This window comes from Neolamprologus brichardi, chromosome 14, assembly GCF_056152115.1.
Source record: "Neolamprologus brichardi isolate AB-2024 chromosome 14, ASM5615211v1, whole genome shotgun sequence".
NCBI lineage: Eukaryota > Metazoa > Chordata > Actinopteri > Cichliformes > Cichlidae > Neolamprologus > Neolamprologus brichardi.
This window is the reverse complement of record NC_142117.1, coordinates 8,662,334-8,806,512: the sequence shown is the minus strand read 5'-3', so window position 1 is coordinate 8,806,512 and position 144,179 is coordinate 8,662,334. Positions and strand designations below refer to the sequence as shown.

At 42.4% G+C, this 144,179-nt stretch overlaps 1 protein-coding gene and 1 long non-coding RNA gene across 3 annotated transcripts; both read right to left on the bottom strand.

Moving 5' to 3' along the window:
* Positions 1 to 55,746: 55,746 nt before the first annotated feature.
* Positions 55,747 to 59,976, bottom strand: LOC118454936 (uncharacterized). The gene is made up of 2 exons (XR_004843958.2): positions 59,453 to 59,976; positions 55,747 to 57,449 (listed from the first exon to the last, which is right to left on the bottom strand). It is a non-coding gene; the product is annotated as an uncharacterized LOC118454936 (long non-coding RNA).
* epha4l (eph receptor A4, like) lies at positions 59,977 to 119,306 on the bottom strand. 2 transcript variants are annotated; one of them, XM_006801152.3, is made up of 17 exons: positions 119,006 to 119,306; positions 117,211 to 117,278; positions 113,801 to 114,464; positions 91,651 to 91,806; positions 80,627 to 80,962; positions 75,409 to 75,533; positions 75,145 to 75,304; positions 72,934 to 73,045; positions 70,681 to 70,736; positions 70,110 to 70,223; positions 69,407 to 69,592; positions 66,035 to 66,096; positions 65,344 to 65,553; positions 65,084 to 65,233; positions 64,520 to 64,716; positions 62,220 to 62,378; positions 59,977 to 60,744 (listed from the first exon to the last, which is right to left on the bottom strand). In XM_006801152.3, exons 1-17 carry the CDS (start codon positions 119,100 to 119,102, stop codon positions 60,630 to 60,632), a joined length of 2,967 nt encoding a protein of 988 aa, XP_006801215.2. In that variant the 5' UTR covers positions 119,103 to 119,306; the 3' UTR covers positions 59,977 to 60,629. The 2 variants fall into 2 exon arrangements, with proteins under 2 accessions (XP_006801215.2, XP_006801214.2); XM_006801151.3 differs by having other exon boundaries at positions 70,681 to 70,739; positions 119,006 to 119,305.
* Between the last annotated feature and the right edge of the window lie 24,873 nt (positions 119,307 to 144,179).

Here is a 144,179-nt window from a genome sequence, read left to right as displayed (position 1 = left end):
ACGTTACTTCTACCGCCCTTTCCCTCTTCCTTTGTCCTCTGTTTTCTTCATTCTTTCTTTCTTTCTTTCTCCTGCGCCACCACACACTTCCCTTTCCCCCCTCATTGGGAATGCGAGGTAATTTAGAGCGATGTAGGTTAATGACAGTGGAGACTTGCGTCGGCCACAGTGGCCTGGTGTCTGGGAACACGCCTGGAATCCAGACTAGGACATCTGACATCCTCTTCCTCTCGCTATATGTGCTGATGAGCCACCTTTTACTATCTTGTTTTAAGTCGGATGAATCTGGAACAGATGCCTCTAAAAGCCCTATTTTCTTGGTAAAACTGAAATTGCAGAGGCTAACAAGGCTTCATAAAGTTTGTGCAAGTTCACATACCTTTCACTGTTACCCAACTGACACCAAAATAGAGTGCAGTGCGCGCTCAAGCCTGAAATATTTATACATTTTCTATAGGTGACTTCTGCACAGATCCCTCTGAGCAGGCTCCTTAAGACTACCCACCCCATCCATCAGTACAGTATACAAGAAGGCATAAATCAGACAGCTCTTGACCATAACAGACCCCCTATACATCTCCCCAAACACCCCTCAATTCTCACACAGTTGTTTGTCAATGTCCAGCACTCTCTGCAGTGACAACACAAAACCCCTCTTTGTCTAATTGGCTCTTTAAGACACCCCGGCGATTAAAAATCTCCCCGGTGGCGGTGGAGACGGCAGCGGCTATAGCATCTCCTGCTGAGCTGTGACAGGCTACTGTTTACCAAAACTCTCCCTCTGTTCTCCACTCTCTGTCATCTTTGCTTTCTTTCCCTCTGATTCTCCCACACAAAGGGAGGCTGCTCAGAGCAGGGAGGGGGAAGCCCTAAGGCAAACAGAGGCCCAGGCAGGAGGACAGAGGGCCATTGATGGCCAACGTATTGACAGGGATGCTGAAAGACACCTCCAATAGACGGGTAGAAAAAGAACAGAGACAAATGGTGGGGAAATGGATGAGCTGCATGAGGAATCAATTCACTAAATCCTATGTTAAAGCAAGGCGCCTGAGGTTACCGTTTTAATGCCACCAGAATGTCCAAACATATGTTTCTGGGTTTAACGTGACAATCAGGTTTGAGAAAGCAGAAACGCCATATCAAGGCTCACAAACCCAGCATAAATCTCACAGTCTCTCTTTTCTCCACAAGATATTAGACTCAAAAAGGTGCATTCATTTAGAATGAATTAGCCATACAAGTAATCATCAAGGCTTTTCTCCCTCTTGATTTATACAGACAGCTTCTACAAAGCTTGTTTTACCTGGGCATAAAATACTCTGAGGGTAGGCTGAGTTGGTGTTGACTTGTCGCTAATATAAACCACATATAAACTGTCTATCCTTAAAAGATGTTGGCTCTTTATTGTTAGTAGGTTCACACACCAAAAGTGGAGCACAGAGTTCATGAATAAATGTGTACAGTTTTGTTAGAACAAGTTTGTAGAGCACCAACACCACAAACATAGATGAGAATATTGCATATTGTCTCAAATTAGCAAAGGTGAGCCCTAGCAGACAGCTAGTTGGCACTCATTTATTGTGGTCATATATCCACCTCTCCTTTATCTCCCACTTATCCAAAGTTGGGCTGCAATCTCAGCTGGCTAAGAAGATTATTCCAGACATTTTTCTCCCAAGGAACCATTTCCAAGGCAGTCCCAGGACAAAAATGCAGGTTCCGGTTTACCCGGGATCTCCTCCCAGTTGGGCATGTCTGGAAAACCTCTAAAGGGAAAGCTGAGGATGCATTATGATCAAATTCCCAAACACCTCAACTGGCTTCTTTTGTCACAGAGAAGCAGCAGTGCGATTCTAGAGGCTTATTAGGAAGACAAAAACTAAACAGTGGTTTATTATTTACAGTGATACAGCTAATCAGAATTAAATTGGGAGTGATGAATAATTATAATGGAAGACTAAAGGCAATTTATGAGAAACAGTCATGTGTGAGCGCTGGTATCATTTGTGAGAAGGGACTACTTTAGTGAAATTTACAACTGGATTGTAGCAAATTTTGTGTATTTCTGTGGAGAAATAAAGAGGTAAAGTGTTTTTGTTCTTTAAAAAGGACTCAAAATGTGGGTTTCACATATTTGATTGCACCTACAAGTCTTTTCCAGACAGTGTCAGATTAGGTTGTGGCATAGGAAAAGCTAAATTAGCCTATATTTGTCTTATGGGAAATTCACTTAAACAAAAGTTTCTTTTTCAGACGACGCTGATGTCACACACTGATGGTGATGTAAGACATTTTTAACCTTGAACCCAAACTGAACAAGATCCATTTCAGTCAGAATTAATGCCGAAAGGGTTCATGTTGACATCATAAAAAAGAAGGCTTGCTCATTGTTTTCCCTGTAAAGGTCGTGAAAACTTACCTGCCTTAAGCAAACGGATACTGAGATTTTCCAGTGCACAATCAGCAGAGCAGAAATTGTGAATTACCCAAAGGTTTCCTCATGTGAATGATTCAATGAAATGCTTGAAGCGAATGAAACTGTAGAGGTTTTCACACATGAATTCCAGACAGTGCTGGAAAAATCAGGTCTGGACGTCGTCTGAAGTTGGCTTTTCTCAAAGGACAGAAAAAAGGAGTACGAAATGTTCACACACTCCGTACGAAAACGAGTACAGTAAAACTAAAAACCAGCTAATAAGTGATTTTTTCCTTACCACTGGTAGGGCTTAACTTGAATGGTCAAGTAAGACTAGATTAGCACAAATACAAAATAAATTCATGATTACAAATACTGTTTTTTAAAGGTCTGTTTTTGTACCATTACAGAAAATTCTCACACGAGGTTCAAGACTGGTCCTGAAGTACAAACCACAAGCCTGGTACTTTCAAGGGTACAATGGCAGTACCTAGGAGGGTTATGCCTCATTGACAAGCCATTAAAGGTACAATAAGGCACTTATTTTCTGGGACTGTAAGGAAAGTGTGCATGGGAAGGAAGCAATGACGTCCACTCACTGGGAATGCACAGGACAATTAGCCGTGCTGTTCTTACATGGACATAATCTGACATCACACAGACTTTGTCCTAGGAAACAGGCAGTTTAAAGATCATATAATGTCTGACCAAACTGTGCTGGACATTGGTTTCCTCACATGCTTGTAATGGAGTCATGGTGGCTCCACTGAACTGGGTGGCTAGAAGGCAGAGGGGTAATCTATAGCGAGTATCAGGCCACGTTTTTTTCCCTGTGGTTTGTTCATTTTCAGCGAGTGTGTATCTGCTACGGTATTTCACTGTTTTCGCCCGGGGCAAATTTGAGCCTTATTATCTGTTCAGCAATTAGCAGGCAATCTGCTCATTATCAAGCCAATTATCCTGCACTAATAGCATGCTTAATCAATCTCATTTTATCAATTATTACCGTTTAAGGAGGTGCGTGCCAGAAGTCAGAAAGAGTTGGAGCGATAAGAACTAAGTTGTTTAGACTGGGGAGTTGGTTTGATCGAGTGCATATGTGAGCGTTTGGGGAATTTTTTTCTGTTGCAGTGAAGCGTTGGGTTGTGCATTGTCACTGAGTGTGTGTGTGTGTGCGTGCAGTTTTCGGTGATTGTAAAAATGTCTATGTATCTGCATGTCTGTGTGAAGTTGAGCGTGCAGAGAGATGAATGGGAAGCCGTGAAGCGGCAGGAGTGTGTGAGCTAGTGTGTGTTGTGCTGGTGGCGGCAGCTGCTCTGAGTGCAACATCGTCCTCTGGAGATAAGAAGACGGGGCCACGGTCACAACTGTAGGACTTATCAAAAGGGACCACGCACCATTACACTGCTATTCTGACAGCCTAAAACCCACCATCACACACACATACACACACAGACGCGCGCACCACACAAGCATATAGACTCACACCACCCATATGGACTCACATGCTTCAATAGATTTGCTCAGAATATACACAGGCATATTCTATATGCATACACAACCCATGTGGACGCACGCATGAACGAGCACGGATGCCCACGCTGGCACGCTCAAGTGCATGCGCACACTTTCGCAAAAGCACACTCCGTAATAGCAGACACTGTGTTCTCCTTTCCAAACCACAGTCATTTCTAAAATAACCCCCTCATGCAAGTAATCTTTGTGTTTCTCTCTCTCGCAAAAAATAGCCCACAACACAATTTGCGCTCACAAAGAAGCACACACAAATACGCACACATACAATTTCCTTGCCATTGCCCATGGATGCCCAGGTAGGATGCCCTAAAGGGGGCACAGAGGACAGGCTATCATTTTCACAGGAGACCCACTGGGCCGTGCAGCCCTCGCCCCACAGGGCACGGTATCTGTGTGTCTGTGTGTGTCAGGATGAGGAGGGTAGGGTGGGGCTGAGGGGAAGGGGGGGGCAATAATTACCTGTGTGCTTCTCCTGCTGAGGGAGGCACAAAGGTTGCCCCCGCCGAGGGGCTAATTATTAGGAAAAGAGCTTTTTAATTTACCGTTGTCTGCTGCCATTCCAGGGAGGAAGAGAACCATGTCATTCTGCATGTGCGTGTCTCCGTCGGGGCTGAGCGCTAACAGCACAGCACAGGTGGCCCTCTGTGTGACCCCTTGACCTCTGAGGACACGCACAGTGTATCTGAAGTCTTATTGTTTCCCACAATACCCACATTTGTCAATCATCTGAGGTGGAGGGGATTGAGTAATAGAGGTCTGCTCTCAGGTCAGATGATGTAATCTATGGGAAAAAGGAAATGTTGAAAAGACAAACAAGGACCTCTGGCCACATTGTACACTGTGTGCACTTGTCAGCTGCAACATTAAAACCACTGACAGGTGAAGTCAGAGGTTTTAATCTTGTGGCTGTTCAAATTGGACAGGAACACTGGCTCCTATCCAGTTTGGATTGTTTTGAACTTTACTTTTTTTCCTCTCCTTTTGCTTTCATGTGTGGTTTCCACATTTGCCTAACAAACCAAAGCTCACGAGTTTGATCCCTGGAGGAGACACAAATCCCTTGAGGTTTGAGTCAGGAAGAGCATCTGGCATAAAAATCCACCAAATCAAAAATGTGGAGCTACCCACTGTGGTGACCTCTTGTAAATAAGGGACCAGCTGAAAATAAGTTTCACATGTTGGTTTAGCTACTAAGAGGTGCTTGTTTGGGAGTCGGCATTAACGGGCACGTGGTTACGTTTATACACTAAAGATCACTTGGTTAGTTTTAGGAAAAGGTCGTGGTTAGGCTTAAAATAGATCCCTTGACAACCCTGCTCACTGGGGGGAAAAAAGAAAAGTTCAGAGTGCTCAGAGCTAATTACCTAAACTAGTGTGTCTCCAGCCAGCACCAAAGAGAACGTAGACGCAGCTCTGGTGCAAACTGCTCTACTTGATGTTACTGGATTGAGAATAGCCTGAGCAGACAGTGTTAGGTACCATCCTAGCCTAAAATGTAACTCATTCCAGAGGTGAGGGGCCACAGCTACAAAGGCATGATTTCCCCTTGGGCTTCAGCCTTGATCTTGGTATAAGCAGAAGCAAGTGTGAAGCAGACCCGAGTAAACTGTAAAAGGTCAGACAGATAAAGTTATAAGCACACACAATGTGTTTTAGACAGATTACAGACAGGCACAGGGGAAATAAAAATGAACTTTTCATAATAGTTGATATTAAAATTACATTTAAATTGCAAATGAATTTGTGAGTTCCCTTTATTTATTCATTGTTTTTAGCTTTTCTTTAAAATGTGCCCTGGACTGTTAAGTTGGCATTAGCTGGCTGTGTGGGAAGGTGGGTTGACTCAAGACATGACTGCACAACATATGGTCAGTGTTGGCGTCATAGTAATGCAGTAATTACTTGCCAAGAAAGTATTTAAGTTACCCTACTCAGCACATTACTTTGTCGTTACACCGACAAAAATCCCTATGTTAACACGCATGGTCTTTCTTTTGCTGGTTTTGTATAAACACAAAGCTGACAGCACAAGGCAAAGATGAAACCCAGCCCAGAGAGGCTACAAAGCGAGCGCCACAGTGATTCTACTTTAGAAACATGCACAGGTAAAAATGGAAGCTCGCTGCTCATCACTGCTTTTGCTACCTTCTGAAGTTGAGGCCGTGGCTGCTGGGCTGGGGTCACTCTACGTACTTAGTGTTAGCATGCTGTCTGTGCAGGTGCTTGCAAAAACCCGAAGTTGTCTTCGTAGCCTAATGCAGTTATTTCTGTCCTTGATGTAGATCACCATCGCACTCTTTATTCTTTTGTGCAATAACATTAAAAAGACTGCTCATATCCCTGCTGACTGCTCCAATGTTTTCGTCCTTCACACAAACTAGAATTAGCTGGCAGTAGCGGGAGTGCACAGGAAGAAAAAAACATGTTTGCTGAACCATTTTTTCTTTGTGTCCACCTGACATGCAGATAACTGAAGGACCTTTGTAACACCAGTAATTACTGAATTTGCACTAAAACGTTACATTACTGCAGCGGTCCCCAACCCTCGGTCCATGGACCGGTACCGGTCCGTGAGTCGTTTGGTACCGGGCCGCAAGAGTTGAGGCTTAGGTGTGAAATTTATGGTTTTCAGGGTTTTTATTGTTAACTCTGTTTCCCTGGGTCTTTTCCTGTGTTGTAGTTGTGTGTCCTATTTTGAAACAAATATTTACACGTTACCATAGCGACCAGCGAGCATTAAGCGGCAGAGAGGAGGATGTTACTCTCAACGTTGTTGGTGCATTCCAGGAGGATGCTGCTAATAAGGTAACACAATTACACAGTGAATTCACGTTTATTATTATATTTACAAAATACCACAGTTTTTGTCGTGGTCGTATCATTTTATTCTGTTGTATTTATCCGCGACACCTTAAAAGCCGGTCCGTGAAAATATTGTCTGACATTAAACCGGTCCGTGGTGCAAAAAAGGTTTGGGACCGCTGCTTTACTGCATTGCTGAAAAATATAATATGATTACAGTGTTACACCCAACACTGCACATGATTCATGCCCTTTTGGGGCAGTGGGAACTGTGAGCTTAGATAACATGCTGGGGCTGAGTTGGCTAATGCAGAAGTCTCCCAGTACCTAATGAGCTGAGTAATTTACAGGCGCTCGTGCGCTGGCAGAAGTGTTGGGCGTGTGAAGCTTTAAGTGTCATTCTCTGGGAAAAACATTCATTTAGATGTTAAGGATTTATTACATAAATCCAGCACTGTCAGTGGCAGTATGACTCATTTTACAAAAATTAGAGATTTTGATTTTTTGGTTAAATAACTCTGGTTTAGGATTTTCAGCCAATAATAGCCAAAGTCATAACTCATTTTTCACATCTTAAACTTATGCAGTGACTGACACTGATAATAAAACTATTATCACTAAGGAAAGTGCTGATAATATTGCTATGGGCTTCTTAGGCCTCTACCATCCAACACTGGTGCTCAGGCAGCAGACACACACATGCACACACACAGACGTTCACATTCGTCTCACATTCTCTTTGACACCTAAACTCACCCCCATCCAAAACCCCAATTCTTTGCCAGTCTTTTAACATGCGACACCACAGCTGCACCCGCGCAGCAGGAGGGAGGGGGGTCTGTAGATTTTTCAATCAGCACCAGCTCTACGAGCTTCTCCTCTGTTTGAGATATTCTGTCAGGTTGCTCCCTCCCAGCCCTGCCTTCCCGCCGTCTGTCAGATCCTGCTTCGTCAGTCTTCGCCGCTCCGCCTGCAAATGAGTGAATCCAACTGCTCGCTCGCACCCCCCAAACCCTCAATGCACCCCTGGCACGAAAACCAGCATGGGGTCCCAGTTTCCTGACACACAATGATCTCTCAATTTAAGGGGAAGTAATCCATTTAGCTTGTGCACGCGGCCTCCATTTTGGTGTTTTAACCCCCACCCCCCACGCCCGTCCTTAGCGGCTGCCCTCCTTGCTGTGTCTCATGATGCTGCAGCCATGGATTTCAGAAGCATTGGGGCTGAACTGATCGGCGCACGGCTGGCTTCGTCTTTTCAGTCAGACTCGTGAATAAGCCAGGTCAGATTCTGTTCCACTCTCCAACATCTGCTATATTGGACGGCTGTTCTTGGACTGAGAATAATCCACTCCAAATATGCTATTCAAATTAGGGACTGTTGTTCCCATTTATAGATAAAAAAGAATTAAAAAAAATGTACCAAACAGCATGACAGTCATTGGTCATTATCTTTCAAAAGTGTGTTTTCTCCATCATTTCAACATCCACCCTTCAAAAGCTGTACTCATATCTTATATCACTGTTATTCTGGTTTTAGTACTCAGTCAAGGTTAGGAAAACATTACAGAAAAGCTCTTAAAGTACACCTACTGTGTTCACTTCCACCTGTGTATTTTCTTTCTTGGACTCTTCTATAGCAGTTTTGGACGAGTTCAAAATATTTATTTCTCCAATATCATGCTTTGTTTTTTTCTGATTGGCTGCTCCTTGCAAGCTGATGGGTTTGCCCATATGAAGGATATCCACTGTCAGTGTCAAAGCCATGAGTAGAAAACCTTGTCTAAACAAGCCTGACCTTACTTGCACAAACACTAAGCAGCGTCCTACCAGTACATTCCTCGTGACAAGCCTGGAAATCGAATATAAACCTCAAAGTTGAACATTAAAATTAACATGCTTTCACTTAATGGTAAAATGCAAAGCTTAAGTTTGCTACTGTAGAATGAGCAGGTGAAGTGACGGTGCATGTAATGCAGTGTAAACAGCTAAGTGGTAGGCATGGTTTCTTGTACTAGTGAGGGAGTTTCCAGAGCAAATCAGCTCAGACTGTGACAGACTGTGTCACATTGTCAAACAATCGTGTATATGGACTGGTTCTTATATGGCACTTCTCTACTCTATACAACACGTTGCACTTTTTTTGTGCTTAAGTATTTCTATCTACCATTTACACTCTGATGGATGCATTGGAGAGGAACTTGGGGTCAGTATCTTGCACAAGGACATAAACCACCAACCTTCTGTTTAGTAGATGACCTGCTCTCAATCCTTAACTATAGCCACCCCAAGCTTGCAGCACCTGGTATTCACAGACGGGCTCCCATCCAAGTACCAACCAGGCCTGACTCTCCAAAGCTTCCAAGAGCAGATGAGATTGGGGTGCAGAGGCAAATCTGAAACCTCACATCAAATCAAAGTATCTGGCCAGTCCTGAGAAATATCTAAGGGGGAGAGATTTATGTGTGGAATTGATCATAACAGGAAGTCATCACAGGTAAAACTTCCTATAAAAGTAAACACTTGTAAATTGACCCACCATCAGTGAGCCTGCTTTGCAATTGCAAACTGTTTAAATGTACTTCAGCTGGTGTGTGATTTATTAGAGTATACTCATCCAAATAGTTTCGGAAGTGGTGCAGATTTGGGAAAAATGGGAAGTTTACAGCCGGTCAAAATAATGTAAGAAATGGATGTGAATTTGAATTGTTAATTGTGAACTGAACATGAGCATTCAGTGCATACACTGTGCACAGTAACTGCTGTTCACACATAAAGATTCAGGGTTTAATAAACCTTAACCAGCTGAAACGCTCAGCTCTTTTCCTGTGACAGAAACCTGCCAGCGACGCCTTCATCCTTTTGCTTTGTTTGGGGAAAAAAGTGAGCAGCACTGAGAGCAGTGGGTACTCTGACTGCAGTCTAAGTATTTCAGAGGCGACCTCAGAGTCAACGGAGGAGAAGTAATATTTAATGTCGGGGAAGAGAGCAGCAGCAAGATCTCCTCTAAAAACGAGAGCGACTGGCCGGCCCCGGCCTCTGCGGCGAAACTAACCGGCTAAAGGTGTCGAGCTAAGAGGTCATGACTCACATACACATACAATAAGTCGGCGCACACACGACCCAAAGATGGGCCACTGTTGCCATGGGAACAACCTGACAAATCCTGTGAGTGAGATGTATTTAAATGGAAATCTATCCTCACCCCCGCCCTCTCCCCCTTCCTCCTCCCTTGCACAAATCCAGATTCATTTCAGACGCCCCCGTTAGTCTCTCCTCGCCCCCTTCTCCCTTGTCTCCATGCGTTTGGCCATGGCTGATCGCGCTGCATAGACAGCACAGCCCAGAGGTTTTTAAGCAGATTATTGAACTCAGAGAGAAGACGGTGGGGGCTGGTGTGTGTGTGTGTGTGTGTGTGTGTGCAGAAACTCCTAAATAGAGAGAGAAAAGATGTTTTGAGGGAATTGGAGTCAGAATGGGAGGAGGCTCAGCGATGATTTAATTCAAATTGTCATGTTCCCGCTTGAAATAGAAACAAACTAATTCGAGCTTAAATATGAATTTATAAATTGATGCTGAGCCATTTGGGGGGAATGCAGGGAGTGGACTCTGGTACAATGCAAAAAGAAGGCCGAGGCTCAAGGATTTGGCCGAGGGTGTGTTACATGGGCTAAGTGGCAAATTAAGGTTGAAGTTTTTTCCCCTCAGTTTCTTGCCTTAAAGCCAGTGTGTGAAACAGATGCTGCATTTGATGTTGAGGGAAAAAAGAAAGAAGAAAAGTGAACAGGACAGTATAAACCAAAGGAACAGAAGATTATTTCCTCCTCCAGTATGTCACTCCTGGCTGAAAATAAAGGTACCTTTAAACTAACTAAACCTTTTGAGCTATGCTGTTAGTCTGACAGAGTATGTAATAGCTTTAATATGAATTTCCTTTTAAGTCTTTTATGATTATCAACAAAAAAGCAGACAATTTGCTTTGAGTTTCACTGATTCACTGTGTCTATATTAATTTGTGGTAATCAGAGTAACTGCATGGATGTTTATTAACATGCATTAACAGTATATAACAGATGGAGCTAACCGCTATGTTAACCAGTGTTAGTGAAGTCCCATCTAAAGATCAGAGCATTGGGCACATGTGGAATTCTCAGATCTCAGGTTTGATCCTGGGAGGAGATCCAAACGCCTTTGGGACCTACCCTCTATGTTAAATAGCCGAAGAGTAGCTTATTTACAAAATAAACATTATGTTGCATTCAATTAAATTCACAACTAGTGACATCACATATGATGTTGAGATCTCATCACAGATCAAGGAAGTCAGAGAGTCGCCCTGTGCTGCTCTACTTCCACATTGGGGTCACATCTCAGATCTGGAGACTACAACAGTCTTTTATGTACAGTCTATAACAACATGCAAAAGTAATACAGTAATACACAATAAACAGAAACAATATGAACATTGGATAAAATGCTATTTTATGTCATTCTCTTTCTATAAAAATGACCCTGAACTGAACCGCTGGAAAATGTAAGCATTTCTTCACGTAATTATCTGACATTGTCTCTGGAAAATAAACAACTATGCCACTGTTACACAATTCAGATGTTTCCAAATTATGATTACAGAATGTAAGTCGTTAACTTTGTTGAAACCAGCCCGACCCACTTCAAACCAGCGAGAAGAGCTTCGGTAGGCAGTTTTGGTAATGAAGCAACTGAAATGGTTTGAGCTATGGCAGAAAATCATGTGTTCATGCTGGACCAAATTACTCAGGGTATGCGGCTGATTGGAAAAACAGGTTTACTCAGCCTTTATGGCAAATCCTGCATCGTTATTCCCCAAACCTGACATTCTGTCTTATACAGGGTTTCAAAAAGCAAGTAAAATAAAATTTATTTCACCATCATATTATGATCCATCCCTGAATATGTTTGAAGTCTAATTTCACCACCAAACATGTACATTCAATTGTGAGTACGTTTGCAGGGTCAGCTTGGGGTCAGCTAAATAATAGAGAAAGAAGAAGTCAAGGGAGAATTTTTCCTCCCTTCCTGAATCATTCCTTGATTTTCACCATTCTCCTGTAGAATCAGAAGTCTACAAACAGCCCGTGCTAAATGATCACAGATCTTGCAGTTCCCACATGCTATCCTCTTAAGTGTTATAACCTTGATATGTAGTTACATTTTTTATGAGGCATATGTCAGATGCTTGCCTTAGGTACCAGGTTAGCACTAAGCTCTGAGATATGCCTCCAACTTTAGTTGTGCGGTCAGATAGTAGGAGAAAAGATCAGGGGTGAAGGTCGGTGGAGCCCACTTCACAATGTTGCCCTAAGGTACTAACACTGGATAAATCCAGCACCTGCACCTGGTTTTGTTCCAGTTGTAAATCAAATTCCAAGACTTGCTACATACAGTGGGGCAAAAAAGTATTTAGTCAGCCACCGATTGTGCAAGTTCCCCCACTTAAAATGATGACAGAGGTCAGTAATTTGCACCAGAGGTACACTTCAACTGTGAGAGACAGAATGTGAAAAAAAAATCCATGAATTCACATGGTAGGATTTGTAAAGAATTTATTCGTAAATCAGGGTGGAAAATAAGTATTTGGTCACCTCAATCAAGGAAAATCCCTGGCTCTCACAGACCTGTAACGTCTTCTGTAAGAAGCTTTTCTGTCCCCCACTCGTTACCTGTATGAATGGCACCTGTTTGACCTCATCATCTGTATAAAAGACACCTGTCCACAGCCTCAACCAGTCAGACTCCAAACTCCGCCATGGCCAAGACCAAAGAGCTTTCGAAGGACACCAGGAAAAGAATTGTAGACCTGCACCAGACTGGGAAGAGTGAATCTACAATAGGCAAGCAGCTTGGTGTGAAAAAATCAACTGTGGGAGCAATCATCAGAAAATGGAAGACATACAAGACCACTGATAATCTCCCTCGATCTGGGGCTCCACGCAAGATCTCATCCCGTGGGGTCAAAATGATCATGAGAACGGTGAGCAAAGATCCCAGAACCACACGGGGGGACCTGGTGAATGACCTGCAGAGAGCTGGGACCAAAGTAACAAAGGTCACCATCAGTAACACACTACAACGGCAGGGAATCAAATCCCGCAGTGCCAGACGTGTTCCGCTGCTGAAGCCAGTGCATGTCCAGGCCTGTCTGAAGTTTGCCAGAGAGCACATGGATGATACAGCAGAGGATTGGGAGAATGTCATGTGGTCAGATGAAACCAAAGTAGAACTTTTTGGTATAAACTCAACTCGTCGTGTTTGGAGGAAGAAGAATACTGAGTTGCATCCCAAGAACACCATACCTACTGTGAAGCATGGGGGTGGAAACATCATGCTATGGGGCTGTTTTTCTGCCAAGGGGACAGGACGACTGATCCGTGTTAAGGACAGAATGAATGGGGCCAAGTATCGTGAGATTTTGAGCCAAAACCTCCTTCCATCAGTGAGAACTTTGAAGATGAAACGAGGCTGGGTCTTCCAACATGACAATGATCCAAAACACACCGCCCGGGAAACAAAGGAGTGGCTCCGTAAGAAGCATTTGAAAGTCCTGGAGTGGCCTAGCCAGTCTCCAGACCTCAACCCCATAGAAAATCTGTGGCGGGAGTTGAAAGTCCGTGTTGCTCGGCGACAGCCCCAAAACATCACTGCTCTTGAGAAGATCTGCATGGAGGAATGGGCCAAAATACCAGCTACTGTGTGTGCAAACCTGGTAAAGACCTATAGTAAACGTTTGACCTCTGTTATTGCCAACAAAGGTTATGTTACAAAGTATTGAGTTGTATTTTTGTTATTGACCAAATACTTATTTTCCACCCTGATTTACGAATAAATTCTTTACAAATCCTACCATGTGAATTCATGGATTTTTTTTTCACATTCTGTCTCTCACAGTTGAAGTGTACCTCTGGTGCAAATTACTGACCTCTGTCATCATTTTAAGTGGGGGAACTTGCACAATCGGTGGCTGACTAAATACTTTTTTGCCCCACTGTATGTGGAAGTTAAAGTGGGCTGGAATGATCCGGTTTAGCAGTACCTTCAATTAATGAGTAATTAAATCTTATAGGCTGGTCAATGCAGGTTACTATTGAATGAGTTAACAGTTTGTATGATGCAGGCTGGCTTTGGTTCTAGTGTGGAGATACTTGCTTAATATTAGAATAATGACATCCCATTACTCGCTTACATCTTTTATGTGTTCATGCTACAGATGTGCTTGCCGTGCTTTAGCACTTTAGAGTTTTTCAATCAGATAGTGGATCTACACAAACCAGGCACTTCAGGGCCCAATACAAAGGCATAGGCATATATTTATCCCAATGCATGCCTATGTATTGGGATAAAAGTTGTTTACAGCAACACACTATGTTACACTGGTTACATCGGAGGAAACATAACTACATTTCTATTTGAAGTGATGATGCTGATCAGAATCACTCACTGAATTCTACCACTTTTTGTGGTGTCTAGAAATCAGCCATATAGCATCTGCTTGTATCTCGTTAAAAGCTGACTGCGGCTAAATCCACAAGGATCAGTGAATATCATGGTAGCCGTACAGGTCAGCTCATCATATTCCTTACACAAAGAAAAATCTATAGTGACTTTTTGCTACAGCCTCTTAAGGACCTGCCAAATCCCACTTTAACCCCAGTGCACATGTGTGGCTATTGTCTCTTAACAGTTTCGGCAGTAGCAGTGTTAGTCTCGAGTAGACACTGATAACTTGACCCATTAAGGTTAGCCACCGTTCCTCGAGGAATACACAGTATAGACGATGATTCTTCTTGTTCTACCAGCGCTGCCGCCCACATTCTCGCTCTTTAGTGTTTACCTATATATTTTGCTCTGACGGAAGGAACAAATTAATCAGCATGTGCTTTCTGTAGCATCGCGCGAATGTGCTGCTTGTGACTAATGATAGTTTGAGGTTAATTTGTACACCTCCAAATGTGTCTCCTGTGGAATGGGGATGTGGGTGTGTATGTGTTAATGCCGCTTAGTGTGCATACACACACTTGCGTATGTTATTTTACTGCTCTCCCCTGGGCTAAGAAAGTGCTGTTACTAATGAATCACTTAGCTAGCAGTTACAGCTGCTTTAGCCCATATAAATAGATATTCTAGCCTGTTTTACATTTTAATACACATCATTTACCCCGTTTTTTTTTACCTACCATATGAAAGCACATAAGGGCCCTTATCCTCCAGTATTAAATGTGAAGTGTTACCAATCAAGCACCATTTAGCTCCATTACTCAGCATGTGCTGGATGTTTTGGGAAAAAACCCAGTTGCCAGTAAAGAAAGCAGAAAAAGAAAGAATAAAAAATACAAAACATGAAAACGGTCCAAAGTCTATTTACATATAAATGTAAATGTGCATATTTGCAGAGACAAGATATTTTTGGCTACCACACCTACTCTGTTACCAGAAAGACAGAATAAACGGATTAGCTTAGCATGTGGAAACAAGCATGTTATTTGTCTAGAAATAACAACAAGAAGTTCATGAACATATTATACACTCACTGGACACAATACATCAGTGAGTATGAAGCATTGGACCCTCATTTTCCTTCAGAGCTGCCTTAGTTCTTAGTTCTTTGCAGCACAGATTAACCAAGGTGCTGGAAATAGTCCTCAGAGATTGTGGTCCATATTGATATCACACAGTTGCTGCACATGCTTGATGTGAATCTCTAGAGGTGGCTGTACTGGAAAATCCCAGTAGATCAGCAGTTTCTAAAATACTCAGTCCAGCCCATCTGGCATCAACAACCGTGATACATTCAAAGCTATTAATTCATCTTTCTTTTCCGTTCTGATGCTCGGTTTGAACTTTGGTTTGAAATTCACCATGACGATGTATACATGCCTAAATGCACTGAGTTGCTGCTGTGTGATTGGCTGACAAATATTTGTGTGTTAATTGGCTCTAACTCCAATTTGTAAAGATGTGGGTTGTTTTTACGATTACACAGAAAGCCTGTGCAACTCTTTTTGGATTCACTGTACCGTCCACAGATTTAATAATATGCTAACACTGATATCTATTTTTCCACCTGTTTCCCTTTTCAATAGACGGCAAATAAACAATGAACCTTGAGTTTAGCATTCTGGCCATGTATGAAATGAGACTTCAAAAACGAAGAGTAGATTTTACAAAGGACATTGCATGCTAATGTGGTTGGTGCACTAAATTCTATCTTTCTTTATACTTTATTTTAAACTCTAATTTTGGTCATATTACATTACAAACTGGAGATCCTTATTAAAGAGTACTTGTTAAGTCATGGTTGAAACCTAATTAGTAGTTCTTTACTGAGGTAAGAAATTGAGTGAGAAGTGGGGTCATTTTCTCACTGATTTCTCTACAAGCTGACTTCTTTTGGCAACTACAGGAGTCCCCCAATGTTGACCATTAGAAAGAAAATGCCTGCACTGACTTCCCTTTTCACACCCAGAAGTCTAATCTATCTTTTATACACAGTCTGTACTGTATGCGAGAAAGTGATGAAAACTTTTTAAAAATACCTCTGAAACTGCATCCTGATGCGCAGTTTGCATTACATCACCTCTCATGAAAGCAGTGTCATATTGCGCTTTATCATTAAAGACCAGCGCTAGATTTATGATGGCAGATACTGACACACAGCATGACACACTGCTGAGCTCATTATTTAAGCGAAGCCCCATTTAATAAGCATAAATCTGCATACGAATTAAAGGAAACTTAAACTTGCATGACTTCATCACTTTTCCAGGAGCATCTGACTGGGTTTTAGTCAGCTGAATGACATTATGTGTGCCTCTGTGATTGTCAGTTAAATACAACCGGTCATCATTATGTCACTTGATCTTGAATGCCGGAGTGGGATGGTGTTAGAAGTCTGTAGGCGTTTTATTGCAGCCCGGTGACATAGCGCTACCGTACCCAAAAGTCACGCTGAGTGCATCTGTCGCAGAGTTTAAGTGGACTGAGGGAGCTGGCGGAGGAAAAGGCACAAGTAAACATCTAAACCGCTTATTTTCACAGAAGAAGCAAAGACATGAAGGAATGATTCTTTATGAATGATCTGATTTTCCCCATGAGCAATTCCAACTCGGATTGCTGAAAATAACCAGAAGAAAATAAAGTGGCTATGCGGTTGTCTCGGTAACATTTCCCACAGCTTTGTTGTGTTTCCAGACATTTTCCCCACCAAACTGATTTTCCTCCATTATAAAGCACCCCTGGGTTCTGCTGTGGATTCAGTATATAAGATATTTTCATGTGTCCCCTGCCAATCGCTCGCTCTCCGCTGAGCATGTTAACGACCACCCCAGATGGACTGCGTCATTTCCAATGAGAGCGGCCTGTGACTGCTCAAAGTGAGACAGAAAGACAGGGAGAGAGCGCAGCGCTCACCAGGGGAACAAGGAAGAACAGATTACTGGATAAATTTCTATTTCACGTCACAAACTTGCAAGATTTTGACGAGCAATAACCGAAGGAGACGACCACGTTCACAGCACCCTAAAAAAGTACACTCCATTCGTATCAATGACCAACTGTACAAACTAGCAACAAGTAATATATTTAAACTCAACCCATAAAGTAATTTAAATGTTGTAATTAATTGGATGTTAAGGTTTAATTATTACCTACTCGACTCGGTTTTTAGGGTTTTTCATTAGGTGGCAGTACCAGGTGTCTTTTAGTACCTGCTCATCAGGGAGTCCAAGCCAGCTTGGCTACAGATACAAAAAAGAAATGACATGAGCCAAAAACGTGACGACAGACTGCATGCCACGTCATAAGAGCGACTCCTTTCACAAGAATTAAACCCAACATTTTTGAAACCCAGCATGGCATAGCTACACACAAACTGTACACCCAAACTGACACCGTAATCCAACGGCAAGTTCCTACATTTACCATGAGTTTAGCAGCTGGTATGCCATCACCATGATGTCCTCCATTGTTAGATTTTTCTCAGACGTTGGGACTTTTGGGCCACCTTGCAGTAACAAACCCACCTACACTGAGGTGGTACTCAACCGTAATGTAAAATGGCACAAACCAAGTAGAGTGAGTCAAGCCAATAAGGTGCTAGTGGAAAAGAGGCAGTATACCGCAATGCTGTTTTTCAGAGTGTATAACCTTAATTATAACCATAATTTTGTAACATTTTAGTCCTACGCAAAGAAAACATTAAGCTAGTCACGGTTTCCTCTTACACCCACTCCAAAAATTCTTTATATCTTCAATTAGTACCCTTTGTCCTAACTATGTCATGCCTTTATTGTAAGCCATAAACACTGCAGACATTTTCAGGCTTTTGCTTTATACAGTATCCACATTGGTCCTCATATTTTCAAATGCGCTAGTGCCTCTCACGAGTTTAAGCTGAACACTCGGTGGACTCTTCAGGTTACATGGAAACAGCTTGGCTACAGATACAAAAAAGAAAATACTGCTACTGCCTGGCCAGTGTCTGCTTTATGTAGCTGTAGTGGCATTAATCCCCTAACATGCACAATTTAGAGGATTCTGGTCGAGGTTATATGAGCCAACCTGCTTTTACTTATCTGATATGTAAGTCATCATATTTGACAACTTTAAGGTTAACCCTAGAAAGTATAAAGAGGGGCTTTTTCTAACGAAAAATGTAAATAGTTTTTGATATGTGTCACAGAGAATTCCTTCTCTTCTTGATGAAAAGAGCTGGAGAACAGTTAAAACAGATAATAAATAAAATGGTAACTTGGGGTTAGAGTTAGGGTTAAAGCTAGGGTTGGGGTTGTCACCAATGACAAGGACTGAATGCACAACCACCTTTGAAAAAAATAAATAAATAAAGACAAAAATAAAACAAAAGAGAGTCCTTTCATATTGTCACTTATGTATAATTGTGACATGCCATGTCCACAAAACAGAGGTTCAATATCTTGAACGTATTTCCACATTTTCCAATTTTTGAGTGAGGCCATGCCTTAAAACAGTGAACTCCGGGCCTCAAGGGCCAGTGTCCGGCACGTTTTAGATGTGTCCTTGATCCAACACAGCTGATTCAAATGGCTAAATTACCTCCTCAACAAGTCTTGAAGTTCTCCAGAGGCGTGGTAATCAACTAAACATTTGAATCAGGTGTGTTGACCCAGGGTGATACCTAAAACCTTCAGGACACCGGCCCTTGAGACCTGGAGTTTCCCACCCCTGCTTTAAAACTACAAATTATGGAAAGTAGTATTGTGCCACCTACAGGTTAAACCAGCAGGAGCTGCTTACTGATGGAAGCCCATGCTATGAAGCTCCCAGCACACACTTTCTGAGCTGATGTTAATGTCAGAGGAGGTTTAGAAGCCTGCAATTATTGAGTCCCCAAAGTCCTGTCCAAAATGCCAGTGTCAGACCTCAGAGGCTTAAAAAAACTTGTTACTGAAAGTAGTTAAATGATGACTTTGCTTTCCTGAAGCAGCAAAGCTAACACATTAACACAACACTGCCCGGTGGCCAACCTAGAACTCTGTGATCACCTGGTTATAATCTTGCCAGAGACTTTGTAGCATAACCTCACCAACATCAGGAGATCAGAAGAAGAGCAGGAAGAATCTCAGCATTACATCAGCCTCAACCCCTCTTACCAGCTCTCCAGACCTAGCATCTTATCTCCCCTCTCTTTCTTCACTCTTATACCAGTCTGCTTTACTGATACCTTCTGAATCTGTAGATGAGAGGTGCAAGCTCTCTATCACTGGTGCAATCCCACAGTCGTATCTTTAAGTGAAACCATAGCTGAAGTTTCTCTAATTACCACTTGAGGCCAGCTCCACAAATGAGTCAGTCCCAGTATACTCCCATTTTAAAATTCCCAGTTAAACAAGATTAAAAACCATGTTAACAGCCTGATAGAACAGTATTGATAGTTTATGGTTGGTTTTCCCCTTCATAACAATGTCAGAGTGGACCTTTTTAAAAAAAATAATTCATCCCACTCTGGGTGCTGTGACCAGCTGGGCCCGTGCTTATTCCAGTTCACTGAACTGGGCCTCTCATCTGTGTTGGTGCTGTTGGTACCTTTTGGAGCATTTTTTAATGGAACTATCTTACAACTAGCATGACGTGCTGTGTGGTCCAGCCAGTCTAAGACATTTGTGCTGCAGTGTTGGTGTGCAAAGATCTTGTATTGTATTGGTCTGCTACATAGCACGTGTGTCTGCGTTTGCTAAGTAAGTTAAGATAACTTAGCACTTACTCTTGCATCGAAATATTGAGACATCTAATTCCCAATCACCAACAAAGGGAACACTAAAGTCTAGAAAGCACATACATCTGTGATAGCAACATGGAGTGATGTGTCATTATGACTGTGAAATGACCCAAGCTATCATTCATCATTTTTATCATTTAGGAGCAAGTTCAACAGCTATTGTTTTACTATTCCCATGCCAAAAGTGTTCACATGCCTTGTGAACCTAAGATAATAAAATATTGTCACCCCCACCTCGAAACAGCTTCACTGTTCCCAAATGTCAGGCCCGGAGGGAAAAGCCAAACATTGGCCACACGTACTCCGGAAACTCCCGAGTCTTTGCCTGCGGGCCTTCAACCTTGCATTTCTCTCTGATCTTTTACACCATGCAGTTGGATGGAAGTCAAGATGGAAAACAGCCACCCTCCAACTCCACAATCCTGTCCCAGGAACTTTTCTGGATGGATATTCCACAAATAGCTCCCTTTTCCTCATCCTCCTTTTCTCTGCCTCCCTCACTCCAACCTCGTATTTCTCTTCTTCACACGTAGGAAATCCCTCCACCTCTCGATCCAACCTGCTCTCCCCTGTTAAAGTTGCGGCGTTCGCGGTATATTTTGTCTGAATCAATATGTGGAAAATGGAGGATGGATTGGATCCTTTTGACATTTTGGATCTGTATATATTTATGTGCTGTTGTTGTTTTTGTCAAACGGCTCTCCAGAAGGTCAGAGGCAAATGTGGTTTCATGTTTAGTTTGGATCCAGGCTGACTGTGATTTGCTTGGCTCCTGCTACATCTCACACTGTTGTAATGCAATGGGATGTGAACCTCAAGGTCAGTTTGCTAGCTCATGTGTATGTGTTTGTCTGTTTCACATCGTGTGCACTTCTTTTTTGTGTTTATCTTTTAGTGTGCCTGTATTTTTTTTCATACGTTTACGGCCATGTTTGCATTGCTTTCTCACTTTGTCTCGCTGTCGCTGTGTATTTGTGTGTTTGTGCATGGTTTAGTTGAGGTTGATGAGAAATCCAGCGTTTGGCAGGGGAGTCATTGTGGCCGCTGCTCTGTTTACACAAGTTTCAGGCTTGGACTCTGTGTAAAGCCTTTAGTCCTCCACTGGCCTTTCAAACAGCAGCATACACACAGGCTTGCACACTCTTCAGCAGCTTTCATTTTCACATCATTCACTATTGTAAGGATCTGCTGTAAAACCCGAGTTAAAAGCCAGTCGGATCAGGGTGAGGGAATTAAAATTAATCAGTCTTGTAAAACTGCTTATGCTTCACTCAGTCGCAGGCCTCAGTCAGCAAATGAATCACGCTGCCGTTTGTTTGAATCCAAGCGAGCTTCAACCGAGAGACTGAAAACAAATTAGCATCAGCTACACAATAAATTCTCAAACTAATCAAGTAATGGTCACATTATCAGAGTTCTTTCAATGGAAAAGGTTGGTAAATAGTGCTCTATATTAGTTGAAAAACATTTATATTGATCGAATCATGAATGCTCTCTCAAAAAAAGAGCGAAAGAGAGAGAACAGCTTCTTAAATCAGGTCTAGCTTACACTGACCAAGCAGTTCATCAGGCATGCATTGGTTATTCATACAGTTATTCCATCAGCCAGCCACATGTGGCAGCAGCGGCAGGAGGAGGGGCGATGACAGTGATCATTTTTGCTGGTGTCAGATGGGTCGGTTTGAGCCTCCTGGGACTTTTACCACAACACTAACTCAGTAGTTACTCAGAAATGTGTAAAAAGAACAGCACACGCATCCAGTGCAGAGTATTGTTGTTGACCGCATGCATCTCGTTCGTTGCTATGATATATCATCTTATTATTTCTGTTTTCCATCACCACATGTCATGCCAAGAGTAGACCTTATGGGATATCGGAGATTTGCAGCATGGGCGTGTAGCTGATGAATCTAGAGAGAGGGAGCATCTCAAAGGACAGTGTCCAACATCATGTGGAATCCAAGAATTGAGGATGTTTGGGAGCAAATAGAGGCCCGACCCAGGATCAGCACAGATTATTTGCGTGGCTAAATTATTTTCTCTCTTGTTCTTTACCCTGTTGCATTCCACTCTGTTCTTCAAGAAAAACAAAACATATTGATTTCGACAAAGATGGCGACCGCGTGGTTTCTGTGTTTTGCCTTGAGGCTGGCTCTACATACAAACCTGCCAATCAAACTTGGCTGTGGGATTGATTCTTCCTCTCACTGACACTGCCGTCTCACTTTGGTTTAGAGAAGTCCAGACCTACTACTGTTGTTCCCTTTGACCTTTAAGACCATAACATGTCCTTGTCTCCATTTTAGTGAGTAGTAGTCACGTAAAAGTATTTATTTTGCACCATGTCCTGAAAACAGCAGAGTAACACAACAACGCACTACAACAGCTACTGAAAAATTTGTTTTGTTTTTCACATACATACAGTTTTGTTTCTATGATATCCTGATATGATTAATACATTTGAGTCTTCAGTAACTCCAACTGATGTAATTGTAAAACCTTAGTGTCATGACAATTAATATTTATGTTTTATATTGAATAGAAATAATGAGATTTGTTTTTCCCATTGCTTTATTTTGCCTTAGCTGGCACTAGCGTCTTACATATTCCTTTTGTAAGACGGGGTAAGCAGTAACAGCGTCACTGTTCGATGAAAACTTATTTAGAAATACAACAACACATTGCCGTGACCCCAAAGTGCCAGTGCACTAATAATTGTTTAGCAAAATGCATTTACAAAAAACAACGTACACGTAACATACACGTAATGTCGCTGTTGATTAACGCATCTAGGAGGCGTTAGGGAACAGAGAAACATATACTATGATCAAAAATAAATGTAGGGTAATGTGTTGCTTGGCTAGCCACAGCATCCCCTTGTTCACATGTTTGTTTATGATAAAATCTTATGTCTGGTGGGAAAATCTGCCCATCCATGAGGCTGGTCAAGCAACCATCAGTTGCTAACAGCGAACATGTACACTTGAGATGAATGGAATCAACTGTGGCTCCAGAAACCTGAGAGCATGGCTCCCTTTAAATGATGTACTTAATGTAGAAAAAATCAATTGTTGTTTATTGTTTATTGCCATAGTTTTGGTTAATGATGTTGCTTTTCTCTATATAGAGAGAACATAACATATGGCTTGTATTCCACAAAGAAGGTTGTCTTTGGCTCCAAAAAGCGCTGCTAATTACTTAGCCTGATAGATGAGACTTATGAGACTTAGCCCTTTCTTAAAGAACTTCCACATTGTGGTTGGTCTGTTTGGTGGCTATGAAACCATTGCCTTCATCTGTCTCTACTGACTGAACTTTTGCTCCTGACTGAGAACACTTGAGGTTTCTTCCTGAGAAATCTGGCAAGAACGCAGCTTTTGTGCTACATCTGGATAATGTCTCAATAAGTTGAATTACATTTTCACCTGACATTCAAATCGGCCAGCAACATACCCAAATTGGATTTTTCTTTCCTTTGCCAAAACTCAGATTATGTCTGTCTTTCCTTCTCTTAATATTTACAAGTTGTAAAAGTGCCAGTAAACACCTTGTCTCGATTGCCGCCTTATCCTGGCGATCCATTAGAGACCATGATGTTTTACTTACTAAACTTCCCGTCAGTTGGTTGATTCACAAAACAAAGATTATTTCCATTTAACACCAAATGTAACAAAGGTCACTTCAGTGTTTGCTTTTGTTCAGATGATGTTGACTAAATTTACAGCTGGATTTTATGTCATGTTTGTCTTTTAGTTTGAAATAAACAGTTCCCCCGCTCCTCGGCAGTAAATCTCTTGTTCCTAGCTGAAAGTGCTCAAAGTAACATGAACATCATTTTTGGTGATGAGTTGGCCGTGACACAAAGACAATGCAACTGAATATTTGGAACCAAGTGTATAAACAACATATTGGATTGAAATATTTAGAGTGAACCCAGTGGCTTTTACCTGTTTTGTTGATACAGTATTTTTAAATGTTACAAAAAAAGAAGAAATCTGTGGCGAAGGCCATTATAAATCTTATTGGAGAAAAAGCTTTATGAACGTTTACAGCTCGATATTCTTATTCTTGGAGCTTTACATGTTTAACTGTTCAAAAGCAGTTGTCTTCTATTTGATCTTGATGCATCTGCTGTTGATCCATTTTCTGAAAGAAGCTGCTTTAGTTCCCATTCCTCAATGCCACTCTCATTCAAACAAACCGTCATCTGATTGGCTGAATATAATTTGTATTTTCTTTATTTAAATCCTATCTTATGTTATCCAGATTGTATCTGATCCCAAAAATCCAACATAGAGTAGACATTATAAACTTTTGCAGCAACAAAATGTATTGCAGAAACATGTGAGAGGACAGAGGAGAATAGTAACAACCGGGCTTCATTTAAGCATGACAGCCTACATGATGTTGCCACAAAGAATTGGGGCTGTTCTAAATATATGTGTATACATACACACAAAAACACACACCGCATATATAATAGGTGTACTTGAGGGAAATGTGCTAAAATGCTGACTGAAGTAAAACCTTAATGGTATCATAGCAGGAAAACTGTTGTTCTGCTATTAGTAAGTGATTCTCTTGTCTCTCCTTACCCTTTTATACATGTAAAAACATCTTGCAGGAGTTAGCAGAACAATAAAGAGCAGCGTAGATACTTTGTAAATGTGGCTGTTACCAATCAATAACTCACAAATATCAATAAAGGACAAATATTTCAGGGTTGTTATGTTACAGCTTACTCTTCTGACTCCTCAACAATATACTTTAGAGATAAAACAGCCCAGGATTTTAACATTAGCTTAGTCAAAACTGCAACTTCAATGATTAAAATTATTGACTGAGCCAGCTCAGATATCATGTGAGAGCCTTGTTTCAAGAGGAGGCTCCTGTATCACCTGGGATGGTGGTCAGAGCCTAAATAGTTTCTTCCTACTGGTTTTCAGTATTGCACAGTGTGCTGTATCTGCCCAGGGAAGATACTGGACATTGTGCAATTATGAAAACCTCAATATCCCCCAAAGGAGCTGCAGGAGGCACCTGGGAGAGAGAGGCCTGCTTAGACTGCTGCCCACGTGACATGGATAAATAGGAAATGAATGTATGAATATTTCAATTCAAGACTTTTTTTGTATTATTGTTTCTCAAATCTATGTCTAACTAATACCATTACAGCTTCATTGCTTTGGATTAGTTGCTTAACTGAGCTATTGTTAATGGTATTAGTGCTTTTTCTGCTACAGTATAAGTAGTCAAACTAACTGCAGGGACAAAGGCTTATTGCATTAACCTCCTTTCAGGCATGTGGTCATGACATCAATGTGATGTGTTGTCATTTCGAGTTCTGTACAAGTCTTAATTGTATGCTGTCAGACTAATATAAGGGAGCAGTGGTAGAAGATTGCTGTAATAATTTTATAATGTCAGCCTTCATCTCATATATACACAGAAAATCGGTTTTATTTACAATGAAACACCATGAAGCAGTCAGTTTAGTTTAAAGATGTTGAGGAGATTTGTTTACCGCAGTCTGACCAACAGTTGCAGCCTATATTTTCTGTGCTCATTTGTGCCAGCTGCAAGGATTTCTCCAAGAATATCCTGCAAAAGACTTTATAATCACCAGGAGCAGTCCCAGTTTCACACACTGACAGATTCAGCACTGTTGAACTTTATAACAAAATAAAGTTATCAGTGAAGCTGATGCTGTTGTTTTAGATTCTGTATGATTTACGCTGACTAATATAGTCATTCTCAATCCATTTTACAGACTGGATAATTAATCGGTTAACGTTCAAACACGATGAGCACATTGATCGTTAAACCCAAATCTCTAAATGATGCTGCATTCCTATAGGCTAATTAGTGGACATAGGACATCGTAGGGTGTAGGACATCAGAAGATGCTTGTCTGCAAACACTTCCAGCTTTGCTTGGTAAGATGTTGCGAAACTGTGAAGGCCTCGGAAACCTTTGCCTTCAAAGTAAAAGTTGCAAGATTTTGAGATGCGTTGGTTGCAACAATAAGGCACAGCTTTTGCTCTCAATGTTTTCTGTTTCTGGTCTGTTTTCAGACAAACCAGCATCTTTTATGCAAACTACGGGCAATGGTGGCAAGTCTGCTAGTGACTAAACCAATCAGACACAGGTTTTGATTCAATGCTCATTTTTGCAACCAATTTCACCTGGCAACAGCAAACAACGTCCAGCAACCACTGGCCAACCTTTCAGGTAATGCACATTTTTCCCTAGCAACTGGAAGCTGCCAGCATGTTGCCAACCAGTGCAGGAATCATTATGAGGCAACTGATAGTCAAAGATGATGTAGATGGAAATCCATGCCATTACTCTTATGGACACAGACTCTGATTAGACTCTGATTAATATATCAGTTGTAGCACTCAGACCCAGACAATTAAAGGAGCCAGGCTCAGTTCAGATGGTCTGGACACTTTTATAAGTGGTGAGTGCCAAAAAAAAGAAATGCATGAATTAAAAGGTTTTAGAATCCCTAAAGCTTTAAACAGGAATTGAAGACTTAAGATAAAGAATCCTAATCGTTCTATAAATAATTGGGACCGACTCGTCATTCACGGCGTTGATGTGCAGCAGAACCACTGACTCACCGGGGCTCGGCCGCCTCAAACGTGCCCCTGACCACAGTCTCATGAAGGCAGAAGTTACAGTTGTAATTGAACTGGCGTCCACCCCTTATTAAAACGAGTCGCTTCGCTTCACGAAGCAGCGCCGTGCTCAGTCATGTAATGATTCCCCTGCTTCAGAAGCTGCGCCCTCCCCTTTCCGAAAGAGAGTCACCTTCCCTGCCTGCGCCGCAGACACACCTGTTTGTAATTGGCTCTTATTAAGGGAGTAATGTTTTGCACCTGTGCCACTCGGCACACTCAGTCATCCCGCCAATCAGGAGCAGAAACTGTAAAAGTCGGCCTATGAGGGACGAGGCTTGTAAAAGTCGATTAGACATGAAAGAGGAGCTCCCCTTCAGGGGAGGATTTTGGTGAAAGGTTCTCAGAGCAGAACAGCTTGGATTTATTCCAGTGGTGAAAAAGATACGCAAGATGGGACAGATAAGTGTTTTGTCAGATGGATGTTGCTGAAAACACGATACTCGACTGATATAATGTTTCAGATCAGAAAGTTCATGTTTATTTCTTTCTCTGTGGCCATCTTACACGTTTCATATATTTTTCCTTTGGTTCTCTTGTGCATGTGTGTAAAAGCAGGCGACTCATAAAGGGGTTAACAGGTCTGAAGGAATCACAGCTTTGTCATAAGTCTCACTTTGACTCATCTAATTCACTATGTGATCGGCATAGTGTGAATACACACTTTATCATCAGCAGACCTTGACCCACATGGACCAGTAAAAAAAGGAGTATCCTCCCCTACCAACACACACACACAAACACACACACAAACATTCATTCTTTTGATCCAGACAAAATGAACTGACCATGAAGAAAGAGTTCTGGCTATATCACTCCTCTCCTCTTTCTTCCGTATCCCATTCCTCCTCCCTCATTCCCTATCTTCCCCCTCAGGACAGGTTCAGGGTGAGGGCAGCGTAAAGAGGGAGAGGATGGAGAGATGGAGGATGTGAAGTATGGAAGGAGACGCAGCAGCAGCTGTCCACTAATGAGGTGCCTGGCTCCCTCTATAAACCAATACCGACAGATATAGCCAGAGGACAGCCACACTGTGTGTGTGTGGTGTATTGCATGGTATTTGCGTGTATGAGGTGCGGGGGGACTTGTGTGTTTCAGTGTATGAATGCGATGTGATGGGCAGCGAGAAAGTATGGAACATAAATAATATGGTCAAGTCTCATGACTTAAAGGCACATAAAAGCTGTCATGAGTGTTTGCCCAAATTAGGATCTATGCTGTATGTGAAAATTCATTTTCTGACCTTGGAAATAGTACACAGTGTATTCTTACCAACTTTTTGCCATCAAGTCCTCTGAAAAAGTGAACATAGAGATGATTTCTGTTCTGAAATAACCTCTGTGAGAAGGCACTGAGCCACAAACTCATGTATGGCACAAACACACCCTCTTTCGACCATCAGAGGCTGACTCCTGGGGTACTTTCAGTCACTGATTACATTCGTTTTCACCTGCTGTTTGGATAGGTTTAGTACCATTTGGCTAGACTATAGAAATATCATGATAAGCTCCATTTTCTGGGCACCAGTGTGCTGAGCTCCACCCCATATAACTGTGACTACACCAGCACATGTTCAACACATGACAGAAGAGGTTAACAGAGGACTTTAAAATGTTTAACAGCTTGCATTTATGACCTATGGACCAATATCTGCAGGACAGACTCCTTTTTCCAGACCATTTTATAACATTTTAGTCAGTTTTAACTGATTATACTGCATTACAAAAGACTGACTGGAAAAAAATTATAACAATGGATGAAATTTTGAGCATTTTCATACAGTAAATACATAAAATCTTTAGTTAAATGTCATATAATCTAGCTCAGATGTTGGAAACCCAAAATACTTTATGATGATTATGCAGATTTATCTAGCAATGTCATTTTGGACTCATTTCCTGGAGTCAAAGAACAAATAAATACAATTTCACAATGCAGACCACTAAAGACTAGGCTTGGAATCTGCAGTGTAGTTTAGGGTTAACATTTTCTTTTATAGTGTTTCCTTCCTTTTTAACATGTTTAAAAAAAATTGTTATTATACAGTTATTATTTTCGGAATTACTTCAAGTATTACTCCATGGTCTTCGTTAAGAGATGGAGTTTGATTTTTGGAAAAATAGAAAAACAAGAAGGAGGTGGTTACACTAAGATTACAAATGATATGTGTGATTTGGGTGAAAGCTAGGTTTGCACAGGAGTGTGTGTGCAGATATGTAGTCATCAACTCCCAACATCTCCTGACAAAGAAAGAATAATATTTTTGCAGCGCTTACTGACTGATGCTTCTATGTGCATAAGCAACATTAGCTAAGAATTTTAGGATAAAGCAGCTACATGCTGATATCTTTATCTCGCTAACACTGAACAGATGCAGAGATAGAGTAGAAAGGACAGAAAGTAAATGCACGGTTCTTAACATTTGTAATTGCACTTCTTATCATATTCTTGCAAAATTGTAGGCTAATGGAAAACTACTTTGAACAAAATATTTGGACTTTGTGAAGTTGGTTTGATATGACTTTCCAGATGCCTGAATGGGTTCAAAGTAAGCTCAAAATTTCAAAGGTTTGATAAAATCTCTTCTGCTTGTGTGTTTAAAAATAAATTTTCTTAGCTGACATAGTAAGCATGACCAGTAAACACAGTAAAGGAAATGAGTTTGTATTGCCTGAAATTTGACAGACCATTAGCTTGTAAATTATACATAAATTTTGTTTTGTCCAGAGTTGCAGATATAATTGAAAGAAATAAGCAAAAAAGAGTTTGAAAAGTTTGAAAAGATGTGATGGCCATAAACAGGACAGTTATTATAAATAAAACAATAAGACAATACAGCATTCACTATCGTGTGTCCATTAAAATCACACGTTTTTTTTAGCAGTCTGATATTGGTACGGTCCAAAGGACAGCTCATGGCACTTGGATTTGCATTTCCTGTGAATGCCTCGTCAATGGGCAATAGTGGATATTCATTTCAAGCTCACACATGAGCCAATAGAGGTGGGAATCACCATACATCCCACGATACGATATTATCACAATACTTAACGCACAATATGATATTATTGCAATTTTTAAAAATATTTTTGCGATATTCAGATTCTGTACATAAAGGTAAACTTTATCAATATTCATTTTATCTAATATCAAAGTCTCACACTCAGTCTTTCTCTCATTTCAGTTTTATTGTTGACAAACTGAACGGTTTGTATTACAGTTTAGTCCAACTTAACTGAACGCAACCATCTGGTACAATTATAGCTATTCTGAACTATGCAGTTTATGAAAACTATGCAGCCCATTCAGCAACTGAAGAATTTGAAAGTAAATTAAAACAAAATATAATTTTACATTAAATAAAGAAGTTTTAAACTTAATTAAAATAAAACATGTCTTAAATTAAAATAAGTAAACTGTCATGTTTATTGCTGCCAAAAAACAAGTTAAACACATTTGGACAGTGAAGGAATGTCAGGATTCTTGCTCAGAAAAAGGATCAACATGCTCTGAAGTCAGAGCACAAAAACCTTTTTTGTAACAAAATATCGATTTCTGCTGTCCCTGTATTGATACATTATTAGCAAACAAAATATCACGATACTACACAGTATCAATATTTTCCCCCACCCCTATGAGCCAAACAATCAAAACTATCATTTTTAAACCATGACATTACAAGATATTTTAAATCTTTATACAGTTCTTTAATATATGTTGACATATGAGAATCATAGTTATAAGGCATTTTGTCAATTTGGGGCCAAGAAATCATTAAGCTGATCTTAAAAACCTTGGTGGATGTGAGCCAAATTTGAATGGACTGTTGACATGACCCCACTGTACACCCCAACAAGGATTTAACAGAATTAATTCAAAACCTTTTGAGCTGTCGGGGTTTTAGACAGAATGATGAGACATGCACAAATGCTACCAACCAAAGCTCAACCTCCTGGGCTGAGATAATAATTAATTTTGCTGAAAGTGGACAGCTTGGCATCTAGTTTTTAAGTGGTTGGTTCATTAAAACAAAGCAAAAAACTTTACATTACTTTACACTAAAGAAAGATGGGGTTTTATGCGGTCACTTTACTGGTCAGGCCCACCTTGGCTCATATTGGGCTGCATGTGGCCCATTAACTAAAATGGCTTGTGTAGAACCGTGAATGTGCTCGTCACCATTGTTTTGTTAACTCTGCATAGAGACAACGTGGCTGAAGCATGGTGGATAGATGAGTACAGCCCACGTCTGAACCTTAAAATCCTAAATGCTGCTAAATGTGTGTTAGAGGAGACTCTGGGCAGTAGCAGAGATCCTGCTCGTGCTCAGGTCCAGTCAAAACAAAAACTGACAGCTGGAAGTTAGAAGCATTTTTTTTAAGTTAAACATGCTTCATGTACAACTGCTGTTCGAATATTAAAGATATTTGAGGCAATTTTTAAATTTGCATCTTACCTTCTCACTTCTTTTGTTTTCGCTCTTTGGAGTTGGCATATGGGGGGATTGTCAGAATCTTCTGCAGAAAAAGACCTCCTCAAACTCTCCTCAACCTGCTCCTGATAAGAGAAGAAAGACACAACAGTTTTCATGCAGATATTATTAATATAAACACATAAAATTTAATTTTAAGGCTTTAAAGAACAAAAAATGGGTTAGATGTTTTTGAGTTAAAGAAATCCATATTTTGTTCTGAGGACTAGAAAAAGAATGATTAATAATAATTTTTTAAAAAAAAGACCATCTGTTTCTGTGTAGCTGATTCTGCATATTTCTCATATGTCTAAAGAAAAAGGAAGGGAAAGGCCCACCAGGAGAGCGCTGGGAGGAAAAAATGCAGCGCAAGGCCGAGACTAAAAAAGGGAGTGAGAGCAGTGGAGAGGTGTATTTCACAGCACTAGGTGCATTGGAAATTTACAGCGTGTGGTCTCTTGCTCTAAATGCAGATATTAAAATCATTGCCGCTGTGTGTTAGCATAAGCTTTCCTCTGGTAGAGCCAAAGGGCTGTGTTTTATGGCTCTTTTATTTAGTAATCCACAGTGGTTTCGGCGAAGCGCAGTTTCCCCTCCCAGCCTCCTGCTCTGACTGCGTTTTCCTTTATCAAAGACTGCCATTGTGTACTTAATATTGAGCCTATAATCCAGTTATCAATCCTGGCACTGGGGGGAAAAGTACATACAGTTAGCTCTGAAGGTCGGCTCACAGACAAATAGATTTTGAGACAATAAAGATAGAGGTTGAAAGAAATATTTCCACAGTCGGAACCAAAGTCAGAGGCAAAAGCACCATCGTACGCACACGCATACACACACACAGACGCCCAGACACCTTGTCCTCATTTTAACAGCGTTGTAAAAATTACAAATAAAAATGTGATGAATTTAAAACTCTTATAGGTGTGTGCGTCAGTGTGAGATGGCGGTCATCCGATATGTAAAGCCTCAGGGAGAGAAGCAGGTCTGTGTATCTGGCATTCCACTGCAGGGTAAACACGAAGTCAATGCTATGTTTTATGTCAAGCCAGAGAAATTCATTACGTCTTATCACACATTCAGGTTTCGGGGTCAGCGGCAGAGCGTAAACCCACACATGTACTCAGTGTTTATTATTGCGCACTTACATATTATTACACTCCTACATTTTCATAACTCACATATGGGGCAAAAAGGCCGGCCTGAAATTTAGTGTTTATTAAATGGGCTGCTATGCGGGAGAATGAATGGAAAACTCATTGCTGGCGTTCCCCTGCACATAAACAGAAGCAAAGAAACACGGCAGATGGAGAAAAGAGAGAAAAGCAGCGGCATAAATCCAAAGGATCCCTTCAAACCAAATACTCAAAGTGCATTTTGTCTTTCAGTAAGCGGTAGCTCGCCAAGTCATGTGTGTTCAGTTTATTTATTTATTTATTGGTCTCAGATATTTAGATGTTTCTTCAAAGTCTTTCTGAACTACAGTACAACACTACAAAAAAAATCCTATAAAAAATGCTGACAGATTATTGTGTGGCTCGTTTAGAGTAATGACCGCCCCTGCAAATTTGAGTGGTTCTCCTCCAAATTAAACAAAGAAATGTGCAGACATCATTTGCCTGTGTGTTTCATTAAGTATAAAAAATGAACCACTGAGGTTCAAGTTTTGTTTAAGCAAAAGGGAAGAAAAAAAAATATGGAGTAACGATCATTGTTTGGGTGAAAATGCCTGCTTGGCTCATGTAAAACAATTGCTGACGTTCAAAGCACCTAGAATTACCTGCCTTTCATGATCACTCACTAGTCTCAGAGTGTGTTTGCATGTCGACTGATATCCCTATTTTTAATCCTGATATTGATTATATTTAGCAGGCCTTCACCTCTCACGTCTCAGCCTTCTTGAATGTTGAATAAACTTGATAAGGGCTCTTTGTTTAAAAGGCCATAATATACTGGTTTGTAGTCCAAGAAGGATATCCATGTCCATGCTCATAAACCCTGGCCATAACCAGTATACTTGCGTAAACAAAGTGGCTGAAATTAAATTTTGACTTAAAATTATAGTCATCAAGACTTGAGCAAGACAATTCTTTATTGGCAGTGCCACGGTCAAAGGAAACCAACATTAACTGCAGAAAAAAGGAAGCAAACAATGGTTTCCCACTGAAAGTTTGATGTTTTGTTGACCCTTCCTACAACCCCAGCCTCCTACGTCTCCTGACTTCCTGACTCGATAACAATTTTACACTGTTTCCACTCTTGCTCATCGCTGACATGACTCATTAGTCATGGCCGCCCCTATCTTGAAAGTAAACACATGTTGTTGTAGGGCTTTTGTCAGAATGACTTGCTACAACAATCTCCCTGTTCCTGCCAAATCTGAAAAAAAGAAAAGAAACCCAGACTGAGACTGGAGGCTATATTTTTCGTTTACTTCATCATGACTGACTGTTACCATGCCAGGCTCATGCAACACATTTGCCATGCTGTATCCTGATCTCTTACTCCCCACTGGGCATTGTAGATCGACTTACAACACATGACAAACATAAAGGCAGAAAGGAGAAATATCTTAATAAATGACATGTAAGTGAAAATAACCAGAACCATACCCAGCTGGAACCTAGAAGCTTTACGCAACAAAATGGCACAAACCCAAAGCAGGACTCAATAGTTGGTGAGGACCTGGTAAATCTGAAAAGCCTTTTGCAGTAAAACATTTTCAGTGCTTTCACATATGCAATTCAGTGTATTGACTAAAAGTGCATTTTGTTGAAGGTATGTCTAACCCCAAGTAACACCAAGATAATCTTTACACATGGACTGCATAAAGTTATAAGTGAGAAATTGTTTCTTTTTTGTTTAATAATTTGTGTTCAGTGACCCCTCAGAGAACCTACAAGAATGACTGTTGAGAATGAAGGACAAGTAGTTGTTTTAAAGAGAGTTGATTTAGATTCAGGCATTCCTGGCGTCCCTGACAGGGACCTTTCACTTTTCTCCTGTTGTTTTATTTTTTATTTTTTGCTGTCTTCAAATTGTATGCTTTTGATAAATAACTCTATTCAAGGCCACGGAAAAAAAACACTTTCTTCGCTTGTTTCAAGCTATACCATTGTATAATTTACATTAATGATCACACCATGATTCAGAGCTCATTGACTGTTAGCTCTAGCATAGCCTTGTCTTTTTTTGGTTGAGGTTTTCTACCTTGATATATTATATCCAAAGAGTTTGAAGGCCAAAGAGAAGAAACGCACATTCTGATATACTGCATTATTTGTTTTGACTGGCTGTTGCATGAGCTAATTACGCCTAAAACCACACATTAAGCCCTTGCAGTCCTGCACAAACACACACTTTATTGATTTAAAATCCTGTCTAACTCCTCATTACCGAATGACTTCGCGCTTGCACGCTAAGGCTTCCTCCCGTCTCAGTTTTCCTTGCATACAACTTTCTTGGCCTAGAAATGAGGGTGCTCTTCTGTGGATAGAGGCTCCCTTGTGTGCAGGATGGCTTTTCATCTGACTGTAGCAGATACCCTTGGCCCAGTTCATCTGCAGCTCATCACATGCACGTCAATATGGCAGCCGTGTAGGCCCGTTTCACGTGCTGTTGAGCATTAATGGCTGCATCGTTCACCTGGTGGCGTGCAAAAAGCCCCACAAATCACCCTGCGAAGTCACACTGCAGCGGTGCTCAAAACACAGGCTTACAGCTTGTACGTGTGTAGTGTGCACCGCAGGTGACTCCTTTGATGCTTTCGGTTGCTGCTAATTAAGCCGCGTGTGTTTTACCCCGTACTGCATCAGTTACTGGAAGAGCTGAGTGTTAGGGGGAGTAAAACTGGCAGAGATCTGAAGCTACAAAGCAAGAAAGACAAATGGAGTATTTGTGTCCGTGTGCACAGCCGTGTGTACGTGTTCGAGCTTCTCAGTGTGTGTAACTTTGGATGTGGTGTGCTGCATTCTGCGGTTTGCAGCTCCGGTGACTGATGTCCCGTCCTTCCTGTCTTGCCTGTGTGGATTGATGTGCTCGACTGCTCTGCTCTCAAGGCCAGCTCTGCCCCTCCCTGACCCTCCCTTAGCCCTGGCTCGGCTCCCATTAGCTCAACCTGACCCTCCCCAGCCTCTTTTGACCCTCACCAGCCTGGCTCGGCTCTGTTCTGCTCTGCTCATTCAAATCGGACTCGCCTCAGCCGAGCAGCTCTTACCGAGGGGAGGATGGGATGGCTGAACCTTGGGGCCGGCAGATATATGAGCCCTAACTGCTATTTCATTAAGCTGACTGTCATTATGAAAAAGCCCTTTCTTTTTCCTTGTTTTCCTTCTCTGACTTTCTCTCCTCCTCCTCTGCAACCTCCACCCACCGTGTCTGTCTCCCTAATACTTTTACGTTCAAGGACGGAGCAGTCGTTCGATGCTTTACGGTGGAGAGGAGATGAAACAAAGGTTTGTTCTACTCTGTGTTTGCGAGGGGAAAAAATGCACTCCAGGGGAGGAAACTGGGAGGTTATGAGGGTCTCGCAAAGCCTGAGGAGATGGATGGCGAGACATTGTGAGGTGGTGACCTCGGTGGTGTGGAGATTTAGTGTAGGGCAACGCACTGTTTTGAGAAATGGAGATCAGGTGATTAGCCAGCACTGGTTCCACTGCGGCACAGGCAAACAAAGTGTGTACTGTATTGAAAAGGAGAGTGCTAGTGCCCTTTTTTCCAGCTTTGTATTTTGCATTTGCATCTCATGCAAACCTGGTGATCAAATATTATCACAACTCTGTTGCATGTGTTGCATTCAGTTGATTTATTCTTCTATCTAATGGGATGTAATGACAATTTGATGCAACAGCACCCGCAGCAAGCAAAGAGTTACGTGCACAACACGTCCCCCTCCCCCTTTTAAATTCTCCACACATGTGAAGCAGACAATCTTCCTCGACATCTCTGACACAGCAGGGCCGTATAGCATTTTTATTTTTCTTCTGTCCCAAACAAAACCCATAACTCAGCCACCCTTTCCCCTCCAGATTGTAAAGGCAGGGTGGAGGGAATGGAAGGCGAGCAACTGTTTTTACGACAGAGTGAGGGATGTAAATCGTGTAGGTCGTCAAAGCGGAGGGGCTGAAGAAGGCCCCTATGACTCTGGGGTACAACTCCAAACAAAAGATGTCGGCCTTTCTCAAAAATCATGAAGGACTACACCCCCCACCCCCCTCCAATCCATAGGTTTGTTACAATGGAAGCGTGTGACTGTACAACCAGCTCAGCAGCAAAAAGATTATATCATCATATTCTCGTCTTCATCCCTAACTCTCCCTGACTTGCTCTGCTAACTAGCCGGGGTTTGGGTGACCATAAGTGCTGAGAGGGTGCCATGCTGACGAGCGGAGCGACTGTATTTATGGCTCTCTCACAGGTCCCGCATGAATTATACATGAGTTCTCATTGTGGCGCGGAGGAGCTCTGGATGTAAATCGATAGGTGTTCACTTCCACTGACACAAATGATATCTCCCCTAAGCAGCTCCCTCATCTGCCTCTCTCTTTTTCTGTGTCTCGCTGTCATTTTACACCTCGTCCCGGGATAATAATGTTTACCAATCCGACATCACTCGCGCTTACAAAAACACATATGAGCAAAACACGGGATTAGGGTAGCTTTGATGAATGCATTGATGCGTCGCTCGAAACGGATAAACAGATGAATAAGTAAATGCTATTCATTGCCTGAAAGGAAACGGAGAGACGACAAGCAGTGATTGGAGCTTCTCTTTCTTTCTTCCAGAGAATGCGTCTCGTCTGAAAGGGGAGAAACTGATGTAATGGAATGCAATAACAGTATGATCTCTGGATTACAGCACAGGATAAAAAGGTGTAATTTAGGTGCTAATTACTGTTATCATTCACATGATATCATTTCTAGAAATATTTCTTTTTTTTCATACTTGTCAAACTCTGTTATTTTTGATGGGCCCTGGAGTCTCATCCTTCATCCTGTCCAGATAGATAGATAGAAATTATGCATTCTCCATGAAAGTTGTTGCAGTCAAGGTGAAGGAAGCCTTTTTTCTCATCCATCAGTGAGAGTGCTGAGTTCAGTTTCTGCATAGTGTTTGCCGGCATTAAATGTTCCACTGAGCATTTGTATTAGATTAGATTTTGACTATAGATTACATGTCTAATTCTGCTACCGGGCCTGTTTTCATTCAGTATTTATTCCTATGGCATCAGTGTTTTGTATGTAACTCTGTCATCGTTTATGTGATTTTTACAGTCGCTTCTCCCATTTGATATTTTTCCTAGGGTTTTACTACTGTTACTGCTACTGCTATCCAGCTCAATGGTCAGGACAGGTTGCAAATCTTTCAGAATCAACTTTGTGATTTAGGGCCCAGTAACTGCATAAAACAGCTACTCTTTTTCTCTTTTAAGGAACAAAGAGCTACAAAATCAAAATTAAAGGTCATTTTATCAGCTTTGACAGTTTGAATATTGTTATTTAGTGAAGAAATGTTCACTGTGATGTTTAGTTTAGCAGACAGATATAAGTACAGTAAAAAAAAAAAATTCTAAGATATTATATATCAGGACATAATGAAAATCAGTCCTTACCTCAGAGTCAATCCTCTAGTCCTTACTAGGGCCAAATACTATTTAAGTACAAACAGAGATGAAACATGAAAACACATGAAAAATAACATTGTGCCATTATTTATGTAACTATATAACACTTATTTAACAATTTAACAGTTTAATATGTCACGTTTTGTACTTTATTTGAGGCTGCATCTATCAAATTTTAATACCTGAGATGGACCCAATTGTTTTTATGTTATAATATATAACACCTTTAGAATTTAAAGAGCATGTACATCTTTTTTTCACCGTGACTTGTTCCAGTAGTCTCCTGGCACTTAGCAACTAGCGCAATAGCATGCTAGTTGCTAAGTGCCAGTAGTTGCTATTTTCTAGACGTACATGAAAACATAAACACACTCGATTTATGATTTATTAGACATTTCCAACACTGTTTTTTTCTGCTGAAGAATTCCCTATAGCAGGCAGACACAAATACATATTCTGAACAAAATGTTTTGAGCTATATTCCTGTTAGCGACCAAATTAGCTAGCTTTCTTGCATATAGCAAATTGGCTAGTAGGCTGTTATATAAAATAGCAGCAAAAATAAAAGAATAAAGAAAAACATGGGTCTGGCTTCTAAAAATTGAAGCAAATAGAGAATGCCAAGATGGGCTACATATCTGGTTGCCTAAAAGTAATATGATTGTAAAGATGTTTACAAAAAAAATAACACTAATATAGACTAAATATCTTAAAGTTTTTTTCAATAATACATTAAGTTTATGATTTGAATAAAATAGCCTATCTAAGGTTTTATGTATCCTACATCTGTTTTAGACTGTGTTGTTTTTGACATGTTCGTAGCTTGTACGCCCGTCCTCAGTCAGAATCACTCATAGTTTGTGACATCTGGCTTAAAAACCATGATGTTAATGTTTCAGCCAACAGGAAACAAATGTCACTGATTTAAATCAAATAAATGTATTTCAAATATATATTTAATGAGAATGTAATCCTCCTCTGTGTGTTTTTTTTTAACGTTCTCAGGCCAATCGCTCCTCTTTTTTCCACTTCAGTGCCATCCGTCTCTTGTTGTTGTTTTTGAGCCTGAAGCGGTGTTTCTAAGAAAGAGCCTCTGTGAGGACCCACTGACACACCTGTTTTAGAGTTCAAAAAGGTCATGGCCTACAGGTGAAGAGGCAGGGGAAGTACATATCCTTGACTTTAGAGTTTCCAACCGACTCAGAGCCGACACAACCACTGTTTATGTTGTCTGGTTAGGTTTTCAGTGCACATTTTATTTGACTCACATTTTATTTTGTTTCATTTAATGTAGTGCCCGTGGTTTGCCTTCTTTATTTTGTTTTCTTTTATTTAAGGCGGCATTTTTATGCCTCTGTTATACATTTCAGTTCTCTTACACGCACACCCACACACACCCGCTTTCAGCGTGCTCACAGGGGCAAGTTGTCTTAATCCACCTGGCTTTGCCTCTCAACTTTCCAAATGCTGCCATGAGAGCCGGTCATAACTCATCACACACGTACACACTTTCTCACACACGCATACACAGTCGCACAATGGCCGTTACTCCAGAGCCTTTCTTTGGTGAGCCATCGGCGCCGTATTACATTAAAGGTCAGTTACTGAGTTTCCATTTTAGCCTTGCCTTCCTCCAGTAGCATGCTGTGAGCTAAAGAAATTGAAGAATTGTCTGTCAGGCCGCCTATTTGATTTTTTTTGGATGGCTGGGATGGTTTGGCTTGAAGGAAACCATCTCTCCTTCACCCTATCCTCCCTTCTAGTTCATGCAACTTTATACTGCACCACATTACAGAAGGAAAATGATTGTACTTTACATTTATTTGGCAGTTTTAGTGACAAGTTATCATGTAAATGTAAGATTTTTTTGAGGAAAAAAAGGAAAGTAGCTAGTAGATATATAAAGTTGGCTCATTAATAAATCGATTGTGAAAAAATAAATCATATGGTAATATTTTTTTTCTCTCTCCTAAAATGACCCCATATATTTCATATAGTCCAGTTACTTAAACACCCTATTTTATTTTTTTTAAATGACTCAAAAAATTTAAAATTATGTGTGTAATGATGTTCTCACTTGGGCTGCAGGTACCTGTGATAACATTAGACATCAACAATTTTTTTGATCAATGCATAACCAATATATATCAAAAAATAAACTGTTTTTTCACACATTTTCTGTTTATGAATTTTACTTAAATCTTTAGTTTAAGAGGATGACGTGAATACATGAGAAAGAGATGGCGTGTCATGAGAAATGTACCAGTACACACCAAAGACAAGAAGGCAATCACTTAAACATCAACCACCATGCTCTGGTTGGACATATATGTATGTATTTACATGTATGTATTTCTCTTTTTCAGTTTAACAGTTTCTGTTTTGCCTGTCACTGTTCCCTGTCTGTTTTCTTACCTGGTTCTTCCTGACCTTGTACTTTTTCCTCACGTTCCCCTCTTTCCTCACTCCCTCTTTGGACTGACAATCATACACAAATAGATTGTATTAAATTAGATGAAAATTATATTAATATGAAAAAAATTATATTAAGATCACTAACAAAAAGTCCTCTCTCAGTGTACTTTCAACCAAAAGGCAAATAACCAAACCACATAAACATCTAATAAAAGATATAAACATTGAAACACTGATCCAACATTATTCTTGATTGATGGGTCATTTGATCTTACACTTTTACCTGAATGTGGCTCCTTTTTTTGAAAAAACTTCCTTATATCCATTATGAACCTGGCTGTCTCTCTGTACACACACACACACACACACACACACACACACAAGGAGTTATAAGGTTAATGGGCATTCAGTCAGTTAGCTAGTTAGTATCCATTTCAAACAGGACAGTGGTAACCAACAGCAGGCTACGGACAATTTAAAGTTTTAGATTTTAAATAGGCTATATACATTTCAATGGGAGCAACAGGACGGTCAAATGTCGCTGAATTTACTACAGAGCAGGACGGATTGTAAAGTAGCAAACATTGTCGGAAAACACGTTTTCAACACTGCCGGTTACCTGGTGTAACGCTTTTCAGCTAAAAAGAAAAATGGTCTAACTCCTACCTAACTATATAAAGAGTAACTGAAGGTTAAATGCAGCTAACATGTCCTGTTTTAAGCCAGGCACTTACACCTCCGCTCCGCTGTGTCTCAGCCACCATTGGTCTGGCAGCAAGAAGAGCACTAGAGTCAGAGTAGGGGAGAGGGGAGCTGGAACAAACCATTTTGGGAGGGGGGGGGTTAGCTCTACTTTTGTTTTTAAAATGTTACGCCTCAAACAAGTACAGTACTGTATGCTTTTTATATTTTTAGTAGTGTGTCACACAAACAGCAAATATTGTCAAAAAAAGTAAGAAATCTTTGGGGGTCCTTTGATTCATTTTCAATTTCGCACAGTTACACTGTGCTATCAAGTTGCTTGACCATTACACAAATTAAATTTAGTCCCAACTTATCACATATGATTAGGTGTCATTTGTGAATCAATACAAGTTTGTGACATGTTCTTTTAAATGACTCAACCTAATAAATTAACAAGACACTGTGCTACATGAGAAATATAGAAACCAGGTTGCTGCTCAACAGTAGCCGGGGGTGGAGCTTAGCAAATGCGTTTAGAATGCAAATGCATTTAGAATGCGTTTTGTTCAAATGAATGTTGTCATAGCATTTATGGAAAAAAAACACATTTTGAAGAATGCTGGCAGAGTTGGTACATGCACTTTGGATTACAGAGGAGAAAAAGAGAGGAGAGGAAAGAAAAAAAGATAATTTTTTAAGGTAAGGACCGCTGGACAAGTGACATTTGCTAAAGTGGAATTATTAAGGGGACATGCAGTGTCCACGTTTATGTTAAACTTTTCTAAACAGTGTGGAGGGACCTGTACATGTGTTGGTCTTCTAAGGTACCTTCTTGCTGCATGTGTGAAATGCTTTAAAGAGTAGAATTTGATATTCGCTGCATGCATGTACATGTACATGGGTGCTCACACCCATGTACATGTACTGTTTTGTACTGTGTGTTTTAATTTTATTTCAGAATTAAAAGCACACTTGATTTTGTGTCATCCATCAGTGAAAACCCACACTGACAGTTTAATGCTTCTCTTTCCTAAAAAAAAAAAGTGAGATTTGTGCCATAAATCAGGTCGATTATTTTAATTATTTTGTTCAAATGAATGTTGTCATATTATTAATAGATTGAAACCTTTTGAAGAGTGCAGTAAGAACCGCTCAGCAGGTGACAAACAGGTGAGCTGTTTTTGTGGCGTGGGTGTGGTGTGATCCTGTGCGCGTGCAGGAGCAGCTCGGAGTGACATAATCTGGTGCACGTGCGAGAGGTGGCCCGGATTGAGTGGTGGGCTGGGTGTGGCCCTCTCTCGTGCGCGTGTAGGAGGGGCTTGGAGGGGTGTAATCTTGTTGCAAGTGCAAGAGGGTGTCCAGTGTGACACTCTCTTGCGCACGTGCAGGAGTGTGAGGTTCAACGCTGGAACGTTGAACCTCCTCCCCCTCACTTCCGGACCAGGTTATGGATCGTTCCTCAGTGGGTTTGTGAGAGGTGGCCCAGATTGAGTGGTGGCTGGTTGTGGCGCCATCTTGCAGGACGAGCTCCGAGTGGCGTAATCTTGTGCATGTACAAGAGGTGGCCCGGATTGAGTGGTGGCTGGCTGTGGCGCCCTCTTGCGCGCGTGCAGGTGTAGCTGAGAGTGTGAGGTTCACCTGTAGAACGTTGAACCTCCTGAATCCCTCCTCCCGGACCAGGTTATGGACCTTTCCTAAGTGCACGTGTGAGAGGTGGCCCGGATTGAGTGGTGGCTGGGTGTGGCCCCCTCTCGTGCACGTGCAGGAGGAGCTTGGAGTGGTGTAATCTGGTGCGAATGCGAGAGGTGGCCCGGATTGAGTGGTGGCTGGGTGTGGCACCCTCTCGTATGCGTGCAGGAGGAGGTTGGAGTGTTCAATGTTCCAGCGTTGAACCTCCTGAATACCCCCTCCCGACCAGGTTATGGACCTTTCCTCAGTGCACGTGCGAGAGATGGCCCAGATTGAGTGGTGGCTGGGTGTGGCCAACTCTCGTGTGCGTGCAGGAGGAGCTCCGAGTGGTGTAATCTGGTGCGTGTTTGAGAGGTGGACTGGATTGCGTGGTGGCGTGGGCGTTGCGCACTGTTGCGCGCGTGCATGAAGGGCTCAGAGTGGGTAATCTTGTGCACCCAGATTTTATGTGGGAGCAGCGCCCTTTCGCACATTAGCGAGAGGGCGCTGCTCCCACGCGTTTTTCCTGTCCCTGCAGGAGCAACAGGAACTGAAGGAGGAGCATGAGCAGCATTCTTCACCTGATGGAAGAGACAGGAGCAGCAGCCATCATTAATAAATGCAACATCATATCAAAATAATAAAATCAATCAGTGTCATTCATAAAGTTGAAGTTGTGTCACTTCAGTCTTCAGCACTTCCTCAAAACATGAAGAAATCCTTTCTCCTTACAAATATCTCTGCCTCAAGGTTTTATGACAACATGATTCTTTGATTAAAACTCATTGTTTAAGTTTATTGGTAAATATTGACACTGATACACACTGTGAATGTGTGTATATATATATATATATATATATATATATATATATATATATATATATATATACATATATATGATGATGATGATGATGATGATTATAGGAGTCTGTTGATAGAATTAACAATCTCACAATCATGTAGCCAGCATAAATTATGAAAATATTCAGGACTGTTTGTGGCCTGCAGGAGAAACACCTAAGAACCTGAAAATTAGCGGCACCTGTTACAGCAAGTAGTTGCTGGAGGTTGCCAGCTGTTGCTAAATGAAATTGGTCACAAAGTGAGCCATGTACCTCCTCTAAACCTAAACGCTAAACCTCCTTATGATTGCTCCCTTGTGGATCTTCACCCTAAAATGTCACGGTCAGGATGAGGGTCGGGGGAGGGTGACCCATGACATAAAAATTACAATTACTTCATGCTGCTAACACAACTTGTGTTAGCAAACATGTGCACAGACAGCATGATAACACTAAGAACCCAGAGTGATGTTAAAGCAGAGTTCATGCAGACCCCAGGCCAGCAGCCAGAGCCTGAACAATCATCAGGTCACTTTTTACCTGTTCATATTTCTGGTAGAGAATCACTTTGCTTTGAAGTGTCTTTGGGCTGGTTTCGGTTTGTGTTGTTGGTTTTGTGTTACATTACATCAAGTGGACTCAGATTTATATTGCTAACCTATAATTTTGTGACAGTGGGTTTCAGGCCAGGGCAACATGGTGGTCAGCACTGTTCCCTCACAGCAAGAAGCTCCTGAGTTTGGCTGGGGCCTTTCTGTGTGGAGTTTGCATGTTCTCTGTCTGCTGACAAGTCCAGGTTGTACCCCACCTCTCATTCTATAAGCACAAGAGAATAGATGGATTTTATGGAGTAGAGTAACAAATTACTTACTCTGGTGCATAATTAAGTAACATACTGCACTACTAAGTAATGTGTGACGCTGTTTTCTGAGTAATGACCTCAATACTGCAGTGTGTGTGATGTTTATGTGAGAAACAGTTCCTCTAATCTTGACTATTTTTAAGTTTCATCCTATTAAGTTCCCAGTATTTAAGTTTTAAAAACATCTCCAAGAAGAAAAATGAAATCCACTAACTATGCATTCTGATTGGAGAAAAGAAAACTCCTGAAAAACGTAAAAGAGGTTCTATTATGTTCATTTCATGCTCTATATATTTAGTGCTGGGCTCCACTAGAGTTGCACGATAGTTAGTTAGCACGATTCACAAATCAAAGCAGTCCTTATTTGTTTTTCTCTGAGCTTTAGTGCATGCTCCCCAGTTAATCCTCGAGCTGAAACAAGCCGTTTCTGCTCGCTTCTCCCTTTAAGCCAGCTTTCTCCGGACTCTGCCCCTCTCAGGGAAAATATTTGAATAGTAGGTGGGGGTTTCTTTGCTCACAGTCAGAGCTGTGTGCCTGAGACAGCTATACTATAAGGGATGTCCCCTCTCACTGACATCACTATAAATCCACGAGTAGAAAAATATGCAAGTGTTTAAAGCCTGCTGCCTAAGGTTTTGTCTCACAGGGATTAGCGGTCCACATATGCTGACCTCATTATTTGAATCTTTGGCCACGTTGAATATGACACAAGTAAGAAAAGATTAACAAGTCCACATTAATCATGTATCTACTTCCTGCTCTTGCCCGTGTACCCGCTAATATGCAAACCTCGCCTTCATGCTTCACTGGTTAGCTGTTCACTGTTCTTTTAGTAATATCACACATGCTCGTGGACGAGGAGGACATTTAAAGTTGTTGAACCTCTGTGATTTGTTAAGACAAGTTTCTTGACCTAGTTTAATTGCCAATTAATAAGGGTTTGGTTTCCATGGTAATAGTCTAGCCATAAGTTCCCTTGATAGCTCCGCTGACCTGCAGTAATGATGGTATAGATACAGCAATTATAGTTATTAATAGATACAGTAACAGAGCTGAGCTGAAAATAAAGGTTACCTCCTGATAACCAAAACTGAACCCTTCGTGGAGCAGTGGCTTTGTGCTTCATATTGCTGTCACTTGTAATGATTTCTGCCCTTAAACCTCCACGTAAAGCCCCTCTTCTTTGGGCACGTTTACTATTGGCCCTTTATTAGTACTTAATGGACTGTACGATCAGTGTCATGGGTTCAAAAAGCGCTAGCAGGCTAACCGGTGACCCAAAGCATGAGCCACTTCATTTAATTAGCCTGGCTGTAATCTTATTATGACACAGCCCTGTCTCCATCACTACATGCTGTGTGGTCCCCCTGAACTAAAGTCAACTCATCAGACTTACAGGCAAAAAAAAAGCTCCCACAACAAAGAGACAAATAATAAAGAAATCTGCAGATACTTTTGTGAAATATAGCTGTTTTGATACATTTTATCCAAGCGCACGCTCACTAAAAATTATACAAACACACACTCCTCCAGTGTACACACCGTAATTACCTAACAAGGCTTGCTATCTTAAACTTTTATCCCCATAAGCACATTTTCTCACAAACATATAGAAACGCACTCTGGCTCATTGCTGCACATTTATTTTTACTGGGTCTCCTGGGCTTATTATACATGCACACACACACATGCTGCAACCGACTGGCCAGTCAGCCTTAGTTGTTTTTGGACTCAGGAGTCTAGTTAGCAAAGCCTAGAATCAATCATTTAGGCGGTGTAGAGCAGCTCAGTCGATGGGGTCGCGCATGGGTGAAGAACCCAGACCGGTCCCAGAATCCCTCACTCTGAGGGGGGTGCAGGAGCCAGGACAGCAGGGGTTGGAGATCACAGATTGAATGATGTCTTCAACGGGATGTAAGGACACAAGCTGAGTAAGGGTGGGTGAAAGAATTGTAAATAAATATGTCGGCACACTACCGGCGCTGCTTATTATACGACTTTATTAAGCACTCCATTTTCACTGCCCAGCTGAGCTTTGTTATTTTGGAAAGGCACACTCCTCCTGCCTCACATCAGATTATATCACTCTGTCAGAGCTTAGCTCAGCTGCTTTTGGTGATGCCTGATCTTAAGGAAAAAAACTTCAATGAGTCATTAGTTTTCAATAATTTCTCATTCGGGATCACAGAGGGACTGGAGCCCATTCCAGCATGCATCAGGATATTTTTCATACAAAAACATACTGTACCCACAGCCTACCGAGAGCCTGTTGTTGAGCTGACCTTCTTGTTCTGTGATTGGGGAATCCATCAAGAATCCAAACAGCAGAAACAGAAAGAAGTACCCACACTGTGAGTGTTCCATTAAGAGATTTGTTGGTAATGATTCAATCAAGACATTGCAATCCCTCAGGTAAAACTTTTTGCTTGAGGCATGATAGCTGCACCTAAGTCTTATTTCAAACAGGGAGCCAAAAAACATCAATTTAATTGATTTGTCATTGCCCCCTAATTAATATGTGGGAAGGCTTAACCTAATGTAGAAAGGTAAGCTTTTCTTTGGATATAGCAGTTTGTACACAAAGGCAATTCAAAGAGGTGCTTAGAGAGGCAGAGCGAAAGCCTGAGTTGTGCTCCCTGCTAAGGATCAAACATCGCATCTGTTATTAGAACTCCCCAAGTGGGCTGTTAGCAGGCTGCAGAGGATAAGGGGGTTATATAATGAAGGAGAATCCGTAATGAACTGTTGCTCCTAATCATCAGTGAGAAAATTGTTAGTTACACCGCTGCATTTTCATTTTAGCTGTGCATTTTTTCACAGTTTGTAGCACATTTGTTCAGTGTGCGGACAGGCAGTGGTTTTTTGTTGTGAGGATTCAGGTTGTCATAGGAGAGATATGACAAATAGCCCATTGCTAAGTACCATTGTTGTCTTCCATTGTCCACCCATCCATCCATCCATCCATCTTCTTCTGCTTATCCAGGGCTGGGTCGCAGGGGCAGCAGCCTAAGCAGAGAGGCCCAGACCTCCCTCTCCCCAGCCACCTCCTCCAGCTTATCAGGGGGAACACCAAGGCGTTCCCAGGCCAGCCAAGAGATATAATCTCTCCAGTATGTCCTGGGTCTGCCCCGGGGGCCTCCTCCCGGTAGGACATGCCCGGAAAACCTCGCCCAGGAGGCATCTTCGTCAGATGCCCGAATCACCTCAACTGCCTCCTTTCGATGTGGAGGAGCAGTTGTTCTACTCTAAGCCCCTCCTGGATGACCGAACTTCTCACCCTATCTCTAAGGGAGAGGCCAGCCACCCTTCAGAGGAAGCCCGCTTGTATCCACGATCTTGTTCTTTCGGTCACTACCCACAGCTCGTGACCATAGTCTTTAATAAAGTCTCCAATAAACCTGGAGAGATAGTTCTCCAGGTTTCTTCAAGGACATTAAAATCTCTTTTTTGGCTGCCTTTTGTTTTGTTCTCTATTAATGTGATCCAACACTGCTTTCATAATACTGAGGATAGATAGATGACACACATACTACCCAAAGGTGATGCTGAGAGTGAGATTTTATTGATTATATTTTAGCTATCAATGATAGAGACTACCATTACTGGGCAATGATCTTTTGTATATTTTTCCATGTCTCATAAGTATTTTTTCTTTGTTTTGAAAATACTTTAGCAGGAACGTTGTGTATATCATAAGCCAAACCATTCCCATGTTTGTATTTAGCATGGCTGTAGAAGTTGTAGTACATTTTTAATGTGAAATATTAAACCACTTTATCTTTTATATCACAACCGTGCATATCCCAATTTAACAACAAGCAGCCAGACATGAAAGAAATGCTTACACACAAACGAGCTAAGCTGTTGCATACTATATTTCTCATGATCTTATCATAGAATGTTGTATCATTATTCCCTGGCACGAGCGCTATTTTAATTCCATTCCCCAACCTGCTGAAAACTAAGGATTAAAATTTTACAGATCATGTGTCCATATGTTTGTGTGTGTGTGTGTGTTGGGTTGCATGTGTTGTAGCCCACATGTGAGCAGTGATAGGAATCTTATTGCTGTCAACAGACCAAAGGCCAAAGCTGTGCTGAACAGAGAAAATCCCACAGCCCGACTCTCAGCAGCATTACTGAGCTCTCTGTCTCTTTTAATCTAGACTCCTTTTTCTCAGCACGAGGATCAAAACAGCAGATGATGGATGGCTGCTGTGTCACATGTTACCTTTTCCCCTTCACTCTATCGCTTTCTCGCTCTTCTTACCTTTTTTCTCCCCAACTTTTTAAATAAAATGAGGTTAAAAAACTAGTTTGAGGGGCAATTGTTGGGAGTTTGAATTGAATCACTCAGCTGTCGCCCAAGTTCTCCTTTCATCAACAGTTCTCTTTTCACTCCTCTTTTCCAATTTTCCCCCTCTGTCTTTCTATATATACATAGCTGTCTGTCCATCTCAGTCTATCAGACAGTTATCAAGGGGATTTTGAACATTGCTTTCACCGTGATAATCAGGTTTCTGCTTGAGCTGATAGCCTGCTGGACCTTCATCGGGCTTCCATCCAGACCCAGAGGGGGAGGATGAAGAAGAGTGCAAGGGCTAACTTGATTATCTGTCATCCAGCTTGCATGCTGAGAAGGCCCCACACAAGAGACTTGGTGCTAAGAGAAAGTATTTTGCTTTTAAGATTAGCATGTTTGTATATTAGGTTGTGTTGTGCATGTGTGCGTTCAGGGAGGTCAAAGGTTAGCCTATCAGGTGGGGTCAGTCTATCCGTGTGGCCAGCAGCCATGGATAAGAAGCCACTCGGTGGTCAAGTAGGTGACCTCCCTTTGGCGTCATATGGGAACAAGACACCCTCCAGCACCCTTTGGCCTGGAGGTGAGATTAGTCTGGTGGGGCTGATAAAGCCTCTCGTTCTCCCAGAAGACCAACAATCAGTGAGGATTATGTTCCTGGAGAGAAACGGGTTCCACAATAAGCAGGTGGGGAGAGATGAAAAGACTCCATACTTAATGGCTCTTCGTGTTATTGCTTCACCGTCTGTAGCCTTGTAGCTTTTTTTCCCAGAAAAGAAGGTGCAGTCGTTGACTGGTCACCTTTTCAACTTGCAAATAGTTTGGCTTTGATACAAATGTGTCTTCCAGTGTTGACGTCTTCACCCTCAGGCAGATGTTCATGGCCGTGACATTTCTGAAAACAGCCATGCTTTATGAGGTGATAAATAGTGAGTTCATCAACCGTGGAAGCCTCCAAAAGTCTTCATTCAGCTTTTCCCAAAATCTCCTTTCCATCCCTCTGTGTCCTGCAGGGATAAACTGCTAGTTTAGTCACTGGCAGTGCAAAGAGCGACGGTACCAAGATCAAGACAAGTTCATCTTGCTCTGTGATTCTGTGATTAACAGTTTTGTTTTAGCATCATACTAAATAACCAAACTTTTAGAAACTATTAGAGTACATCTTTTTCTCATAAATACATTTATTTTGGCAGTGTAGTTCCTCTACTAAATGCTTTTCCCTTTGTGTGTTCCAAATAGGAGAAAACTTTATAAATCTTACCCCAACAGCTACACTCCAACACCAAAGGCGATCTGGTGGATGTTAGGAGGTAAAAGATTTCAATTCTAGAGTGTCTGTGCCCAAACGCAGCTCTATTTTGAGCTTTTTGGTCATAAACCAAAAGACTAAGTAAATTTAGACCTGATGCTGGAACTAGATCTAGACGAAAGGTCAGGAAGTCTTCAAAGCTTATTTTAAAAAAAATCATTTCCAGGAATTTTTGATTTCTGTGCTACAATTTTCCACAATCCATTCAACAGTCGTGATAATATTTCAGTTAAAGAAAAGAAAAGAAAAAGATTATTGATGCCAGAAGGAAAGTCTGTGGATCAGTTCATGGAAATCCATTCCCATAATTGGGAAAACATTTCACTCTGAGCTCAAAAGTTCAAGCTTTTGATTTCACTGGAATTGTCAGGGGATCACTAAAGTCACTGGACATCATATGGAAACAGTTAACACCGCCGTCACATTTTTCGCCAATACATCTCATAGATACATCTCGTAGATGTACCGGCAATTGTGTGTCTTCAGTTGGAACTAAAGGTAAGTAGCACTTTGAACTGCAGTGGAGGACTGGTCCACCATCGATCCATCACTCTGACAAAGCCACCAGAAGAACCCAAATAGGTATCAGTACAGCTAAATATGTAAAATTCTGGACATATAAGTTCAGCGATGCATTTTTGTTCCACCCTTTTGTTTCTTTAAGTTGCTCTCACAACAGAAACCAGAAGTTTCTCTTGTATTTGCCTTGAAAAATCTTCAATGAACATTTAACATCTGTTAGATATTTATTTTTATTGTTTTCAAGCATCCTTGAATCAGTGTTCTGAGATCTGCTGCCAATTACTTGTAAAGTTCTCGACTCAGTCTTCTTAGCTTTGTGCCGAAGTTGTCACCGATCAATCTTCGCTCACTTTTCCCTTTATCTTCTTTTTCTCTCTGTTTCTTTTGTTATACCAACTCAAAGCTCTGTTTTCTTGTGTTTGTTTTTGTTCTGTGATTCTTAGTCGTCTCTCATTCATTTCCATTACTCACAGGAGGCTCTGCAGGAGGAAAAGGAAAAAAAACGCTGCCTTTAGGCGCGGTTGCAACGAAAAGACGGTGCTTCTCCCGTAAGTGCTTTTTCATGTTCTCGGGTGTTTGTCTGCGATAGTTTCTGTCTCTCCGAACCAAAGCCGCGCTTGATGGATACACACACACACACACAACATTTGACTGTGAACAGAGTGATTTCAAATGTAGCTAAATTAAGACACACTCTGTCCTGCTGCCAGAATTTTCTCATGTTCTGTTCCAGCACAGACATTTTTTGGCCCTTTACATTTAATGCTACATGTGTGTTGTCCATCGAAAGCCTGGAGACGTAATATCTCGCGGACCAGACACAAGGTCAACTCTGTGCCGGAAGCCTCTCAATCAATATGCTCAGACGTTTGAGGGGCTCTGCCTGGCTATTTTCCCACTGAAGCTTTCAGTTCTTGTTGTTTTCTTCACCCAGCTTTTCTGTTTCGTTTTGGGTTTTTTTCTTTCTCCATAAAAAAAAACCACTCGGTTTGCCTCTTCATTCGCCCTTCACAAAAACAAAAACGATCGAAAACGAAAAAGAAAACTCTTGAGTCAGACGCAACTGGGGATTAACACTGAAGTGTTTGGATTAAGGATTATAATATTGTTCAGACCTGAGGATGCACTTTAGAATGACAACACAAAAGACAGAGTAATATTGTCAGTGTGTTGCGCCCCGTTGTGAGCGGCTTAGAGGACGAGCCTGGAGGGGTTTCATCTTTTAGATCAGAAAATTGAATTATGAAGCAAAGTGACCGATGAAAAGGGGTTGCAGTGACAGTGGGGGTTAAGCCTGTTTGAGGGCTGCCACTTCACCTAAGGCTTTCTTAATTAGATTGGATGACAAAAGCACTCAGGCTTGTAGCATTGTGTGGGTGTATCTAGAAGAAGGGCTGAAGTGGTAGGCTTGTTGTGTCTTGACTTGGTCATCATTTTAGACTCCTTTGTCAGGTATGCATGTGAGAGGGGTTACTGAAGAGAGGCTTGATTGAGATGTAGCCAGAGGCCCTTTGCCGAGGAAGGAATGGGCATGGTTGGGTAAAAAAAACAAACATTTACCTAAAAATTGGTTACAAATTTAGTTTCAGAGAGCCACAGTAGCTACATAAACAGGAGATGTGATGCCAACTTCTCATCTCAGGCACCAGATTCAGCTAGAGGTTGAAAGAAGGAAGAGATAAAAAAAAAAAAAAAACAATACCTCCCATAAACTTTAATTTATGTTCACCTTAACCTTCCCGTCGTGTTCGGGATAAATTAAATAAAGGGGTTACAGCAGGGATAGACAACATTTGTTGCCAGCGTGACATACTATGTTGTTGCATCAAAAACCTCGTTGTGCTTGTTTTGGGTGTTAACAGATTACTGTGGTTGCCTGTAGTTAGCATGAAAGAGTCAACTTCTCTATAAACACTCACCATTTACTCACAGCGCAAACTGGAAACAGAGACTGTTTGTCTTCATACTAAGAGCTGGTTGCATTACCGCTGCAACCAACACATTTGGAAAGGGATAACTTCAAATTTAAAGGCAATTTATCCCGTGTTCTGGTTTGTGTTACTTTTTTCACAGTTTCATACCCCTTTGACAAAGTGTTGGCAAATGTTTCCACGCAAGTCTACGTCTTCTGTGCAAATTACTGGAGACCAGGGTAACCTGCTTGCACAGGCTGACTAGGGTCTACCCTACCCTTGAAAGTCACATTATTAGACTTAAAGTTTTAGGTCTCACCATGTTACTTAGAGCTAGAAGTTACCTTATGCTAAGTTATCAGCTAACACAAAGTAGCTTAGTTAGTAAGCAGCATTCATTCAACTCATATATTAAATAATTAGCGCTAATGGGCAAACAAAATAGTAGAATTTCACCATGGTCTGCACCAAACATCAAGCTGTACTAGATAATCTATTAGAAATGTTCAAGGCACCAATAGTGCAAAGTGAAAAGATCTAGTTTTGTGAATCAAAATAATGGAGGGGAGACCTTATAGTTGCCTGTCAATAAACGCATACACCAGTAATTGTAAATCACCCTCCTCAGTGTTAATATGAGGAAAAATCTATCCACAAAAGCCAAAAACATTTTATGCAGCAGCATGTTAACATGCTTTCTAATGCTGTCTGTTTGGCAATTTTAACATGGGAGCCTTATAGGGATTTGTTTTTTAAGCCAGCCTCAAGTGGTCATTAGAGGAACTGCTGTCATAGGCACCTCGGCACTGGCCTTATATTTCAGCTAAGGAGGTTAATACTTGATCATTTGTCTGTAGGTTAGAGAATAGTAGGCATATGAATTAGAAGTTTATGTTCTGTATTTATAATTAGCGCAATAGCGATAAATTAAATTTATTAAATGGTAAATGGATTGATACTACTCTGTTCAACTGAGCACTCAAGGCACTTTGTACTGTAATTCTTGCTTTGTACGTCAATTCTCATTTACTCAGTCACACACACGATCATAAAGCATCTGATGCAAGCATCAGGGGCAACTTGCTCCAAGGATACTTGAGTGTGCAGACTGGAGGAGTCAGGGATTGATCAATTGGCAGATGACCAGCTTTACCACATGATTCACAGTCATCCCAATTATATATTATTAAATATTATACCAACGCACCCAGCAACCGGTGGAATTGGAAGGTCTGGATATAACAGTTTACATATTGCAATGGAAATGAATTGGCTTTTTTAGTCTTACCGCACAAAGTGCTTTAGACTGCAAGCCATACCCAGTGCTTTGCACACTTCAACCCACGGCCAACTTAGAATCACCACTTGCATGCTTGTTTTGAACTGTGGGAGGAAACTGGACTACCCAGAGGAAACCCACGGTAACAGTCACAGAAAGGTTGCAATCCATACAGAACCTTACACCACCACTGCACCACCGTACCAAGTCTGTTAACCAGGGAGCCTTCTGATGCCACGCCCCTGGATGTTACCCCTGAAACAATGTTTCTTGGGAATAATAGTTGTATAGGTGTCCCTGGTGAAAGATTGTTAATCCATGTTCTTATTCACTAAAAGAAACATTGTTTTCAGCACCAACACTGAGAGTAAAACCTGAAAATTCCAACCAACTAGGCCTGTGTATCCCACATTACAAGTAATCTTTAGAGATTTGTTAGAGATGGAAAGCTTCTCATTATTTGGTAGATAAAGTCAACAGTGACCCAAATATCGGATTGTCTCTTTCCCCCAACATCTGTGTTTTATTTCTACCCATAAAAAGGGCCACATGCTAAAGTACCTGAGAGACCTCTTTTTCAGTATCTCCCTGAGAAACTGGCCCTAAAAGAGAATCTTTACTGACAGAGGTGTTGGATTGCACTGATTTTGTTAAGAGGAAGGCAGCAGTCCAGCTGAATAATGGCCATTACCTGCACTTTTAACTGACTTTGGTTAGCCAACTCCAGCAGTCGGCCAAGTATTTCTGCACTCCCAGTGTCTCGGTTTCTTCTGCTCTGTTCTCCTTTTTTCTTTCAATTAGGGCTGCATCAAGAACTTTTCTTTGATTTACTTCCTGCCTTTTGGGTTTTGTTTTTTTAAGCTTCACACCTTCTTGATTTTAGTTATGCTGATTTACCACTTTGACTGAAATATGCCAACAATGTTAGATGTAGTACACATTCACGCTCCCCTGATGGTGAATCTTAAAGTAAACTTTTTATGCCTTTCCTTGTTTTCTGACATATACTGTTATAATGGAAGATACAAAACCAAAGTTTTGTACATAAAAGAAATCTTTTTGGGGTAAAAGCTCTGAAAGCTTGTTTTTCTCTTCTGTACTCATTGACGTCACATGAAGGAATATCCTAATATGGTCATCTCAGGCATATACTTCTGACTTCAAGCACAGAAGCTTGACAACTGTTTTACAACTTGCCATGAAATTTGCTACAGATATTCAGGTTCCCTTGTGGATATCTTAAAATGACTTTCAGTGAAATAGTTTGACATCTCCATGGATCCACTGGCCTAGAATTTTGTACAGGTCTCTGTTTCCCAGAAAAGAATCTACTGTCAATCCCCACGACATAGATACACCTGACTTTCTCTTGACATGCACAAAATATTCCCAGTGTTTAAATGCATGCTTTACACATGCAAAATCAAAAAGGAAAAAAAAGAATTCTGAGCTTCAGGGAAAATTTATCAACCCAAGTCTTCTGACTAATCGTCTTTCGTGTTCCCCCTTTAAGCTTGCCAACAATCTCCAAAGGAGGCATACTTTCCCCCTTTGAGGCCGATAACCATCTCCCACTGCAGACTTCAGGCTTTAATGTACGCTTGCCTTGCGCTGGTGATGGCTCAAGGAACGTGTAAAATGCCACTTGGCTCAACGTTCACACAAGCTGTTTCTGAAACTGTACCCACCACCACCCTCAATCCCTTGGCCCTTATCAAAGACTGAGGACAATCAGTGGTTTATCGCTGTTGGAAATGAGTGCAGGAAGCAGATGTTGTTCTGATTAAACACACATACACACACACATTAATAGACATACTGTATGCCAAGTGAGCAGCCCCTGCTGCTGCCTCTTGGACTGAGAGGAGTTGTCCAGAGTCATGATATCTGCTGAGCGTGTGCTGAAGAGCGAACGAGCTGCCAACAGACGGGCCACAGCTACGAATCTGCCTGATGTGCTACCTTGGCCCCTTCCTTTAGTTACATAAGCCATCTATTACACGCAATCATGTAACACCGTGCTCCATGTGTGATAGCTAGGTTATCAGCTCTCCTTTACGGGCATAATAGCTCCAACAACAGAAGAAGGGAACGCCACGTACGTGCACGCATAAATGAGAGGCACAACGATCATCATGTACTTTCTACTTTAATAAGAATGCACTTTGGCACCCCATTATTTTTCTTCACTTTAGGCTATTATTTTACAAACTAGATATAAAAGGACATAAATAAATGACATAAGTTACATGTACCTAGAGTTCATTGACCAAAACAAAAACAAAGCAAAAGAAAAAAACTGAAAAAAAATCATGACCATGCCCCCCCCCAAAAAACAAGTACAAAAAAAAGATTGAGAGAATGTTAGATCTACATGGCTAGATCATATGGCATCGGAAGGCATACAATGACAAACATTAACTCTTGCTTTTTGTTGTTGATTTTTTTTTTGTTGTTTTTTTTCTTTTTAAATCATCTGACATTTAAGTAAAGGAAAAAAGTATTTTACAGTACATTCTAGTTTCATTCTCTTTCCCAGCATGTCTTGCATATTTCCAAACAGGTCCTTTTGTCCACAGATAACCCCAACATCCGAAAACACACTGCTAAAAAAAAAAAAAAGAAAAAGAAAAAAGGAAACTGTATTAAGGATGGAGGTGTTTCTTTCGTATTACATGAAGCATCACTTACGAGTTCAAAACATTCACATAAGTATAGTTTAAAGAGATAAATGAGCAAAATATCCATCGTTAAACCTGTAACTGTATGTTGTGGTCTGAATATTTAAAAAAAAAGAAAAAAAAAAAGCAACAACAAAATTTAAAAACAAAAAAAACATCAACAGTTCTCCCTCAGAGACACCATATTCCTCACGCCACTTGCTTCTTTAAAGGTGTGTCATTTAGAATCTGTTCTCCCTCCCACCCCACATCCACGTGGAGAAGACGGCGCCAACGTTTCCTCCTCGACTTGTCACGGGCTCCGAGCTCCAGATTGATGCGATTGTACGCACGGGGAGACCGTTAGTCACGTGCAGCTCTGTAGTCTCCATGTGTCCATTCACAAGCCGTCGTCGCTGCCGGAGCAGGAATTGGTCGGATTCCATGAAAGTTGTTTTAACAAATGCTGTTGCTGAGTAAAGTTTGCACAACATGACCGACACACCTTACAAAGTTTTTCCTTTTTTTTTTCTTTTTAGACAACACAAAAAAGCAAAAAAAAAAAAAAGAAAAGAAAGAAAAAGTATTTTTTGTGTTTTTTTTTAATATCAAAAACTATACAACTCTGTTATCTCCTCCTCCTGCACAGTGGCATGAAAACAGACACATTTACTGATAGTACTTCAAAGACGTTGCCACTCACAGAGACGCACACACCCACGTGCACACTCGTCATCGCATTCGCTCAAATAAAACTCTTGTTACTTTACATGCAAACAGAATGAAACAATAATTAAACAAAAAAAAACACAAAATAAAACCAAACTTTCAGGAAAAAATAATCATCATCATCATCATCATCAGCTGGAGAGGGGCTCCTCCGTTATTTTACATTCTTCCTTTGTTCTCTTTTTGATGCTGTTAAATTCATTCAGAGTAATTCCAGCGCGGGGCCGGACGGATGGACGGCGACGAGTTTGTCAAGTTGACGTGTTTTGACGGACAGCGGACGTCTCAGACGCTCGAGGGGGTATACATTTGTCATCTCTGTGTCGGTGAGGAGTGGAAGGGTAGCCAGGAGGAGGAAGACAAAGAAGGAACAGCGGGGAAGAAATCCAGTTGTGGCGAGGGAGCGAGCGAGGACGGGATCCTGTTTGTGATAGACGGCGGCAGCTGGGGAGAAGAGAAGAAAAAAAAAGAGGAGGGGGAATGAGAGGCTGCATCAGTCACGGTGGTTTAGAACATAAACAATTTCTGCTTGGCATCCAGTTCTGACCAACAACGCTGCTCTCCGGCTCCAGCTCCATGGAACATTCGACTCATCTGCTAAACAAAAACCGAGCGCCAAAGCCAGAGCGTCCAGAGTCTGCGAACTGCCGGCCTGAGGGGGCGAAATATGGATTTCCAGGCAAGAAGTGTACGAACTTCTGCGTGCCACATGTTGCTCTGCGCGCGCAATATATGATACATGCCCTCGACTTATTGGCGCACGTCAACAACTCAACGATTTAATTCCTTTGTAAAGTTGTCAACATTTCACAAGCAAGAAGTGATTGATCGTTTACAATTAATCACACGTTCAAAAAGATCTTTAATAAATGATAGACACAGATATAATAAGAAACACTAATAATTAGAAACAACTGCCTGTGTAACAAAACACGTATATAGTCACACATACACAGTAACAAAACCAGAAACACTCTTCTGGTGTGTTGCTAAGACAAAACAAGCAATTCGACTACACCGGCTTGAGCTTTGGCTAATCCTGCATAGACAAAAATTTATTAATTAAAACGCAGCGAGAAGTAACCAAACGTTCCAACACTCGACTTTTAATAACAGGGTTTTTGAGAGAATGCTGGTGAGGGTTCTGCTGCTCACTTGTTTGCAAGGAGTCACCACAGCAGATAAATCAAATGTTTACACCAGATTCCCTTCCTGACTCAACCCTCCCAGGGATCCGTGTCTCCTCACAATCTCAAACTGAGGATCTTTTGCATGTTACAACTGATCGATTTGCCTCAAGTATGAAAACACTCCTAATTGAGCCAATCTGACAACTGAAACATTCTCTACAAAGATATTTATTACATGTCTCTTTATTGGAATTATTGTAGGGTCTTTGCCTCAATACAAAGTGTCTTGAGGTGATACATAAATAGAACTGAATTGAGTTGAATGTATACTTAAATGCCACTGAGAAGTTTAGGATTTCCATAATACTGCACACAGTGTTAGATAGTTTGGCTTTTTCAGAAAGTAGGGACTTTTTACTCCACTCGCCTACATGTAAACATTCATTTTCTAGATCTGGTTCATCTTACTTTCCACTGTGTTAACAACCTTCCATCACAGAACCAGACGGGGGTTTGCATCTGGGGGTTTAACTGGCACTGTACTCACGTAAAATATGAACAATTACTTTTGGCATCTAGTTTCTCTCTTGCCAATGAGGATAGTCAGCTGTTTCACATCCATACTGCTTTACCAGTATCAAAGTGGTAGCTGTGTCCAATAAATCAGTGCTGAATAAATGAAACTAAGCCTTGAACTGTGTAAGCTTAACCTTCACTTTATTACCTTGTGGGCAAGTGCTAATTTATGCACATAAATTATGATGCTCAAATTATTTAAAAGAAAATGTCAAATAAATCTGGCCAAGGGTTAACCAACAAGACAGCAGTACGTAGCATCTGATATGCCAAAATTAATTAAGACCCTGCATTAGGACCCTCTGGTACCGTGACAACGTGCTGGTGTGTTGGCTCAGAAGAAAGTTAACACCCCAGAGCGCCTCTCTTCGTTCTTGGAAAGTGCCTTGGAGCTCTGCTGGGCTCTGTCAGGCTCAATGGGAGTCAGCCGCTGATAAATTTTTCTCATTAATATGCCAGAGGCATCAGGCCCGCAGACTGATCACAAACCAGTGGCTATTGATCTGCTCTTGCTGCCTGAGGTGGAGCAACCTGCTTGTTAATTAACACGGCTTCTAGAGCTGAGGGGCCAGTGATAGGGGGATCTAATGACTCTCACAGGCACTCTGTGGTTATATTAGAAGCTCACTTCGATAATAAAGGGAGCTTTAATCCAATGTCTGTATTTTCTTTTCTTTAATAGAGTTGTTTCTTTGCTAGGTTTTGGTAACAAAATGAAAACAAAAGACTGTCAACTCTCACCTTGATCCTCCATCGTTTTCTTTTTCTTTCTTTGAATATTTCCTGACGCTGATGACTCTTTCTGCATCCCTGTTGCCCCCCGTGTCCGATAACGTCTTGGCAAATTTCTTCATCTCACATTCCGCTTATAAAACCAACTCATGTGGTCCAAACGGGCGTCCGTCAAAAGTGGTGTGGAAGAGTTGGTTGGTCCTGCAGTAGTGATGGGGATGGGACTTCGATCCGCATGGGGAGATGGATGGGAGAATCCGAACTGCGTGTTTATCGAAGGTATAGCAGGGTGGGATTTTATTTTTTTTTTGACTGTGTTTTTTTTGTTTTTGTTTTTGTTTTTTTTTGGGAAGACAGGGGAGTGGGAAGGCTCCTCTGGAAGATCAAAGACATTCTCAGAAATGTCCTGAGGGCAACATAATACAGCGATCTGGGAGAAAAAAACAGGCCAGAACAGAGCAAAAAACAAAAAAACGCAACACAAATAGCTCCTTAAAATAAGCCCTCCCTGCACAGCCATCTTGACACCCCCCCCCCCCGCCCCGAAGAATCCAACCCCCAGCCTGTCAGAGATTCACTGTTTATATCTGACGGCTAGGATTGTCCATTTTTTCTGGAAGATATCAAACAGTTCCAGCTGAGAGAGAGAACAATGGTGGCCAGGGCAGCCTCTGAGTCCCACAGAAACAATTCATGTACAATAAACACAGTCACAGAAAATCAAAAAAAAAAAAATAATCCTCTGTGGATTATTCCAGAGAGAAAGTTCCAGAAATAACACTCTCTGCAAAAGGAGGAAGAAAAGGTACGATCCCCCTCCCCCGCTTTTCATTCCAGACCATTAAAGGCACTCCAGATTGGCCTCTCGGAAGCACTTTTCCAGCCGTCCCCTCCATCTATCCATAAATGCTGCAGATAGAAGTGTCCCATTCTCCAAAAACAACTAAAAGGGCAAGGTAAAGGTATGATTTTTGAAAAAAAGGTGCCATTTGCAACACTTTTTCTCTTCTTCATCAATGTCTTCTTTTCTTTTAGATCCAATTTAAAGTGCATGGATGAGGTAAACTATTTCTTCATAGTTGATTTGTCTCTTTTTTTTAATATTTAATCTTTTTTTGTTATTTGTTTTTTTTTTTTCATAAGAAACAAAGTCGTTTTGCTTCCTTTTTTCTTTGTTTTAATCTTCTCAGACGGGAACCATTCTGCCTTGCATCTGTTGCATTTGGGATAGCATTCCCTGGACACTGGTCAGGATCTTGTTCTGGTGCACTGCGGAGGAGATGCCTATGCGCGCCATGTCCCTGAAAAGGATTGGGAGAAGAGGCCTTTTAGGACCGAGGACAACAATAACATGCACACGGAGGCCTGATCCACATGATGAATTTTACAGCCTACCAGTGGAAACTGGTCTGACAGTTTAACTGCTGTATAAGGAATTTCACTTGCCAACACGGCAACTCTAATCGTGTAATCTTAGCAGAAGAAAAATGTGGATATAATAAAGAAGTGACAAATTTAACTCATGTTTTCCTTTCTAAATGTGTCACAGAATACCTTAATAAGGGGATAACTGCTAAAAATGAAGCAGAGACACCGGGGGAACCGCTTAACTTGGCTAAAAACTTAAGCAGAGGGAAACAGCCAAAAACATGCTCTTTTACTTGAGCTAACTAGCTTAGCATAGCTTAGCTTATCCTTAACATCTGAAGCAAAGTTAAGTCGCTAGCAGTGTGCTCAAATTATTTGAGGTGACTAGATTAGATTAATTTAGTTTATTTTAGTTCATATATAACTGAAGCAGAGGTAACATAGTAGCTAAATTCCTTGAATTATTTTCAAAAACTAGCTTAGCTTATTTTAGCGTAAATTCTAAAAGCACAGTTTGCCAGGATTATTTCAGGTAATTAGCTTATTTTTGCCTGACGTAAAACCGAGTGTTTGTGTATGAACAACATGTTTCTAAGCTGTTACATTTGGAAACAGCAGGTTGGCTGTTTTCATGTCTTATGTTTAGCTTAGCTTTATATTTATGAAGGTGTTTTAATCGGTCTCTCTTTGAAAAGGTTTAATGAGAAAATGTGCTTTCACTGTTTTGTCATAAAATAATAGATAAACACAGTTGTTACTAATCATGTCTCCTAAGATCTCTAGTAATGTCTAAATAGGATCCCAGTAACACCACTTGCCCCAGCCAGTTGGCAACTGTGTTCCCAAACAGCTTTGTAATGCTGCCCTAAAACCTCTTCACAGTTGTTTTGGTTGTGAGGATATTCCTGCGGGCACGGGTAGTTTGCGTGGAAATCACTGACTTGCCTGCAAACTCTCACCAACTACTTGCAAACTGGACGGCAAACTGAAAGGGGAGACCATTCATCTTAAAAGTAGATGTTTCATCTTTTGAAACAACTTTAACTTACTCTGGTTCCAGTTTGTGCCACACTTTTGCAGGTTTTTCTTCTGCTCTGTGGTAGATAAGTGGGTGTTTGCAAACAAGTCACCGTCTGCCATGGAAACTAAGAGCGACCTGTCGACCCACTAGGAGGAGGTGGTGCAGCACCCTCTTTGTAAACTGTTTGTAATGGTTTGTGTGAGCTATTACAAACTGAATAATAGCGTTACAAGTTTTAAAAAAAAATCATAAAATTGCCTACTTTTACAAAAACGTTCCTATTTCACTGTGATGCTTGGCATTTCCTTTAGTTTTCTGTTTCATTCTTCTCATCCTTCAAAATCACTTGCAGCATGGTAAAAGTATGATTGTGGGCAAAGTGCTTACTCTTGCGTCATGTGGACCACGGCCTCTGGAGTTGTGTAGCCAGCGGCTGTGAAGTTGTCGCAGTATCTCTCCATGCCGATAGCCTGCAGCCAGTCCTCCACTGTGCCCACAGCCGCGGACACCTCGGGACTCCCTGGCTCAAGCAGGGTGGTAGTGGGCCTGTAATAGGTGGAGAAAAGTGACGAGGTTATTTCACGAAATCAAACTTCTCGTTGTGTTTAAAGCTACTGCACTGTATGCAGCCGTTTGCATGTAGATGATGAAAGCCAGTTGTTTAAGTGCTTTTGACTTGAAGCATAATCATCTCCATCTTTGATTACCTCCGATTCACCTCAACTGCAGCAACGGCCACACTGCGGGAATTATTCCATAATTCTTAACTATGCTTCTGCGCTGTAGTGTCAAAAATGTGTGACAATTACAAGCTGTAAAAAGCACCGAGCTACACTTCTCCCTGGCTTGTCCTCCCTGATTGAATCAGCAAATGTGTCAGCTTAGCAATTTTGTATTTTTTTGTGTCTGTATTTTGCAGGCTGCGCCCAAAAACTGAGCCAAGTCAAACACAGCTCCTCCTCTGGTGTCACCGATACAGTTAGTTAATCCTTATTTCACGGAAAACACACAACCTGGGCACACTTCGGTGAATTTTACAGTGTGCTTGGAGTCCCTCTTCACATTCAGATATTCATCAGCATATTTTCCCTCCCTCTTTTTTCCCTGCCTTTCTCCCTTTCTGTGGCAGCAGCTGTGAAACATTTACACGAGGCCGGTGAGTCTGAGTCACACTTGTCCCGCTTGGGTGAGTCTTGCGCTCTCGGCCTCTTTATCGTTCGCTTCTTTTTAAAAAGGATGTCGAGTAGAGCTGTGAGAACTGGATGTCAGGCTCTTTATTAAGTCGTCACTTCTAAGTAGGTGGAAAAGATTATGCGCAGGGATACCTTCACACACACATACTCTTCTTTCCTTTTTGTAACCGTGGAGCTGCAGTTATAGGATTCAGCTCTGCTAATTACTCTACACAGACTCCACGCTTGCTCTCGCTGTATCCTATTAGGAGTGCGCATCTGTGTGCGATCGCGCAACCCGCTCGCGTGCGCTCGCACACTCGTTAAACTCAAACAGACTCCCGTCGGCCTGCGTCGAGTCTGTAAACACACAAAGGTCATCTTTAACACGTTTGGCTGCTCAAGAGTAATGGTGTCGGAGACGTAGGGTCGTGTTTGTTTTTAACTCGGTGTAACGTTGTAATTCCTCCCCCTGTTAGAGCGCCTAGATTCCTGTGTGTAAAGCACCATTAAAGCTAGTTTGCAGAGAAAGCCATTATGGAGGTTGTTTGCGTTGTAACGAGCCACACGGCGCTGGCAGATAATGTTTAATGGTGAATGTAAATAGCGGTGACAGAGTGGGACGCTGTGTGTGTGCGTGTCAGTACGTTGGTGTGGCTTCTCAAATACTATGTGTTCTGGAAATTTTGATGCGCTCATACAGAACTGTATGTAGACGAGAAGCAGATGATGAAGAGTATAAAATACAGATGCATTAATTATGAATGTCAACGTGATATCGAGGTTGACAGGTGAACGCACGTGTTACAGCAGGAAGTCACCTCACTCTCAGACTCACTCTCACACAGAGCATCTTAACTTGTCTCAGGCCCACTCTCAAAATACGTCTCTCATTTTCCTGCAGCTGGCTGGTCCTCAAGAACCATCATAGGGCCCAAACAGAAAATAACCCATAGAAGTATCCAAACAGTACTTGTATTACTTTTATACAATTTGCTGTACTTTGCAAATATGGCAGTGAATGTGTGACTAGCACATTTCCAGGCTGTTTAATTAAACTAAATGGGAAATTCCTACAACACAATTGCCAATTTATTTTAAATTAAGTGTAATAAACCTATATAATTGTCATATTCCCTGATAATGTTAATTAGCTCATTCAGTGGATTCCAGAGCGATCTTACCTTAACAGCCACGAGGCAGCAAGCTGATTATTAGTAATTAATTCCTATTACGCAATCAGAGCAATCTTAGAAGTCTGACAAAGAAAACAGTTTTAAGATGTTGCTTTTTATTTTATTTTATTTTCACTCGCCTGCTTTCGTGCATATGGACTGATACTGTTTAAGCCCGAGACTGTGTGACCAATATTGGGACTGCTCATTGCTAAGATTAAAATATCCTCTGAAAACACACTCAACACTAACTCAACCATCACCTTATGATATTTCCTGTCATCGTTCATTTTCCAAAGCACAAACGGAACTGAAAACTCGTCATTCTCCTCCCTCTCACCTGACGGCGGTCTCTCCCCCGGTCCTCTTCAGGGTGTTGGGGTTGCGGATCAGTTTGTCCAACATGTTGACTATTTGCCCAAACTTTGGCCGGTCGGCCCTCTCTCTCTGCCAGCAGTCTAGCATGAGTTGGTGGAGTGCCACGGGGCAGTCCATGGGCGGGGGCAGTCGATAGCCCTCATCAATGGCCTTGATCACCTGGGTAGCAGATAAATGTGGCTGTAAGACTTTATGACTGAGCAGAAGTGTTATAAAAACTTCAGGCAGTTTGATTACTTTGTCTTTTTTCTTAATTACTGCACGTTACACGCCTACACAATACATTATCTTTTTTTTTTCCTTTTTTATAATTAGTGGAACCACACATGTGAGCTCACTGTGCAATAAGGAAGAGGAACGCTCTGCTGGTGTTTCATCACAGCTGCAGGTAATTGTATAACTACGTTAAAATGATGAAGCATTCTTATAAAGTTGTTTGACATTACCCAGCCTTAATATCTCACAGTAATTCACCCTGTGCATTATTCATGACTCTCTGCATATGATTACGTTGCTTCTGACTTACATCTTGGTTGCTCATGTCCCAGTATGGCCGCTCGCCGTATGACATCACCTCCCACATGACGATGCCGTAGCTCCACACGTCACTGGCCGAGGTGAACTTCCTATAAGCGATGGCCTCCGGGGCCGTCCAGCGGATGGGGATCTTTCCTCCCTGTAATTGAAAGCTGGGCTGATTAATGAAAGCCGACAAGTGAGGGTACAGACAGCCCGCTGACTCAGTCACACAGATGCTCGCCAACACACAAACACGCTTGCACTCACCCTGGTAGTGTATGCGGCCTCGGGGTCGTCCTCCAGGACTCGGGACATGCCGAAGTCGGACACCTTGCACACCAGGTTGCTGTTAACCAGGATGTTGCGAGCGGCCAGGTCACGGTGGACGTAGCTCATGTCTGACAGGTACTTCATGCCGGAAGCGATGCCACGCAGAATGCCGACCAGCTGGATGACAGTGAACCGACCGTCGTTCTTCTGCGGGGGAAAAAAGAGAAACGCTCATCCTTATTACTGTTAAATGTCCACACTGTGACAAAAATGTCTGCTAAGTAAATACAGGGACACTTGTGAAGGGTCACTCCTAATAGCTCATTGGGTATAGTAATAAACAATAGTCTTAAGGTTTAACTTTATAGCGTAAGGATCCGTAAGATTAGAAAAGACCTATAAAAAGTCCACTCCATTCCACATCTCCCTTTAACTAGCACTGTGCAACTGGTTAAGATGTATAGTGGACCTGTAGTGCTGTGAACCTGAGAAACACAAAGTTTCACCTGTTTCAACCTCATTGTCAGGAGAAAAGCGAGACGATAAATGGGAAGGACAAAGTGCGAATGTTTGTGAACCGACACTTGTAAATTTGGTGGATGACATTACAGAGATAAGATGGGATCAGCGTCGATGCACAAACGCGCATGAACACATGTGTGTGTGGAGACAGAAACGCATGACTGACCCTCAGGAACGCATCCAGGGATCCATTTTCCATGTACTCTGTGATAATCATCACCGGTTTACCTACAGAGAGAGAGAGAGTGGGAATAAGAGTGAGAGAAGGAAAGGCAGATGATTATAGAGGTAAACGATGCACATCACAGCTGAACGCAGCAGGAGGGGGATCTCCAGGGAAAATGCATGTGTGTATGTGTGTGTGTGTGTGTGTGTGTGAGGCCATCCATCTCCGTCCCATAGTGATTTAATTAGCTGTGTGTTACCGTTGCCCTGACGTCTCCCGTCTTTCCCTTAACATGCAAAGGCATCTCCACTGCAACAAAACACCACACACACACACACAGACACACACACCATCTTGTGTTTATGCAAATATGATCTGACTCTGGGCGTATTATCCAAAGTCTCATCACAGTCACCCACCCAGAATCCCCCTAACTCGCTATTTCTGTCACTCACTGTCCCTTTGCCCTCTTTCTCCTCTGCCAACTTTCGACGCATCTGTCACTCTCCTGCTAGCTCATCTCTGTTGCTCTCTTTTTTCCCCCACTCCTCCCTCGCTCCTTCCCTCTCCTCGTTTTTATCCTCCGTGAACCCTGCCAATCCTCTCTGGCCTTTTTACACCCCATCCCTTTCCGTCTCTCTTGGGGGAGCGTCTGCGTCTTTATCTGAGCCGGGGCAGGCGGCGGGGAGGGTGGACATTCCCTGGTGGGTCTCTGTCTGTCTGTCTTTGTCTCTTAGGATGGAGGGAGGGAGGGGCATATCAGAGGAGAAGAGAGATAAAAAAAGGGAAAGGAAGGGCGACCCGCTTGTTTTTGTCCCAAAACTGCAGCAAGCTGGTGCCTAACCAGCCACGGCAACAACACATGCTGAAAAGTGCTGCCACACATTCGCCTCCTAGAACAGCGTCGCTCTTTGTGCTCCATTTCGAGTGGCACAGTTAAGGTGGACTTAAAAGCTTACAGCCTTATAGAAAACTGCTGACTTAAAGCCTCCGCCTTAAGGGGAGCTTGTATGAAGCCTCTCGAGTGCTCCAGCAGAATGCCGAGAGCTGCAGAAGCCCGCTGAGAAGGTGAAGTTCCTCTGCTCTGCTGCGGGTCTCTGGCCGTGCCAAGAGGCCGTCAGTCACTGCCTTACCCGCTGCGTGATTGGCACTCCATTAATTACGGGGCACTCCGGCAATGCCCTAAAAAGAGGAAGTTCGGCTAAAGTTGTGTGAGAGCAGAGGGGGCCGTCTTTGTCAGCCATCTTTGTTCCCTTTGTTGCGTGCCTCTGCCCCAGGGCCGCCGGTGATTGACAGCTCCGCAATCAAGTCTGAGGCGAGTCTGACCTGCGACCTTAAACTCTCGCCTTCCCAGCCCCGCCCTCTTCCTTCCAGTCCATTTGCATGCTAATTCCTTGTTTACTGAATACGCCTAGCCGCCTTTGGCAATGAACTCTGGGCGAGGAACCCATCAGTGGGCCGATTATCACCTGCCAACAAAACAGGGAGATGGCAGAGGGGGAAAAAAACGCGTCAGGGGGACAATATTGGGGGAACGTTGGGCAAATGTCCTCCGGAGGCCCTGGCGTTTGCAGCAAACAAAGATCTGGGTTTTAAAAGCGGACCTTTTTTTAAAAAAAATCAGCACGCTCTTACTTCATGTAAATCACCCATTAAGCACATCACGTCTGATTTCAAGCTTTAATGGATGCTCGATTTTTAATTACACACCAACGCGATAGAAACATTAAATATAGCCTTCAAGATGGTGGACCACAGCCAGCAAGTCAGCGAGAGATTTTTGCACATTTATGTATTTTAGTCCCTATTTGGAGTTCCTCCATAATTAATAAGCCTTAATTGGCTCTGTTGGACATGCCAGCAAACTGAGGCCAGATTGAGAATTCCTTTTAACTTGATTGTAATGGAGAGTGGGGCGCAATTCAAATAATGGATTTTTAATAGATTCCACTGACACACTCAAGTGTGAAGGACTAATTTGCCCAAACCTCGTGTCAAGCTCTCAAAAGTAAGAGTGGAAGGAGGTGGAGTGGGAGTTTTCGGACGCCCTTCTTGCGTTTGGTTCGCCGTCCTTTCACGCCAGCTCTCTTGTCACCGCTGCGTCGCTCATTCCTCCCCCCCGTCTTTTTGTTTTCAGCCTCCGGTTGAGTAGCTCGAGCACCCTCTGCTTTCCCTCTCTCTGCGTCGTCCTGTCTTTCCTCTCATCCATCAGCTCCTAACTGTCCGGCATCTCTATTTGCACCTTCCCTGGCAGCAGCTCGTCTCTGGTTTCTCTTCCTTCCTCCATCTGTCCGCCTTTTTTCTCTGTCGTTCTCGCGCCGCCGCTGCGAGGTCTGAGAGGTCATTCCCCGCCATGTGAGGTGTGATAGGTGATAAGCAATTCTGCCTGTGCTGCTGTTCACTTTCAGCTCCGGCTGGGCTGCATGTTTGTGTGTGGGTATATCTATACATATATGTGTGTGTGTGTGTGTAAAAGCGGTGTATACCACAGTGAGAATGGTAGTTTTATCTAGCACAGATAGAGCTGAGCAGTATCACGACACATTAAGGCACATGTAGCCGAGGCTACATGGTAACACTCAGGCACACATGCATGCAATCAAAGGTACCGGATGTTGGCATGTGCTGACAAGACACCCACACACACAGCGCACACCCACACCTGCACACACACATACCTATAGCCGAACAAATAACATCAGGGGAAGGTGTAAAAGAGGGGGAGAAACGGAGAGAGCGCCGAGGGCAGGAGGAGGGAGATTTGGCCAGTGTTTTGTGGCCATGCAGCAGCAGATAGAGGAGGGATAGGGTATCACTCCCTAACCCCAAACACATTTACAGCTGACACCATGATTAATGAGTCTGGTGCCGTGCTACAGGGCCTGTTCCTGGGCCCATTAGACTCCCACACCCACCCCTCTCCCAACTGCCCAACTACCTCTACAACCACCTCCCCCTCCACGGCAATGCTGGACCCCTTCCATCTGGACAGAAACCCACCTGGGGATAAGCCAGCATGGGACGTGCGGACGATGCTCAAAAATACACATTTATCTGAGAATATTGTGAAATCTTTGTAAAACGTCCCCACAGAAGCATTAAGATACACACTAGTGCGCAGGCGTGTGAGTAAAAACAGGCTTGTCCCTACGCTCACCTTTCTCCAAAGTCACCCACAACTGCACTTTGTGATGATTTATTGCTACATTTTTCGTGGGAGACAGCAGAAATGACTGCCCTTTTAGAATATAATAGTAATTGTATGTGTGTGAGCTAAGCATTATTGCAATTTCCAGAAGCAATTTCACCTGCGCAAAACACTTTCCTCCCCTCATTTGAAACACATTCTGTAAAAATGAATCCTTGACATACATTTGGTGACCACGCCCTCCAGGTGAATGATGTTGGGGTGGTCGAACTGGCCCATGATGCTGGCCTCGGACAGGAAGTCCCTCCTCTGCTTGTCTGTATAGCCAGCCTTCAGAGTCTTTATGGCCACGCAGATCTCCCTCTTGCCGGGCATCTTCAGGCGTCCACTGCAGACCTCTCCAAATTCCCCTGAAACAACAGCAACAACAACAAAAAAAACCCCACTGATGAAAATGTGAAGCGCTGATACACGAGCACTCTGATCCACAGACTATAAATCAAATCAAAAAGAGTGTGTGCCTACACGTCTGTTTGTGTGTGTGTCTGTAGGTTAGAAAGGTTCCACTTTAAACATTGATCAGGGTCTCTAATCCTTTACTCCCCCTCCTCCCTTCACCCACTGGAGCAGAGAGAGGGGGAAATGGATATTGATTCTTTCTCTTTATTATTTTGTCATTGGATGACTTTTCTCTGGCCCAAGGAATAGCATGGACAACATATTTAGCCACTGTTGATTTTTTATTTAACTTGTTGACCGCTCTAGAGCCAGAAGCCACATGTTAAAGTCTGGGAAAACAGTGGATTTTAATCTAAAAGAGGCCACAAAAAGTCCACATATCACAGAGAAAGGTGTGTTTGTATGAAACAAATACAAAATATGATCTTTTTCCAATGCATGTAATGTAGGAAAAAAAATTCTCCTCACCAATGCCAATCACTTTCTCAATCTTGATACAGGAGGCATCGATCTCTTTGGCGAACTCGCGGACGGCCTGGTTGGGGTCCTCATAGGTAAAGGGGTCAACATATATTCTCACTCCTGGGGAAAGAAGTTTGCAAAAAAAGGAAGCAAAGAGAGAAGGAAGTTTAAAAAAAAAGCGAAGGTTAATTTATTCCAACTACTACTCTCCATCTGTTCTTTATTTCCATCGTGCTGCAGGCTACGCTGCCTTCCTCTATAGATCCTCTCCTCCTCCTCCTCCTTTCCTCTCTCCATACCTCACTTCACACACGGACTCCAGCGCTTTTCATGTCACTATGGCTGACTCCGATGAAGATGGAGCTCATTAAATTGAAATTTTTGTGGCACACAAATAACAATGCTGATGACTTGATAATGAGGTGTTTGGAGCATGTTGGGTTGCAAGAACATTAACTTCAAAACAGTTTGTTTTTCCTCCCATTTTATGGGCTTCATTAGTGTACACGAGCACACCTGACAGCAATAATGTTTTACAATTATAAGGTCTGTAGGCGGAGTGTTAACTATGAGTTACCTTGATGTAAGTGCTTCTCTTCATCAGAGTCCTGCTTGGCTTTGCTGTATTTACTCCTTCTAGGGGGCAAAGAAAAGCAGAATGGTCACTCATGGCAGGGAATCAAGCTTCAAATCTCAGGAAGTTAGAACACAATTATATCTTATACATATACGATGAGATATGGATATTCCTTTTTTTTAAAATTAAAATTTAAAATTATTTTTTTAATTAAACAATGCTCATCACAAAGATTTTAATTGTCTGCGGGTTCTCAATCATCCAGTTCATGTGTCTTTTGCCCCAAGTCCACTTGCCTTCTTTTTTCAAGCTCTCAAGAAAGATGATTTAAAATATCATGTTATGATAAAACCTTTCAAAATAGTTAAAACCTTTTGCAAGCTCATTTTCTTGTGTGTGGCACATGTATGTCTGTAAAGTAAATATTTTGCCCCCAGTTGGCTGGAAAAAGGGGCGTGTGTGTGTTTTTGATTGGCTGCCCCTCACCAGGCTTCCTCAAACAAAAGACGTTACTTCTTAGCTCTTCCTCCATATTTCAGGGAAATTCATCTATAGCTCTCAGAATAAATCTATGGAGCCAACATGAACCTGTGTCCCCATTAAAGGAAGGGTTTCAGGTGACTAGTTACTAAAGAAATCCTCGTGAGGTGACAAAAACAATGCTGGAAACCAAACCCTAATCTTTATATTGCACACGTGGACTACTTTTTCCATTTTCTGACCCTGTTACCTGAGATTTTGACCATGCTTAAAGATGATAATCCACAATTGTAGAAGTAAATATAGCACAAATATGTACCGGTACCCTTTAAGACGGTGTAATAATAATACAGTCTTATTAGTATTATGCAAAAACTAAATGATTACTTCATAAAATACATATCAGTGCAACAATAATAGTAATAATCCAAATAAATAATATAAGTGTCTTTAGTTTAGATGTTTGTTGATAACAGTTTTACTTCGATATATATTTTTTGCATCAAAGTCAAGTGAAAAATCTTCCAACATTGAAGCTTTCTGAAGGGCACTGAGCGTATAACAACAACATGGAGCAGAGAAGCTGAACGAATATAAAAGCTATAAATCAATTCTAGAGAAGATGCACTTAAATCCCTGCGAATCCCTCAGGCTGCCTGACACCTGTGCTTATTATTGACGTGTTAAGGTCAGTGGTGGAAATGACCAGATGTGCGAGACATTGTCCTCTTCTACGGCTGTGTAATGATGGTAAACGGCTACGTGATTACAGTCCCTCCCCACAATCACAGGATGAACGCGGCAGCACAATGACAGTGGCCGTCACATGCATATAAAAAAGCCTGAGAGAACCACCTGCTTGGCTGCAGAGAGAGGCAATCACATGGAAAAGAGAGCACACACACACACACACACAAACACAATCAACAGCCCCCTTCACTCCCTATCATTCACAGCACCAATACACACATGCAAACAGTGATTTGGTCAATTCAAGAATCAACACACAAGCCATTGACACCCCCCTCCCCCCACTGCCACACCACACGCACACGAAACGTTTTTTTTTTTTTCCCACAGGATGTATGCACTCGCACCCCTAACACATATGGAAGCGCACACAAACACACACACATGCAGAGAGTGCGTGTGGTTTTACACCCTGAGGTGAGGCAGCCCCATCTGCATGTAATCCCATCTGTGTGATGGCGCTTTGTCCTGCTCGCTGGTTAACACCCTGAGATTGGGTCACTGCAAATCCACCTGATGCCTCTCTGCCTCGTCCTCGCTCTATTCTGTCTCCCACTTTTTCCCGCTTATCTCATTGTCCACCCTCCCGTCGCTCTCTCATTCTCGTCGCGGCGGTCAGCAAGGTGCAGCGGGAGAAAATAACTAGCGGCAGGATTACAGCCACTAGCTGAGAGATAGTGGGAGAGGGACGGGGTGGAGTGGAGGCGGGTGGGACTATGCGAAGGGAGCGGGCTGGATGCAGAGGACAGGGAGCGAAGGGTCGCTGATTGCATCCCTTCAGCTGTCGGAGCTGTCAATCACATCTCCGGTGTGGCGAGTCATCACTCATCCGACGTGAGCGAGTTGCACTAGCTGTCTGGGAGTGTTAGTGTGTGTGTGTATGTGTGTGTTCTTTTGAGTGACTTCCATTTCCTGACGGCACTAAGTAAGACATCCCTCATCTGTGTGCCGAGAAAGAGAGATAGACAGAAAGCAGAAGGGACAGAGTTCGATGGGAGGGCGGGGGCGGGTAGCGAAGCTCACCGTCGGCTGATGACGAAAGCACTGATGAGGATGATGAGCAGAACCACGCTGCCCACCACTGACACCAGCAACACCGTGGAGTTGGCCCCGTCGCCGATAATGGGAGCTGGGACTATCGGAGAGAGGAGAGAAAAGAGGTTGGAGAGAAACAACAAAAAAAAGAGCAACTCGATACCCCTCATCCCTCCGCCTCCTCCTGTCCCCACGCAGTGTTTGCTCGCTCTCCCTCCATTTTACTATTCTGATCATAAAGTCCACTGTTTCGCATGCTTCATTGGGAGACAATGACAGCCCATTAGGATGTGTGCTTGACCGTGTCATTATCATGCGCTGCTGTCTCTATCTGCATTACAAAAGGGACACCTGGGCTTCTAGTGGATCTCTCTAGCCCTCTGTGTCATCAGTAACGGGAAACATTATGTGGAAATATATTCACTGGACCAAAAGCTGAACGCTAAGAAAACACAGAAAGCTGAGATTAGATTTAATAGGCCACATATTATTATTGGAGTGATGGTGCTGTTTACCACTACTTACAAGCTACTCGGGTGCATAACAACTGTTTTGTGTGTCACCCGTTGGGCACACAGACCATCATCTTAGAGGCCAAGTCCACCATAAACAGAAGCTCTAGCAGGTGGACGGCTGGTTTATGCACCGTGCTGTTAGACTGGAGAGATTACTACTCAGTTATTTATCGTCACAAAGTATCTACGATATGTATTGTTATAGACGTGCCCAACTCGTGCCCCTTTCACCACCGCAAATGCAGTCTGATGCCAAATTTTTTGCTTCAGTGAGAAACCTGTGTCGTAACTTTAATCGGAGACCCCTCTTAACCCTGCACCAAAAGCACGATCTGATATCCTCGTGTTGGTGTTGTTCCCAGATCATCATACTAAAGGTTGTTCCAGGATCAACATTGCAAGTGACCAATCAGAATGTTGTGATGTCATACTTTTGCGACTTCGGGAAAAACCGGCGTAAAACAAAAACCTGTACTTAAGCTGCGAGAAACCGCCTTTGTCCGCCGATCAACGGACCCTAACCCTGACCCTTTAATAAACGCTAAGCAGAATTGATATTGTCCTTGCAACATTGGAATTTCATAAATGCACGAATGGGTTGGTGCGCAAAAGAATAACGTCACAATAATGTGATTAGTCACTTGCAAGGTTGAACCTGGAACAACATTTTCATGATGATCTGGGAACAACACCAACACGACGATATCAGATCATCCGCACCAAAACCTTCCACGCCAATGAGAGTCGTTGCAGGCGGGTTGCGTGTAGTTACATTTCTCTGGAGGTGCACGTCAGGTTACGTAGAAGGTTGTGGCCTCAGGGTTAAGAGGGGTTCCTGGTTATGCAGATTTCAAGTTGAAGCACAAGTCGGGCATTAGTCAGTAGTAAAATTCTTCCTGAAAAAACAGACTTTCATTTACATCATGCACAGTTTTCCTCGTTCGTTTCCCCTCAAAGGAGTTTCATAAGGTCATGTTATTCCACTCTGTCTTATAGCATTTGATTTATTTTGTAACAGATTTTCCCAATTTTTTTGTTTTTGCTACTCAGTATCAAATGGAAATCTTTGGAAACTGTGGGACCTCCGCTAGAATTTCAAATAAACTTCTCGGGGTCTGAACAAGTTTTGGCTGCACTCTATATCACTGTAGTAAGTAACCCACTAGTGGGTTAGTGAGGTTTGAGAGGCTAATCTGAAATTGTGATCAGAGTCCACCTACACAGGCGCTGTTGCTCCAGTTATCACAGGGTTTGTGTGCCTTAGACTCGGGTAGAGAAATGAATACATTTATTTTGGCTTGAAACTGATTCAATTAAAGAGTTCTGGCGAGCAGTGAGAATTATCTAGCAGCAGCGTCTGACTGAAAACGCCACAAATGGTGCCATTCTTCAAAGCTTCATACAGTTTAAACATCAGCTGGCACGTCTACTGAGGCTGATACTCAGACGTGAATAATGGAAGATCTTCAAGTTGCCAGTCAGGTGCCGGAGGACAATATCATTTATCTTTTATAGACAACAGCAATTTTGATTAATGACTCTCCAATGAAAGAGACAAACTTGTAAGAGATGCTATCATTGTAGGAATTTTTCAGACACTGCCATGGCGGAGCTGGAATCAGGCCTCTCCTGGCTCTGCAGGGAGAAGAAGACGAAGATGAACAGGCAGTGTGACTTAACTCACCCGAGTTGGTCATGAACTCAAACGGGCCGCTGAAATCTCCGTAGCCGGCCGCTGTGCGAGCCCGCACATGGAAAACATAGGAGGTGAGGGGGGTGAGGCCCTTGATGTCGGTGCTCCTTGATGAGGTTTTTATGATGCGGTAGCTTCTTTCATTCTGGTCCTACAGCGGGACAGGAAAAAAGAAAGAACACAATACAACTTATTCAGAGGCTGCCTTTGCTTTGACGGTTCAGCAGAAACAAAATCTCTCGCACCGTCCCTCACCTTCTCGTAGTACTTGACCTCATACTCCAGAATGACCCCGTTGGCTTTTTCCGGCGGCTGCCAGGCCAGGGAAATGGTGTGTCTTGTGATATCCTTGGCCTGGATGGAAGTCACTGGAGAGGGAGCTGGTGAGACGATCAAAGAAAGAGGAAACAGAAGAGAAAAAATATGTTTAGCTGTTGTTTTCACCCTTGGAGACATTGAGTCTGTTCTGTCCCACACTTTCTCCTGCTCATGCTGAGAAAGTCAAACAAGCCACGAGGCAATCGCTTCCACTTCTCTTTGAGCTTGGCTCTCATTCAGAATCAGAGGTCTTGCGAAACCGTGCGGCCACACAGCTGATTTGACAGAAGGAGCGTGAACTAAACGTTGGCGTCTATAAAACCGATACAAGCTCTCCCGTGACACGAGCGTCTCAGGCACTTTTCTCAACCGCAAAGTATACGAATAAAATCAAACGGGCTCGACACCTTTGCATTTTTTTGTCTTTAAGAGAGCAAATCAATTGGTTTTCATTAAAGCTCCAGAGAGCGATCTTATCTCGAGCCTTTTCTGCGGCAGCTGATAATGAGGCCATATTTCAAGCAGCAGCTATCTGTGTTCCGACGCCTTTAACACGTGAAGGTTAAAGCACAGATAATGGCTTATGCTCGCCCCCTCCCTCCAAGTGCGTCGCCGCTGCACAAATCAAGCCTCTATCTCCGGGGAGTGTGACAACACGTAAATTGGGTCATACACGCTCGCGACTTTACGAAGAGAAAATCCATAGGTGTAGGAGAGATAAAGTTGTAAACAGAGGAACAACTCGTGTAAGGACTGAGTTTTGGGAGATATAGCAGTGCAGTCACGAGATGATAGAATAAAGCTCCACAGATAAACGCAGACAAAAAGACCAAAATAAAACCATGATGGATTTAAAGTTCCTGTAAAGTAGAGGGAAAAATGCAAAAACTTTGTGATACTTGTGTCAGTTAAAATGCTTGATTTTGGTTTTAGCCCCTGATTGCTAAAACCAAACGTCACATATTCTAATAGCACGGCATTAGGGTTAGAACTCAGGGCACCGAGACCACAGAGGGTTAAATAATACTCCCAACAACCTCGCCCACAGAGTCAGAACAAAGCACCACATAGACAAACATTCCCACTAACGCCCAGGTAACACCGTTTTTTTATGGCATCTGCTCTTACGACTCCAAACGGAGCAGATCTTTGACCTCTGCCCCTCGCTGATTACTGTAACCTTACTCGTTCCAGACCATCTGCCTTTTAAAAAATTACAGTGGGGATGATTAATGAGGGGTTCACAGTCCACCGATTATGATTGGATTATCTATGACATTATATACATTCTCATCACTTTGACCGGGGGCTCCAGGGAGCCTAGCCCACAAGCTAATGCTAACAAAACCCTGCTTTTAGCTGGGGGATTGAGTTCAAACGGGCCTGGAATTCAAGCACCAACCAAGGGATTGAGTTTCATTGGGGTGAAGAAGCGACAGGGGGAGATGGGGGAGGGGAGGGGGAGGCAGAGGGCTTGCGACTGGTGGGGGTCGACTGTGATGGAGAGGGATGGGATTGCAGACATCTCTTAGTAAATAGATTAACCCAAGGTTGTGTCATCCTGTTGGCCTAATGTGTTGCGTCTCCCTTAAACAATTACACGGCGGCCATTTGTAGCCCTCCGATCAATCTTAGCCGGCAGCGAGAGCCAATTTGAAGGCCCTCCTGGGGCCGACTGAGGATGCTCCAACTCCGAAAGGAAAACCCCCGAGGAGGTCACGGGCCTTCATTCCCTGGAGGTAATCCACACATCCATCTTCCCCTCCGAAGATGACAGATATGGCGATTTAATCGTGTTCTGCTGCTCCCGTTGCGTTTTTATTTTCCTCTCGACTAATGTGAGGATAAAGATGACAGATTTTCTGAGTGATCCCTTCTAATGGACACGACCAGGCAGCTCGGCTCACACACAGAAGAAGAGATCCATTAAAAAAAACTACAAAAAAAACCTGGTTAAATAAAAAACAAAACACAAATGCATACAGACAAATCGTGCACAGCTAAACTTGAGATCCTAAAATTGAAACATTCACCTGAGGCACAGCGTGCTAGACTTGCTGGCACCTCTGTAGATGAATTTAAATATGTGGGACAGATCTGTAATTTCTTACCGCCCCCCTCTGAACGCGTGGGCTAAACACGCTGGTGGAATAATAAGTGTTAGACGCAATGAATATTCAGATCTTATTTCAGAATTGTGCTCTTTCTCAAAAAAAATGCTTTGCAACACACACAGACACACACACACAGACACACACAAAGGAACTCATTATACAAACAGAAAGATAGAAATTCACATAGAAAAACACACACCTAGCCCCATTATCTCACAGCTCAGACAGCAAAAAAAAAAAAAAAAAACTCAATCACTGCGCACATGCATAAATTATAATCGGTAAAAACCTGGCAGAGGCACACAGAGTTCAGGGTTTGGTTTGAAAAATAACCTTCTCGGCAGAATAGCGGATTTTTATTTTTTATTTTCTTCTTTCTCCTTTTCCAGCTCGTCGAGCGAGCGTGCTCATCACCGAGTATTTGTGCAGCGAGGAGCATCTGCGGTGGAGCATTTGTGCGAATACGCGGCCGATTACAGTTTGACATTAAAACAGACAGGGGGCTGCACATGTGGTTGCCAGATTGGAGCCTGGTTGCCAGATTTGAGTCGCTCTTTTTTTCTTTTCTTTTTTTTTCTTTTCTTTTTTTTTCTTTGCCTTCGCCGCCAAGGAGAAAGAGTCGAGGAGGGAGCCATTTTTCAGGGTGTTGGGAGAAAATGGCTCCTGCTTACAAGATTCCCTCCTCGCCCCCTCCACCTATCTAGAGTCAGCCTCCACCTCCCGAGAACACATTTCCACATGTATGCCGGCCCATTTCTTGCCAGAGCGATGGAAAGTCACACACGCACTGATGGAAGTGCCCACACGCACGCACGCACACAATCCTTATGCATGAATTCACTTTTAGCCACCTGAAGTATTTTGTATCAGGACATAAATGGCCCCCACCCCCTCCCTCTCTCACACACAAACACACATCGACATATAGAGCGCTTGATCTTATAAAAGGGGAAGAAAACATCCATTTACAGCCAGGGGTCAGTTCAAAGCTTGGACATCTCACCCTCCCCATCCCCGTTTCCCGTCGCTTTCCTCTTGTAGCCCGGGTGAAAGGGTTACGCCCCGCCTGATTTACGACAGTGGAATTGTTCGTGGCGACACATGGAATCTGACCTTCTTGTACGCGCATAAATACATGCCTGGCCACAGACACACACACGCACATTAAGCGGCACTGCTCATTTTTATCTGACGGCATTCATTTTTCTCCACTGCACCTTCCTACATTTTCCTCTCATGCCGAAAAAAAAAAAAAATCCAGATCCTTTCCAACCTGCCTAACTCACTTCTTCCTCCCTAGCCGAAATTTGAACTTTAATGGGGCGGGGAGGTGGCGGGGGTGTCTTTTCCACAGCACTTATAAATCCTAATAAATCTATCATAATAAATGTGTAATCCTCGGTGTCTGGATGAGGGGAGGCGATACAGAGAGAGGGACAGCCACAGATGACTGGCTGGATTACCAGCGGCTGAAACCAGAGCTTCTAAAGCCCCTACCGAGCATTAGCAGGAAGAAATCCAATCAGTCTGGAGCTATTCTCTTTTAACACACACACACACAAATTATAAGAGACACACGCACACACATGGATACACGCACAGACACACAGAGGACATTGTTTAAGAAGCAAATGTAGATCATCTGCATTCATGCAAGCATCTCTGCAAAACATTTTTTTACTTCTCACCATGCATGCAGTCAGTGCTGCACATGTGCAAGTGCACACACACACACACACACACACACACACACACTATAATAGAGCTTCCAGCTGCAGCTTCATATAACTAATCCTGGCGAACATTTGTGAAACATGCACCAGTGACGAGCCAAAGGCAACATCATCTGTATCTTACAACTTCAAGTCAGCACATTAGCCTCCAGCAACCTTAGGGGGCTCTGTGTGTGAGTGTGTGTGTGTGTGTGTGTGTGTTTGGGACTGCATCTCTGTAAGAAAAAAAAAATCTGCATTTTTTTGTGCAACTGTGCATCAGCATGGTCACGCTGACATGCTATTATGAGCCTTCAGCCCAGACTCCAGGGTGTGCTGCATTACAGCTCCCACATAGGCCTTTCTGGGAGTACTCGCAGCTCTCCCACAGGCAGTACATCCATTCATCTCTATCTTCCTGACCCCGGCTGATAAATCAAGCCACTGTGTCCTTAAATTGCCAGTCCAAGCCCTATTGAAGATATTCGCTTTTCCCAGGGATGGAAATTAGCGATAAAAGAAGACACAAAAAGGCACTTAGCTTGCCACCCAAGAGCAGAGCAGTAAAGCAGACCAAGGTAATGATCGTCTATAAGCGGAGGATAGACGGGAGGCATGAAGAGAAAAGACCCGGGTCATAAAATCCATTTACACAACAACTGGTCACAAAATGGCTAAATGACGAAATAACGGGAGGCTTTGAATACAGCATGGAAGCTGGAGGGCTCTTCTCCTGCTCAAAAGGGGAGCCTGTGGTTGTATTCTATGACAATAATTACACACACAGGCACCCAGGCACATGTAATCCAGCAGAATTTGTAATGAATCCTCCCCAGATCAATACCACTCATCTAATTCATTAGTTTGGGTGCTAAATATAGCACGGTGCCCCCATCGTCAGCCCTGGCATCTTATGCCTAATTATGCAAAACTCCAGTGAAATGTTGCATAAAATCATTTCCTTCTGCTGAAAATCCATCATCATCCTCCTCAGTAATCACCCAACCTACCCCCCAATTATTCACAACTTTAATAAACATGTTTTTGACATGCCCCCCAAAAAGTACTTTCAAGCATTCAGTCAAATGAACCCGTGCTCTGTATCATACATGAGCCAGCACACTCTGGTAACATAAACTCTCACACAGTGTGAGAGTGTATGTTTTGTGATCTCCTGCAAAACCAGAAGACCCCCCTGAACTCACTAAAGTAAGCAAGCGTAAGGAGGGTTTGGAATATATGTTAATAAGTGATTAAACAGATGTTTGATGATTATGGGGTCACGGGAAACCATGTTAGGATCGGCTGAATCAGCTCCCATCGTCTTACCGGCCTGGTTGGTGGTGACGGTCACTGACGTGGCCTGCTCAGGCCCTGGGCTCTGAGGTGAGACTCCATTCACCGCCCACACCTCAAAGGTGTAGTTGGTGTGGGCCTGTAGCTCGTTGATGGACACCCTGGTTCCCTTCAGGCTCAGCTGCTGTGGGCTGAAGTGGATTCCATTTCCGCAGGGTTGACAGCGCCGGCCGTCAGAACCGCAGCGCTTACACACTACATTGTATGTCAAGTCCTGGCGACCCCCAGAGCTCCGGGGTGGGCTCCACTCCAGGTTTACGGAGGTTTCGTTCACATTGGAGATGAGATGCACAGGCGCCGACGGAGGGCCTGCAGAGGGAGGGAGGAGAGCTGGCGTTGTAAAAAGCAGCATCCCAAATGCTAAAAAAGCACACAGATGCAATAACATTGACTTGTGGTTACTGAAATTGAGAAGAAATCCATAATACAAGCAGCCACGTTTTCACGATTCTGTCTTTTACTGTCCTTTATTCTGTCAGTTACTTTTACAGTAACTGCTAAGCTGTTAGCTACTCATGTGTTAGCGGTGATTTGTGGTGAAATATGCAGTTTAATTGAGCTTGAGTTTAGCCAGCTTTTATTTAGAACATATTTTTGTAATGATTTAAACAGCAATCTGTAGGTTTAAGAAGCAGCTTCAGTAATGTGTGTAAGTAATTATAAGCTAATTAGCTGTGTGCTCATGTTGCTTATGCTAATAAGCTATCTAAAGCGGCGGTGGTTAGCGTATGGTTTAAAGCAGCGGGGTTTCTGCAAATTTATTGTAAGATGGACACAATTTTAAACCCGACCCCCGCCCCCACTACTGACTCTTTTTAAAGACTGTTAAATGAGCTAAACGTAGCACATTCAGCTAGTGTTCCCGTTAACCATTTTTTGTTTTTATACATATAAACAGGCCTGTTCGGCCAAAAGTTGCTAGAAGTCACTAAATGATGTCATCGCCCAGTTTGCATAATTGGTCATGCCTATGTAATTGTAACAGACCCTGTAGGAGAGAGAAATAACATTGTGGAAGAGACATAGTGAGTAAAAAAAACACCCTAAAAGCATTTAGAATATATTTAGAACTAGAAATTAAATTTGCCTAACTTTGCCCTCTGGCAAAGTTAGGTTGTGTGTGTGTCTTTTTAGGTCGTTTTTAACCTTGTGATCCATAAAAAGTAACATTAAAAGAAGATCATTTTAACCATTAACAATCAAAATGGACATAGCAAGCCTCACCAGACAGCTTCATTCAAAATTGGATGTACAAGATGGACTTAAGGCTCTGCAAGGACATTTCAAAGTTTGGGGGGTTCGCTTCGCTTATGCATTCGATTCATTTGCAGTTTGTACACGTAGGGGTGAATATCTCCTATGTGCTTTCACGTCAAAAAGTCGTCATAAGTCTCCAATAACACCAGAAAAAAGTAGCCAGATTTGTCGCTAGTCGCTTTTTAGAAAAAAGTCGTTAAGGGGGGTCTGAAAACTTGCTAAATATAGCGACAAAGTCGCTAAGTTGGCAACACTGTGTTCAGCATCCATCTACTAATGTTCACGACGCACAAAAAAAGAATTCTTGGAACAACTTAATTATGTTATGTAATAATTATGTCAACTGGTTAAACATGATGAATTAACTGGAGTTAATAAGGCAGACTAAGCCTACAGATTTAAGCTACACACAATGCACAATAGGTGAACCTTAACTTGCAAGGTTTTACTTCAGTAAAAATAACACGTTAAAGGAACAAGCTGTCATCATATTCACCAAACCGCAAAAAAACATCAAGGTCTGAAATTAACTGCTGATCTGGACAGTTGTCGTAATCCACATGAATACCTGTGGCAATTAATCCTCTCTATACATAAGTTGTGGATTTGTAATTGACTGGGTTCTCCGTTTATTGGGAGCTGAGGCTTCTTGAGTTACCTTTTAATGTCCTGTCCATTACAGAATGGGAGGATCCAGTTTCACCTCAGTTAATTCAGAATGCTAACAGAAATCCAATAGGTCAACAGACTTTCTTTCAGATTCCTGTCGAATCAGCTGGAAAGTGGTGGGATGCCTGAGCCCACTGGTAACAGTGGGACTTTATGGCAGCCAGTGAATAACTTTAAACAAAGTTTGCTTTGGAGCCTGTTATTTAGTCCCTGCTTTGATATAAAAAGCCACATGCTGTAGTTTTATATGGAAGCAGCTCTGCAGCTATGTGACAAACTTCCTGGCACATCAATCCCAATTTACATGTCAGCTCCGTTGTAATTAGTGTGTTTTTTTGCGTTGTTTTCAAACATAAGCGGCGGTAATTGACTTAACTCTCACTTTCTCTCTCCCCTTGTCTCTGTTTTCCCTGTCTCACTGCTCTCCACTCTCTCTCTCCCTCTGACTAATGAAGCGCACGCGAGCTGGCTGGGGGGATCGATGCAGGGTGAAATATGAGAGCTAGTCAGTCCGCAGACGAATCATTTCACAACGGAAATTAATTATCAGTGTTATTTTTGGAGAAGGAGAATGGCAATGAATGATTTCACAGAGACACCAAGAGCAGCGGAGGGAGGACCGCGTGTGGGGCTGTGCACGCACGGTCGCCCGAGGAGGAAGAAGCGCGCTCTGAGTGTCAGCGTATTAATGGAGACGAGTAACTGTGCGCTAGGAAGGCGCTTGGCTGTGCGTGTATGGACACGACTCCAGCGTTATTCTGGCAGATAGCGGTAAATTCGCAAATGCTGAGGGGAGGCAGAGGCTGAGAGGACGGAGATGGAGAAGACAAACACCGTCTGTTCACCCAGAAAGCAAAACCTGATTAGTATGTAAGGAGCAGGTCTGGAGGGTTGGATACAAGAAGGGAGGGCAAATAATGAGCGTGGCTGGTAAGGAGAGGTATCTGTTTAACTGCCCAGTACACGAGCGTTGAGATGAAAGGATGCAGAATGGACTGCGCTAATAGCACCACCGCTCAGCCTCCCCTTACCAAGTGTAGCCCTCCATGAAAATCTATTAATACATTCCCATTAAAAATCATGATAAAGGACTCATTCACCATCCTTTGCCCCTGCCTTTTCATCTCCTCGCCCACTTTTCCTCATTTGCTCTTTCACCTTATTCTCCACATCTGCTGCCCAGACAATGGGAAGTTACAGATGGGATTTCTAATTTAAGGTTTATCACAATAGCGGCTTTGTCAGTGAGCTAGGTTTAACTCACACCTACTACCTTTACACCAATTCTTGACACACTATCTGAGACACTGGGCTCTTATCTGGACTTCAGGTGTCATAAACGTAACAGGACAAAGGTGGCTGATCATTTGCACAGCAGTGCTGCGCTGTTAAATTAATAATTGAAATGTTACGGGAACACAGACGCAGCTCCATTACCTCAAAACTATAAAACTAGACATCCTTATGTTAGCTGAGTTTTCTTTAGCTTTTCATATAAGAGACAGCTAAAAAAAAAAAAAAAAAAAAACTCACAAGGAACAAATTTCCCTTGTGTATGTATTGAACAATTACATATACTGTGCTGATGAAAGGGTGTTAGACAGAACTAATCCATCAAACATGATTCAAACCCCAACATCAGCTCACTGGTAAAAATGTACAAACGGAGAAATATAGATCATATTGTTATCCAAACTCATTTGTATTTGCTTTGCTTTTTTAAACAAATTTGTGGCATTTATTTTTTTCTAACCAAGCTGGATTTTTCAGATTTTTGAATGAAACAAACAGATCTGACCAATCAGACCACTGCATTTAGGAACAAGCGCACTCGCAGCATTGAATATCCAAATATTAAAATAATCCGGTAACACAATTAGACGCTGTTCCGGGTCAATCAACTCTCTGAAATGATTACTCTGTCTCCTCAGATGTGGTCCCAACTCTGCCAGCAAGAGCTCAAACTGTCCCACTGACATCCCAATATGTGTACAAAAGCAGTTGGGATACAGTTTCAACTCCTGGATCAAACAATAATATTCTCCCTGCTTTCGGTTTCTTCCTTTTCTTGTGTAGAAACATCAGTACCAGCTCATCATTGCTTGACGTCAATTCAATTTTTTTCGTAGTGCATTTTCGTAGGACAGATTTTTCGAAAAAATTCAGTTCTTGGTGTGTACGATATAAAACAAGCTTGCATCCAAAAAGTTTGGAATTTCAATTTTTCGAAAAATAGCGATTTTTCGCAGAGAGCTTGGTGTGTAAAGGTCTTTAGGAGGCAGGATGTCCATTGACAGGAAAATGTGTATAATCATCCCAGAAAGAATTTTTTGTTCTGCTAATACAAACCTAACAACTGCACTATGTAGCTTTGCTTTTATAAACAAATAAAAATAAAATCTAAATCTTAAATAGCATATCAGTATTCTTCCTTGCAAACACACACACACACGCAAACTACATTTGCCTGTACCTGTCGCTCTCCCAGAAGGCACCATTGGGAACAAGGGAGCGTGGGAGAGCCGTCGGCTGTGACTGACACCCGGTAATTAATCCTGGGAGAAAGAATGGCAGGGGGAGACGGGAGCTCATGCTCGCACAACCTTCATACAACGTTAGCTCAACATGGCCTCAAAATTCACGCTCCTTATGGGAGGAATCCAGGGGGACACTTGGAAAGTTTCTCCTAAAGAAAGTTGGTGATTTCTTTTCCCTCCCTTTCTGTTCGTTTATGGCCTAGCAATTTGCTCAGAGCATTACTTCTTTATTTCCTGCTGCTCTTTCACTTCCATACTCCCCCCCCCCCCCCTCCCCACCTTAATCTGTGTTTCTCATTTTTACTCCACTCCCATTCTCCATCTTTCCCCACAGCAAGCTCCCACCCTCTCCACCCCTATCTCTGTCTGTCTCTTTCTATCAGTAATTGTTAGCCTAGTGCAGCGCAGGACCGAGTTAAAGAGCCGGGCTAAATTGGCCAGAGCAACGACCCTGCTATTACCATCCGGCTGGGATTCATTCAATGCCCCCCTTGAGTCCTCCACAGTCTGCGTTCATTCCTTACTCCGTACCTCCTGCTTCCTCCACAAAACCACCGCTAAGAAAACTGGGGAAAAATCTGAAAAACACATCAAGGGCCAACAGAAACCCCAAAATGGAGAACAACCCCTCCTTATAACCTGAACACAAGCAGAGCAAGCAGCTCCCACGGGTGTCTGTCGCTGGTCCTCATTACTGCTTTGTGTGTGGGTGTATTTATACCCACTCACATGGGTATTTTACCTAGTTTTAATATTGTACACTAAATTGTGTTCGGTGATATCTTCTACCTGATTACTTTATTAAATAAAAATAATGAAGTGTATGCGTGTATGGATCTCAGTGCTCCAGCTGCAGAGCAAGAGCAAGCAGTTCTATAGAGGTGGCCAGGCTGAGACTATTAGACACTATTACATAGACTGGGGTGGTACAGAAACTGAGGTCCAAATAACCAATTTTTTGGTCACTTTGATCTCTTTTGTTATTTACTTATGAAGGCAAGAGTGCTACATATCTCTATATATTATTCTATAATATAAAGTCCTTAAATAATTATTCTTGTTTACGGCTGTAAAGCCTGAAGCCTGAAATAATTGCCAGAAAATTCTGCTTGTTTGAAGCTGGAGTTGTTTTTTTAATAAATAAATTTTTAGATATTTGCATATATCAGTTTTAATTTATATCCCTTTTGCCAACATCTGGCATTTTTGTGCAATTAATTTAGGTTGTATCGCCCCCCCCCCCCCCCCCCCCCCCCCCCCCCCAAAATCTCACTAATGACACAGAGGTCGCAAAAGCTCACAAAAACTCATGTATCAAACATGATAAACTTGGCATTAGGGTGGCCATAGTAGTGGCCAGTGCCCCCCCTCTGGCAAAACCTTGGTTGCACCCCTGCTGAGAACATAAAAATCTTTCCAAAAAATAAAAATGAAAACAAAAGTAACCACAGCTAAAACCTGTATCCCAACTATGAAAAAGACTAGAGCTCAAGGTTGATGGAACAAAAAAAGACAGAAAAATGAAACCCCAGAATTCTCAAAAAAAATTGTTATAGTACATAAAATCTCCTAAGATGACTATCTGACTAGTAACCAACGTTTCCATTCACATGCAGCGTGCATTAATGGCTGGCCAAAAGAACAGCCCAATGAAAAAGGTGCGGGCACTGAGAGCTAGAATACAGCTGGAGTCGTGCAAATGATGAAACTACAACATCCAGTTTTAATCATAATGTTACTTTGCTAGACTGCAAACGAAGAGAGAGGAAAAGTGTTTTCAATAACCCATACACGCGCGCACACACACACACACAAAGACATGCTCCCCAATTACCAGAGATGCTGGCTCGTTCCCAGCCTGACCTTCAGCAAAGCAAACTGGGAAATGAATTTAAGAGGCTTTTTTTCTTCATCTGCTCTGTTCGTGACTCTGAGTGGGTTTTTAGAGAAACAGAGAGAGGGAGAGAGTGAAAACAAAATGTGGATGAGTAGGGATGTAAGAGTGACAGCTGTAATTACAGAGCTCTAACACGTGGGTGAGATGTGCAAAACACAAAAAAAAAAATGTACGGGGAAGGAAAACAGCAGTCGACAGACAGGGTGAGAGTTCAAAGATCAAATGTTGACCGGCTGACGAGGCAGGGCAAAGGTCGCTGAGAGAGTCGGGCTAATGTTCAGTTCCTAACCGCCAAGTTAGGAATGTAGCTGGAATGACAAAGCAGGGTCCTATAAAATCAGTCGAGTAATGAGCTTCGACAGCTGTTACTTGCTGCCGCCGTTGTGAAATGCCGTACTGACTAACGAGACAATGGGGATGACCTCCCTGCTCGTCCATTAAAAGACGGCTAGTAATCCAGTTTATATGAGATGTTGCTGAACAGTGAGGCAGGAGGGTGGATTAGCAGTCTGCTACTTTCATTTATGAATACTTGGGGATTTATCAATATTTGCACTGCAATTGAAAAACAATTCAAATCAGGTGTAAGTGTATTAAAGAATAAACAGCAGGGAATCCTGTTTTTTGTTTTTTTCAAAAATATGTTTTGCAGCACAGATTCTTTGTTTTTGAACTATCTAGTTTTTTTTCAGTGATTCATAATCAGCAGCACTGCACTTATTTTTCTTCTTCTTGTTTTCAACTTTAATTTCTATTACAGGAAGCTGAACGCCCAGGTGCAGCATGAAAAGCATCCAAGCAGAATTCCTGCTAGAATATCAAGCTCTCAAACAGCCTTAAGAAAGCCTACAGCATAAGATTTAAAAACATTATTTATTTTTCCTAAGGCCTTTATGCATCAAGCTCATTGCCAAAAAAAAATTAAATGACCACTTTTTTTAATGCCAATTTCTCATGTAATGTATATACACGCTGTAGGTGTTATGTTTTTTGCAAGTAATTTATCCTCACTACAAAAAAAATTTAAGTCGACATGCGACAACGAGCTGGTACTGATGTTTTTGCCCAAGAAAAGGAGGGGGGGGGACCCGGAAAAATCGAGCTTGATCTGAAAAAAAAAAAAGCTGTAAATTCATCCAGCAGAATTACAAAGTCGTGGATGACGTCACTAACAGTAGATGAGTCCGAAAAATATTCTTACCACATGAAATATTTGCACAGATTTTACATGTCCAGTAGATATTTAGACTTTTCTAGAACAGCCTTCTATCATTCACAGTTCAAAATAACCGTCATTTCTCTTATCCTGGGGGCTTTGGTGCAGTTGCAAATGCTTGTAACTCCATATGTTTGTACTACAAGTCAGAATTTGGACACCTATCTTTAATGTGTCTATTAAGATGTCTTTCTTCCGATTGGCTGCTTCTCAGAATCAAAAATTAGCATGGCAGGTGGGCGGAGCTTCTGTGCTGACAGCCATATTAGGGATATCTGCTCATGTGAGGTCATACAGAGCGCAGAGTAGAAACTGACCCTTTTGGAGCAGTCTGAAGCCTGAGGTTTGGCTCAAGGGATTTATGTGTTTACACGGCGAGCCGATTATTTGAAACCTTGGTCATGTTTAATGTGCATCCACCATTATAACAGTACGTGTACTTCAGAAAAAGAGGAAAGGCATAATAGGTCCCCTTTAATGGAGTTTTTTGTTAAAGCTCTACATTGTTGTCTGTCCTTCAAATAAAATACCCATTTCACTCCTTTCTATTGCCACTTTATGTGACACATCCAGCCACTGCATAAAAGCTTTTGTACTCGCTGCTCTGAGTAAATACTTTCCTACCTTCATGTTTAATGACAGTTGGAAAATACGTGTAAACTCTGTGGCACTTTGTAGCAAAGTCGAACATTTCCAATTTTACAAATTGCTCACAGTGGTGTATTGCTTTGGATCCTGTATAGATGCTATGCTAGAGGGAAATAATTAGTTTGGGGCTGGGGGGGTACTTCATCCACTCTGATTCAGTGAGCTGATTTGCTGAGTGATGACTCCTCAGGAACTTGACAGAAAGGCGAGCCAACTATGAGCTAAGCACCTTAACAGATGTTTTCGTTGTTAAAATTACTTCAGGACACTAAAATTACTCATTCATAACACAAACGGCTCTCAAACGAACGTATCAATCTTATTATTTTCCCGTAAGATGGGAGTGCAGGGATTCGGGTGTTATGTGGCTTTTCCTGTTCTCTCCGTGTTTGTGTGCATTTCTGCCACTATGAACTCCCAGTTCTGTGACTCAGAGTGGGAACGAGGTCTAAAAAAAGGCAAGAGGTATCATTAGGCAGCAGGATTGTTGGCAATATTTGTTATCACAGACGTGGTGAGTTAGTGGGGTAGGCTTGGAAGGACCAGATTCACTAGCAGTTCACTCAAACAACCGGAAGGAGGAAAGTGAAGACACACACAGATGAATTTACCACTGAACACCTTCCTCTAGCTTGATTCATTGCTGTCTTCTAGCTTTCTTCCCTTTATCCTCCTGGTCACCATTGCTTTATTTTACATATGTCTTGCCCTTGTTTTCCTTTTTCATCACCTCCCCCAAACAGTTTCATTCCTGTTCACCGTCTGGAAGACTGAATCTGGGATGCAGCGGTTTTTACCCTCATTAGTTCTATGTCACTACGACCGATGACTAAGTACCACCTGAGATCAAAAGACGCCTATTAAACCAACATGCGCCCTCTTTATGTTTGCACGATTTGCATGATTATCTGTCAGTGTGTGTATACGTGTACGTGTACATGTACAGTGGGGCAAAAAAGTATTTAGTCAGCCACCGATTGTGCAAGTTCCCCCACTTAAAATGATGACAGAGGTCAGTAATTTGCACCAGAGGTACACTTCAACTGTGAGAGACAGAATGTGAAAAAAAAATCCATGAATTCACATGGTAGGATTTGTAAAGAATTTATTCGTAAATCAGGGTGGAAAATAAGTATTTGGTCACCTCAAACAAGGAAAATCCCTGGCTCTCACAGACCTGTAACGTCTTCTGTAAGAAGCTTTTCTGTCCCCCACTCGTTACCTGTATGAATGGCACCTGTTTGACCTCATCATCTGTACAAAAGACACCTGTCCACAGCCTCAACCAGTCAGACTCCAAACTCCGCCATGGCCAAGACCAAAGAGCTTTCGAAGGACACCAGGAAAAGAATTGTAGACCTGCACCAGACTGGGAAGAGTGAATCTACAATAGGCAAGCAGCTTGGTGTGAAAAAATCAACTGTGGGAGCAATCATCAGAAAATGGAAGACATACAAGACCACTGATAATCTCCCTCGATCTGGGGCTCCACGCAAGATCTCATCCCGTGGGGTCAAAATGATCATGAGAACGGTGAGCAAAGATCCCAGAACCACACGGGGGGACCTGGTGAATGACCTGCAGAGAGCTGGGACCAAAGTAACAAAGGTCACCATCAGTAACACACTACAACAGCAGGGAATCAAATCCCGCAGTGCCAGACGTGTTCCGCTGCTGAAGCCAGTGCATGTCCAGGCCCGTCTGAAGTTTGCCAGAGAGCACATGGATGATACAGCAGAGGATTGGGAGAATGTCATGTGGTCAGATGAAACCAAAGTAGAACTTTTTGGTATAAACTCAACTCGTCGTGTTTGGAGGAAGAAGAATACTGAGTTGCATCCCAAGAACACCATACCTACTGTGAAGCATGGGGGTGGAAACATCATGCTATGGGGCTGTTTTTCTGCCAAGGGGACAGGACGACTGATCCGTGTTAAGGACAGAATGAATGGGGCCAAGTATCGTGAGATTTTGAGCCAAAACCTCCTTCCATCAGTGAGAACTTTGAAGATGAAACAAGGCTGGGTCTTCCAACATGACAATGATCCAAAACACACCGCCCGGGCAACAAAGGAGTGGCTCCGTAAGAAGCATTTGAAAGTCCTGGAGTGGCCTAGCCAGTCTCCAGACCTCAACCCCATAGAAAATCTGTGGCGGGAGTTGAAAGTCCGTGTTGCTCGGCGACAGCCCCAAAACATCACTGCTCTTGAGAAGATCTGCATGGAGGAATGGGCCAAAATACCAGCTACTGTGTGTGCAAACCTGGTAAAGACCTATAGTAAACGTTTGACCTCTGTTATTGCCAACAAAGGTTATGTTACAAAGTATTGAGTTGTATTTTTGTTATTGACCAAATACTTATTTTCCACCCTGATTTACGAATAAATTCTTTACAAATCCTACCATGTGAATTCATGGATTTTTTTTTCACATTCTGTCTCTCACAGTTGAAGTGTACCTCTGGTGCAAATTACTGACCTCTGTCATCATTTTAAGTGGGGGAACTTGCACAATCGGTGGCTGACTAAATACTTTTTTGCCCCACTGTATGTGTGGGTGTGAGGGCCTGGCAATGCATGTTTTAGAATCAATGCCCGTGTTTTGGTGGAGGCGGTCTCTCTCAGTGTGTGTGTCGGGGTTCCTTTCCAAAACAGTGTTCGGTTACAGCTATCTTTGGCTGTTTAGAAAATTACTGCAAACCACAGCCTGTCACGGCCTACTGGTAACATAACTGCGTGCTGTGTATCGTTATGCTACATGTGGGTGTACTTACGGGTGCAGGGCATGGATGCCGGGTCCGTTTCGGAGCGGAAGTATCCCTTGTCGCAGGCACAGGAGGTGGAGCCTTCTCTGACAGAGTAACTGTGAAGAGGACACTTGGAACAGGCGCCATCGGTGGCCAGAGCACGGTAGTAACCAATCTTACAAGCTGAAAGATAGCAAAAACACAGAGAGGAAGTCGGGTTAGGGTTGCAAATCTGGACAATATGAAATACATGTTTATGACTCAAATGCTTTTGTACTAGAGGGGAAAGTTCTGGAAGAAGCTGGAAGGCTGTAGTTCCCAAGCAGCCCACTAATAAATTAGTGGTGGTTTTAGCTGTATGCTTCTGTCCTTGCACACAGCAATTGCAGCTAAAACTCATTGGAATGTCATTGGAGGGTTTTTGCTCACAAATCAAAGTATGGAACAAAAATTTAGATCTGATTACACAGATTAAGATTAAAAGTCAGCGAAACACCAAAGTTATTACAACAGTCCACAAAATCTTTACCCACTGTATGAACTGCAATGGACCAATTACACTGCAGCAAATGCTATGGCAAGACATCCAATAGTTACTGAGATATTTTAGTCCAAACCAAAGAGGGTGAACACAGCAGAAACACCCACAGTTAATATATGCAGTCGCCTGGGGTTTGTACTCTCTGCAAACTGGAAACAAATGTGGAGAATCTGAAGGCAGTGGTCACGATTTTTAGAACTGGAAGGTTTCTGGTTGTGTAGCTACTTTGTAGTTTTTGATCACACTTGAAAAAGCTTTGGATACATGCAATTAAACAGTCTGCACTCTGCCCGAAATGCTGACTTTAACAAATTTAATTACGTGCCACTTTTCCATGTAATTCTGTTACATAAGTACAGTGTAAAATTTTAACTGTAACATCTAATGGAATCTAGTCAAATGAAATGGACTTGATTTGTCTACACCAAGCACATCTTCCTTAGTGATTCATTATTTGATTTTAGATATTAGTTGGAATTTACTCAAAATTATTGCATCACATTTATTGAGGATGAAGAATCTTCTTTTAGTGTGTGTGCCAAAAAGGAATTGAATTTGCTGAAATGCAATCTTAAAAGCATCAGCCACATCTCTCTGTGTAGCTTTTTTAAAATTATGTCAGATTTATCTATATATTCATAAACGATGAATGGACTATTAGATATCACTTGGATACATTTAAAGCCCATAGAAATCGCCTCTTGTTCCCAAAGGCTAAATCAGAAGACTCACCAGTGTGTCCCTCAACACCAGTTTCAGTAATAAGGATTATTTCCTACTCACTGAACTTGAAATTTACCTGTATTTTATCCCTCTGAAGAGAAGAAGAGAGCAGTGTGGGCTTGACCAATTCCCCCCAATTAGCAACAGAGAACAACATGTTGCAGAGAGGCCCCTGTTCCTTTCACCAGTCCCCCCCTTCTCTCTCTCTTTGTCTTCGTTTTTCTACTTCAGCGCTTTCTCCCTTTTCACCTTTCTCACAAGCCTGCGTTCCATTACCAGAAACAACAGAACTGGAGGAAAGGGTGCTATTTCCTCTGACCAAAAAAAAAGGAGAAGATCAAATAACTACCTCTTGTCTCTCTCACAAATTTAGGCTATGCTCTGTTGGCAAGATGTGGAGCTGCAATGAAACCAGAGTCGATGGCATTTCAGACCATTTAACAAACAAATGCCACCACACTTGGCACACCGGGAGCTCTGTCACTCTCACAAGGCTGTGAGCCCGGGCACAGACACACACACAGACACACACACACACCTCACAGCCTGAAATGGTAACCTAAGTGACACTTTTCCTACTTTTGGCGACATTGCTCGCCTTTCCTTTGAGTGACAGTTTGATTGGAGGGCTCGTCTTTCAAGGAGTTTCTCCTTCCTCTATCCATTTCTGTAATGGTCGGAGAAACCTAGCAGGGTTACGTTTCAGCCCCTGAGCGCTGAACCAGAAAGACGAGGACAATAGAACAATTCTCCGAAAGGTGCGGCGCAGACAGTCGCAACACCGATTGGACCGAATAACCTGTCAGTCAGTGAGGCAGCCGTGTGCTTGGCAGTGGGTCAACAAATGGTATGGAGGCCAGAGGGCTGTGGTTTGGGTTTTGTTAGAATGAAATACTTGAGTGTCTGTCTATATTGTTATGGTGTTAAAAAAAAGAACTCCAATGAAGACAGATGGGTAAACTCATACCCAATATAAGTCAGATAATTACACACAGTCTGCAGGGGTAAAGCAATCTCCCCTTTTCTTCAAAAGCTCACGCACAACCCGGATCTCAAAGTACGTTTTGAAAGGCATATATATTTCAACACCACAGTCATAAATACATCAAGGAAACCTGCATATAGTCGAATAAACAAACTTTTGCATGAGTTACCCACACCAGAAATCAAATCAGAGCCTGTCCACGTTCACCGCACCAAGAGGGAAGCCGGGTCTTCCAACGAAAACACATATTCCGCCACCCGGCTGACACACTTGCACACACAAACAGCAGAGGAAATCCACAAACCCTCTAAAATACTGGGAAATCCCTGTCTTGGAGGCGCAATAAAGTCAGGCTATTTAGCCTGCAGACTCTCCTCCCTAGCTGCTGGATTAGCATAGCGTGGCGTTAACAGAGCCAAAGCTAGCTGCTACCTGCTGAGCCATTCTTTGCCCAGTCCCATTCCCTCAATCAGCTCTAAATCCCTGTCACTTTGCTCGCTAGCACTAAGCTAAGGGCCTCATTGACTGTAGCCCGCAGGGGTGCGTGAAGCCTCCATTTCTTTTTCTTCACAGTAGCAAAAAAAAAAAGTGAGGAGATTAGTAAGGGGGTACTTTGTCTTATCTCCCTGTCTCTAAAGGAATCTTTCAGCGCCCGGTGTCATCATTAGAAACAGGAGGACACTAGGGTTTGTGGGTTTTGTTCGAGAGGTTGTGACCGCTTCAGTCGACAAAACACAAAGTCAGGGTTTGTACATGTGCGCTGACCAGGAAAGTGTCCGGAGCTGAGAGCGGGGTCAAGCAGCTGTTTGAGAAGGTGCCCCCCACCCAACCCCCGAATGCTAAAAGCTGGTGGGAGAGTTAATTGAGTCCCATGCTTCACAGCCTTTGGGTCTGAGCCTCTTAAAAGTCTAAAGACAGTCTAAGAGCAGCCTACCTCAAACTGTGCACGGTTGATGAGGTTTTTTTCTTTTTGCCCGTCAATTATTAAGCTGTCCCAAGCTGACCCTCACAGGCTGTCCCAGAATTCTTTGCAGAACTCCAAATCCCCCGTTTTGCCGTAGACAGGCTCTGGCATCTTCATCTGTGGTTTGAAACTCAGGATTTCAGAACTTGTGTTTGAAAATGTGATGTCAACATATCAGGGCTTGTTTATAGCAGCGACTGCCCTGCAAAGGGAATGACTGGAAGAAAAGAGAGGTTGATATCCAAGTAAAGCTGGGGGAATTTGCTTCCTATTAGGAGCCTTCGTGTGTGTGTGTGAGAGGAAAGAGACCACAACAGTGGGTGGTCCAAGAGACCGTGGCTTCAGAGAGGAATCTCCCTTAAGACTTTCTGGATTTATCACTGTCCGGACCAGCCGTGGCAAACCTATACAGACGCAAATAGAGGCGCACAGGAACACATGTGTATTGAGTTTTAATGGGATCTGAGCTGAGACGCCCTCGTCATATCCTCTAATGCAGCCCTCAAAAGTCTAACCCAATTTTTCCCCCCCACACCATCTTTTTTATACGTCTCTTTTTTTTTCGCTCCCGATGCTCTCTAACTCTTTTTTCCCTTAATTTTTTTTTACTCTTTCTGTCTCCCGCTCTCAGAGGCTTTCTCTCAGCAAGCCTCCTTTCAGAGACAGAGAGGGGTTTGTCAGGTGCCAAATCCCCGAGCTGAGAGATCAAAGACAGACAAAGAGACTGGTGACTTACTGTTCTATTCTAGAAAGGCAAAAAATGGAATCCCTCATAGACCGGGGACATCACATTCTTCCCCTTTTCTACCCCAGCAGCTCTTTCACTCATTCAATCCTCCTCTCTAGCTTTAGTCTTTTTCCCCCTTTGTCACTCTTTCCCCTGCCCCATCCCTGTTGTCTCTGAGCTAAAGCACGTTTGGAGAAAAGGAGACTGGAGTGAGTTGCAAGAGTTAATGAGTAGTTTTGTCTGTGCAGTCGGGGACTCTGCTGGCTGATTTAGTTTAATGGAGAGGGGGAGAAATGGGACCATCGATGCGTCCATCTGTAAAAAATAGGAGCACAGAAAAAGCTAACGATACAATGATAGCTATCCACAGGCGAGCCAACTACAAAAAAACACAGCTAAGTTTTCCTCCGAGTGGCAGCAACCCACACACCAGGCTTTGAACAGCGATAGATGCCGCCAAATAAATCCACATCTACCCACACACCCACCTACTGCAGCCCACCTTGAGTGACCCGCATGCTAAGCCTGATAGGCAAGCTATTCTGCAGCCTACACAACAAAGTAACCAATACACTAGGGAATGAAAGCATGAGAGCGAACTTGCACTACAATAAGCATCCGAAAACCCCGGGAATGTAACACCCAGCGCACGGCGCACAATAACCAGGCCTGCCCAGGCAGAACAATTGCCTCTCTTGTAATCAAAAAAAGGGAGAATTAAGTTCAAACTGCTGCCTTTCCCCCCGCTTTCAAAGCCGTGCTTTATCTTCTATAGGTGATGAAAACTCGGTCACTCTTTTTTAGTCATAACAGACAGTGAGCGCTCTTCAGAGGAGCGGTCGGAGGCATCCTCACAAAGCCGCTCTTTCAAAAAACCAAGCGATCGGCTTTCAGGACCTGAGGGCAAGGAGAGTCTCGCCTTCTCCTGCACCTTGAGGAGCCAACGATCTCTATTCAAACTGCCTTTCTGCCTTATCCCCCTGCCTTTGTGTGTTTTCAATCTCTTTTTTTACCCTCTCTGTGGAAGGCAAGTTGCTCAGGTGAGACTCCTGCTAAAAAAGATTACGATTCCAATAATGTTTCTCTTTATCCCCTAGCTATGGAATATACACTCACAAGCTGAACGTATATTCCCCACACGAACATGAATGTATAGAACAAAATAGCCTCCATATCGGCACACCTGAGCCAGTGGCATATTATCGGGGCTAACTAGCTGCTGACCGTTAGCGTCTGTCACTGGGACAGCAGGAGAGTGGAGCAGGTTAACTCATTAATTCTGTCACTCTGGGTTATTAATTACCTCCAGCCCTGACAGCGACGCAGAGCCACACGGCCAGCGAAACACATCAGCGTGATGGATGAGGGACACACGGCCACCGAAACTGATCACCATGATTGATGACATACACTCGACACACATCTTGACCTTGACCTGGCAGGGGGAAAAAGGTCCTATATTAGCTGTAGCATCCTTTAAGATGCAAAAGTGAAAAAGTCTGGGAGCGACATCTGGGCCGACATCCTCACTGGTGTTAATGAAGGCTTCAAACAAAAGCCATCTAGGCTAACAACGTTAATAAGACTCAAGCCAACCTTGCTGACAATCACCGATGCTTCGCTACCGGCGGCCGGTGCCAGCAAGTGCGAGGGTTGCCAGCAGTTTGTCTGTCGAAGGCCAGATGATTTATAACTGTATTTTCAGCCACACCAATCCATCACCCGAGAACCACCCAAGACGCTGCCCTAATTAAAATGTCTGTACCTGACATATAGGAGCACCGGCCAATGAACCAGATGAGCAAAGCGTGTTGTAAAAAAGGAGAATTATAACAAAAGAAGGCCCCGAGAACCGAGGTTACGCCCGTAAAACAAACTGTTCCCTCGTGCTGATGCCTTGGCCTTTCATCCAAATTCAACATCAGATCTGAAATGTTCTAACCTGCAGCGTTTCCACAAGTCAGTACTGAATTTTTGCAGACACTGTAAAAGACCTTTGACAGCACTGTTCACCCAAATATAGACTATACCGCAGACTGGATACGAAATATGGACGCAGCCACAGTGACGCCACCTATTGGTTTTGGACTCCGCAAAACCAGTGAAGCCTTGGTGAGTTTGGTTTTTTTGGAGCCAAAAGCGATGAAATTTGGAGCACATGGAGTGCTCAGTTACCAATTCCTGCTAGCTTTTGTCTGCTAATCAGTGCTAAATAACAGACTAATAAAATACGATTAAGTTTATCACTCACCAGAACTGAAGCACAAACTACTTGGATGGTCGTGTACCACACTGTACCACACAGGTTAGGCCAAGCAACCAACAACAGCTCACTGTGTGCATATGTCAGACAGGAAGGGTTTTCGTAGCATTTAACTGAATGAGGTATACATCAGTTAACCTGATGTTAACTGAAGCCAAGCTCAAGTGGTGACATGTTGTCTTCATTTTTCCTCCCAAGGGGTTGCTGCTCAAATAATACAAGAGACTAACGAACAGTTTCCTGCTTCATTATGAAGCCGTTTTTGCTAAGAGCACAGTGTGGTGCCATATTGTAAAAAGAAATTGCAATATTGTTCTGAGGACTTCCTGTAGACCAAGGTCTCAGCGTTCTTATTGACACGTAGGCCCCAACTTCCTCCCTAATTCCTCTAAGTTCACCTTAAGAAGGAATATTAGTACAATGGTCATATCGCAGAAATCTAAAGTATTCCACCCAGCCAACTTCACAACATACAATACAATTGCTTAAAGAATGAGAGTCCTGAAAGTAAATGTAAGGAAAAGAATGAGGCACTTCAAAAAAAAAAAAAAAAACCTCAAGAGAGGAGGGTAGAGAGCAGAAATTGTTAGGACTTTGAAACGAATGGAGAAGAGCTACAGCTATAGGATGGAAAGATGAGGAAGAGGTGCAGGCAAACAGATCCATCTTTGTCTGGTGAAACACTATTTGACTTGGCTGCGTTAGGTGGGAGCCACTCAGATTCCACATTTGCGCCCATGCCAGGTCGGCAAGGGTGGCACCACCCAAAGCCGGGCATCGTGCCAACTGACGAAGGACCTTTTGTGACCTGAGATTCACACAGCAGGTGGGTAATAGGCTATAATTCAAGGCAAACAAGACAAGTGAAACATACACAAACAGAAGCATGCAAACTTCTGTGCACCTGCAGACCCTCAGGTAGGAACACAAAAGCCCTTCAAACGTCCTCTGGACTATGCAGATTCACTTTGCAGAGCCGTGCATGAATGCAAATACACAAAGATGCACATATCAGCTGAACAGGCTTTGTGTTAGCAGGTTAAGCACGGTACAGCAGCACAGCAGGGACCGGGGGAGGTAAACAAACACAATCATGGCATTGTCTTGGTCCAATTTCCTCAGGTTCTCTGGGGGGAGTTAGTGTCTCATGTTGGATATGTGTGTGTCTGCATGTGTGTGTGTTTAGCATACTTTCCTGACATTGTTTACAATGAAAGGAGCCGCATTTCAATTCAGTTATGACAAAAAAAATAAATAATAGGTAGATAGGTGGGAGGTGGGGGGGGTATGCTAATGTTGTTGTGTGAGGGGACACTCGCAGGGGCGCACAAGCTGCTAAACAATTGGGGGAGTTTAACTATTCTGCTCGCGGTGAGTCAAGGAGAATGAGGCAGGAAAGGGGAGCATGTGTGAGGAGAACACACACTAAGAATAGGTGAAGAGGAAGTGATAGGGAAGCGGTCTCAATGGGGCCTCGTAGCCAATTCTGTAAACAAGTGTAAACCACTTGTGACATTGTAGTACAAATACACAACAAATCAGACTCAAGGTGACACATGCTCAATGCACGGCTTGTTCACTCGCATATCCATTTTTTCTCGCACAGTGCACAATACGTCACACATACGTTCTGAAACTGGGAAATACATCAACATCACGAGCTTTCTGCGCAAAATGGGAGAAAATATCACGACAGCTAAACAAAGGACAATCAAGCTATGCGTCAGCTGAATATATACGTCACACACTAAGAAGCGAACTTGGTAAGATTAATGCAAGTAACAAACAAAAAATGTGCCTTTGTGATTAATGCATGTGTATGATGATGTTGCTATTTCTCTTGCAGGGTAGCACTGACTGCTTGCTGCTGATTACCACTGAGGCCGGGAAGCACGATTAACAAAAGCTAAACTAAAAACTAAAACTAGATGTGAAAAAAATCATTTTTGTTAGTTAGCTGGTTATTTAAAATAATAATAAAAATTTGACTTTCACCAAAACAGGAAAACTAACTGAAACGATTTTGTGAATTTAAAAAAAATTATTAAAATAAACTGAAAGCATCGACAAAATATCCTTATTTCTAGTGTATGCTACTTTGCCAAAACAAATAAGTGAATAAATCCACAGACATATTAAAAGCTGCCTGCTGAGGCTTTTATGGTGGTGTTTATTGAGACTTTGGATTACTATAAGACTGTGAATCCGCTATTTTCAAAAGGTTCAGTGTTTTTATTCTAATACCTGGAATCATTTTCCTAAATCTTGCCTCTGACACATGCCCTCCCATACATTCTTAATTAATAAAGACTAAAGCTAAGACTGAAACTAATAAAAACTAAACTAAAACTAAACATTTTCACACAATAAACCAAAAAAAAACCAACCCAAAAATACTTGGGTAACTCACTGAAACTAGCCTAAATTAAAAGCAAAAAGTCAAAATGAAACAACCAAAAACTAATTACAAAATACAAAACTATGACAACTGCTGGGTAGTAGGGTGGCCCGTGACACATAAGAAAACACCAACATATAGAAAAAAGGTTGCAAAAGCACAAAAAAATAATAAACAAAAGAAAAAAACAGACGTGTTTCTGGGGACACATTAACGTGACAGACCAGCTGTGACAGAAGCGACAGAAACCAAAACATGTGACGAACTGCTGGAGGATTCACCGGCGCTGTGAGGGAGATGTAAGGTAATGTGTCTTTTAATTGCATCATTCATCTAATACTGTAGTTACATGTTTGCTATTAACCTTTTCCTGTTAGCTTCTTACATTCCGTGGCTGGTTTGTCACCCTAAAAACACTTTTGTTGTGTTGGGTCAACTTTTGTGTGTTTTTCCTATTTCTGTCGTTCTGTTGCAGAAAGAAGAGCCTCAATAATTATTAAAAGGTGCTTCAAGATCTAGATATGAGTAGTTTTTAACTAACATAATAATCTCTAAATGTTCCTTCTATCTGCTAACTCGGCGTGGAACCAGCTGCAAAAGAAACTAACTCTAAGCAGCTGGTCTCAATAAATGAATTTAAGGTGATGTGGATTTGGTTGAGCACTGTTTGTTTTATGTATGTGTGTAAGACTAATATGTCTTCTTGTGGGTGTTGCTCTGTAACCACTGTTCACTCTCATGTCCGTGGCACTTTTGCTGGGAAACTCAAACATCTTATGTCCAGGTTAAACAAAGCATAAATTAATTTAATGAAAGTTTTTTTTTTCCAAAAAAGCCCATAAATCCGCCCTCTCTGGCCTGGTTGCCACAGGTGTGTGACCTCAGGTGGAAACATTACAGCTGGAAAATTGTTCAAATATGATGTAATTGCCACATTTCTGCAGATAGCTCAAAGCAAAAATAAACCTTAACCTCCATCACATGTATTCTGATATCCAGATAAACATGAAAGCAGAATGGCTAAACCACGGCCTGTAGCTGGGGATTTTCAACATTAATTTCAGTTGTCTTTTCAAACGGAACACATGGTTTATTTAATCTTTAGTTACAGCGGAAGAAAAAGGGGCTCCGACTTACACTTGGATCATTAAAAACAGTGACAAATTCACCACGTAAAATATTTACACCGAGCTTACATGTAAGTTTAGATGACTCCACCACGACCCCGTCGTAAATCAAACACGCTCCACCACACGCACGCGGGACGTACAGTTTGTCAAATGAAAGTGCGCGCACATCTGTCAGCGCTTAAGCTCGCACATGCAAAAACTTAAATTGCCTCGTTGTCTGCGGTCTCGGGGGCGAGTTTAACATCAACCTTGACGGTTTCTCAGAAGCAGCTCGGTGCAGAGGTTGCAAAGGGTCGACTTATGGGTGAAAAAGGGAGGTATTTTTAGGTTGTTTGTTTAGGTAATCTACTTGTAGCTCCCAGACGACAGGCTGTCTGGGGACTCAAAACACCTTCTATTGTGCATGTGTGTGCACATGAGGTGTGTGTGTGTGTATCCCTGGGAATGCTGCGCTGCCATTGTGTCTCTGCACTCGGGGACACGTTTTCGATGCGATTTTATGCTCTGGATGTGTGAGTGCACACATACACACACACACACGCACAGGTTACATAAAAACTGTCCCGGGTCACTGGCTCTTCAACAGCTCATGTCAGCCCAGTGACGGCCTGCTGGTCTCCACCGCGACTGTCCCTGCCCTGCCCTTTGACCTCCCCTGGTGTCACTCAGGCCTCACCAGACCACTTTCCCCCTCTCTCTGTCTCTCTCCTCTCGAAACGGAAACGAGGTCACTGCCATCATAGAAACGACACCTCCCATCCTGAGCCTCCCCCCAGTTTGAAACTGTGTTGACTCCTGTTCATGCTGCATGCCTTGACATGATGTGAGTACACTCCTAAGCTGGCAGCGTATATGTGTGTCCAACAGCTGGATGCATACACTACCTTGCCTAACCCCAAACTAGTTAAACCTAGCCTTGTGGGCAGAGTGGAGCGGGTGTGTGTGGGGTGAAGGGCGTGCAGGGTTTGTAACAGGAGCCTCGGGTTAATGGCTGCTGCTCTGACAAGGTTACTCTGCTTAGCCTTTAGCTTTGATGTGACAGCAGACACACATGCACAATGATGATATTGGGGGGGGGGCAAACAAAGGGATATGAGGTAAAATGCGCAGCGTGCTTTGAAGTAAGTGTGTGGGCACCACCGCGGTCGAGTTTCTGTGTCGTGTTTTTCACATTCCTCTAACTCTTTACATTCTTCCAACACAAGCATATCTCTGCCTTTCCTTATCTCTTCTTATCGTTGCGATTTATCCCCTCTTAAGTTGACGTTCTGCACTTATCAGCTTTGCTGATTGTGAAAGCAAAGAAAAACGCTCATAACCTCCTTTATTCTCCCGCTTAATGTCGTCAATAATCAAGCTCCAACCTCCAGGCCTGAAAAGTAAAGTGAGAAGAGTACGCGCCAAAACCTGCAATTCCTAATGTGGCCACTTGAGGCTGGTCCCAAAACTGAACCAATCCCCATAGGCGCCAATGGAAGAATGCTCTAAAAGAAAATCCCAACATGGCGGCAGCTGAAATGCTTAAGCTGAGGTTTCAAAAAGCAGAATCCAAAAATGAAGAAATGCCTTGGTGGCTTGTTCTGTCTGTCACTATATACAGTCTTTTGAGGGGGTCTTATAAGTTTGAAATGCCTAAAGTGAGAACCAATGTTAAGTATAGATGTGTGTCAGTTTTGGGAGTGAAATTATGGAATGGACTTAATGATGAACTAAAGATGTGTTTTTCTTTGTCATTTTTCAGGAAGATTTTAAAAATTAGTATTATACAAGGTTATAGAAATTTGGTTTGTTAAAATTTTTTTGTGTTGATTTAATTTCTTGATTTATCATTGATTTCTTTTCAAACTGTTATACAACTTATTTATCAATGCTATTTATTTTCTTGGTTAAGGATTTGATTATTTCTATGGGGGTAAGGGATAGGATAAGTATAAGCCATAAGGCTTCAGCCTATTCCTTTTTCGGTTACTGTTTGAGTACTTTTATGTAAAAATTATAATCTGTTGTTGTTGTTGTTGACTGAAATAAAAATTTCATTTCAATTCAATTCAAATTCAGTCTATGATTTCAGCACACTAAAACCCAATACTAATGTAAACACAACATATCAGGACATATAGCTTTGGTTTTCTTTAACGAGGAGATTAGCTCTGGCGTCTTTCCATCTCAATGCACTCTTTAAAGGGTCAGTTCACTCATGCTCCCTGTAGGCCCAATGAAAACGGTTCAAGATCAGGTGAATCAACTCTACAATACACACAGCTGATATTGACTGTAATATCTACCGCAGCTGCCAGAGGTCATGACATGACTACACTACGCTTGTTCAAAGAGGGATCACCACCCATACCCCCTCCCCACTTCACCTTTCACATCTCCAGCCATTTATCAGGCCACTAGGAATCAATTCATCTTGCTTTTTCTTTTATTGTCTTACACACACACACACACACACATTTCTTCTGTCAAACAAAGTCACTTTTTTGGTGCCCTTGTTTAATTTCAATCGCTGTCTTTTCTCTTAAGCTTGATCCTATCTGTCTGTCTCGCTTTCTCTCCCTTCCTCTTTTTTTCTTCCAGCGATACAAGTCTTCAAGGGAACACGTTACTTTTTTTTCTTTCTTTCCCCTTCTAGCAGTATTTGAAAACTCACTACATATCAGGAAGGATCAAGGTTTCTAATCCCAGAGATGTGCCCTGCCACGGACATACCTCCGCCTCTGGCTGGAGATCAGCAACTTTGGGTCCACCGGCGCAGCGAGAGCTCCACATCCCCAAATTACATTTCAGCTCTCCTGCACAGAGGTTACACCTCAGAGGCAAGCCCCACGGTGTGTTTGATACACATGTACGTTGCCATATTTGTGTGCATACCCATCTCAGCAATGTGTCAGCCACCTGTTCTCAAAATTCTGGGGTGAAATCAAAACTGTAGACGGCAGAAAACGTGTTAACAAAGGTAAGAAAGAAAGCTTTGCTTTTCTTGGAGAAACTGGTGTCACACATTGAATAGAAATATAAAGCTACAGCTAACAGACAGTGAGGTTTGCAGACCTTGAGGACACAGCACATGGGCTAATGTAGTTGTAGGCTGTTTTTTCACCGGAAGCATCAACTGTACAAAAATAACGAACGTAGACATGACCGACTGGTTTGTGGACTAACAATCTAAAAGTTTTGTATTTGGTCACTGGTCTATATTTGGTCTATATTGTAAGGTAAAGACCTGCAGAGAAAAGCAGAGAAAACCCCAACAAGATGGCAGACAGACACAGATGAAACATATAAATTCCAAATTTTCTCACATTAACAAAAAAAAAAAAAAATCTGACTTCACTGACAGCCTGTTTATACACATAACCACATAGTTTTTGGCTATCATCCCATATCCCATATAATAACTATTACAACACATGCACCAAAAAGCACCAACAGCAAAAAAAATTCTGCTCAGTTATTCAAACCACAGCTACTTATGTCACCATTAATCTGGCATAACTTTAAGTCTTCTTGTTTTTTGTACTGAGTTGAAAGCACGTTCATTTGCAGTGTAAAGATAGGTATTCTAACATGGGAAGCTTCCAACAATGACTTGCATTTTTAGCCAGCCTTGAGTGTCATTACAAGCATTTGACACTTGTGTATTTCTTCATTTTTCAGCCGCAGACCTTGCAGGAACTGACTGCAGTGTAAAGGCAAAGAGAATACTCTCCTTGTTCATCATCTACAGTACAAATGTAGCTACGGTCCATTGGTGTGGCAATGTGGATAGCTCTAAATATGGCACTACATATGAGCTTCAACCATTATTAGAACAGAGGCGGTACTCGCCAGAGCAGTTTTACATTTACTTCATGGTTCCAACAGGCAGGAAAACAACATGCTGCAGCTGAATTCTGTTAGAACAGCCAATTTAAGCAGTCAAACATATGTTTTAAGTTTTAAAAAAATAAACTTTACTACTTATTGTTGCCCCTACATGTCTTAATTTCTGCTATTAAGCCTGTGTTGTAAATGCAACCTGTAAGTTGTAACCAGCTTCTCTGTTTAAGCTTTCTCTTTACCAAAAAACAAGCCATAACCTAATGCACCGACTCCTCCGCTGAAGCACCGATTCACACGCAGGCGAGCGTAATGTCAGTTTAGGCTTTTGAGGATCTCCAAACTCATCTTCCATTGTCTAAGATGAAGGAGGCTTTGGATGCCCAGAATACTTCCTCCCACTTCACATCTTTAATCTGTTTTCCTTGCAACAATCTGCATGTAGTCTTTTATTCTAATCACACATTCTAAGTGTGTGTGTGTGTGTGTTTTTCAGGGAGAATGAAGCACTGTGCCACTTCCTCCTACGCTGTGATTAGAAAAGGGGGATCTCGGCTCATTAGAATGGGCACTGCATCCAGTCTCAGGGCCCATCAGATTACACAGCCGCCCTTTATTGCAAGGCTTTTTGTCATAACCCCTAACTGATTGCTACGGAGCTGCCTTTGATTTGGCCACTGAACTCTTTGCCCTCTGAGGAAAAAAAAGGATGATGACGAAGGAGAAGAAAAAGACCACCTAGATACTATTGGATGGTGCTGGATTGTGTGTGTGGGGGGGGAGAGGGGGGGGGGATCTTAAGTTGGAAATCAGCAGGAGAAAGAGAGAGGGAGAGATAAAACATTTCAAGGTGTTTGCAATCAGCCTCCCATTGTCAGATACTGAAGGAGAGCCGGCCGTTCATCTGAGGGGCTGCTGAGCTGCTTTGTCTGCAGGCAGAGATCGCGCACTGCGATTCGGGATGTTAATAGAAGTTTCTGATACAGCATGTGATACGCCCGCTGAGACAGATGCACTGAATAAACACGGGCCAGATAACAGTTCAGACACACACACATTTACTCCGCGTCCGTCTGCGCTGGTGATCACTAACACACTGCCCCAGATCAAAGGGATTTCCGTGCGATGGTGAACCGACAGATGAAGTGCAAAAAAAAAAAAGGAAAGGCAAGGTTGCCAGACTGGAACTAAATCTCTTTCCACTTCACTCCCTCCCGTGTTTTTTGCCTCCTTTTCTCCCTCCCTGTCTCCTCATCTCGGATCTCCTCTGCTGTTCTTGGCGAGTGAGGTCCGCTCTGCCTCTCTTTCAGCACAAAGAAGGTGGCAGAGGCCCTCGTTCTCTTTCATAACCACTCTCTCTCTCCCCATCTCCAAAACAGTTCACCCATGCCCACTTGATGGCTGTCCACTTCTCCCTCTCCGTCGGCCTTTCTCTGCCTATACATCCATCCATCTCCCTCCACAAACGCCACCTCTTCTCTCCGTCTGCCTGCCAGCTCGGGGAGAAAACAGGGCTTTTTTTAGGGGGGTGGGGGGGTAAGGAAAATCTGAAAAGTGAGCGAAGGAGAAAGAAAAGGGCAAAGGAGCAAGAGGGAGAGTGTGCAGGAAAAAAGGAGGGAGAAGAAGGGGAACAGCCTGAGGAATGGGGGAATGGCAGAGATGCATGGGGGGTGGAGGGGTGGGGGTGAGAGGACTGCAGGGTTGTGTTGGTAGAGAGCTGGGGTATTGATTCAGGGCCTTTTGACATGCTAATTTGCTTGCTGACTGCTTTAATCGCTCCCTCTTCCCATCGCGGGCTTCAAAGAGAGGATGCTTTTCAAAGAGGAGAGGAGAGGAGAGGAGAGAGGAGGAGAGGAGAGGAGAGGAGAGGAGAGGAGAGGAGAGGAGAGGAGAGGAGAGGAGAGGAGAGGAGAGGAGAGGAGAGGAGAGGAGAGGAGAGGAGAGGAGAAATGTTATCATCCTCATGGCCCATACGTTGTTAATGCCAGCTGACAACCATGTAAGCTGCGCTGTTACAAACATAGTGGACTTAAGAAAAGTAGTGTGTCTTCACAATATCGAGTCTATTTCAATTAAATTAAAATGAGCTGAAGGCTTAAATGCTCCATTATAGGTTGAAAAAGCAGATCATTATAAAAAAAAGGATTATTCAAAAGTTTAAAGCAGGTCCAAGTTCATCAACAGTTGCTGTACAGTGTTAGAGATTTGTGGCCTTAATAGGGAAGCAACGGTATATTCTGTACTCTGTGGATCATTCGTTCCCACTGTGTACCACAGTGTCCAACCAAAAACAGAAGTCTCCAAATTTCCTTAATTAATTTAGCTAAAACAACACCTGTCATTTTTTCCAGTGTGGCTAAACTACCTAATGAAAAACCTAAACAAAGCATCGAATGGAGCCGATTTGACACTTGTTGCTTTTTCAGTCAGACCCACTGTAATCAAAGAAAGATTTCCGTCTGCAGTAACTTGTCTTTGGCAGGAGTGCTCTGTCATGGGAGAGCGGCAGCAAGACAAAAAGCACAGAACAGAGCGAGCCCTGACGATAACAGATATGACACTGATTGAAGCAGCATGACAGGAGGAAGTGGATCGTGAATCTGCTTGCAGATGTGCAGCAGGAGGCTAAAGCAGGATAAAGAGTGGGCTCATAGAGAGTCTGGCCAAAGATATGTGTAGAATGTATTGAGCAGTCAGCTGATGTGGGTTAGCACTGCGATCAGCTGATCTGCCCTCCTGGTAGCTACTTTCCTTTTCATAAAGCTTATAGTTGGGGCTGGATCAGGTGACCCTGAATCCTCCCTTAGTAATAGACTCCTGAGGGCTTCCCATAATGCACTGAGTGTTTCTTCTTCTCTCAACTTTTTTCACCTTAGTGTAATATACACCGCTCTGCATTTGATCATTAGTTATTATTAATCTCTGCCTCTCTTCCACAGTGTGTCTTTGTTCTGTCTCCTCCCCTCACGCTCATGTGGTCGCAGCAGAAGTCCACCACTTTCCGGGAGATTTCTTGGTGACAGTGGGAAGAGAGTTTTTCCTTCCCACTTTCACCAAGTGCTTGCTCAAAGGGACTCAACTGATTGTTGGGGTTTTCTCTGTATAATTGTAGGGTCTTTACTTACAGTATAAAGCCCCTGAGGTAAGTGTTGTTTTGATTTGGTACTGTATAAATAAAAACTGAGTGGAGTTTGAATTGCTTGACCTATGCTGCGCTCGATTTAAATCTATTCAAAACACTTATATCAATCTGATTCCAATGACAACAATATTTAGTGCACCTTTAAATAATTTTTTCAAAAAACAGTCCTGGTGATTTATTGAATCCTTTAGCTCATTTGAAATATAGGTACTAGATCTCTCTTCCAGCTGGTGTTAGAAACAGAAGTGAGGCCCAACTGTAAATTGTGACAGAGGAGCTTAAGTTGCGTAGAAAAAGAAAAAAAAAAGAAAGAAGGAAAAACATGGATACTTGTAGCAGCATAGTCATACACCCTGAGGTGTAGCTGGCACTGTGGGAGTACTGCAGCTATCAACCCGGGTCATGCTTGATCACCGGTGGCTTCCCGCCTTAAACAGGGCACGACGAGAAGAAACAGAGAAGGGTGATGAGTGTCGAGCCATGAAGGGAACAAACACAGAGGCAGGACGGCTGCCTGAGCAGGAAAAGCATTTCAGCACCTCGACTAATGATGGCTGTATTACCACCAGCATCCCCTCCCCACCTCCCTCCTCCCCTTCTTTACCATTCAAGTCGAGGGAAGATTTGTGTGAGCTGAGAGGACTGCTTCTTTTTTTTAATCAGAAGAAAACAACAGCAGAATATTTAAAAATCCCTTAAGCAATTATTTTAGCAGGAACGAGGAAGAAGGGAGGAAGAGTTGAAGGATTCCTCGTGAGACATTTTGTCCTCTCTTTCGGTATCTGTTGTTCTTTGCTGCTCTCCGTTGGTAATAGCCTCCGTTCCTCGTCTCTATTCAGCGGCACAAAATGAGCCTCTCTGGTGGCAGCGAGAGTGATGAGTACATTCACCTCCATTCTGGTGCATTCTGCTCGGAGTGCGGGTCTGTGTGCGCACGAAAGCAAAACTAAAGATTGTGAGTGCGCGCGTGCATGCGTCTCACTGCTTCGTCCATTCCCACGCATTTGCCTGGATATATAGAGTTTGTTTGCACGAGCATACGTGTGGCAAATGTTTATCCCAAGATGTAGATGACTGGGGTTTGCGCGCACGCTCTCGGGTGTCACTCGCGCATGTGTGTTCGCTGGGAGAGTGACGGGTGATGATGTTTGGTGTGCCGCCTCCCTCCCCACAGCGAAGGTAATCTCATTATTCAGCCCACTTCCTGCTGCTGCCACCAGAGACAGGCTGACAAACACTAACCACCTCGACGGCCGGAGCAGAGAGAAGAAAAGGGGGGGTAAAAGAAGAAGAGAAAAGGAGGAAAAAAAGACAGCGTGAATGGGTGAAAATTGCTTACAGAAACTCGGCAGTAAAAATGGAGGGCTATGAAAGGAGAAAGAGACATATGAAAAGAGGAGGAACGCCTGTGAATAGCCGCTGAAGCAACAGGAAATCTGAAGAGACAGAAGACATGGAACAGAAAAAAAAGGAAGATGCAAATGCTTAATTTGTGTATATGTAGAAGAGAAGGAAGAAAGGGAGCAAAACAGGGGTTGGAGGAGTGGTGGTGGGGGGAGAGAACAAGGGACTGAGTTTGTGGATTTAAAGTCATCGGGGACCGGCGGGCTAAATAGAATTACGTGGTGAATTTAGAATGATGCTCCCAAGCGCATATTTAACACTGTCAACAGAGGGAGGGATAGAATGGGAGACCTAGATACACACACACACATATAATGAACGGAGCACAGGAGAGAAACTTCATCCGTAAAACCTCTTAATCCAATACCAATGAGAGTTTCCAGCTCAGCAAAGACCGCTGAGGCAAAAATGCTCCGATCGCACACCGACATCACAATCGGGTCCTGAACACACACACGTGCACAAGCAGGATTTAAAGAGGACACAAATGCACAGATGGTATTTAAAGTGGATCTTACCATGCATTTGCTTATTATCTGTCTTTTATATACGGTTACATTAGTGGATGCTCATATTAAACATGGGACAAGTTTCGATTATTCAATTTGATCCAATTCTATTTGATTTACATAGCACCAAATCACCACAGCAATCGCCTCAAGTTGCTTTATGTTGTATATATAATAATACTAAATGATGTGATCAGTGTTTCAGACAGTTTTTCCTACTTTTGGCTCTGTGTGATGTCACATGCAAGATGCGTCCAAGCAGGGTTTTGGGGCGATATTACATGTTTGTATTTAAACCTAAATACAAAAAAATAAGGGGTTAGGGTCTTTGGAAAGTAGTGATTATGGTCAGAGTAAGCCTCAGTTCATATAATGTCCTCTCATACACTTTGACAGTTTAAAACATGCAAGGCAGGGCCTTCTGTCTGATCTGTGGGACAGACCACACAGCTGATGAATCGGAATCACGTTAAAACTGGGTTTACAACAGAATGAGACTAAAGGTTGAACATTTAGTTTTGATAGTTAGGATTAGGATAAGGCTCTAGGGAAAGCTCACAAAGAAGTAGAAACTTGTTTGTGTTGTGATGAGAGGCGGTTATGAGTGACCGCTTCACAGCTCAACTGTGTGCAAGCATTCTGCAGTGTCAGAAGCATCTGTCAACTTCACACCTCAAACAAGCTACTCATCCCCAACAAACACACATGACAACAGAAGCAGCTTCGAGGGAAACAACTTAAAATCTGATTGTCATGAATAATAATAAATAAGTCACGGAAAAAACAACGGCCAAAAACATTATTTCGATCAATCTTCTAATCAAGAAAAAAGCGGGCAATTATCATTTCTCCATGATGATACACATGATGGGCCAAAGTGCTCACCAATCTCTTCCTTGCATTACCTCAGAGACACTCCCGCACCTCCAACAGCAGGGACCCCCTCACCAGATGAGGAGTGAGACAACAAGCTGACCCCCGCGCCCTCCCCACAGAGTAGGCGAGGTGGTTAACAGGGAACGAGATCCCAAACACAAACAGACAGTCCCCTCTCCTTAGATCAGGGGGCCCCTTGGCCCACAGTGCCCCGGTTGTCCCTCTTGCCTTGGCCCTGGCTATACACCCTAGTCACCCTAGGTCCACCTAGGGCACAGACACCCATACACACTCCCCCTACCACAGCTGTCAAAACCCTGACATCTTAATCAATCCTGGATCCCCAACCCTGTCATACACTGCAGTAAGATGGATGCGGAAGGGGATGACCCCTGACCTCTGCCAGGGGTAGAGAATACAAGTCTTACATCCCCTGTCAGCTCCCCCTCTAAATCCTTCTCCCCCTCAAACATCACCAGTCTCAGACGGCTCCGCTGCTGCCCCAAACAATGATGGAGGGGAGCCCATTCATCCTGGGCTGGGAACCAGGGGCCAGGGTGCCCTTGTAACCCTGCACGTACACAGGACAAGCACACACACACACACCACTCACACAACTGCACCAAAGAAAACCTTTTAAACAAAAACAGTTTGAACTTTATCAAACCACCTCATAGGCTGACACTCTCATACACAAAAATCACACGTAAACTCATGTTTCCTTTAATTTCACCCTCACTACAAAGAAACCCCAAACCTCTGCGTAAGTCTGTTTGTCAACACGGGCATAAAAAAGCAGAGGCCCTCCCTCCCCCAGAGCCTGTCACATGGGGAAATATTAACCAGCTCATCTGTGCACTTGAGGACCAGCACCTTTTAACCCACAAGTCCCTGACCCACAATCAAAATAAAGCCAACACATGTTATCCAGCTGAAAGTGAAATTTAGAAAGAGAGTAGAACTGTAGCTAAAAGTGAATAGAGTGGGCGTACTGGCACTGTAAACTTAAACAAGCTCAAGCAGATGCAGTGATATGGGGACTAAATGGATATATTGGCTTGAGCAACAGTGCTGGTGCCAAGCTGGCAAACACTACAATACTGCATTAGTCACATAAAATCAAAGCTTCCAAGTCCTTTATTGCCTTCTATGATGACTATAACAGCTATTTATCTCAACGAGAATTAAAGGGAAGAGATAAGAAGTCATTTCCAATGATGCAACAATGGAAGTTATGGTATACAATATGAGATCAGGGTCCTCATACTGAGTCATAAGAGGTTGTTGTGGTAAACTGATTGCAGATTTCTCTCTCTCTGCTTCTCTAAAACGGACTCTGGATATAGAAACCTGGCTGGAGCCATCTGAACCCCGAGGAGGTGGCACCACTCCAGGAGAATTCTTACTGGTCATACAGTGCGCTTAACAAATAAACTCTGAACTATACACACAAACCTCCATCTGTGACTACTTGAACCCCTTTGCCTTTCCCCCACCCCCGAGCAGCCAGTGGTAGCCCTAAATCACCAGACCTGTTTGTCATGCAATTAGTCCTCCGAGATAAAGGCTGCCTCGTAAATTAGGAGAGGTGTAGTAGTCCGTCCCCCTGTTAATCACCCGTGCCCAGCCTCTGACCCCTCACTGCTGCGGCCCACTGCTTTCTGTGTGATGTTGGTGGGTGGTGACGACCGGGGTTTACCAATAAACTTTCATGGCAGAACTGGCATCCGCTCATCTGGCCAGCTTACAAGTGTGCCCCCAGCTTGGCAAAAGACTGATCAACAAAACAGCTGCTGAATCCTACTAGATGTTATTAACATCACAGTACTGTATACCATAAGCCACAGACCACTGGGTCAATGAAACAAGGGAGTTAAAGTGGGTCAGAGGCAATCAAAAATGCCATTTATGAAGAGCTTGGAAACTGACAGAAAATTGAAATGATCCATTGGTGGGTTTTTGATTGGCATTCCTAGGATCATTTTAAATTCACCAACAGGCTTCAAGCTCTATCATGATTGTGATTTTAAAAAGTCTGAAGGGGGAAGCACTCTGCGCTGACCTTAAAACCTCATCAAACTGCCTGGTATAGGATCACGGCAAGCCAAGAGTAGAATAATTGTCCACAAAGGGCTATTCCTCTCCTACCAAATAGAACTATTTCAGCCCCATCTCCCAGCTGTGTATTTTTACTCCTCTCATACCTGCTTGGAATTATAAACCCTTTTCTCTCTCTCCTTCTCTTCCTCTAAAGCTGTCTATCTCTTTTCCACAGCTTGGGGCTCTATTGGGAATAAGAGAAAGAACAGTTAGGGGGGAGTGAAAGACACAGCGTTAGTCCAAACCAGTTGGGGCACTAGTCTCCTCTCTCCGTGTCACCAATTCTCCTGGGATGCATCCCACTGCACAACACCTCCCAGTGGGCCCACTAATTACTCCATTTACAGTCATCTCCGCTTCTATCGCCCAACTAAACACTGGAGAGAAGGCTGTAGAGAGCTAGGGAGCAAGGAGATAAAAACATCCAACGGAGAGGGAAGAACAAAGAGAACAAAACACAAGAGATAAAGACAAAGAGACAGAGACAGGATATTGTAAGAGTGGGACGGACTGGAGGAGAGGGGGGACAGACGGTGGTCTATAAATCGAGAAAGGAGCCAAAAAAATGCCCTAGACAAATTTCAGTTCCTTACCTTGACATTCTGAATTGCGCTCCTCGTATCCAGGGTTGCACAGACAGTTCCCAATGGGCACCAACCACTCGCCGTCTGCCCCGCAGTACATCTTGGGCACCTCCTTCTCCTCTGAGTTATCCACGCATGAACCACGAACTTCCACAAGCGAAGAAGTATCAGCTCCAGTGATAGTATCTGGAAACTGGGCCAAATTACGCACGGCTAAAGGACATTTCTTATAGAAGACCCTGACAGAAACAAGTGCAATGCACGCCCCAACATCCTGGAAAGCCAAATAGAAACCCTTGCGGGTCAGGGCTCCCACATCCCGGACTTCTGTATTCAACTTCATGATACGATCGCCAATGTCCACCTGAGTGAAGCTCTCATCTGCGGCGATGGTATCGATCTTGCCGAACTGGTTCTCTCGGATGTAGCGCTCTTTGTCGTTGTTGGACTCGTAGTAGTAAAGGTTGAAGGTTTCCTTGCAGGTTCCCATGACACCCGGGAGACTATTGCAGTCTCGGAGAGTGAACTTAATCTCAATGTAGACTCGCTGGGCACCTCCTCTGGGGATCCAGTCAGTGCGGAGCCAGTTGTTTTGATTGGGTTCCATGACATTGCACACCTGGTACGTCCGAATGGGGATGTTCTTTTCATCCATAATACTCACTTCCTCCCACTGGGGAAAGGAAACAAATAATAAAATGTTAAAATTTGAATCAGAGAGACTTTATTAATCCCAGTGGGAAATTCTTAAACTTTATTCATCTCCACCAGGTCACCAGTGACTGGTTTAGGGTTAGTTTCAAATCTACCCCTTTATATGGAATTTTCCTGTAAGTAGCTTTCCCAAATTAAAAGTGTTCAACAGAGGACCAAATGCACAGAAGAGCTAATTGGAAAAGTTATATGTTCCAGTTTAAACTGTGCTTGTTCAGCAGCCTAACCCTAAGTGGTTCCCTGATGACTGGGTGGATGTCGAGAGTTTAAACTTTAAATCTGCTTGTGAAAATGGTATTTTCCAAACAGCAGCTAAAAGGAACCTGTAAAGAAAATTTGTTCAACATTAAGAACATCTAGAAAATGCCAGACATAAAAGCCAATGTGTAATATGTAACCAATTAAGCACCAAGTACATATTACACGGTGCCAGTTTGCGCCAAGCAATACAGCGCGAAAGAGCATTTTGTTAGTTTAGCCAAGCAGAGCAGTTCATCGATGGCTTAAATTAATGCATATTTTATGAATGACACCTAATAGAGTTGTGCAAAGATATTAATATTTATTGCTTCTTCTCCACTATGAAGGAAATATGTGATTAGGTCTCTGGCTCAGCAATGCCTACAGTTCAATTACTTGGTGAGCTGTACACAAAATCTTCGTCTCACACACACAAACACACACCTAGGCATTAGAAGATTGCTAATGATCTAATGTGCGCCTGCTCTACATCTGCATACATGATTGGCACTGATGTCAGTATGAGCTTGCGCGGGGGGTGCACAGATTACCCGGTGTGGTCTGGCTTATTTTTTACCCAGGGAGAATGTTTGTTCAACTCGTAATAAAGTTTCTCTCTCTACACGGCACCGTTGAGGAAACGCAAGTATTTCTCGAGAGCCTCGGAGCGGCCCGCTGCCTCTGATTTTTTTTTTTACCGTGTGTTTTAAATAGAGCCTTTGACTGAGCTGGGCTGTAAACAAGAGCAGACAAGCTTTTGGCCGCTGTCGTTTCAGCCATTTAGAAAACTGCACAAAAAAGAAAAAAAATATAACAGTCAAAGTGAAACATGTGAGTCAGGCTGCCAGATTTTACTTGACGCCTTATCATAAACAATCTGGATTTAAGCCTTATTTCCCCAAAGCAGAGTGGTACGATAATGCTAAACATAGCTGTGGCTGTAGGATTTAGAAAAATGTCTATCATTTCCCTCCTGCTCTCTGGCTTCAGCCCCCCTTTTGTTGTGGAAATCAAGCACCGCTGAGATAACGCTGCACCTTTCCCCCCGCCGATAGCAAGAAAGAGGGAGAATAAGGCCAATTGGTCATAATGAGAGGGTGAATGCAGGCTTTGCGCGGCTGCCGGGACCCTGTCAATCACTCGTTTGTGATAAAATGGCTGAGGGGAGGACCGGAGCGCAGCACCGATCAAGTTCATTTAGAGAGGCCGACAACAGAGCTCGCAACAGATGCACAAGATGAGATCCTGCTCCCCTGGGTTCATATTCATTAGCTGACATGGCGGTTGCTAATTTGTATTCATTTTCATAAAACATTAAAAGGCTTAATTGTGGTTTTCATCACATTTGTGCAAGCAGGACAACTGGAAGAAATGACTTCTGGCTGACGATCACTAACCTTCTGTCGTTTGAGTGACCCTGACCTCTAAGCTTTGATGATTTGTGATTTTAAAATTTATTCATTTATTGGCCTTTGAAAATTGTTTTTCCCCCCAGGTTTGGACAATCAGAGGACAAAAAATGAATATTTTATCTAAAACATCAAAACCTACTTTTTTTTATTTATGAAAGGCTAGTTAGGGTGAGGGTTAGTCCCCAGCATGCATCTGAATACATATTTACCTGTTTCTATACAGTCACGTTTAGGCTAGGTTAAGGCATTGCATGTGCCTTACGTTTAACTAAAATCTAACACTTGTGGCCATCGTGGGGCTCTCTGCGGCCCCTGTTCTTTCTCGTACCAGAGCCACTGTAGCCCAATTAGAACCACCAGAGATCACACATTTTGTCGATCCTATTCCCCGTTGCTTTGTAGCTGGTCATACTGCAGGCAAGAGCTGAACCCCACTGCACTTTCCCCCCCTCATTCATCCATTCCAGAGGACCCTCTCTCAGCTGCCAAGTTCCTCTCCCTCTCCCTCTCGCTTTCGCTTCGACTCAATGGTGGAAAGGGATATAAAGTTTCTCCACAAAGGCCGATTCAATCCACGGTCTATTCAGGAAACCCGACGCCCGCTGGAGTATCGGTCCCCGCATCTGACCATTACAGAGTGGTTGGAGAGGAGGGGAGCAGAGGAGAAAGAGGAACAGGGCTTGTGAGGTTACTGGGGTGCTTACACACCCCATGGTTCTCAAAGCAGCTTCCTGAACCCGATGTGGGTCTCGAGGTGGGTTACAGGTGGCCTCTATATAAGATAAAAAATGAATTTATTCATTTTTTTGTGAAATGATCTAATCCTGAGCCCAGATGCACACACACACAAACACAAACACACACACACACATAGTACAACAACAAAGATATTCCCATAAAATGCTCTCCAGGACAGAATCTTATCAAAGGGGGCTGTGTATCTATTTGGCGGATCACTCTACAGCTCCTGCCAACAATGGATATCATCTCTCTATTTTTTCCCAATAGGGGACCATGCGTCCTAACAAGGGGACACTTCTTTGCAGCACTTACCCCTCCTTCTGTCGGGTTGGAGACCCATCCCAGCTCCCCCTGTACAGCTCTGGAGTCCAATAACGTGACTGGAAAACAAGAATGAGAGAAGTGAGCATGCAGTCTCAGACAGTCCACACAACATCAGCACTGGCATATAATCCAATTAGGCCTTACACTCTGAGGAAGAAAAATGGCTTCCTTTTTTTTTTTAATGATTAAAGCAAACACACACACAAAGCTTTAAAGCGATTTATGTAGTTGAGGAAATCTTCTCATGATGATGGTTCAGGAGTAAAAACTGTGGGCCAGCAAGTGTTACAAAGATGTACATGTGAAGGCTTTGTTCTGCGTAATTCCTTGCTGTGCCTAAGGGATGTGGTTTGATTGATTTTCGTTAAGCAAAGGGATCTTCTATCAACGACAAACGCGTTTCCCCCGGAGCCTTTCACATCGTGATTTTATCGGTTGCTCACCGTCGGCTTTACGCGTTTGACTGAATCCTCGTGCGTAAACTTAAAAGAAAAAGAAAAAAGAAAAAGCATTTTATAAAAGGGGAAAAACACAGTGACAGACAGAAAACCGAACATCACGCATAAGAAAAAATTCACGCATATATTTATAATTTAAAAAGGGATCATATTTATTTTATATTTGCGGACCTTTAAATTTTCTTTTAAATTCCCACTGAAAGGAAAAAAGCTTAATCAGCTGCATGTGTTGTAAATAAATAAATAATTAAATAAAAAACCGAGCACGTAAGCACATGAAATACATGATCGTGCACACTGAAGACTCATTTTAAATTTGAATCTTTTGAGTCCCAACTAAACGGCGCTCGGGGTTTTTAACTGTGTACTTGTTGTGTCGGACAGCTTTGCTGTGCCGAGCAGAACAGACGCACACCAAAGAGCCCATCAGAGAACAGACGTGCAACTAATGGGCTCGTCTTTAATAAAATAAAGTATTGATTTTATTAGTGTTTACAGTAGAAAGTGGGCTAGAGCCTCATCTGTAGCGGACCTAACACGCTGCGCTCCGGGACCCGAGCAGGCGACTGCAGCCCCGAAAACCTCCGTTTTGGATGAGATACACCACACTTCATTTAGATAGTTCTCATTTTAACACTTGATTCTTTTTAAGTAAACGTGTATCTGACACATCGTTGGCAAAAAATCTTGAAAGAATCGACGACAAATATTTTGTTGTGTCGGCGTCAATGTAATGCGCCAGGCAGGAAAGCTAAACTTTTAGAATTTATTCGGATTTTTTCCCCTAAATGACGAAGTGACATCAGGAGACATCGCTGCGGATGCTTCTGAAAATGATGGATTAAGAGCTGCTTTGTCAGTCGGATGTGTGGTTTGCGAGTCTCCAAACTGACTCGTATATTCATTTCGTTTCTCTTTTTCGACACACGTTTGTGTGAAGTGCTTTTTTAAGTTGTATTTATTTTTATTTATTTTTTGGGGGGCGGGGGAGCAAATGTCTCCTTCACTGTCCTACAGAAAACAGCACGTATTGCTGGAGGGGAGAGGGGGCAAAAGTATCAGTACTCCCAGGCTTTGGCAGCTGGCACGATCCAAGTCCGACTCCAAAACAACGGATGCGCGCTCGGTCAGGCACTTCTCATAGGTGGTTTAAAAGCTCCGCCGAAGCCGCTGAGTGCGTAAAGGTGACCCAACTCGTCGCGGCTCCACGCACTCGCAACTACTGGGGCTCGGCGAAGTGAGCCTCCGCGGCGCAAAAGCCGCACAGACGCGGGGAAGCGGGGATGAAGTCCCGCCGCAGTTCATTTTCCTCCCAGCGACCTTACCTTCATTTGGGGGATATATCCGTGACGAAGAAAGAGATGCAGAAATCCCAGAAATAAGAAAAGTGGCCGTGAACAAAATCCCTGCCATGAGTGCCATTTGTGTCGGTGCTGCGTTTTTTCCCCTCTCCTCTTTTTCTTTCGGTGCTCTTCTCCCAGGTCCTGCTGTCTCTCTCTCTCTCTCACTCTCTCACACACACTCTCACTCCCTCCCTCGCTCTCTCTCCTCTCTCTCTCCCAGTGGAATATGGGTCTGAAGCGGACAGAGGGGGAAGAGAAACGCACCGAGCGCTCCACAGCCAGGAGGCGGGTCCACTCCGTGCGCTCTGACGCGGACTCCGTCAATCCATATAGGAAACGAGAAGAACTGGGGGTGGGGAGAGAAGAGAGGGGGGCAAATAATCATTAACTACCCCCCAACACACACACACTCACACAAATAGGCACACACCTCTGCACACACCAAACAGTGGTCACTACAGTTCAGACGCATGAGACTGGGAATCATAGCGCACATTTGTCCAACTCACACTGACTATGAGCTACAAGATACAATCTGCCTGGTGTGTGTGTGTGTGTGTGTGTGTGTTTGGGGTTTAGAAAAAGCAACACCTTAACCAACTGCAGAAAGCGCTCCTGAACTCTCCAGTATGGGAGTGAAATGCACTGCGTCAGTCTCAGTCCTGCGCGCTCGCAGCACTCTCACTGTGCTGATCCTGCTCGTAGTTCGGCTCCAGGCAAGTCCGAGGTGAGCGAGCCGCACCGGACCAAGGTCGCCACCTAGCGGACAACTCGACGCCTGTTCTCCAAAAGAATAAAAGGGGGTAAAAATTGGATTAAAGAACAAGTATGAGCATGACCTCCCCTAACATTACACAGAATTGCACTTTGTGAAATTGACAATGCGCGTTTCAGCATGTTGGGTGGCGAGCTTGTATTGGATTATTGTCACTTGCTGTTATTCTGATATTATCAGGGCTTTATGGGTATTTACGATGAAACCTATAGGCACAGTGCAGCGTGAGAGAGGCAGACCTGGTTGTCTGTTGAGCTCCTGCTGCTGCTGCAAAAAAGCAAAAAGCAAATGGTTGTTACCCCTGCAGTTTTTCTTCAAACAAAGGCGGCATTGTTCACAACTGAGAAAAGCCAGCTGTGTCCACGTTTAAGATTTTGCCCAGGGTGCTCTCACTCATCTTTGTCCTCCTACACAGGTCTTTCTACTGCTCCCGTGAGATGCGCCCATTGCTGTGGCTGACAGGCGGCCTCTCAATGATCTGCAGAGGAGACTGTCACTGTGTGGGCAGATTAGGGCTTTCTGCATCACCACACACTGCGGCCGGTGACTGCAGCCAGGCTTCCGCAAACCATGACCGGCACCCTTTGAAATGTTGTGTCTCCTTTGGAGTGAAATGTGGCCTTTCCACAGATTACGAAGGCAGTGATTCAGCTGTGAAACATGCCCTCTGCCTTCATTGTCCTTGGGTTTGTCATTGTATCCATATCAGCTGTATGGCTGCCTGTTCTTTCTAGGGGTTGGAAAGTCAAAACAGAAGTTTTCACGCAGAAAAGTATTCCAGCGCTGTGTGCAAACTGCTGTTTTAAAAATCCAAAATGCACCTGGACGCAATTTGGATTTAGACTGCTTCATTCACAGCCCAGGTTGCAAAGGCGAGCCAGCAAGGGCGAGAGCCATTAGAAACTTTCCTCACTCTCAGCAGGTGTGTGAATGCCTTTTTTTCTGGTTGGTAGTTTTTTCTCGTTTCATACATATATGAATGTGTCTGTGTGGATATATTGCCAAGCGCACCAGCTCTTGTGTGCTTTTGTAGCTGTCACACCAAACTGAAGCTTCCAAACCGTGGCTATGATATGTTTATATGTGCCCATACAAGGAAACATCCAGGAGTTCCCTCACAGTGGTGATCTCATGGCAAATAGACTAGCCTTTGTCTTGAGTGATTCAACAGACATACTGTGGCTTTGTTTTCCCCTCATAGATGCCAATAAAAAAAGAAAGATATATAGAGTGTTTTTGTGTCTCACGTGCTCTGAATGGGCAGCTCTTGAGTCCTGATCTTGGATGGGAAAAAATTAGGCTGATTTAAGAAAAAGATGGAGAGATGAGTGTATGTTGTTCTCGTTGGCCCTGGACACTCTGTCTCATTGTGGCTTTATGGTCTCCCTAGTTTGTCCAGTGTAATGATGCACTGGTGTCCACTGAAATTGGTCAAACAACCCAAAATATAGATTATGCCTCTTGTTCGTCGGTCAGATGTGGAGCCTGATCGGTGACTGGAGCGGTGCTTTTGATCTTCGTAGACCAACGGTGGCAAAGGTTTGAAGCAATGACGAGGGGCAGCAGTGGTGGTCGGGACAGGCTGCTAGTGGGCGGGTGGTGTCTCTTGTCTCCCTTTATTTGAGCGGCTGTGTTTTTGATTGATTACACTCCCATCGTTTCCTTTATGCTCCTGTCAGACTGGTGGCTTTTCTTTTCTGGAGTTGAGGGAGGGTGGGTGGTGGTGGTGGTGAAGGGGGGGTAACTCCCCCCCACACACACACACTACCACCACCACCCCTCTTTCTTCCCTCCACCAGCAAACTCCGCTTTCTCCAGATGGCATCTGCTGCCCACACATCTGCATTGTGTGCCAATCATGCACACCGACTCCAAATCCTTTGCTTGAGTTTGCACACACACACAAACACACTGATATGCTACAAAGTCCAGCTTTAACATTGTGTACGTTTTGATTTTTAAGTTAAGGTGTACAGAATTCATAGCACACAACAGTAATTAAATTAAGTGAACATCATACCTCATGCAGTAACTAAAAACCACCTGACAGACAATATTTGATGATTTAGTCCACAGGACTTACAGCTCGAGGACAATGAAGCTATCTTCCAATAGTGGCCATATCATATCTCATCTCTATCTATACCTCATCCTGATGTGACACATACCGCAGCTTTGTCACATCCCTGTGTGTCTCTCCATTATACACGATATGTCTATCGTCACCTCGAGCACCACCATATGGGCCACAGAGAGTTAACAGTCCTACAAACTCTGTGTAAGGGTAGTGAGTACTAGAAAGACTGGAGGTAAAATGAGTTGTGTTTTGAACCCTCAACATCAGCGTTCTGGACACCACTAGTGTGACTTTTTAGGAAGTCAGAAGTGGTCATATTTGGTTTAATGGGTAAAGTGCTGAGCTGTTAGCTAATGCTAGCAACGTTGGTTAGCAAGCGACATTCATCCATTCATAAACTGCACTACAATGCAATAGACGCAAATATGTGATAACGAGTGATGTGTAATAGACGTGTAAAACACTGGAACCTCACTGAACAAAACTGAAGTACAAACACAGCTCAGAGGTCCAATTCAGTGATTTCAGCAGAGATGAGGCCTAGCAGACCGCTATCAGCTACAGCTGTCAGAACACTTGTCAGTCCAAGCAGCCACACTCCTACCTTTAAGTCTCAACAGCATCCAGATGGAGGAATTTGTTGTTTTTTTGTTTGTTTGTTTGTTTGTTTTTAATCCAAACCAGGTCTTTGTAGTAGGTTGTAAACCTGCTTTTCAATGCTGTTTAATTCCACAAGCTGAGCCTGTGGTATATACTATACTAGGGGTCGGCAAGCTGCGGCTCTGGAGCCGCATGCGGCTCTTTAGTCCTTACAGTGCGGCTCCGTGTGGTTTGGGAAGTATTTAGCTGAAGTGTATTTTATTTATGTTAGTTCTTTTTTAACTTGTAGTTCTAAATTGGAAGATGATTGTGATTTTGAAATATAAAAATACAATTATATTCTTTTATTTTTTCATTGCTCAAAATAAGCGTCACACTCGCGGAAGCCGGTGTACCCGCTGAAACGCCGTGCATTTATCAAGACTTTCAACCCCAGGCAGGCCAATTATGGACCTTCGGATCCACATTATGTCAGCAGCTGTTCTCCAATGTGAACTATGTTAAAAACAAACACCGCTCACGCCTCACAGATGACAGCTTACAGTCCTGCGTAAAGATGAAAGTGACTTCGTACAGCCCCGATTTGTAGACGCTGTGCGCAGAGGTTCAGGAGCATATTTAGGCAGAATTTTGTAAATATCTATTTTTCATTTTTCAGCAGCATAGTGCTTTTTTTCCAATTATTTTTTAAAAGTCAGGTCAAGGCTCCAAAAGCTCAAAGGAGATATAAGGGTGGTGACTCACAACAGTTTTTGTTTGCTACATGGATCATTTTAGTTCAGCGTCTTTCCTTTTGTTATATTTCTTTAAGAGTTCAAAATGTGTTAATTACATAAATAAAATGTAATTTTCTCTGTAGCACTTCATGGATTTCATAAGCAACACACCTTAGTTGTTCACACAAAGCATAAAGGTAAAAAACAATATATACAGTGTTATCTTCATTTTAGATGTCAAAATGTATTTGCGGCTGCCAGTGTTTTCGTTTGCGTGGAAACCAGGTCCAGATGTCTCTTTGGATGTGAAAGGTTGCTGACCCCTGTACTATACCATATATACTGTTTACTCCTGTTTGGAAGCAGCCTCAAGTGGCCACTCTGGGAACTGCAGCTTTTGTCACTTTGCTTTTAGCTCATTTTCAGCCTTAAAGCTTTACCTGCCTTTGTGCAAGATATCAAACCTGTGCATTGCTCACAAAGCATCACATGTGTATTTGCGTGTGTGAATGGATAAATGCACCTTGTAGTGTTTTGACTAGTAGAAAAAAAATGTAAAACCACTGTATAACTGCAGTCCATTTGACATTTCTGTTTTTATGAAATATAAATGATATCAGAGTCAATCAAAGTCAGCTTTGAAGCCTTGAAAACCAGAGACAAAAGTGAACTGAACTGTGCTGTAGATTACTGAATCTTCATTTCCCTGCCTGCTGTTTGGATGTTTCTCACCAAGTCCACTTTGGAAGTCCAAGTCAACGTCTCCCTTCAGCATTTTATGTCCAGAAGCTTGTACCTTCAGCTTTAATTTAAGATTAGGGAAGCATATATTTCATAACACAGCGCATGATGGCAGAGACATTATCTTTTAGTCTTGAGTTCATTATAGCAGAAAAATGTTAAATAAAAATTACCAAAGCTAACCTTCAGAAAGTCTCCAAACAAACCCATCACACACTGAGCCAACAAACCTGCCCAATCTTCCACCTTTACAGGAGGTTTACCACATATTTATTGGCCCCCCTTCCCCTTCCTTTTGTCCTCTTCTCCCACTCTCCCTACTACAGTTCGGTTCATTGTTCCATCTAAAGTCCCTCCTGCTGGCCTGCGACCCCCCTTCAGGCTAAAGGCGCAGCCCACCGCCTTCGGACCCCCAGCTTCATGCCGTGTTCCTCGAGACCACAGTCAGGAAGACAGTCCCCGGAGGTCAGAGCGAGTGGGAGTCGGAGAAGACAAGAAGAGAAAAAGGGGAGAGGAGATCAAAGAAGCAGCGGGAGAGAAGCTCTGAACCAGAATGTCAAAGATGAGATAAAATCCACTGGACTGGAAACATTGCTCACACAAACACTCTTACAAGCTCTACACTCTCTAAGCACATTTGTTTTGGGTTCAGTTCAACACATCTTTGCCTGTGATCATCCACATGTCCTAAGGCAATTACTCTGAAACACATTAAGACATTCCTTACATTAACCATTTTTATCATCCAGCATTTCTTTTCAATGGACACTCGTTATCCCCATCAAGCACTTGCTCTTAAAATATACTGTATGCCCCACTTCATGCCCATGTTTATCTTCCAAACAGATGCTCAAACAGTCATCTTCCTAGTTGTTTTACTTGCATTTGAAGATGCTGTTACCTGAAGCAACTTGCAGACCTGTTCTAAATGGCAAAATCTTTTGATGATTTTAACAGCTCATATAAATTTTAAAGGAGGGGTTTAAAAAGTAACCTGCGCCAAGTGGGATACTAGCTGTCTGCCAAGCTTTTCTCACATTTTTGTACTGGTTTATAAGTGTTTTACTTTTATATAATATTTATATTTTTATGCATTCTGCCTTACTTTTACAAGAGAACATGTAAAGTAAACACAACCCTGACACGGTGGTCAAGTTTAGCTAGACTAGCTTCAAATTTGTCTCCCTCATTACAAGAAATGAAAGTTACTTTTTGCTGTGCAAAGTTACACCAGGTAACTCTGCATGTAAAAAAAAAACTTTCATTATACGTAAGGATGGGTATCGTTTAGGTTTTATCCGATACCAGTACCAAACCAGTACTTCTGAAACGGTGCCGGTGCTTAAACGGTGCTCAAACTGGTGCTTAAAGAATGGAGAACACACACTTTGTCCAAAAACCTCTCATGTTCAGCTGGTTTTTTGTAAAAAGATAACAATGTTAGCCTTTTCTGCAGCTATAGGGCATATATGGGATCACTCTTGGCTGTAAGCAGTGCTTAAACAATGGGAAAACACAAACTTTGTCCAAAAACCTCTCATGTTTAGCTGTTTCCCACTTTTCCTTTGGTCATTTTAGCCTTTTTGGCCAGGGTGAAGGGAGTATCTGCCATCAAAGAAGAAGACAGCCGCATGTAACTACGACAGTGTTTGCTAGTTCACCTTACTGCATTAATGTAATAACGTGGTTAGCCTACTCAACGTAAATTACACACGAACAACATTAAGCTACTCACGCAGAGAAGAACGGCTGCTGCTGCCATCATCATCATCCGTCATCATTTCTGCTACACTGACACTCCTCTTCGGGTTCTTGGGGGATGTTGCTAACTCCGGTTCCGATAACAGGCACCACACCCGCAGTAGATGTGCTCGGTCTTGCAGCAAGCTATCAAATACGGTGCATTTCTCGGCTTAAAAACCACCTGCTATGCGTCGCCAGGTGTTTCATCAGATTCGAGGAGTTACCTCCTTTGCACAGTATCACCTTAAAGCACTTGTTGCAGGCTGCTGAGTTTGCATCTGTTGCTGTGAAGTACAGCGAGACTTTTGATCGCTTTGCCTTGGGCATTTTTAATCTGTAGCTCTGCTCTAAAAGAAACCTGGGCCCGCCTACTACGCTTGCAAAGGTAAAATGATTGGCTAGAATCCAAAGTGTGTGACATCTCAGGGGGGGAAAAAAAGCACCGAAATGTGCGCTGCTTTTCGGTCTGGTTACTGCCGTTTATGTCAGAACGATACCGGTACCCATCCCTAATTATACGTGATCCCAATATGGCTATAAATATTAATATACTGATGAAATTTTATGTTTCTAATGACACCTGTAATCTCGACCTGAAAACAGTCTCTCAGTTAACAGCAGACCCTCGCCTTTGAAAAATACTGCTTTACTACTGTAGGCAGCAGGATATGCTAACAGTTGTAGCATTAGCATGTGTGTCAATTCAACCTTCTGACAAAATTACAAAAAATATATCTATTAATTTGAATATAGGCGTTTTAGTTAGTATCACAATTGCACCAAACAATTTATTGTTTATTTATTGCTTAAAAATGTATTGTAAATGTAGAAGACTCCAAACCTTCTATATTACATACAAAACCTGTATGTTTATGATACACTAGGTGTTAAAGGGTTAAGGTTTTACATGTGTAGTCCATACTGGTAAAGTCCTGCTAGTGTCACAACTGGGTAAACAGTTCACAGAGAAAGCCACACTTCTGCCTTGCCATGTTAACTCTGAACACCCTCCACAAGCACTCCACCGTGCAGCATCCATCCATGTGCTCCACAAAATGTTGACTGGCTGTTCTCTGACCTATTCACGCCCCTGCCACCCAGCTCTCTACCCCCCGACGGCAGTGTGTCAATCAATAAGCATCACGGCAGGTTTGGCAGTCGAGCCCAGCAGGCGCGAGCTCTCTCTGCTGTTGTGGAAAAGCAAGCGACCAGTTAGAGATCCTTTGTGTCGTTTCAGATTTACCTGGGGGTTTTCAGAGCTGGGCCGTTATTGTGTCTACCCTGTTGTTTACCACCCTTCATGTTGCAGTCCTGAGTTGTTGTTGTGGGAAATGCCACTGGTTTGAGAGTGAACAGCAGGTGGTATGTGCTCACACAAAGCGTTTCTCCACGCTCTGATATAACTTCTCTGATCAAGACATATCGAAGTCGCATGGCATTTTCTGGAAAGTCTGATATAAATAAATACAAAGTATAACAGAATCTTTTATGGATACCTTTATTCTGAAGCTGTGACTAAAATGTGTGATTTACAAGTTGCTGTGTCTTGTTTTATGAGGCGTTAAGCCTGCGAAGTCATATCAAAGTCACAAATTATTCTTTGTAACCCCATGAAAACCTACTTATGCTACTTTTTTGTTGTAGAGGCATCATTTTTGGTTGTTAGGGGGCTGGGTAACGATCCAGCGCATACTCAACTGGCTGCCAGATTAAACCGCTGCCGTTAGATACATTTAGATGTCTGTGGCAGTGCAATCGCTCAGTGCTTAAAGCGTCAACACAAGCTACAAATCACCTCCGATTCTAGGCAGCTTTCGAATTTGTATGTGAAAGATTACACGCGAAATACATTTGGCAGCCGCAAAAGGGAATAAGCACTGAAGGGGAGATGATTTAAGGTGTCTCTTAGTTATTTTATGGCATGATGTCAGCTGCTTTCGAGCCTCAAAGACAAGGAGGTGGATTGGTGAGTTCATGCATGTGGAAGATAAGCTGTACAAATGCACACGTATAGCTCTTGACATGGATTTCTTTTCAGGCGCACATGTGTCAGTCACATTGCATCCATAAAAGCCATGTACAGACTTTCTCTCCCTCAGTCTGATCCATTGTTTTAATTGCATAGTTAACAATTCGCAGATGCACATGTGCAGACACCATCGTCGCGGTAACAAATGAACTGACACTTGGCTGACCGTCGGAGCTGGTGGCGTGATTTGGTGATGGAGTTCACGTTCCATCTCGCGTCGTCTCCCAACTTAGTGAGAATCAAGAGGCGGCACAGAAGGCGGTGGGAGTTTACGAGCACACAATGAACATTTGGCCCTTCAGCTGTTCCTCTCAGACAAATTGGGACAAATGGAAGGTGCTATGTGAAGAACTGTGGTGCCTTCATAACAAGTGAGTTGACCGCCTTTATGGTGTGCTCTTGGCGTTACTGACGTTACAAGAAGGGGTTTACAAAATTGACACCGTATTTTCCAGTGGTTCCCCAGCCAGAGTGATTTTTGCTAACCAAGCAAAGTCTCAGATCATCATGTGGCGTAAGGACAGCCCCTTCTTCCTGCTTCCAGCCATAAAACAATCACATTTTACTGCCAAATCCACCTCAGCCTCAAGACGAGCAAGCTGCAAAACCAGCAGAACAGGGCAGCAAATGAATAAGTGATTTACTAATGTTAAATGGTGACACATACTTCACTGCATTTAATTGACTGAATTCATAAATCTGCATATTCATTACATAGATTGGCATCGCTGATGGCATAAAAAATAAATCACGTATTTACGATGACGGACATGTGAGCAGTAGTCTGGTCTCGTCAGTTACAGTAAATGCTATCTATAAACAGGATTTTAACAGGAAGTCCAGCTGAAATCAAAATCTCTAGAAGAGCCAAGATTGCAGAAGTACCGACTAACAAAATGTTCAAATGCAACATTAAGAGCAGCATATACAACATGGGACACAATGTCCACAACAAAAACAACAATGGGCTCTCATGAAAACCAAATACATGCCGACTTCAACACTTATAAATTCAAAGCCATGCAACATTAAAGGGAAAGCCCCAACAATCAGACAGTCCACTATATGCAAGCAATTAGTGACAGTGGGAAGGAAGAACTCATGTTCAACAGGAAGAAACCTGGGCTGACCCAGGCTCAGGGAGGGGCAGCTGGGGGTGGAGAGAAAAAGGAGAGAAAAGCATTCAAAAACACAAGATATGTGTGTATTTAAGATAATGGAGATGTTTTCTGTATTAAAACCTTTATTTTTACTTCTTTTAACATGTTTATTTGTGATTTGCAGACACAAATAAGCTCTGTTTATCTATTTATGTCCATGAACAGAAATGGTCACATGAGTAACATAAATCTATTAAAAAATTATTTTAATAGGAAGCATATTTCATGTCAGAGTAACATATTTTATCCAGACAAAGCATCACCATGGAAACCAGTAATATAAGGCCTTTAGAGTATTTTAAACCAATCCATGTCATTTTCTTAACTCAACTCAGTAGTTTGTAATGCCAAACCTTAACCAAGCTAATACAATACATCTGACCAAATATCATATTTACAATCAATTATGTATTAAAAAGAACTATACAAATGCTCTGTAAAAATATGTGCTGTAACCCTAGTGGGGTATTTTTGCTTTTTTTTTAAAGGTTATGTCTATCTCACAGTGTGTTGTGAGACGACGTTAGCTACTGTGTTGAGGAACTCTTAAAGTTTCTGTCTTCTTCTTCAGAATGTTTTAATTGCAGCTGCTTGTGTACCCGGCAGTGTTTTGTGTTACAGCAAACCAGTAACAGGATGAAAAATAGGTGTTTTACTAGAGAATACAAACCTCCTTGGGTTTTGCAGTAAGATAAGTACATCATCCTGTCTTGTTTGACAGTAAAGAAAAGGGCTGGCGCATTTTACAGATATTGAATTACATGCCATGTCTGTATTGCAGCACAGCAAATTAAAGCTTAAGTCAAGTCATATCACATCGTACTAGGTGGGGTAATTCTTGGAAGAATTTTGCATTTCAGGTAATGCCTTTAAAATAAGCCGACTTTAATCTTTAACTAAAAGGTACAGTGTCTACTTTAACTAATGACTGACTTCTTATTGTTTTTATCACTTTGGTTCAAGGGTTCTGTGCCTTGAACCATTTCAGCCTGGCATCACAGAATAGTGTATGAATAACACAACAAGTCATTTGTGCATAACCACTAAGCATTTTGTGCTTTTTTGCTGATAAAGTTTGCAGAACTGTGTATATTTTCCCCGTGCCCAGGTAGTCCAAAGTCCACAATCCAAAGACAGGTTAGGCATGATAGTTTAGCATGTTTTCTCTAATTATAAATGTGAGTGTGAATGGTTGTCTCTCTCAATGTTATAACTAAACTAAAATAAACTCACTCAACTAACTAAAATAAAAATCAAATCTAGACTTCCTAAAAACAACAAAACTCACTGAAATGAGTTTGTGAAGTTGGAAAAATAACTAAAATATGCAAAGTATAGAGCAAATACCCTTAGTCTTAGTCCCTGTTCATTTAGTATAGTTTCTTACCACAACTTGCTCAGTAAGGCTTTTTTATTGTATTAGTTGGACTAAGTTTCACTGGCATACACGCTCCATCCAATAATAGTAAAGAAAACTAAAACCCACACTGAAGCAAATAAAAACTCCACTAAAAAGCACAAACCCACTCTGGAAACCAAACTCAATTAAAAAGATGAAGTAAAAACAAAGGGCTAACTATAAAATCCAAAAATACCCCCTATGATGACTGGTATAACCTCCCACCCAAGCTCAGTGGAAGAAAATGGATAAATCTGGTGTTCTGCTGAGCAACCATATATATTATTTTACATAATACACAGATCTTTGCATTAGGCTTTCGCTGCAAAGGATTGCTAGTAGCCTAATTATTGTCAGTAGCCTAATTATTGTCAGTTTTTGATCTTATCGTCACAGCAAGTGAGAATGACAAAAAACAAATATCTTGATAAGCTAATTTTGTACAAATGCAGAGATGAAATATTTTGTTTAGACCAGCAATTCTTTTCCTTTCCTGCCCAACCACCTCCTCTTCCTCTCTTCCTACTCCTCCTGGGGGTGGGATGTATTTGCACCATGGGTGTTGATGGAGGTGGATGAGGTTGGGCTGAGCATGGTAATCACCTAAAGGTGGGCTGGTTGCTATGGCGTCCCGCCACTGCACAGTGACAGCAGCATATTGAGTTGCACAGAGGAGGGGAGAAGTGTCGAGCTGTCGAGAGCACTGAGGATTACACACACAACACAGTTTTGGCTTGCTATACCTGTGAAGACCCTCTATTGGTATCATTTATCCTCCGACACAACTTTAGACTCTAAATAGAGCCTAAAACTAATCTCGCACTACCACTGAATTATTTCCTCTGAGAAAAAAGGGTGCATGTTTTCCTGCAAAAAAAAAAACCTGCTAGTGTGCAAATGTAAAAGGTTCTCGTAAGGATGGAGCACACATATGCACGCGCAGACACACACACACTTGGCAAAACAGACACATGCGGCTCACAGTCCCATCTCGCAACCACATCCTAACACAAAAACAAACTCATTCAAAACACACAGAAGCGCAGTCGTCCAGAGCAACTGACAGCTGCCCACATATTTGCTTGAAAAAAGCATATTCAGACACACACACACAAAGTGAAGCGAGGGAGGGCAGCAGCGAGATCCACACACCAACCATCTAAAACACACAGCAGCACACTTGCAGAATGGGACAATATGTGCTGATAACACATGCACCAGCCCAACACTAAATATCAAGCGGAGAAGCTGTGTAGCTGTGGGCTACAGAGGCAGCCTGCTGTTTCCCACTGGACCCAAACTAACACAAACAGTCATCTAGACATGTGCTGCAAATGAAAAAAGGAGAGAAGAAGAGGAAGAGGAAGAGCTTTATTCTGTCAGAAGCCGAGCATGCAAATATAGACACACACACAAATCCCTTACAAATTCACTACTCTTACTTTGATTCTTATTCAGATCCTGCTTCCTTACACCCACACACACACACACACACAGAGTCATGCTTAAGCGCACACACACAGGTAGCACCTCCATGCCAAAATAGCAATTACCCATCCTGTGCTGTGAGATAGGAGCCTCTGGCCCCCGGAGCAGCCGCTGTTATTACTTATGTAAATATCGCATGGCTGTGTCTCTATCCAATTTGAAAAAGAATGACAGTGTGTGAATGTGTGTGTGTTTGTGTGTGTCAGAATGGTTTATCTGCATAGGGATGAGGGTAGGAGCGAAGTGTGTGTTTGGGTGTTCACTGCACGCAGTTGAGAAAACAGAGATTTCAAGTCGTTGCAGTCTGGTGGGATTGGAAAAAGAGATCCATATATTTAGAATAGTGATAGCTTTGTTATTGAGTAAATAACAAAGTTTGAAACAAAAAAAATCCTCACAATCACATCACAATATATAGCTTAAAAAAGAGAAAATGAAAGGAGAATTCTTTTGAAGATACATAAAAGAACCAAAACAATCTCAAACTGATGATTACTTTATGTTTTTTTTTTCAATCCTCAGATTTTCAGTGGGTACACTGAAGAAACACCACAAGTAAAAGCTTTTTGTAGATAAAAACAAGAGACATCAAGTCAGAGGTTCTTTAGCAACAGCAACAACTGTATATACTCACTCACTGGCCAAGTCATGATAGCCTCTTTTCCACAAGTACCTATTCTGGTTGGCTCAATTCAACTCGACTTTTTAGGGTTTTCCATTAGGTGTTAGTGCCTGGTACAGGTACTCTTTTTGGTACCTACTTGCCCAGGGTTCCAAGTGAACTGAGTCAAAACGAAAACGTGACATCAACAGACTGCATGTCACTGATTGGCTAGGGAGTGATGTCACTGGATGAGTGACGTGAGCAACTCCTTCACAAGAATCAAACTCGCCATTGCTGGAAACAATCCTCCAATATTCTGATCAATATTGACATGACAGCTGTCAGGGGTTGCTGAGGCGAGGAAGAAGGAACCCAAACGCAGGACTCACAGGTAGGTGAAGACTGGTGTTTATTGTGATGGTGTGAGCAAACAGAACAGAGGTAGGAAATGGCTGGCTGGCTGGACGACTGACTGAATGAAGGAAGGAAGGAAGGACGAACGGACTGAGTGACTGGCTGGCGGAAACGACGACATAACATCAATGACACGACAAAGAACGAGTAGAAACAGAAGACTTAAATACACAGACTGATGAGGATGATATGAGAGACCGGTGAGTACATAGCTGAACATAATCTGGCTAATGACACGAGACGAGCTGACACAGGAACAAACAGGAAGTGAAACAGGCAGTGGCAAAATAAACTGAACATGAACAAAACGGAAAGCACTGGGTCGATGACCCAGGAACCCTGACAACAGCATCACGTAGTAGCTGCAGATTTGTCAGCTACCCTCTATGAATGAATCTCCCGTTCCACTACATCCCAAAGGTGCTTTACTGGGTTGAGACTTCCCCTAGGCAGCATCATTAGAAGACATAGCATACATTTTCACTGCTATGCAGATGACACCCAGCTCTATCTGTCCATGAAGCCAGATAACACACACCAATTAGTTAAACTGCAGGAATGTCTTAAAGACATAAAGACTTGGATGGCCACTAACTTTCTGCTTCTTAACTCAGATAAAACTGAGGTCATTGTACTCGGCGCTGAAAAGCTTAGAAATATGGTATCTAACCAGATTCTTACTCTGGATGGCATTACCTTGGCCTCCAGTAACACTGTGAGGAACCTTGGAGTCATTTTTGACCAGGATATGTCCTTCAACACACATATTAAACAAATATGTAAGACTGCGTTCTTCCATTTGCGCAACATCTCTAAAATTAGAAATATCCTGTCTCAGAGTGACGCTGAAAAACTAGTTCATGCATTTATTACTTCCAGGCTGGACTACTGCAATTCATTATTATCAGGATGTCCAAAAAACTCACTGAAAAGCCTTCAGTTAATCCAAAATGCTGCAGCAAGAGTACTGACAGGGACTAGAAAGAGAGAGCATATTTCTCCTGTTTTGGCTTCCCTTCATTGGCTTCCTGTTAAATCCAGAATTGAATTCAAAATCCTGCTCCTCACATACAAGGTCTTAAATAATCAGGCCCCATCTTATCTTAATGACCTTTTAGTACCATATCACCCTATTAGAGCACTTCGCTCTCGCTCTGCAGGCCTACTTGTTGTTCCTAGAGTATTTAAAAGTAGAATGGGAGGGAGAGCCTTCAGTTTTCAGGCCCCTCTTCTGTGGAACCAGCTTCCAGTTTGGACTCGGGAGACAGACACTATCTCTACTTTTAAGATTAGGCTTAAAACTTTCCTTTTTGCTAAAGCATATAGTTAGGGCTGGACCAGGTGACCCTGAATCCTCCCTTAGTTATGCTGCAATAGATGTAGGCTGCCGGGGGATACCCATGATGCATTGAGTTTTTCCTTTCCAGTCACCTTTCTCACTCACTATGTGTTAATAGACCTCTCTGCATTGAATCGTATCTGTTATTAATCTCTGTCTCTCTTCCACAGCATGTCTTTTATCCTGTCTTCCTTCTCTCACCCCAACCGGTCGCAGCAGATGGCCGCCCCTCCCTGAGCCTGGTTCTGCCGGAGGTTTCTTCCTGTTAAAAGGGAGTTTTTCCTTCCCACTGTCGCCAAAGTGCTTGCTCATAGGGGGTCATATGATTGTTGGGCTTTTCTCTGTATCTATGAAGCGCCTTGAGGCGACATTTGTTGTGATTTGGCGCTATATAAATAAAATTGAATTGAATTGAATTGAATAGATTTGGTGACTGTGGAGGCCATCTGAGTACAGCAAACTCTGTCATGTTCAAGAAACCAGTTTGAGATGAATTTGACATGATGTATTATCCGTCTGAAGATGTGCACACTGAGGTCATAAAGGGATGAACATGGCCATCAACAACACTCAGGTAGGCTGTGGTATTTCACTAAGGGCTACTAAGGGGCCTAAAGCGTACCAAATATCCCCCACACCATTACACCATTACAAGCAGCCTGAACCACTGACACGAGGCAGTATGAATCCATGTTTTCACGTGGACCTATAATTTTGTAGCAAAAATCAAAACTCATCAGACCACGCAACTTTTTTCTATTTTCTATTGTTCAATTTTGAAAAGTCTGTGTGAATCATAGCCTCAGTTTCCTGTTCTTAGCACCCAGTGTGATCTTCTGCTTCTGTAGGCCATTGTTCTGCACATTCAGAGATGCTCTTCTACAAACCTTGGTTGTTATGGGTAGTTATTTGTTTTACTGTTGCCTTCGTATCAGTTGAAAGCAGTCTGGCCATTCTCCTCTGACCTCTGACATCAAAAAGGCATTTTCATCCAGAGAACTGCCTGTTTTTATGACCATTTTTGGTAAGCCCTAAAGATGCTTGTGTGGGAAAATCCTATCAGATCAGCAGTGTTGTCAGCAGGTCATCTAGGCCATGTCTACATACCTAAATGTATTTAGTTATGTAAAAGTTGATGCCATGTGATTTACTGCTTAGATATTTGTATTAACAAGCGTCTGAACAGTTTTGACTAGTCAACTGAAGTGGCTGGTTCCACATACTATATTATAAATAACTTAATTAATTAATATATTATTAATTGAAATGTTTTAAGACAGGTGAAAATGTTTTTTATTTTCTTACTGGAGGCCTGTTAGCTTAGATAGATACATAATAAAAATATGTTGCAATACTGTGCTCATTGATTGCAACATTTTAGGAAGATAAAGCAGGAATTCCATGCTTTTAATACTAAAAGGTTTCACAATCAGTTTCAAAATCCCAAATCATTTTGTAGAAATGTTTGAATTTATCAAATGTTTGCATCAACTTGTTTATTCTGCACTTTGGTCAAAAAGTACTTGGGTATCTTATCGACATGGCTTTTTGCCACAGTGGGTGTGTGGAGGGTAGAGCTGTGGACTAAGTAGAATGCTGGACACAGAGATTTAAAGCAGAGAATAAACAACAGATAACTGTATCTGGAGCCTACCCTAAGCATGATAACATACGTGTAATGCAAAAGAGACAGAAGAAACACAAGCAAACGCTGGGGAGGCTAGAATAACAAAGAGAAACCAAAATTCGGAAATCACTTTGAGAACTAAGATTCAAAATCACATAAACTAAAACTATGAATTTAATGCCAATGAAATCAAAAACCAGACAAAAACAATTAGACCTTAGGCAGGTTTTTACTTAACCTCCTAAGACCCGAACTCTTCCACGGCATGCATTTTTAATTTCTCTTTGATATTTGGGCTGATTGGGACCCGATGAATGTAAAAACAACAAATTACCACTTTTTTTTAAAACCTGATTTTTGTTTCTAAGTAAAATGAGGAAATATGAGGATATTTGTTTAAATTTTTGATAAGTAAGTGGATATCAGGCCCTTGTTGAGCAAAATTGAATATTTTGGTGTACATAAGCCAAAATGTGATGTCCACATATGAGGACGCCAGGTCCTAGGAGGTTAAAACGAACAGAGGCGGGAAATAATGAGGTACAAATACTTCGTTACTGTTCTTAAGTAAAGTTTTTAGTTATCTGCACTTGAATATTTTTTTTCTGAAAACTTTTCACTTTGACTCCCTACATGCTTACACAAATACCTGTACTTTTTACTGCTTATATTTTTAAAACAGGCTCATAAGCGGGCATTAAAGTGGCAGCAGCGACTGCAGGTGTCTGGAAGCTGTTGCCTTGCTTCTTTGTAGCATTTACTAGCTAGCTACAGAACAGCAGTGATCATGAAATACGTTTTAAACTTTTGAAACTTTAAATGTCTAAACTTTTTTTTAAGTGTCAGGGAATTACAAATTCAATGTTTCTATCAACTCACCAACAGCAAATACACAAACTGTTTGTATGCAGTCTGTAGCACAGTGTGTTGCTAGCTAAAGGTATACTTGTTCTTCACAGGGAGAGAAGAGTGAGAGATAACTGGAGAAAGATAAGAAAGACAGGCCAGGAGAGGAAGAAGGAGGTTAGATTTAAAGGTAAGAACCATCACCTGTAAGGATCTGTTTATGATGTGTTTTGATAAATTCTTTATTTGTGTATTATTTTTTATTATTAGGATGTGGTTCCGAGATTATTATGTATAATTATGTATTATGTAAGTATCATATTGTGAAACGTAAACTAAGCATGCTAACTTTGTGTTATTCAAAAGTGGCATGAAAATACTGGGTTTGTATGGGATAAAAAGCTTAGCTTGCCATACTATGTTAAATTTATTGGTCCTTATGGTCAGTGTAAGGTTACATCAAGTGTTGCAGACTAATTTGCATTTAAGGTGACAATGTTTAGATTCATTCATTCCATCTCTATACCAGTTTTATACTGTATAGTATAATGACACTATACTGTTAGTGTAGGAAATGGAAATCAGTAAAGATGGCTCATGAAAATGCTCAAATTCAGTTTTGTAACTCCACAAAAACTGCAGGTCTGCTGATCAGAGCCTACTGGAGCTCTCAACAGAAATTATTGTGAGTTGTGATTCTTTTTCCCATGCTGAACCACTACACTACAATCTTGGGGTTATATGGCATATCTCACTGTAATCCCTGACTGTATTCATATCCTGTTTATGTGTGAAGCTAAAGTCACTGCCTATAATGTAGGCAACAAAAAGTCTTGATCTTTGATCTTTCACTGCTTGTGTCCTACACAGCAGATTCAAACTAAGTACATTCATTAGAATTAGAATTTAGATTTGTATTCTCAAATCGGGGCGATCGTGGCTCAAGAGTTAGGTGAGTTGGCAGTTCGTCTTGTAATCGGAAGGTTGCCGGTTCGAGCCCCGGCTCGGACAGTCTTGGTCGTTGTGTCCTTGGGCAAGACACTTCACCTACCGCCTACTGGTGATGGCCAGAGGGGCCGATGGCGCGATATGGCAGCCTTGCTTCTGTCAGTCTGCCCCAGGGCAGCTGTGGCTACAACTGTAGCTTGCCTTCACCAGTGTATGAATGTGAGAGTGAATGAATAGTGGTATTGTAAAGCGCTTTGAGGGGTCCCTCAATTATTATTATACTACTATTATTTTATTATTATGATATTAATATAGGACAGGTTTCAGTTAGTATTGCATAGAATTAGATGGTAGAATTTTCCTTCAAGGAGCTACTTTTTAATTTCTTTACTTTTACACTTATATGAGTAAAGAAGTTGAATCAATACTTAAGCTTTTACTTTTACTCAGCGTTTACTGCACTTTTACTTAAGTACAACATGTGTGTACTTTTGCCACCTCTGTTTATAACTGCCAAACTGAGAAACATGTAAGCTAATCACATTGTTTTATACAATAAAGCTTCATGACATTTTCAATTGTGAGGTGACAGGTATGTGTTTACTGTGGTAAAAATGATGGTAATTTTACTTGTGATTTTTATCCCCAACATGAATCAGCATGACATTTTCTCGGGTGCAGTTGTAGATTGAGCCATAGATGAAGCTGTGCTTTCCTGAAACCCTGTTCACTCATAGAAAACGTTTTTTTTCCCAACAATGTCAGTTGTGGTTCAATCTCCATTCAGATAACTGCCTGTTCATTTGTCCAGAAATAACCACTAACAAGATGTTGTGAATCTCATGTGGATTTCATATGAAGACTTGCCCAATATAAGTAAAGCCTGAATAGAAATTATGTTAGAACCGATCACACTAGTATACAAGCACAAAGGTGTAAAATGATTTTGTTACATTTCTAATTATTTATTATTAACGCCAATTACATTACTTACTGTGAAAGTGTGGCAGTAAAATCTGATGAATTTGCAAGGCGTGAGTGTGACTAGTTGAATGGGCACAGTGCCTTAATTACATGAAATAATTAGATTTACTTAAAAGCTAGCAGTGTAGCGTATGTTTTTCAGGCCTGTGTAATCCTGTTGTCAGAGTTCAGCTTCACCTTTTTATCAATCACAGCACTTTACTTTCAGCAATCTTCATAGTTACTGTCAAATGATAACAAGTAACCAGTAGCTGGTTAATCACTGACATCCTGTTTGTCTTAGCTTAGACAGGGAGATGATAAAGTGTTAAGACCCACCTCCTCTTTGACCAGCCTTGACCCAGCAACCTCTCTCACCTTTCTTACAACCACAAAGCTAAACACACATTTTATGCATCAACCAGTTGCTCTATTTCTACAGAAAATGTAATTTTTATTCACTGTGGTTAAAACAAAGGCAGTTCTCTTGAGATCTGAATAGTGGCTGTGATTGGTATAATTAAAGCTTATTTTATTGTCATAATTCTTCGAAAAGCTGCATGTACAGTGGTGACAGCTAACCCAATAATTAGCAGCTATAATATTATGTAAGTCAGAGATTATTGTATGTGAAAATCATAACTAATGTCACACTTTCAGTTGAAATTTAATTCAGAAAACACCATAAACGAAACACAAAAATTCAATATGGAATAGTGATACTGGTGGGATATTACAGGGGGGACAAACATCTCAGCTCTAAAATGTTTGTGACAAGTCTGAAGAAAGCAATTTGTCCACAGTAACAGCAAATATGTACCCATCATTAAATTTACTTTGATTTATAAAATAGTTGATGATCAAATACTAAATTATAAAGTTAAATAAATGTAATTTATAACATGAATAAAAAGGTACATTCTTGGTTGTTATCCTTCATCCTATGGCGTAGTTACACTTTTATACACTTTTTTACATGTTGCCATCCATTTCTTCTGTTGAACACAGAAGAATCTTTAGATCTGAATGTGAAAATAGAAGAGATCACTCCACTTCTGATGGCTAGTAGGGGTGGGGGGAAAAATTGATACTGTGTAATATCGTGATATTTTGTTTGCTAATAATGTATCGATACAGGGACAGCAGAAATCGATATTTTGTTACAAACAATTTTTTCGTGGACTGACTGACTTCAGAGCATGTTGATCCTTTTTCTGAGCAAGAATCCTGATATTCCTTCACTGTCCAAATGTGTTTAGCTTTTTTTTTGGCAGCAATAAACATGACAGTTTACTTATTTTAATTTAAGACATGTTTCATTTTAATTAAGTTTAAAACTTTTTAATTTAATGTAAAATTATATTTTCTTTTAATTTACTTTCAAATTCTTCAGTTGCTGAAGGGGCTGCATAGTTTTCATAAATTGCATAGTTCAGAATAGCTATAATTGTACCAGATGGTTGCGTTCAGTTAAGTTGGACTAGACTGTAATACAAACCGTTCAGTTTATAAAACTGACTGAAATGCGAGAAAGACTGAGTGTGAGACTTTGATATTAGATAAAATGAATATTGATAAAGTTTACCTTTATGTACAGAATTTGAATATCGCAAAATATTTTTAAAAATTGCAATAATATTGTATCGTGCGTTAAGTATTGTGATAATATCATATCATGAGTTGTATGGTGATTCCCACCTCTAATGGCTAGTCTGTCAGGGGAGCGTTCCATTCTTCAGATCATGAGTCTCTGCTGGCGGACTAACTGATCTATTGTAAAATAAATACTCTCTGCACATGCTTCCATTATCCTCATCAGTCTAGTCTATAAGTCTAGAAATCAAAATGACCCAAGTTCTGCTCAGAAAATCTTTAAATCTGATATTGTTACTTATTTAGAGCAACTTTAACTTAACTCAACATATTAAGTCGACATAACATGAGCTCACATGACAAAAACAGAAGTTCAGCTAATGAAATCTATTTTCATGGAGTCCTGGCTTTAAGTGGAAACTACATCCTTTTTCAATATGGATAATTTTCTGTTATTAGAAAAGATTTCAGTTGAATCTATGCAGTCTGGTAAAAAAATAATAATTTCTTAACTGTTATGGAATCGGTCTGGGAGTACTTACTGCTACCTTAGGAGTTAAGACGTTAAGTAGCAGCCAGGTGCTGCTACTTAAATGCACTTGATTAACTAAGGCCCAGAAGTAAAAGCAGAGGTTTTGGCACTTTGGTTTGGAGCATTCAGGTGTGCCAAGTAGGAAAGATATCAACAATGATCTTAGAGAAGCAACTGCTGCTGCCCATCAATCTGGGGAGGGTTATAAGGCCAGTCTTCTCAGTCGTGAACATTCCAGCAAATTCAATGCTTGTCTGAGGTCTTCTTCTAATTGTAATGACAGTAAGATTAGAAAAACACTGACCAAGTATAATTCTGTTGAAACGAATGCCAGAACAAAGCCTCTTTCCTCTAAACAGAACAGCTTAGGTTTTTATAAAAAATATCCTCTGAACAGATGAGATTGAGAAAGAGATCATGATGGACAGCACCACGCTTGGAGAAAAACAAATGCAGCATATCAGCACAAACACCTCACATGAGCTGGCAAGCGCGATGATAGAGGGGTAATGATATGAGCTTGTTTCACAGCTTTAGGACCCGGGGACTTTCCGGTCACTGAGTCGACCACAAACTCCCCTGTATATCAAAGTATTCTAGAGGCCATCTGTCCAACAGCTAAAGCTTGGTCCAAACTGGGTCATGCAACAGGACTATAATAATAATAATAATCCCAAGCACTGCAGCAAATCTATAACAGAATAGTGGGAAAAGGAAACATGAGATTTAGCAGCAGCACACAGAGAACAGTGGTGGTAGTAGTACATTATTTCTACAGCTGTTAATAAAGTGTAAAGAACATTGGCGCACTATTCAAATTCTCATGGTAGGACTCTAGAAGAGCTCATCGTGGTTCATATTATAAAGGCGAAGTGTTTCCTCAGCTTTAAAGATTTATTCCTAAAAAAGGGGGGGAGGGGGGGGTAATAATAATTAGCAACTTCTACTCCGTAATGTCTGCTCATACAGTATGTTCTGACCAGTCCAGGTGTCCAGGTAGGCACACAGTATTTGGCACTTGACTCATGAGACTAGACCGTGTATTTCATTCTGTACATGTATGACTGTTTTTCTTGCTCCCAGCGTAAAGGAGAATCGGACCAGATCACCAACCGTTCTTGTTTATGTTGTTATTCTCCAAAGAAAACCACAACAACTCTTTGTAGTCAAACCTGCCATTTCCTCACCTCTTAAGCCACTGTGATTAAACATGAAATATCCTGCCTCTGTAAGTTGTAATTTTGTGCATTTCTATCCATCAGTCCCGTTGCCTGTGTTCAGACATGTTCTCTGTTGATAGTGGAAATGTTACTGGTAACTTTCACGTAAAGCTGACCGTGGTGTTTATCCAAACATGAAACTGTTTTTAGCATCTTTGCGCTCATATATATACTGCACAGCCCTACAAGGTGCAGCAGTAAGTAAGCCCTGCATTAAACCACTTCAACAGCACTGAATCCACTTACAGCTAAAAGCAGGTGGGCTTCCATCCATCCCACCACTATATGTTCAGATATACCTTTGGAGTGGAGTCCCCTGTGTCCCGTAGCAACCTAACCTCCGCAATAAAACTCTCTGTCCTCCTCTCCAGTTCCCCCTCACAGGTTGCAGGTAAATGGGATAATCTGCTGCCCCATCACCCCCTCTCTCTGGATTGATGAAACTCAAGCCCCCCCCCCACCCCCCATCATAGCATTTAGACCCCCACCCTGCCAGCTCCCAGTAAGGCCCACCTATTTCTCTCTTTCTCTGTCCTTCCCTCTCTCTCTCTCCCTCTACTCCTATCTAATCACAGTCCATTAGCCGCCCCATTAAAATTCTTTTGTCCAATTTGGGAGGAATGCTACCCTCGTGGAAAAACAGAATGAAGCCACAATAGGGCCTTTTCAAATCACGCTCGACTTTTATTACTGAGAGTCGCTGAGGAGTGCCACCCACCTCCAAGCACCACTGTGTCTTCCAGTCCACTGTTTGGTCTCCCTGTGTATGTGTGTGTGTGTCTCCAATGTAATACAATGTAATAATCCTGGGTTTGTCTTTTTATTCATTGGCATTACTTGAAGTGTATAAAAAGACAGTGTGTTTCATGCCGTCGATTGCAACAACTATTTGTCTAAATGTTTCTGTATAAAAGATAGTTTGTTTAAAACATAGTGATGCTAACCACTCGTATGATTGGGATGCACAATAGTAAATCGAGGCTATGTATTGCAGGAATGTGCAAGTCATCTTTTTGCAGCTGACCGCCCCATATGTGCAATTCATGTTTACACCACTGTTGTAAATACAAACCGTGCTTTGACCACCACACCCATCATCCAAATGGACAGCTGTTTACATGCATTTGCTGGCACTGTCAAGGATTTGGAAGAGGCAGGGATGATATTTTACTACCAGTAACAGTGTCCAAGGGTGTGATATTGTCAGGCTGCTAACATCGTCTCAAGAGATGAAAAGGATGATTTAGTTTATAATCAGAAGCAAGCAAGTAGTCAGCTTTGAAAGTGCAGCAGTGTTATTACATGTTATTTAATGAAGCTCTCGCTCCAACTAATTAAAGCAGGTTCCAGATTTAGAGAAACCAAGATCTTGTTCAGTTATTTGTTCTTATTGCTAGCCAAAAATTCACGGTTAGTGGTTTGTGATGTTGTTGATGTTGATGTAGAGTGTCTCGAACTGCTCTTGGGAGATTGTGCTTGCTGAAAGCATGTTATGTAACAAAGGGTTTTTCAAATGTCACCTCCAGACAGTGTCAGGAAAGTCTGCCCTTGCATGTAGGAAACAGCATGAGATAGTCAGCATCAATGGAAATACTCTTATTTCTGCCTGGGTATAATGTGTAGGAAGTGGGACATAGGATAGCCACTGGCTTGCTGTGAATGCTCTGGACCATTCACATGGACTTTGTACTTAAGGTGCTGGCAGGTCAAACACCTCTTATATGTCGGATCTGATATTTACTTTCTCATATCGAGCATCACAAAGTTATACAGAAAAACAAATCAGGGTTGCAGAGTGCATTTGCGAAAACCGCTGTTGTGCAAGAACAGGTTATTGGGGAGTGAAAAAGACAGGCTTGTTACATATAAGGGCTACATCAAGTTTGCAGCTGTTATTAAAGGATAAAATATGCACAATGCTGCATCTTGTTCAGTATTGATCTTCTAACATTCACCAGGTCACTGATGACCCATCTACAGCTAGGTTTAGGGTTTAGGTTAAGGGTAGAGTTTCAGACTGGTTAACGTCAACCGCCTTTTCAAAGGTTAAAGATTCAAATGTAGAAGCTGAAAACTAATGCCAAATTGTATGAGACATAACTCAATAGTGATTCCTAGTTTTTGAAAATTTGCCTTGTTAGGATCATTGGCTCCCTGTTAAATCTAGAATCAAATTTAAAATCCTTCTCCTCACATACAAGGCCTTGAATAATCAGGCCCCATCTTATCTGTAAAGACCTTCTAATACCGTATCACCCTAATAGAGCACTTTACTCTCAGACTGCTGGTTTACTTGTGGTTCCCAGGATATTTAAAAGTAGAATGGGACGTCTTCAGCTTTC

What these genes read in the sequence shown, in the direction of transcription:
- epha4l (XM_006801151.3), bottom strand. Translation starts at nt 119,102, where the DNA reads ATGGCACTCATGGCAGGGATTTTGTTCACGGCCACTTTTCTTATTTCT. An exon ending in CCCTGGATGCGTTCCTGAGG is followed by an intron (nt 65,554 to 66,034) that starts GTCAGTCATGCG and finishes TTTCCCCCGCAG; the next exon opens with AAGAACGACGGTCGGTTCAC. An exon ending in AGGCCGCATACACTACCAGG is followed by an intron (nt 65,234 to 65,343) that starts GTGAGTGCAAGC and finishes TTTCAATTACAG; the next exon opens with GGAGGAAAGATCCCCATCCG.